Source organism: Oncorhynchus clarkii, chromosome 12, assembly GCF_045791955.1.
Source record: "Oncorhynchus clarkii lewisi isolate Uvic-CL-2024 chromosome 12, UVic_Ocla_1.0, whole genome shotgun sequence".
NCBI classification, from domain to species: Eukaryota; Metazoa; Chordata; class Actinopteri; order Salmoniformes; family Salmonidae; genus Oncorhynchus; species Oncorhynchus clarkii.
The window spans coordinates 19013134-19135029 of record NC_092158.1 but is presented as its reverse complement, the minus strand read 5'-3'; the positions used below and the strand labels follow the sequence as shown (position 1 = coordinate 19135029).

General features: G+C 42.5%; 4 protein-coding genes, 1 long non-coding RNA gene and 1 pseudogene across 11 annotated transcripts; 2 read left to right on the top strand and 4 right to left on the bottom strand.

The window, feature by feature from the left end:
- The first annotated feature begins 707 nt into the window (after positions 1 to 707).
- Positions 708 to 5226, top strand: LOC139422844 (pumilio homolog 3-like; annotated as a pseudogene).
- Positions 5227 to 6931: 1705 nt separating this feature from the next.
- LOC139422842 (potassium voltage-gated channel subfamily V member 2-like) lies at positions 6932 to 10230 on the bottom strand. Its single transcript, XM_071174256.1, has 2 exons — positions 8935 to 10230; positions 6932 to 7302 (listed from the first exon to the last, which is right to left on the bottom strand). The coding sequence occupies exons 1-2, from the start codon at positions 10228 to 10230 to the stop codon at positions 7057 to 7059; spliced, it is 1542 nt and encodes a 513-aa protein (XP_071030357.1). The 3' UTR covers positions 6932 to 7056.
- A 1731-nt stretch (positions 10231 to 11961) lies between these two features.
- LOC139422841 (very low-density lipoprotein receptor-like) lies at positions 11962 to 43421 on the bottom strand. Of its 3 annotated transcripts, XM_071174253.1 has the most exons (19): positions 43129 to 43421; positions 35708 to 35827; positions 29435 to 29557; positions 27656 to 27778; positions 27099 to 27470; positions 26626 to 26748; positions 24426 to 24548; positions 21820 to 21939; positions 20933 to 21058; positions 20368 to 20539; positions 19884 to 20105; positions 19658 to 19776; positions 19412 to 19551; positions 18839 to 18980; positions 18243 to 18392; positions 16414 to 16476; positions 15047 to 15127; positions 13560 to 13729; positions 11962 to 13328 (listed from the first exon to the last, which is right to left on the bottom strand). In XM_071174253.1, exons 1-19 carry the CDS (start codon positions 43193 to 43195, stop codon positions 13293 to 13295), a joined length of 2592 nt encoding a protein of 863 aa, XP_071030354.1. In that variant the 5' UTR covers positions 43196 to 43421; the 3' UTR covers positions 11962 to 13292. The 3 variants fall into 3 exon arrangements, with proteins under 3 accessions (XP_071030354.1, XP_071030355.1, XP_071030356.1); XM_071174254.1 differs by lacking the exon at positions 16414 to 16476; XM_071174255.1 differs by lacking the exons at positions 16414 to 16476; positions 18839 to 18980; positions 19412 to 19551 and having other exon boundaries at positions 13117 to 13328.
- A 1337-nt stretch (positions 43422 to 44758) lies between these two features.
- Positions 44759 to 63333, bottom strand: LOC139422840 (SH3 domain-binding protein 2-like). Of its 5 annotated transcripts, none has more exons than XM_071174252.1 (13): positions 63293 to 63333; positions 58372 to 58511; positions 57899 to 58001; positions 55106 to 55223; positions 51273 to 51340; positions 50910 to 50995; positions 50734 to 50805; positions 49790 to 50474; positions 49505 to 49625; positions 48308 to 48363; positions 48024 to 48099; positions 47629 to 47688; positions 44759 to 47496 (listed from the first exon to the last, which is right to left on the bottom strand). In XM_071174252.1, the coding sequence occupies exons 2-13, from the start codon at positions 58505 to 58507 to the stop codon at positions 47359 to 47361; spliced, it is 1719 nt and encodes a 572-aa protein (XP_071030353.1). In that variant the 5' UTR covers positions 58508 to 58511; positions 63293 to 63333; the 3' UTR covers positions 44759 to 47358. The 5 variants fall into 5 exon arrangements, with proteins under 5 accessions (XP_071030353.1, XP_071030349.1, XP_071030350.1 ...); XM_071174248.1 differs by lacking the exon at positions 63293 to 63333 and adding an exon at positions 62367 to 62675; XM_071174249.1 differs by lacking the exon at positions 63293 to 63333 and adding an exon at positions 62367 to 62615 and having other exon boundaries at positions 49505 to 49622.
- A 34312-nt stretch (positions 63334 to 97645) lies between these two features.
- On the bottom strand, positions 97646 to 98219 carry LOC139421897 (uncharacterized). Its single transcript, XR_011635684.1, has 3 exons — positions 98111 to 98219; positions 97965 to 98020; positions 97646 to 97869 (listed from the first exon to the last, which is right to left on the bottom strand). It is a non-coding gene; the product is annotated as an uncharacterized lncRNA (long non-coding RNA).
- Positions 98220 to 116155: 17936 nt separating this feature from the next.
- Positions 116156 to 121518, top strand: LOC139421896 (dentin sialophosphoprotein-like). The gene is made up of 7 exons (XM_071173029.1): positions 116156 to 116270; positions 119548 to 119661; positions 119769 to 119831; positions 119973 to 120026; positions 120163 to 120255; positions 120524 to 120835; positions 120959 to 121518. Exons 2-7 carry the CDS (start codon positions 119563 to 119565, stop codon positions 121388 to 121390), a joined length of 1053 nt encoding a protein of 350 aa, XP_071029130.1. The 5' UTR covers positions 116156 to 116270; positions 119548 to 119562; the 3' UTR covers positions 121391 to 121518.
- The last annotated feature ends 378 nt before the right edge of the window (positions 121519 to 121896 follow it).

Here is a 121896-nt window from a genome sequence, read left to right as displayed (position 1 = left end):
ATTGGATAATTTATTTCGGCATGTCCATGCAAAGTCGTGACAAAAAAAAGAAAGGAAGAAAGCCGTTCTATTGCTAATCAACAAGAGAGAAACGTGCTTATAGACAACTGCCATAACTACGCTTGGCCTATGGATAATATCATGCTTTCGAATGCTGTTGAAGATGACGAATTCCCCCTCTTTACCGGTTACTCCGTGCAAATCTCCACCCTCCAAAAAACCCAACATGAACTCTGACATCGTGGCTACCCTCTCCTTACTCATCAACTCCAGGTGTGACGCCATTGAGAAAATGGTAGGCGCGAACACCATGGTTATCGAAGGCTTGAAAAAGACTGGAGTTTGCATGTGGTGAAATCAAGGATGTGAAAACGAGTGGCAAAAGTTGAAGAAAAAAAAGGGTGGAAAAGAATAAATGTCTACCATAGACGTCTCACTGATCTGGAACAATACACAAGAAAATGGAACCTGAGGCTACGGCTTGCCAGAGGTGGAGAATGAAGTTTTGCCTGCAGAGAAGAACAAAGTTGGTGATACCATCGACGTTGTGCATCGCCTCGACAAGAAGCAACAGCAAATACAGGGATGCTGTCTGGAAAGCTGCTAGGAAGAACGCCTTCCTTCAGAGCCACGGTATGCGTTTCGCCGAGCTTCTCAGCCCAGAGGACATAGAAAGAAGGAACAAGTTGAGGACATAGAAAGAAGGAACAAGTTGTGGCCAACGATCAAGATAGCACGAAATGAGGGAAATGCTGCTTACTTCGTCGGAGGACGAGGCTTCATCAACGGTTCAGAAATCCATTCCTCCCTAAAATCTCACTAGAAGGAACAGGTTAATGATTTCAGCCATGGTATGTTGTTTACCTAACAAGCATCAGGTGACTATTTTTCAGGAATACTCAGGTATTTTAATTTATTAGTTTGTTCTTGTATGACCAGAAGACCTATTTTGTTTACAAACTTACGAAGAAGATTGAAAGCTGTATTTTTTTACCGTAACTAAGATACTGTTTTAAAGGGCATACAAGGTCTGCTCTGACGTTACATGGTTATTGCTCTATTTAGTTATTAATACTTAATTCCAAAAGGTCTTAAACGTTTATATGTAAAACATTTTTTATTCAATGATTTTATGATCAGTTTTCATATGCACTTAAAATAGTAGGTACCCTTTTATTTAAATTATTATTTCTTTTATTTCTCAGAATAGTTCCTGATTACACTAAAGAGGGTTTTTAGTCTCTTACTACAACCCTTGGTTTGGTCTTGAACATAATTTTCAGTTGAATTGAATTTCAAAGCTGGATAACGTCTAGCTCAAAGGTTATGGAATAAGCTATTTTCACTTTAAATTGACTTAAATGGTGCAGATCTCGGTTCCTTATCGTTTACGTTCACTGCTCCTACGTCTTTGACTCATCCTACTACAGTTTTATACTTTTATATAATCTTTGTTGTTTTGTCTATAGTTTCTCTTAATGCTAGGGGGTTACGAAACAATGTGAAGCGCAGGGCCTTATTTTTATTTGCTAAACATTTTCGAACTGATTTTTGCTTTTTCAATTTCAACTAACTCAATTTCGGCTGATGCCAACTTCTGGAGGTCACAGTGGGGCAACGATACTTGGCTTTCCCATGGATCTGAACGCTCCGCTGGTGTCACTACAATGAAAAATACCTTTGGTGGTAATATTCTACACTCGGAATGTGACCCCTTTGGTCACTTTATTTATCTTGTGATCAGTTACAATGACATTACACTCATTACTGTGAACTTCTACGGGTACAACACCAAACATGAGAATGATGAGTTGCTTGAATCTATAGAGAAATATACTTCATTGGTTATCTAAATTTCCCAATTTGTTATTATTGATAAGAGGGGACTTTGACATTACTATAGATAATTCAACTGATAGATGGCCCCCAGGTAGGCCAACCAATCAGAATTTGGGTTTAATACTTTTTTAAATTTTTTTTATTATTTTTAGCCCTTTTTCTCCCCAATTTCGTGGTATCCAATTGTTGTAGTAGCTACTATCTTGTCTCATCGCTACAACTCCCGTACGGGCTCGGGAGAGACGAAGGTTGAAAGTCATGCGTCCTCCGATACACAACCCAACCAGCCGCACTGCTTCTTAACACAGCGCACATCCAACCCGGAAGCCAGCCGCGGGAGGTTTAAAAAATACTTAAATTGCCAAAGTTCCAGAGCATGTCCTTAAAGTAGAATTAAGTATTCTCATAGGTGAGAATAGCAACGGTTTTGACGGCTCCATTTGGACTCCTGAGTGGCGTAGCAGTCTAAGGCACTGCATCTCAGTGCAAGAGGCATCACTACAGACCCTGGTTCAATTCCAGGCTGTATCACAACTGGCTGTAATTGGGAGTCCCATAGGGCAGCGCATTATTTGCCCAGCGTTGTCTGCTTTAGTGTTTGGCCGGGGTAGGCCGTCATTGTAAATAATAATTTATTCTTAACAGACTTGCCTAGTTAAATAAAATTGGGTTCGCTTGTTGTCTGTTTGGTCAACTGTGGGATGATTGTACTGGCTTGGTATCAGGACAAAGGGTCAAATCTGTGGTGTCTCTGTTCTCTAGCAAGTGCTTGGTATTGTGTAAACATTTCTTGTCTATGTCCTGTTCTATAGCTGCACATGGCTGATCGAATAAGACGAGATGGAGGCCGGGAGAGAAGGTATGACTGACCGCACATATCACCCAACATTTGTTTTATAAATAATATCACCTGTAGGCCTGACCGCACAAATATCACCTCACAGTTATGATCTTGACGTGGTACTCTCACAGACAACTGCAAAAATGGCTGTGGGTGTGTCCATATTGCCTCGTGATTTGATTCTGTATCTTCCTGACTATGTCTCCACAGAGCATTTCTTCAGGGTCCTGTTGGACATGGTGGGTATGGACAAGCTGAAGACGTGGGCTGCAGTGAACCATGGGGCCATCGTGCTCTGTTGGTGAGTACCTCTACACTGTTAGATCCAATTCCTCTACCCAGTCACATAGCAAAAACTCCAGCACAATGGACTAATCCTGCAAAGCAAGCAAACTGGTGCTTAACTAAAACAAGTGTTAATAGAAGAAATGATTCCAGCTCCTACCGATTGAAGTTCCCTAATCTTGTTGATTCATATGCTCTGAAATTAGACTAAGATTACTTTGGTTTTAGTTATTTAAACATTTAAATCTTCAATGTTCTGCTTGTTATATCAGCCTAGCTGTTTGTTAGTTGCCAGTGAAGTTGAGTGTAAAGGGAGAAAAGGGCGGGGCCAGCTGGGGGTTAAGCATGTCTTACAGGGAGACTTTGTATTCATTCTCCATATCACTGGGTGATGTGGGTAAGAAAAGGGCGGGCACAGCTGCCCATTGTGAAACAGCAACAAGCAGTGGATTACATTTCAATTCCTTTCGTTTAATTTTCTGGTTTCTCTGCCACTTACTTCCCTTGTTCCTTTTCACTCTAGCCCCCACCCCTTCCTCCATGTGCCCATTGTCCTTCTGTAATCACTAAGACGTTAAACACAGATTTCTGGTTCTCATTTATAAGCAGTATAGTCTAACATCAAATTATTTGATTTAATTCTAGACGTTCACTTTTTTCGCTATTGATATTCATTTAGAAATGTTACTACCCAGTATGAAATGTGGGGTAGGTGTAAAGGTTACCTTCAACAAGCTCTCTTGTTAGTGGAGGGATTGGCCAGGGTAGGCAGTCATTGGAAATACAAATTTGTTCTAAACTTTTAACCAGGCAAGTCAGTTAAATCATGTTTTGTTTGTTTCCTGAACAGTACCGATGGGAGTGTTGCCGGTGAGATCAGGGAGGTATTAAAGGCCTACTACGCTCCAGAACTACAGAAGATCTAGCACTGTAAAGGAGTGGAAGTTCTGCTGGAGAAACTGGCCTGATACAGATACCATCTCACCAACTATTGTGACCTCACCAACTGGAGTCACAGGTTCTCATAACTGTCCCCTTTGACCTGACCATCCTGGTGAAATCCCTACTATGACATGAAGATGGATGAAAAGAAACACTGATTTGTACTGCATTTTGTCAAATTCATTTAGGTGTGCTTGTTTGTAAAGCTGTGGAGCAAGTATTTAAACGTAAAAGGCACAAATACTGGCAGTGTTTTTCTATAATCTTGTAATTGATCGGTATGAGTTGTACTAGCTGACCCAGGAGCTGGAATTAACTAAAAGAAAACATTTTATTGCAACACAAACTATCCATTGGCAGAGAATGTCAGTAAGCAAATTTCAATGATTATTATTTTTTCATCTGTAGAATATTAACCCTGATGGTTTGTGTGTCGTCACCTTTATGCCACATTAAATCACCAAGCCGTGGCCCGGTCTGGTAGTCTGCTCATCTATGACGGAAGGAAGCCTGCATTCTCACTAGCAAATTCATTTAGTGGGCCCTGCTCAGGTTCCATCTGTCCTGGTGTCTGATCCGGACAGACCCAGTCAGACGAAACGGCTTATTTCTTCCAGAGACCTCACATTCTTCTAATCAGTAGAGGATTATCAATGGCTGCCTGTGTGGCTACTATTTGGGAGGTTTAGGCTCATGGCAGTAGTCGGACTTGCACTACTTTTGAGAATTTTGTTGACCAGTGAAGACAATTTGGGAATCAAATCAACATTGAGAGCTGTGCTGTTATTTTGATGATGCTCTTTTTAGCAAAAGGTCTGAAGTTGAAATACAGTATCAATGTCCAGGTGGCTGGTGAAACTGACAGAGTTGATCAACAAATATTTTCCGGGAGGAAATGTTTGCTTATCTGAGAGTACTTGAGGTTTTCCAAACACACATGATCAGTGACCTACTCTTTTTAATCTTCTGGTGTGGAAACATTGCAAGCTGCTTCCATATTCATAAATCCGCTTTGGGAAGATTCAATCTTCCAGATACCCAGATTATTTAACCTGTCTGCAGATTCGTCCAGATGTTGCATTTTGAACTTATTATTTCAGACCCGACCGGGTGCCGTTCTGCAGTGGATTATGTCTTCTTGTTGGGATAACATGGCCATAAGGACTGCAGGGGAATAGTGTGGTATACAAATATAGTTGAAGTCAGAAGTTTACATACACTTAGGTTAGAGTCATTACAACTTCTCCACAAATTTCTTGTTAACAAACTAACGTTTTGGCAAGTCGATTAGGACAACTACTTTGTGCATGACAAGTAATTTTTCCAACAATTCCAGGGGGTCAGAAGATTATACACTAAGTTGACTGTGCCTTTAAAACAGCTTGGAAAATTCCAGAAAATGGATGTCAATTAGCCTAGAAGAAGCTTCTAAAGCCATGACATCATTTGAGTCAATTGGAGTTGTACCTGTGGATGTATTTCAAGGCCTACCTTCAAACTCAGTGCCTATTTGCTTGACATCATGGCTGATTTTTGATTTTCCCAAGACCTCGGAAAAATAAATTGTAGACCTCCACAAGTCTGGTTCATCCTTGGGAGCAATTTCCAAACGCCTGAAGGTACCACAGTCATCTGTACAAACAATAGTACAAAAGTATAAACACCATGGGACCACGCATCCATCATACCACTCAGGAAGGAGATGCGTTCTGTCTCCTAGAGATGAACGTACTTTGGTGCGAAAAGTGCAAATCAATCCCAGAACAGCAGCAAAGAACCTTGTGAAGATGCTGGAGGAAACGGGTACAAAAGTATCTATATCCACAGTAAAATGAGTCCTATATCGACATAACCTGAAAGGCCGCTCAGCAAGGAAGAAGCCACTGCTCCAAAACCGCTATAAAAAAGCCAGACTACGGTTGGCAACTGCACATGGGGACAAAGATCGTACTTTTTGGAGAAATGTCTTCTGGTCTGATGAAACAAAAATAGAACTGTTTGGCCATAATGACCATCATTATGTTTGGAGGAAAAAAGGGGGATGCTTGTAAGCCAAAGAACACCATCCCAACTATGAAGCACGGGGGTGGCAGCATGTTGTGGGGGTACTTTGCTGCAGGAGGGACTGGTGCACTTCACAAAATAGATGGCATCACGAGGATGGAAATTTACATGGATATATTGAAGCAACATCTCAAGACATCAGTCAGGAAGTTAAAGCTTGGTCGCAAATGGGTCTTCCAAATGGACAATGACCCCAAGCATACTTCCAAAGTTGTGGCAAAATGGCCTAAGGACAACAATGTCAAGGTATTGGAGTGGCTATCACAAAGCCCTGACAATTCTATAGAACATTTGTGGGCAGAACTGAAAAAGTGTGTGCGAGCAAGGAGGCCTAAAAACCTGACTCAGTTACACCAGCTCTGTTAGGAGGAATGGGATAACATTCTTGAAGCTTGTGGAAGGTTACCTGAAACATTTGACCCAAGTTACACAATTTAAAGGCAATGCTACCAAATACTAATTAAGTGTATGTAAACTTCTGACCCACTGGGAATGTGATGAAAGAAATAAAAGCTCAAATATATCACTACTATTATGACATTTCACATTCTTAAAATAATGTGGTGATCCTAGCGGACCTAAGACAGGGAATTTTTACTAGGATTAAGTGTCAGGAATTGTTTAAAAAAAACTGAGTTCAAATGTATTTGGCTAAGGTGTATGTAAACTTCCCACTTCAACTGTATTTCTTTCAAAGGCCTCATTTCTTCTGTATGAAGTCGTTGATTCTAAATCTCACGTGTAGTTGAAGGATCACTTTAGATTAAAAAGAATAATGATATTACTTTGTCAGCAGTATTTTTGCTACAATGGAAGGTTGCACTCCCCTCCTTAGGAGCATTAATATCCAAGTACGTAATTGCATACACAAATCTCGTGTTTGGCAATGAAACTATGCAAGCAATAAAAATCATATTGATAGGAGAATCCATTTCTAAAACCTGAATTGAACCATTTATACAGTAAAACAGATGCATAGTAACTCCAGCTCCCTGGGAACCCCACTTGGTAGTGGCGTAAGTCACAAAATAACTTCATTGAATGGAAAGTCTCCCATAGTGATCTTAGAACATTCACCAGTGTGTCTATGGACAGCATTTGGTTAACTTCCTGGCCGCCCTCTTGGCGAACCTGACCTTGCCCCGAGCCTTCACTGTGGACGTGAACTCCTGAGACTTCAGCTTGGTGTAGTAGTCTGAGAACTTATTGTACAGGATGGAAATGGGCATGCCGTTCAAAATGACCCCAAAGGAGATGCAGGTGAAAGCAAACAGCCGGCCCAGGATGGTCTCTGGAAACATGTCTCCATAGCCCACAGTAGAGATGCTCACCTGAGGGAGAAGGCCAATGGTCATTCTATTTGTAAACACGAACGTAGTCTCTACTGAACTTGCTAACATTGCCAGGACCGGAGTTGACCCTTCATGATGTGTGTGTGTGAGTGCCACAGTGTTCATGACAGGCATGGGAGAAGGCCAAGGAGAGCCCATGTGAAAAGCTTTGTGTGGAGGATTAATCGAAGGGAGGGCAAGTGAAGTGGTTTCTGAGTTTCTGGGGCTATATTCACTGTCCTCCTGAAGGCTGTTGAAGCATTGTTAAATGGAATTACAGAACTAAGGGACTAGGTTAGTCAACAGTCAATGGACGTAGGACAGATCAATTTACATGTCCTCATCTAACGCCTTCAATTAATTAAGGTGGAAGTGCCTCAAGGGGAATCCTTAAATACCTTTCCCCTGGCAGAGTTCAGCCGTTCTTAATACCATTTTGCACGTATGTACACTAGGTGTACATAAACATTAAGAATGCCTTCCTAATACTGAGTTGAGCAGCAGCATTGCAGTTCTTGAAAAACGGGTGCACCTGGCACCTACTACCGGATAGGAATTTTATGAATAATGACTAAACAATATCTACATTTTAAATAGAACTATAACTAATTCAACTCTACTATGTTTTATTATATCTGATTAACAATATTAATTCATAAGGGATGGATTGTGGAGCATGAAACAGGGGGTAATTAAATAAAATAAATACCATTCAGCCAGGTTAGAGGGGACTGGAATTGTGGGTTTTTAAGTAAGCAGAAAGGGTCGTTAACCTATGGTTGAACCGACTCAACTTAGCTCTGGGATGTTTAGATAAGGCAGTGTGTGTTTTCTTAGGTTTTCCATTAGCTGGAACTGTCTGCTGGATGGTGATGGATGAAAACTTCTGAAGTTTTATCTTGATTTAACTGTGTGTCTGGAGTAAGAGAGCAAAGGGGTGGTAATAAACTATTGAACTGTTGGGAGAAAGAACATTTTATAACCTACGATGTCATATTTTGTATATAAACTGTTTGTGGTTACATGGCAGCGCGCTCTGAGAATAAATACTATTATCTAATTTTGATAAGACTGGTCTCTGTCTATTTTATGCAAATAGGAATCAGTCAGTCTGATGGAAAGAGCAAGTGTTCTTAATATTTAGTACACTCAGTGTATATTTTAGGCATGGGAAAATAGCTTCCACATCAGCTCTAATTAAACAAGGTGGGGATATAAGGGCAGCTACTTGCAATGTGAAAGTCTCTTAAAAGGCAACAGTGATAATAGGCTACTGTAGCTGACAGGGGTGTGATGAAGCAATTATTTCTGCCAGCATGTTGGTGACTAGGTGGAATTGAAATGTGAGTGAGCAGACATTATCATAATCCGCAGGTAACAATGAATCAATGTTGCTCAAAACTGTGTAAAACCCAATTGTGTGTGTTGTCAACAGTACCAAATAAACAGAGACAGCACAGAGCAGGGCCAGAATGACAGTCCAGGATATGCAGTGTTATTGTAATAATATACAAGTTACTTGCTGGGACATAACAGTGAATGTTTCAAATAAGGAAACTAATCAATTAAGTAATATAATAATCTTTAGCCAATTACTTATAATAACCAATGAAATAGAATGGGATTACTTACAGCTGCCCACCACCATGCCTGAGGGATGCTGGTGAAGTTGGTCTGATGGACATCATGCTCTACAGTGTACACCATGGCAGAGAAGGTGAGGATTCCCATGGCGATGAAGAGGAAGAGGCAGCCCACTTGCTGGTAGCACTGGCGCAGCGTGAAGCCAAATGCCCTCAGCCCCGTAGAGTGACGGGCCAGCTTCAAGACACGGAAGATCCTCATCAGACGCATGATTCTCAAAACCTGGCCCAATTTGCCCACCCGGCCCACCGTCTCGATGTCTTGGTGCTTCCCGTAGTTGTCGGTCTCGAAGCACTCCAGCACCAGCTGCAGGTAGAGGGGTAAGATAGCGATCAGGTCCACCCCGTTCAGGACGCTTTTCCCGAAGCGCGGCAGGTCCGGGGTGGACACCAGACGCATCAGGTATTCCATGGTGAAGAAAGCGATGCAGAAGGTTTCCACATACTCCCCATAGGTCTTCCCACTCAGCTGTCCCGTGGTGGTGGTATACTGCATCTCCTCCACCGTGTTCAGCGTCATGGCCACCAGGGACATCAGCACGAAGAAGCTGGAGGCTACAGCCATGAGCTTGGCGGTGACCGAAGAGAAGGGCTTCTCCATCAGGTTCCAGATGATGTGACGCATCTGGCCCAACGCCATCCCGTGGAACAACTCCTCATTCTCCTCCATCTCCACCTCTGCCTCCAGCTCCCTCTGGATCTTCAGCTGCTCACTGAGCTCGTCCTGGCGCTCCTCGAAGGAGATTCGGCAGCAGCGGTGTGTGTTCTTGATCCTCACACCCCAGTAGTTTATCTCCTCCAGGAAGTTCCTGGGACACAGCTCGTCCTTGATCCAGAGGACACCCGTCCGGTAGAAGTTGAAAATGTTGTGGAAGATGTCCGGGTCTCTGTCGAAAAAGAACTCGTTGTTCTGGACAATATAGTCGTCACACAGGTCCAGTTTCCTGTTGTGGTCTGTGTATGTCGCCAGGCGGCCGATCCTGGTCTTGGGATACTTGGCAGCCACCCTGTAGGAGATCTGATACACCGTCCCACCCACGTTGATGTTCAGCATGTAGTTCTTCGCAGGAAAGGAGAGGCCTCTTGTCAGGTATGTCATTACATCTTCCTCATCTTTGTACTCTGCGTAGATGTCACGGCTGAGTTCTTGCATGGAGTTCCATGGTTTCACCAAGTTGTTCTGGGTGAAGGGAATATTGTTGTCCTCCTCTGGGTCCTTGTATGTGGGGCCTGTCCCCCCGACTTTGTAGTTGGGGAAGAGGCTCTGTCTCCTTCTCTTGAGCATCCTGGAGGTCTGCACTAGGACCTGGTTAGACGCGGTAGCTCACGGAGTGGTGTGGAGGCATTAACACAGGTCTAATACGCTCTCCTGAGTCACTTACAGCAGTATACCAGCAGAGAGAGAAACACCCCTGACAGTCTAATGTTGCTGACTGAGAGGATCTGGGTGCTTTAAGTTTTAGATACTAATATCCTCTTCCAGTCCCTTTCCCCTATTCGCTCTCTCATTCGCCCTCCCCCTCCCACCACCACCCTGACATCTTTCATTTGCCTTACATTTCAAATTCCCTATCCAGAGCAGGAGACTCTGAGCTGTATTATGGACCATTATGGACTTCCTGGTTAGTAGTAAAGAGAGGTTAAGGATGCAGCATAAATCGAGCTTGAGTTAAAATCATTAACACTTTTCCATCCTGTTATTTCTGCTAATGTCCAGTGTTTCAGATTAAGAAATATGACCTATAATTATTTACAATTAGTGAAAGTTTCTCCAAATATTTTTTTATGTTAAAAAGCAGCTTTTCTGTGTTTTAACAGTGTGGGCATATACTGATCAGTAAAAATATGAATGCGAGACCACTGATTGCTATTTACTCATGGAGGATGAGATGGCCAATCATTTTTTTAACGGTCCATTTGTGGGTTTTAAAAAAATTATGTAGAGTATTATAATCAGAGAGGCACGATAACACACATCAGGCCTGATGTCTACTGGCATTAACATGCAGACTGGAGTACGGTGGAGGCAGGACAACTCCAGCTTAGATCCGGCCAACTGCACTATATGCTATTTCGTCGCTCGCCACCAAGTGGCTCTAACCACTCTCCCATGCAAATAACTGAATGGCAAATTCCTCCACGTCTCTGTTTATTACCTGCAATGGAACTTTGCTGTGACCCTTTAATCCAATCTGGTGCAAACAAACTAGTTTAAAAGTGCTCTTCAGGAACCTGCCCTCCTAGCTTTGTGTAAATTGCTTAATCCAGTTAGCCTTTTTGCTGTACACAAACAGGCAACTGAAATGCACATTTTTATTTTACCTTTAAACTAGGCAAGTCAGTTAAGAACAAATTCTTATTTTCAATGACAGCCTAGGAACAGTGGTACTAACTGCCTTGTTCGAGGGCAGAATGACAGATTTTTACCTTGTCAGCTCGGTTGCTGGTCCAACGCTCTAACCACTAGGCTACCTGCCACCCCAAATATTAGCTTGAAAGATTGATCATCAGCCTCCAATATATTTTTCATAAGGGAAGGTAAACACTGTCTTGGTTGCCTGGCAGTATTAGATGGGTTGTCTTTGGGATGATGATGCTGTGCATGATTTCCTGTACATCAAAGCTGACTCTATACTGCCACCTGCCTCTGCAATTGTTATAGTCAGGCACAGCTCAAAATGCATTTTAAATAGGCTGTCAATCATTAAAATGGAGTAGCAATGCACTCTTAAATAGCTACTAGAGCCACTACCTTAGACATTCAACAAACCCTCTACACAATAGGCTGTAGAGATTCTCTACCCTTTTCCGGAAGTGTGCGCACTCGTTCACCATCCCCACACCGCATTTAAAAGCATTGAATATGTGCATGCATGACATTCTCACACCCATCATTCCTTTTGAATCAATAAGAGGTGTGTAAAGTGCACAATTCAGGAAAATGGTAAGAGAATCAGAATGTATCCCTAAACACATGGTGGTATAGGACAAGATCTAAGTTCTCAAAGTCAAGCAATGAGTTTTGAATGACTTATGGGTCTTGTTTTATTTGATCACGATACAGTATTTAGTCCCCATACTCTACAAGGTTGGAAAAGATCACAGCAACAGAACACCAAGGGTGTACTCGTAAATTCACCCTGGAGTGCGCTCTGGCCGTTTGTAAATTCAGAGTTGATCCGAACGTTCTGATCTCACAACGGCAGTCAAGCACCCAAGCTAACTGGCTATAGTTAGCTAGCTACTTCCAGCCAAATGAGAGAACACCTCACTCTGACCAGTTTACTTGCCCTAGCAGAGCTGGTTAGGCTGTTCATGTTATCCAGAGCGTTGGTGACTAACTGTGGTGCTGGCAAGAATATAATGATTTTTTTTTGCCGATGTTTACTGACACCGGTCATATTCAACGGGTGTTGAGTGTTCGTAAATTCATCAGTTATGCTGCGCTCTGACAAGAGTGCTCTGAAATCAGAGTAGATAGCCAGAGTGAATTTACAAACCCACCCTAAAATACAAAAGTTAAATCTAGTTTTAAATACATCTTACTCTACCCTGGTACTACAAAAATGTATACAATCTTATTTACAACGGAACATTTTATCAAAGTGCTTCAGTCCTGATTCTGTTCTTGGGGGAAGAGGGTTTATGTACAATATTTTACAAATGATGATGTAGTACCATCACATTCCCAATAGAGCTCATCTTCCCAAGCACAGAGTCGCATAAAAATTATTTAGAAGAATGTGCTTCTGGAGGTAATGTTCATAAGAAAAAAAACATACCTATTTTATGACAGTACTGCCTAAAGTATGCTTTTAAATAAATATTCACAAAAATACATGTCCACCAGGGGACTGAAAGTCAGAACCAGGAACTCTGCATCACCACCCACACACGTGTTCTGAAGTAACACAAGGTTCTACTGTATGTAGTAGAATCTGAAATGTTTTGGGGCTGAGGGAGGAATGGGGAAATAGAGGCCAAGCTCCCAAAATCCCTTGACACACTAAGGCTGCGTTTAAACAGGAATGACAATTCTGATCTATTTTTCCCCACCAATTGGTATTTTCATCAATCACATATATTTTTCAGAGGTGATCTGATTGGTCAAAATACCAATGTGTGAAAAAATGTTTTAAAAAATGTTAAAAAATTCAATGGTGCTGCCTGTCTAAACGCAGCCGGAGTAGGACACAATTCATATTCACACAAATGACAAACATCCCCAGAACTGATAACGTAATGCTTTTCAGAAGGCATCTGGATGCAACTCTGCTAAAGAAACGGAGGTCGTTGGCAAGGAGACCAAAGCGTCAGTAAACCGATGGGGATCATTTGGAAGGTTGGTTATGACAAGTCATCTTCTGTATTCACCACTGATATCTGGAAGGAAGACAAAAGCACAATGGAAAGTGGTCATTCACAGAGAATCTAACCAATTAATAAGGGCTAAAGTGGTCTAGCTGCCAGTAACAATCCTTGCTTAAGATAAGCAGTTTAGTGGGTGGTAAATGTAAGGTCATCAGTCACAATGCAAAATGGTTTGGAAGTTCACACAGGCAAGTAGTTATTTATGGAAGTGATGACTCCCAATCAATCAAGTAGGCTTCTTACTGCTGGGTATGTGTGGCCTATATTGGAGGTGTGCCTGCTGATATCAATGTTGAGGTCCTCTTCTGTGGTTTTCAGGTACACTGGATTGTCGAAGTTCATGCTCTTCTTATTCTTCAGCTGCCAGTTACGCCACATCAAGTAGCCTCCTGCTGCAGCCATGGCCAACAACACTGGGAAGAGGCCAAAACATAAGTAACACTATTAGTTTTAAAATGGTTCAAATCCAGCTATCGAGAGCTACGGTTACCAAAGCACCTGTGCTACTCAAGGGTTACTTTAATAAATCATGACATTCAATCAATAACTACTTGATAGATGAAAATTGTCTGTTAATTGAATGATTAGAATATTCTGCCCTGAAACATATGATTGTATGGAATTGATTAGAATGTATGAAATCATAATCAATAAATGTGTAGTCCTAGTCAGAATTAGGGTAAAACAATATGTCTTTATGGTATTATAAACAGACTGTCTGAGCTCGGTGCCGACCTGACTAGAGATTTGGGAGAGAACGGGGAGTACGTATCAAGGACAAAGTCACTATCTCTGTCGGCTGGGAAGTGAGACAGACAGTGTGTGTAGCAGGACAGGGTCACTATCTCTGTCGGCTGGGAAGTGAGACAGACAGTGTGTGTAGCAGGACAGGGTCACTATCTCTGTCGGCTGGGTAGTGAGACAGACAGTGTGTGTAGCAGGACAGGGTCACTATCTCTGTCGGCTGGGTAGTGAGACAGACAGTGTGTGTAGCAGGACAGGGTCACTATCTCTGTCGGCTGGGTAGTGAGACAGACAGTGTGTGTAGCAGGACAGGGTCACTATCTCTGTCGGCTGGGTAGTGAGACAGACAGTGTGTGTAGCAGGACAGGGTCACCATCTCTGTCGGCTGGGTAGTGAGACAGACAGTGTGTGTAGCAGGACAGGGTCACTATCTCTGTCGGCTGGGTAGTGAGACAGACAGTGTGTGTAGCAGGACAGGGTCACTATCTCTGTCGGCTGGGTAGTGAGACAGACAGTGTGTGCGTAGCAGGACATGTGTGTGCATATGTTTGTTTGTATGTGTGTGCGTATGTTTGTGTGTGCGTATGTTTGTGTGTATATGTGGGTGTGAGAAGTCATTATAAAATGAATTGATTTGTATTCTTGACTTCAGAACGTTCCCATGAATAAACATTTAACTTTGGTAGACTGGGCCTCTGTCTGTTTCCTTTTCTATCAGTATCTTACAAATCCTGATATAACAGACTGAGAGTAACTTAATTGAATTGGTAAATGAACAGGAGTGTAGAATTATCCTGACACTACTATAGCAAGGAAAACCATTGAAGTATTGTCCATCCACCCATTTATCATAAAGTTGAGTGGCAGGCCTTTAGTGCATGATTCATAGACAACTGCAGGGGTCAAAGAGAGGCAGAGCGAGAGCGAGAGGGAAAGAGGCAGAGCGAGAGGGAAAGAGGCAGAGCGGGCTAGGCAGTATCACTTACACACAGGGAGGATAGCCCAAGCAGCTGTAGATCCTCTAGCTGTGAAGTTCACCTCATGGATGGATGTACTGCTGTTGGCTTCTACAATAGAACATGTTAGTCTAAGAGTGTGAATCCTTTGATGGACCATTTTATTTAAAAATAAATCTACCAAAATGTCATACTGGTTCATGTCTGTTTTTCTCTATTAGTCTCTTATTGGGGTAAGATCAGTTGTAACCAGCATGGACACATTGTATACCAAGCACAACCTTGAGAGCTTAAAGTACAATACACTTGACTAGTCATGAGTAATGATCGGTGATATGAGTCAGGGTAGTGACCGGACTTGCAAACAAGTGGGTGAATGGAAGGGGGAACAAAGATGAGGACATGAGCTTTGTTTAAGGATATTTCCAGGTAGTCTGCTAACTGGGGTGGTTCTGTGGTCTGGCAACCCCTTGGGGGTCAGCTGGGCTCTGGAACATTATATGGCCATCAGGACCTGGCCGGTCCAGGCTGACAGACCAGTGTTTTGGCACAATCATAGTCTAAGGAAATCTACCACTTTTTTCAAAGGGCTCAATGTACTGGCTCAATCAGGCAAGAAGAACTGGGTCTTACCAGCAGGGACAGGTTTGGGGACAACATTTGGCACTGTGGTCGCTTTGAACGAAACAAAACACTGGGATCAGTGCAACAAAAGGAATCTTACAAATTAAAAACACCCTAAAAAAAAATCTGCCTAAAGAAATGACTTAAAAAGCAGGCTTATCCAATTAAATGCAATATTTGTTACTGCGATTATGGTATAGTAAGTACTAGATCTTGGTTAATGTCTGTGGGTGAGAGCTTTACTCCACTAGTACCCTCTAACCAAATTGGACCACTATCGCAATCAAAATGAAAAGCATCAAGCACACGGCCAGATAGCCTTCCATCAATAACCAGGCAAGACATTCAATTCATTCTGTTAGCTTCTGTGTGGGTTTAAAACATGTCACTTTCTGGATCAAAATGATGCATGCTAATTGTAGAAGTCACTTAAAGGTCTGCCTTTTAAAAATGTTGGGTGGATTCCTGGGTGGATGGCATTAAAAGCTACTAAATCCACGTAAACATTCCTGTGCTGTCAACCACTCCAGATATCTTTACATGCCTGACCAACTTCCCATCTTCACACCACCCCTAGTTGCAGGCTGCATGCTAGCAGGCTAATCACCATGACGATAGGAGGCACAGAGGAGGCAGACCAGACAGTCATTCTAGTATGAAATTAACTCATTGACATCTAGAAACTCAGAACCCAAAGGCCATGAAACTAGACTACTGGGTCCTGATGCATGGCTATCCAGGCAGGCAGACAGTCAGGCGGTTGACAGCTTTACCTTGGGGGTGAGTGGGATGTATTAGAGCTTTCCCATCATCCTTTGAGGGAGCTGAAGGGGTCGCTGTCATAATAAGGGAGCAGAGTAATGCTTTGGCAAAACGTCAAAATCGAACATTTACATTCTGACTTCAGAAATGCTTGTTACCAAACAATATATAGTACTTCATCATGTTACATTATGTCACAAAGGAATTCCTAGTGGAAAAACATGGAAATGGAGCAAAGCACAAATGCAAAGTATCATACGAGGACGTGCAGAAGTGATCCAAAATAACACCTATCCTATTTCCTATCCTACTGTCCAACTAACCATAGAACCTGAAAACAGTAAGTACTCCATAGGAGTGAAAACTGAAGGCGGCTCGGCTAGGATTATGAATGGCATGAATGAAATGAAGCAGGAATCACGTGAAGCAGGAGAGAATGATTGGTTGAGATCAGACGAATCAGCAAAATATAAAATCACCATACTAGACTCATTACTGGGCCTAAATCACCTTTATTCATTTGATAATTTAATGAATATTAAACGGAGTAATAAATGTATAGGCTACCCTCTTCATGACACGTATAATGGTATAGTAGGTGCTAGATCTTGGCTAATGTCTGTGGGTGAGAGCTTTACTCCACTAGTACCCTCTAACCAAATTGGACCACTATCGCAATCAAAATGAAAAGCATCAAGCACACGGCCAGATAGCCTTCCATCAATAACCAGGCAAGACATTCAATTCATTCTGTTAGCTTCTATGTGGGTTTAAAACATGTCACTTTCTGGATCAAAATGAAAAGCATCAAGCACACGGCCAGATAGCCTTCCATCAATAACCAGGCAAGACATTAAATTCATTCTGTTAGCTTCTATGTGGGTTTAAAACATGTCACTTTCTGGATCAAATCTAAAAAGCTGTATATAAACCATTCATCAAGTGACAGGTGTCCCTCTTATTGGGCCCTATGTCACCCCCATTCCCTCCCCCAGTCCCCTCTGCGTCCTGGGTGGTTTATTCACTCAGAGGGAGTTTAAAAGCCTGGTGCCATCTCTACTATATACACAAACATCAGTGATCTGGAAGAGGAAGAAAAGAGCATGGAGACCAACGCAGCACACAGACTTCAGCAGAGCAGGGTGAGCCAGGAGCAGAGGAGAGCAGTGGGGTGGAGCAGAGGAGAGCAGGGTGAGCCAGGAGCAGAGGAGAGCAGGGGGGTGGAGCAGGGTGAGCCAGGAGCAGAGGAGAGCAGGGGGGTGGAGCAGAGGAGAGCAGGGTGAGCAAGGAGCAGAGGAGAGCAGGGGGTGGAGCAGGGTGAGCCAGGAGCAGAGGAGAGCAGGGGGGTGGAGCAGAGGAGAGCAAGGTGGGGCAGAGGAGAGCAGGGTGAGCCAGGAGCAGAGGAGATCAGGTGGGTGGAGCAGGGTGAGCCAGGAGCAGAGGAGAGCAGGGTGGGGCAGAGGAGCGCAGGGTGAGCCAGGAGCAGAGGAGAGCAGGGTGGGGCAGAGGAGCGCAGGCTGAGCCAGGAGCAGAGGAGAGCAAGGGGGTGGAGCAGGGTGGGGCAGAGGAGAGCAGGGTGAGCCAGGAGCAGAATGTAGGCAAACAGACAGACTCAGTCCGGATACAGCGGTCAGTCTTCACAAGCAACACATTTCAACTGCCACCCAAAAAACACCCTCTTACTTAGATCTGCCACACGCAGAAAGGGAGGGGAGAGAAATGCTTGGGTGACGCAGAAGGCCTCTAAAGAGACAGAGGGCTTCTGAAAACTCACTCAGCATCACAGCACAGTTTAACCCCTTACTGCCCCACCTGATGGGGCTAATGTTACAGTACTTGCCTGGTCTGCAGTGAAGGGCGTCTGAGGCTAGCGTCTGGTCTTGAGGACACGCACATGTGTACTTTGGGGAGTATTTGTTGATCTGTGGCGCTGGCAGGCACATGTAGGCACAGCCTCCGTTCAGACCCTTCTCATTGCACCAGTTTGTTCCTGTATGGGATCAAACGTGAGGAAGCCAGTTAGCCATTGCTCCATATTTCTAGGCTTCATTATGTAAAGTACCATTGCTACTTTGCCTGTAAAAAGTCAGATGAACTTCAGCACTCCTACATGACTGCATGTTTATAGCCAGTTATAGGTAAAGGTCAAAAACAAGGATCCTGCCATGTAACGTTACTGTAAAGGAACAGCATACCACAGAGGGTTATAGGGGTCAGGGGAGTTGACTTAATAAGGTTACTTAGGAGTGTGGCGGGGAACTGTGAATGTCCGAGTGGAAGCCAACAAAGCCCTCCCAAGCCATTGTGTTCTAGACTAACCAACACAGCAGCTCAAATCCCTGTGTTCTAGACTACCATAGCCCTCCCAAACCTCTGGTCATGCCAACTCCTCTCCAAGCCCGTGGTCAGGCCAATGCCCTCATCTGGCAGCCTTACCGGACAGCTGGATTAGCTCATGGTAAACAATGATGTCCTGTGGCTCGTTCAGATTGCTTGCCAGGGTAATCACATCAGAGCCTGTGAACTTGTTTGCTCCGTAGATCGCCTCGTTCTCCCCATCTGTCCAGAATACTCTATCCTGAAACAGTCACAGTCACACTCTAAACCCCAGAGCAAATGCCAGAAGAGATGGCGTGGGACACACGCTTCAGAGAAGGAAAGACCATTGAAGACTGAAAGGCAATTTATTCTAATACTCTGCCAGTAATTCTGTCAAATGCCACAGGAGGTCAATGTTATTGACCCCACACATAGAGCAAATCATAGACTTTACAGTTGACAGAAAACCAGTTACAGTATGATGAAATCAACTAACTGCTTTAAACAGGGTTTCAGCAAATGACCAAGTATGAATGTCAATAGAAGCATGAGTTTGCTTGGTAAAGTGTTTGCTCTGCTCTGTAACATCAACACATAAGAAAACCAATCTCAAACATCAACTGCCCTGCCAATATACTACATGTAAACCATCCCAACATCAGGGCGCCTCCTTGCATCCCATAGTCGCACCTCGAACACAGTGAGCGCAAAGGGGTGAGCCAGGTAGTCTGGGGACTGCAGCACTTTCCTACGGTTGTCGCCGTTCAGGTCCACGCTACAGAGCATGTGCAGCTTGGAGTCCACCCAGTACAGTCTGCTCTTGATCAGGTCTGAGAAGGGAAGGAAATTCATAGGTTTATCAAACCCTGTAGCCGTGAAAGCAGTTGAACCTCTTCAAAATGTTAAATGTAAATTAGGTTTAACAGTCTGACCCACCTAGAGTGATTCCATTGGGCCACTGAATATCAGTCTGGACCAGGACCTGCCTGTCAACCCCGTTCATACCAGACTTCTCAATCTTCGCTGGTTCACCCCAGTCTGACCAATAGAGGAATCTAGAACACCAGGCGAGAGAAGATCAGTAGCTCAAATTATGAGGGTACAAAAAAAAAAAAAAAGAGGAAACAGAAATTTGGACCCCAATACAATATAGTAACTTTACCCAGAGAGTGGATCCACAGCGATGGACGCAGGCTCTTTCAAACCACTGCTGAAGAGAACCTTCCGCTTGGTGCCGTTGAAGTTGGCCACTTCAATGGTCTTGGTGCCGAGGTCTGACCAGTAGATGTTGTTATAGATCCAGTCCACAGCGATCCCCACAGGTGTCACATTATCAATCACCTTCACATGGCTTCCTACATCTCCTCTCTTATCCAACACCGTGCTAAATGGGGGGTGAGAAACATGTCAGTATTTGGTATGAGTTTCCCCATAATGACCCCAAACCCTTGTTCATAGTGTTGGAGGTTGAATAGCTGGTCAGTGGACATATGCTCAGTGAACTTTACCCTTCTTGGTGCTTACTATGTAAAATGCTTTCAAAAACAAATAGCAACAAGATGTCAGGGTAAGGTGAAGAAAGTCTTATCATGGGGGCAATCTCTGGGGTTTCAACCTCATCTTATGGGGTTGGGACTTGTCTCTACCTAAAGATGGCCCTCTGGCTCAGGTCTGCCCAGAAGATCCTCTGCTGGGTGAAGTCTGCATCCAGTGCCACTGTGTTCCGCAGCTGCTCCACAATCTGGGTGTACTCCCTCCGCTCCAGACCCAGCTTCCGGATGTCCCGGCGGTTAGTGAAGATAAGACAGGGTTCCTTGCCTTGTGGGGAGGAGAGGGAGTCAGACACTCTAATAATGACAATGCAATGGAGCCCTTTAGGTCTGTTCTGTCCTCATGTTAGAACAACTGATCACAAGTCAGTCAGATGGCACCAAAACATCCCAGCTGCACTTCTCAGATCAAGGTTGTTGTAGTAAATGACATCACTGCTATTCTGTTTGAACTTGGATTCCAGTATAGTGGTGTATTAGAATATTAAAAGCTGCTTGAGAACTAAAAATGCATTTATCAGGAAAAAATATGAAGCGCATGTTGGATCTGATTAGCTCTGACAAATGAGTGATGCTACTTCCCTCTAGCTCTGACATCTGCTTCTACATGTGCTCCTGGGGCTACATTATGGTATACACAGGACAGGGTGAGCCAACTTACCCACAGCCTTGCATACTCCTGTGGTGGGGTCCATCTGGTAGCTGTTGTGGCACTCGCACTTATAACCTCCCTTCAGGTTGATACAAATCTGACTACAGATCCCAGGGTTCATACATTCATTGATGTCTGCAAGGAGGGTGGGAAAAACAGGAAGTCACCCAAACAGTAGGAAGTCAAAATGAAGACACTTGGTGAATACTAAGTCAAATGTAAACACAGTGGTTGAAAAAGTACCCAATAGTGATACTTAAGTGAAAGTATAGATACCTTAATTGAAAGTTACTCAAGTAAAAAGTTAGTCACCCATTAAAATAGTTGGTTCTAAAACATACATAAGTAGCTATAGTAAAATAATTAATCATTTAATATTCCTTATATTAAGCAAAGCAGACAGCACCATTTTATTGTTTTTAAAAAGTACAGATAGCCAGAGGCACACTCCAACACAGACATTATTTACAATTAAGCATGTGTTTTTTGAGTCCGTCAGATCAGAGGCAGTAGGGATCTTGATAAGTGTGTTAATTGGACCGTTTTCCTGTCCTGCTAAGCATTCAACATGTAACAAGTACTTTTGGGTGTCAGGGGAAGTGTATGGAGTAAAAAGTACATAATTTATTTAGGAATGTAGTGAACTAAAAGTACAGATACCCCAAAAAAACTACTTAATTAGTACTTTACACCCCTCTGTAAGAGAGACAACAAACTGGGTGGATAATCTTCAAATGTATCAAGTCTCAATACCCCAATGCAAAATACTTTCTTTTGTATGAGAGTTCATATTGATTAGTGTTAATCATTGTGTGTATGTAATATATATATATATATATATATATATATATATATATATATATATATATATATATATATATATATATATATCCTACCGCCACAGGTCTTGCGGTCTATGAGCTGCAGTCCAGGGGTGCAGTCACACTCGAAGCCAATCACCATGTCCCTGCAGATGTGGGAGCAGCCTCCATTGTTCAGCAGACACTCATTCAGGTCTAAAACAGCATACGACAGAAAAAAAAATCTCATCTTATTTGTCACATGCGCCGAATACAACAGGTGTAGGTAGACCTTACAGTGAAATGCTTACTTTACAAGCCTTTAAAACCAACAATGCAGTTAAGGAAAAAAATACAAGTAACAAATAATTAAAGAGCAGCAGTAAAACAGGGGGTACTGGTACAGAGTCAATGTGCGGGGGTACCGGTTAGTCAAGGTAACATGTACATGTAAGCAGAGTTAAAGTGACTATGCATAAACAGAGTAGCAGCAGTGTAAAATATAAGGGGGGCAATGCAAATAGTCTGGGTAGCCATTTAATTAGTTGACGAGTCTTATGGCTTGGTGGTAGAAGCTGTTAAGTCTTTTGGACCTAGACTAGGTGTTCTGGTACCGGAGAACAGTCTATGACTAGGGTGGCTGGAGTCATTGACAATGTTCAGGGCCTACCTCTGACACCGCCTGGTTTAGAGGTCCTGGATGGCAGGAAGCGGTGGTTACTAAAGCACTTCATTCACAAACAAAGGCCTGACTAAAATCAAATCACATCAGATCAGTGGACTGGCTCTGTCTGGCTGGATGACAGTGGACTAATGTGATTTCTGTAGTGTAGGATGAGTTGGATAAGAAGAATACGAGGTAGCCTCCATGGGACAGGTGAAAAAGGTAAAGCTACAGTTGAAGTCGGAAGTTTACATACACTTTGGTTGGAGTCAATAAAACTCGTTTTTCAACCACACCACAAATTTCTTGTTAACAAACTATAGTTTGGGCAAGTCGGTTAAAACACCTACATTGTGCATGACACAAGGAATTTTTCCAACATTTGAGTCAATTGGAGGTGTACCTGGGGATGCATTTCAAGACCTACCTTCAAACTAAGTGCCTCTTTGGTTGACATCATTGGAAAATCAAAAGAAATCATCCAAGACCTCAGAAAAGAAAGTCTGGTTCACCCTTGGGAGTAATTTCCAAACGCCTGAAGGTACCACGTTCATATGTACAAACAATAGTACGCAAGTATAAACAGCCATCATACTGCTCAGGAAGGAGACGCGTTCTGTCTCCTAGAATGAACGTACTTTGGTGCGAAAAGTGCGACTCAATCCCAGAACAGCAGCAAAGGACCTTGTGAAGATGCTGGAGGAAACAGGTACAAAAGTATCTATATCCACAGTAAAACGAGTCCTATATCGACATAACCTGAAAGGCCACTCAGCAAGGAAGAAGCCACTGCTCCACAACCACCATAAAAAAGCCAGATTACGGTTTGCAACTGCACATGGGGACAAAGATCGTACATTTTGGAGAAATGTCGTCTGGTCTGATGAAACAAAAATAGAACTGTTTGGCCATAATGACCATCGTTATGTTTGGAGGAAAAAGGGACTCTTGCAAGCCGAAGAACACCATCCCAACAGGCAGCATCATGTTGTGGGGGTGCTTTGCTGCAGGAGGGACTGGTGCACTTCACAAAATAGATGGCATCATGAGGGAGGAAAATGATGTGGATATATTGAAGCAACATCAAGACATCAGTCAGGAAGTTAAAGCTTGGTCACAAATGGACAATGACCCCAAGCATACTTCCAAAGTTGTGGCAAAATGGCTTAAGGACAACAAAGTCAAGGTATTGGAGTGGCCATCCCAAAGCCCTGACCTCAAGCCTATAGACAATTTGTGGGAAGAACTGAAAAAGTGTGTGCGAGCAAGGAGGCCTACAAACCTGACTCAGTTACACCAGCTCTGTCAGGAGGATGGGCCAAAATTCACCCAACTTATTGTGGGAAGCTTGTAGAAGGCTACTCAAAACGTTTGACCCAAATTAAACCATTTAAAGGCAATGTTACCAAATAGAAATTTAGAGTATGTAAACTTCTGACCCACTGGGACAATGATGAAAGCAATAAAAGCTCAAATAAATCATTCTCTACTATTATTCTGACATTTCACATTCTTAAAATAAAGTGGTGAACCTAACAGACCTAAGACAGGGAATTTTTACTGAGATTAAACATCAGGAATTGTGAAAAACTGAGCAAAAATGTATTTGGCTAAGGTGCATGTAAACTTCCAACTTCAACTGTATATAGTAGTGTACAAACACACCCATAGCCAAAATAGTGTATCAATCCCATTGTACTGCAGTCTAAAACCAGCGCATTATTACTTCAACTTGTGAATCAACAGTAGACAAGCTAAGCCACTTGAGTAAATGCACACAAAAATGCCATTTAGCAGACACTTTTATCCAAAACGACTTAGTGTGGAAAACGACCATGTGTGCATACATTTTCCCAATGGGTGGTCCCAGGAACCGAACCAACTACCCTGGCGTTACAAGCATCATGCTCTACCAACTGAGCTATAGAGGACCACTCATCGTTCTTCATAGTGAATAAACAATCACAAGACGGCTCCATAAAGGAACTTATCCTCTCTGCTGCTTAATAAAACACAGGTTTGGCTCTCATCCACTTACTGCACTCATTGATGGGCTCGTCGCTCCAGTCTGGACAGTCCCGGGCCTTGTTGCACACTTTACTCATCTCTATACACTCTCCACTCCGACACTTGAATTTGTCAGGGCCATTGCACTGTGTCACTGGGTTGTGAAAGAAAGTGGCATTACAAAGTGGTGATAATGGAATGTTACAAAGAGGAACAGTGGAATAACAGAAGTTGGTGTAGGAGGTTGAGAGTCAGCCATCTGCATGGCCCCCATAGGAACAGAGGTGTGCTAAATGGTAGGTGCAGCCAAAGCAATTCATTTACGTGTTTCAAATCAAAATTGTATTAGTCACATGCGTTGAATACAACAGGGGAAATGCTTACTTAGAAGCCCCTAACCAACAATGCAGTAAAAATACACACACACACACACACACACACACACACACACACACATATATATGAATAAGAAATAAAAGTACCTAAAGAACAGCAGTAAAATAACAGCGAGACTATATACAGGGGGGTACCGGTACAGAGTCAATGTGCGAGGGCACCGGTTAACAGGGGGGTACCGGTACAGAGTCAATGTGCGAGGGCACCGGTTAACGGATGTACATGTAGAGTTAAAGTGACTATGCATAGATGATAACAGAGTAGCAGTGGTGTAAAAGAGGGGGGGCAATGCAAATAGTCTGGGTGGCCATTTGATTAGATGTTCAGGAGTCTTATTGCTTGGGGGTAGAAGCTGTTTAGAAGCCTCTTGACCTAGACTTGGCACTCCGGTACCGCTTGCCGTGCAGTAGCAGAGAACAGTCTATGACTAGGGTGGCTGGGGTTGTTTACATTTTTTAGGTCCTTCCTCTGACACTGCCTGGTATGGAGAGATCCTGGATGGCAGGGAGCTTGGCCCCAGTGATGTACTGGGTTGTTCGCACTACCCTCTGTAGTGACTTACGGTCGGAGGCCGAGCAGTTGCCATACCAGGCAGTGATGCAACCAGTCAGGATGCGCTCGATGGTGCAGCTGTAGAACCTTTTGAGGTTGAGGACCCATGCCAAATCTTTTCAATCTCCTGAGGGGGAATAGGTTTTGTCGTGCCCTCTTCAAGACTGTCTTGGTCCAAGCACACCATCGTTAGTTTGTTGGTGATGTGGATACCAAGGAACTTGAAGCTCTCAACCTGCTACACTACAGCCCCGTCGATGAGAATGTGTGCGGTCCTCTTTTTCCTGTAGTCCAAAATCATCTCTTTTGTCTTGATTACATTGAGGGAGAGGTTGTTGTCCTGTTACCACACAGCTAGATCTCTGACCTCCTCCCTATAGGCTGTCTCCTCGTTGTCAGTGATCAGGCCTACCAGTGTTGTGTCATCAGCAAACTTAATGGTGGTGGAGTCATGCCTGGCCATGCAGTCATGAGTGAACAGGGAGTACAGGAGGGGACTGAGCACGCACCCCTGAGGGGCCCCCGTGTTGAGGATCAGCGTGGCAGATGTGTTGTTAACTACCCTTCCCACCTGGGTGCGGCCCGTAAGGATGTCCAGGATCCAGTTGCAGAGGGAGGTGTTTAGTCCCAGGGTCCTTAGCTTATTGATGAGCTTTGAGGGCACTATGGTGTTGAACACTGAGCTGTAGTCAATGAATAGCATACTCACATAAGTGTTCCTTTTGTCCAGGTAGGATAGGGCAGTGTGGAGCGCAATAGAGAATGCATCATCTGTGAATTTGTTGGGGCGGTATGCAAATTGGAGTGGGTTGAGGGTTTCTGGGATAATGGTGCTGATGTGAGCCATGACCAGCCTTTCACAAAACTTAATGGCTACAGATGTGAGTGCTACGGGTCAGTAGTCATTTAGGCAGGTTACCTTAGTGTTCTTGGGCACAGGCACTATGGTGGTCTGCTTAAAACATGTTGGTATTACAGACTCGGACAGGGAGAGTTTGAAAATGTCAATGAAGACACTTGCCAGTTGGTCAGCGTATGCTCGCAGTACAAGTTTGAAGTCAATACTTCAATAACCTAATTACTGTAGTCCTGAAAGATCTAAATATAGTATTTATTGAGCATCTTTTGACCCAACTCATACAGGAATAACAGTATTTTTGAGATGAGGAACACTGAAGCAAACATAACCTTGTTCAGGAAATGTTCTGTAGTAACGGAAACAGTTTTAGTTTTTCAAGTAGATTAATTTTGGAATGACATTACTTCTGGTTGAACGCACTCACAGTTTTTGCAGTTGACTTCATCGGTGCCATCTGCACAATCACGCAAACCGTTGCATTGTCTGCTGCCGTGGATACAGTTGCCGTCCTCACACTTGAACTGGTCCGGTCTGCAGGTACGAACAGCTGAAGAGGACACAGAGTTGTTAAACCATTAACCCTTACAGAATACACAACCATGACCTTATTTACACCATCATAATGGAACCTACACCAATGGTTCACAACCTTTTTTGGGTCCTGTACCACCAACAGAATTTTGACCTACTCTGAATACCCCTGAAGTACCCACACTCATGTGGAGTTTTACCAGTAAGCCTATGGTCTCGACATATACCCCTGGTTGGGAATAACTGACCTGCACCATCAACAGATACACTCATGATAGCTGCTATGAACACTGAATATAGAGACAAAGATGCGAAAAAACTGAGCTGGCCTGCTGGAACGTGGTCTGATTAAGCCTCAACACTTACAACAGTTGGCTTCGTCGCTGCCATCCTTGCAGTCTGGGTCCCCGTCACATCGCCACTTGCGGTGGATGCACTCCCCAGACCCACACTGTGTCTCGCTGGATGAACATTTGGCCGGCGGCGTGGGTTGGCGACCACATCGCTGAGGGGACTCATCCGATTGGTCCTGGCAGTCCACGTCATCGTCACAGACCCAGTTGCCAGGGATACAGGTGGCATTGCCACACTGAAACTCACTGGGACCACAGGAGGACGGAGCACATTCCTGCTCATCACTCCCGTCACCACAGTCATCCTCCCCGTTACAGACGAAGTTAAGGGAGATGCAGCGGCCGCTTGCACAGGTGAACTCCAGCGAGGCGCACGTGATGTTACCTGTGGGAGGGAACAGAGTACCCAGTACTGTGATGCTGATGTTGAAATCAACATCAAATGTGTACTCCTAAATTATCTGTTTCTGCTTAGATTCATTCCAAAGCAGTAAATAAGTAAGTTCTGTCACACCTAGTAGTTTGTGAGGGACACCTCCCATCATACTGCTATCAGTAAAATCAACTCACCACAGCTCATTTCATCCTCTCCGTGATCGCAGTCCTTCTCTCCATCACACTTCCAGAAGACGGGGATGCATTGGGTGGACCCGGCCCCACAGCTAAACTCATTCACACGGCAGGTCCTGGTGTCTGCAAAGCACATGGATGGAGGGATTTAATTTATAGGCCTTTAATGCTTTGATTGAGATGGGAAATGCTTAACACAGGACTGCAGGGTGGTGGTGGGCTAGGCCGGCTAATGGAGCACTGAGCGATTTATTGAGCAGGGCACCCAGTCCAACTTATGCTGTGAAACTAATTTGATACATTTAAAAATCAATGCAGTGGGTACCCAAGTCAATTGAGCCATGTGTTCAACGTGTGTGTACACACTGTACGGTTTTACACTCCCTCAGTCGTTACTGGGTCTGTATCGTATAGATGAGATTATAGCCTCCACAACAACTAGGTTATTTTCATTCAGAGCATGTCTTGGAGCCCATTCAGAACATTTACAAGTGTCTATCAATAGTGGCTATTGATCCACCATACAATGCCTGTTGTTTAGAGATCAAACCTAGAGGAATTTCAGAGATATCCATCCCTCATTCCCTTCTACAAGAATATCTATCAGGAACTGATCTGTTACTCATGCGATTGAAACAGTGGGTTCATGTGTAGCAGGGAGGTCTGTCTTGAGTGATCTGGTCAGAACGCTAGATACCAGATCAATGCAGTTCAATTTCTCAGTACTGCACATGAAAAAATGCTGGGCTTTATCAGTCAGAGAAAGGTCAGTTTGTGAAGCATGAGCCATAATCGAAGAAGCTAACTCCGACAGAGAGAGCCTAATGTAACATCACCAGTGGTGGAAAAAGTACCCAACTGTCATACTTGAGTAAAAGTAAATATACCTTAATGGAAAATTACTCAAGTAAAAGTTTGACCCAGTAAAATGTTACTTCAGTAAAAGTATTTGGTTTAAAATATACCTAAGTATAAATCATTTCAAATTCCTTATATTAAGCAAATCAGATGGCACCATGTTCTTTTATTTACAGGAAGCCTGGGGCACACTCCAACATCATTTACAAAAGCAGCATGTGTGTTTAGTGAGTCCACCAGATCAGAAGCAGTAGGGATGACCAGGAATATTTGGATGATAAGTGCGTGAATTTGACTATTCTCCTGTCCTGCTAAGCATTGAAAATGTAACAAGTATTTTTGGGTGTCAAGAAAACGTATGGAGTAAAAAGCATAATATTTTCTTAAGGAGTGTAGTGATGTAAAAGTAGTCGAAAATATTAATAGTAAAGTACAGATACCCATAAAAACTACTTAAGTAGGACTTTAAAGTATTTTTACACCATTGAACATCAGACAGGGCTCAGACAGTCTAATGTATGATGGCAGATGAACCAACATGCTGCTTTGGAAAATGTTCTCATCTAACCTAATGCACTTTCAGGAGGGGATTGCTCAAAGCCAACTGCTTTATGAAAACGAAAGAAAATCCTGAAGAATTAAGAGTTCCTCAATTCCACAATATTTAGGTCTGGTAAACGGTGATATATTCTCTCTCTCGCTCACCCCCCCCCCCCCCCCCCCCCCCCCCCCCATCCATCCATCCATCCATCCATCCATAGACAGAGGCTAAATAAAGTTGAAGAAATTTAACTTGACTCAGGAAAAGTGAGGGCAATGAGTTGAAAACTGTCTTATACTGTATACAATTCTTAATCTAACAAACTACTGAATATGAATGAACAACATATTCCTATCTGGGGCTGGATCCACATGACTTACGGCACACTTCCACACGCTCGTCAGACCCATCCTCACAGTCTGGCTCTCCGTCGCAGTGCCATCTCTTGGGGACGCATTGGCCATTACGACAGACAAAGTCCACCTCTGCACAGGTCTTCCGAACTGCAAAGGCATAGAGGAAGAGTGTGTTAGAATGATACAGTATGCTAGCTTAGGAATCAAAATGGGAAGCTGACAGTAAGTGAAACCACTGTGTTTCAGAGTGAGGCCAAAAATGTGCTCCCGTTGGCTGCCTGCCAACCAAAATACCACAAATAAGAGCCAAGTTATACAGATCCAGACTAATCCAATATAATGATTCACAATGTGCCCTTTAAATCCTAGTCTGTAACCACTTTTCCATCCACAGTTGTGTAAAGTCATACCGTATAAACATTTAATCACGACAGCTGTGATAGAAACAGGAAGTTTCGTTCCAATTTTATAAATGGCGACAGAATTAGTTTGTTCGACATGGTGGGATCTTTTTGGGTCTGTAAAATTAATTGTGAGAAATTGCAATGGAAACCTTTATGCACAGATATTAATATAATAACCCTCATATCGAAGTAAACTTGGCCCTATCACAGCCGGATGTGATGCAGCCTGGATTCGAACCAGGAACTGCAGTGCCATAGACCGCTGCGCCACTCGGAAGCCCTAAAACTAGCTTCATGTCCACTGTGTTCAAGTGCCTCCTCATAGGCTATTCCTCCCTATGGCTAGAATGGCAGAGTCCCATCAGCATTAATGTTACCAGGGAAGCGCTCTGTGTGGTTGTTGGGGCAATTTATACAGTAGGTCGAGGGAGCCATGGACGCGCAGAGAGAGCGAGAGCGAGAGAAAAAAAAAGGGCAAGTAAATCCATATAGAAATCCAAAAGGTAAGGCTGGACAATATAGCATAAAATATTTTTTATTCTAATTTATGAACAATTCAAGATACACACGTTTTACGTTATCTAATTAAGATTTTTTGCACAATTTTTAAAAAGTCAATACACTGCATTTCAAAACAGATAATCTAATGAATTCAGGGCTTGTACATTATTCCTAGACTTCCACAACCATAAAACCCACTAATAATGTAATTATTTTATAGAAATAGTTTAACCTGCTTTTTTTGCAATAATCCCTGATCTGGCTTTCAGGGTTGTCTACGCCATTCTTGTTTTTAACCAAAACCAATCACATCCACTTGTATTGGCCAACTTCTTGTAGCAGGAATGACAGAACATGGACACAGGTCTCAATCCCACGTGCTAGAGAGTAGCCAATTGTTATATTTCAAGACTCGACAACTTGTATCTATTTTCTTGCTAACAAGGTAGAACAGTTTAAAAGTTTTGGATGAACCCTCCTGTCCAACTGTTTAAACATAGTTTAGATATTGAAGTGGCCTACCGGGATAAAATGCTTATTTCTCAGAATGAAAATGAGTTGGCAATTCCTCATATAAATAAGTATTTTTATGGTCATTGCACATTTATACGTGCAATGACAGACTAGATAGCTAGCACCGCTAGCACCGCAATGCTAATGGTGACAGAAACGGAGCATTCCTTTTCCACATGTTCGTGGATACTCTCATTTTAATAAGGTCTGCCTTGTTCTACATTGAGAGTTGGTACATAAAACTGGTATCGTTAGAAAGGTTAAATCCTCGCCTATTACAGTAAAATAATGTCTAAGGGTTTCCATTTGATCGATTCTGTTGGACCAAACCTCAAATAGCAAGTTTTAAACTGCTTCTTCTCAGAGGAAGACATTATCTTTCGTTGTTGTTGTGAGCGGCAGGGGCGTGGCGTCTGTGCGCGGCAGGGGCGTGGCGTCTGTGCGCGGCAGGGGCGTGGCGTCTGTGCGCGGCAGGGGCGTGGCGTCTGTGCGCGGCAGGGGCGTGGCGTCTGTGCGCGGCAGGGGCGTGGCGTCTGTGCGCGGCAGGGGCGTGGCGTCTGTGCGCGGCAGGGGCGTGGCGTCTGTGCGCGGCAGGGGGAGGGGCGTGGTGTCTGTGTGCGGCAGGGGGAGGGGCGTGGTGTCTGTGTGCGGCAGGGGGAGGGGCGTGGTGTCTGTGTGCGGCAGGGGGAGGGGCGTGGTGTCTGTGTGCGGCAGGGGGAGGGGCGTGGTGTCTGTGTGCGAGTGTGTAGGGGCTTGGTGTGTGTGCGAGTGGGTAGGGGCGTGCACATAGCAGATACGCGAAGGAGACAAGATTCAAAAGACAGAACGCACATGAAAACAAAAAAGAAAAACCTAGCTTCTTGTGATATATGCATTTGACACATTGCACTAAATCAAACAAATTCGATATAGCCCTACACAGACTTATGTAAGCACAGCTTTAATTGAGAGACCGCACCACACATCCCTTTCTATGCCAACCCCTCCTTTCCCTCCGTCTCATCCACCATGACCCAGATATCACAGAGATTCAAGGAGAAACACTGTTTGCCCAGATGGGGGCTCGTTTGCACGTCTCTGTCACTGCCATTTTCAGCTCTCCGTAAGCGCTGCCACTCGCACCAGGTCATGTTAGCCCTGCTGGATTCAGTCACAACACCAACGGGACCCAGTTAAGTAGGGATGTGCATCTTTCCCCTTCAATACGCATCTAGATACATGAGCTCCAATATGATACAGTAACAAACAATATGTTTGAGTTTGAAATGATTCGGTTTGATTAGAGAACGAATCGATATTATTTGTTGCATAAACGCATACATATTTAAAAATCTACTGCAGATAGAGCTCATGAGCTGGATCTGTCGGAGCTGACGTGTGTGTGTGTGTGTGTGTGTGTGTGAATGATGTATGGCTTTGGAGTATGTAGACACTTGAGCTGTACTATAAGGGAAACTAAGCATCTACCAACAAATTGTTCTGTGCTACCACTGTCAGATTAGGGAGGCAATGTAGCCCATATTTTTTAAGTCCACTCACTTTGGTTCTGAAATTACAAATCACACACTTTAAAAGGTTCACTATGAAGAAATCACGTCATTTCCTGGCTGCTAAAATTCAAATAGTTTGCCTAATTTCGGTTTGTGACAAAACAAGCAGTCATTATGAAACGAATCGTTGTACCAGCTAAGTCTGAAATATATTTTCCATAACCAAAATGATTGTATTTTCAGCTGGTGTACAAAACAGAAAGTAAAAGATGCAAAAATGAAATTTAGGAGAAGCGTAGAAATAGCGCACAAAGAACAGATCTACCATTTCTTAAACTTGCTTTAAATAAGAACATGATCTCACCCACTCCCAAAATCGAATGGTTGATGTTTGGCAGGTTTACCAAGAGCTTGTTTTCTGTCCTCATGAAAAGAGACTTTAACCTGCATATCAACAAATGACCATATATACACACACACACACACACAGAAAAACTTTTACAATTATTGCAGATGGTGAATCCATTGTTAGCCCCATTCAGCAGGTATAGCCAGATTAGTTTTTACTCCAGTAGTAAAAAATGTTAACGGTGCATAGATAACAATAACATAGGTTGTCACTCAACTAATAAAGCCTAATATCGTGCAAGCCATTTTAGCATTTGCGTGCTGAAGGTGCCGCAAAGATGTGAAAGATCTGGAACAGTGCAGTTTGACTAGGCTACTGACAATGCCTTGGGGTGTTCAGCATGCAAAATGACTTGTAGATCAGAGAGTGTAAAAAAGGCCATCCTGCTCCTCTCTACCCAACTTCCCCTCATAGTCCCTTCAGTTTTCCTTAAGTCCCTTTAGTTTGGCTGCTCAGCCTACCTATATTATCCCTCACCAATCATACCCCTGCCATTCCCAACCAGTCAGAGTGCTTGGAAATGCGCATCTGGGCACTGCACCCGCCCACTCAGGTTAGAGTTGTCATCATCCGAAGTGAGAGGACTTTCTATTGTCGACAGTAACATGAATGTCTGAATGTTGTGCGTGCGTCGAAATGACAACAACAATAAGAGTAAAAACAGCCAGCTCATCTACCTCCTTTCCCTAACTTTCTTTTGGTTTTCCTATTGGAATAAATTAACGGCAATCATCAATTTATTAGCCAATAAGCAGCCTTCTTACCCGGGATTTAGGGTAAAACCCGACCAGGCAAGACCTCAGGCAGTCTGTAGTTTCCATTCTTATGATCAATCTGTTTCTCTCCTGCTTATTTTACCTCCTTAAAATAAATTACTTTTCTTTCTGATATTATTGTGAGTACAGCTACATGCCACACAATTAGTATCAGAGAGTGGTGTATGTGTGTGGATCTTCATTAAATCTGTGAACTGGAACTACTGCTTCCTCGTGTTCTGAACGGCAGGACCCCCTGTGGCAGTTGCTGCGGCCTAAAATCCAGCACCTAAGTTATCCCTTTTTATTTTTATTAATAAACCCATATATTTTTCAATAAGATGAAGTCACTTGGATTACTAAAATCATAAACATCTTAAAAGGATACAGCTGTGTCTGTGTGGTGGTGACTATGAAGAGTAGTGATGTGCCTCAACATCATGTTCTAACTGGACAGCAGTATAAAAAAGGGCAGAACCAAACCAGAACCAAGCGGGTGAGGGCATTCACAGCCGACCGTTTTTACATGGTCCTTCTATAGTGACCAACATTTTACATTTTTTATTCTCCCCATAGTCCGTCAATTCTCTGGATTTAGCGACCAATAGTTTTTTTTTTTTTTTTTACATGGTCCTTCGTATCACCGGATTCTGATCTGCTATAGTTGAGATGTTGGAGTACCCAGAAAAGGAGTTGTTTAAACACCCCAGGATGCAGACCAGTTATGTATGAGACGCCTGTCACTACCCACCTCAGCCCACACGAAGCCGTCATGCCCCTGAGGAAGATGAGTTGCTCCAGGCCTCCTCAGTGGTCAGGGAGTGACCACACCCTCACCAGTTGGGAGCTGATGAGAGAATATGAGTACCTGCGTGACTACCAGCAAGAGATCAAGAGGGCGTACTCTAGGCCCTCCCGGCCTAAGTCAACCCCGCGCGAGCACTAGTGACGCCACTACTCTCCTGACCACCACCACTCTAGGCCTCCACGGCTAGAACCATCGTCACAGGAGCGCCATCACTGCCGGTCCTCCCCGAGTCGGCCCGGCTACTCTCCTGAGAGACTACTCCAGGCCTGAGTTTTCGCCACCTCCATGGGACGACCCACTATGTCCCGAGGTGGCCCATCTATTCAACAGATCTTCATTGCTCCAGGCCCGCCCAGCTGGAGCCTGTGTCATATCTGCCAGAGGGTCAGAGGTACCACCCAGAGGTGGCCCATCTATTCAACAGGTGTCATATCTGCCAGAGCGTCAGAGGTACCACCCCGAGGTGGTCCAGCCACTTTCCCGACCGACATCCCTCTAGGCCCACCTGTGCGCCCCAGAGCGGCCTAGCTCCCAAGCAGATGAAGACAATTCCAGAGTTGGTCTGCACCCTCCTTAGCCAGCTCCTCGATTAGCCACAGTTAAGGACACTCCCACTCCAGTCGTGGAGCCACAGGCAGCCGGTGCCATGAAGCCTGTTCTGGTTGCGGAGTCATCCTCTCCTCCCAGTTGGGATACTCTGCTAGTCAAGCCCTACTCTGCCCTCAGTCCCTAGCACTAGGTCATTGGTCTCCAGCTGCACTAGGTCTGTTGTCTCCAGCATTTGTCAGCCCTCAGTCCCTAGCCCAGGTGGGTCATCAGGTTCCTGCCCCGCTAGGCTCAATGGAACCAGTTTCTCCCTGTCAGTTCCAGAGTTATCAGCACTAGGCTCCGAGCCTTAAGACGTTCTAGTTTCGCTGTGTCCAGTTCTAGTCAGCCTGGCGGAGCAGTAGACTGAGGGCCAAAGGTTCTCTGCCCCATTAGGTCTGCAGCATCAGTCGTCAAGCAGTCAGCTCCCTGTTTGAAGATTATGTACAAAACCAAAAGTAAAAGACGCAAAAATGAAACTTAACTGGAAGCATAGAAATAGTGCACATAGAACAGATCTACCACTTCTTAGAGATATGCTTTCAATGAGAATGACAGATCTATAATTCACATTCCAAAAGTAGCAGCTTTAAACATCTGAATAGTGGCCCAAAACGTATCAGTGATTCATTATATCCCTTATAAACGGGTAGGCCATCAGTGTCATTAAGAATTTGTTCTTAACTGACTTGCCTAGTTAAATTAAAAAAATAGCAAGGTTTGTTTTCTAACGCAGTAGGCTATGTCACCGATTTGTCACCAATCTGACTTAATTTTGCAGAACCGAGAGAGAGAGCGTGTGTGTGTGTGTGTGTGTGTGTGTCACCCTCACCGCAGGTGTTCTCGTCACTCCCGTCCGAGCAGTCCTCATCCCCGTCACACTGCCAGACAGACGGGATGCAGCGACCGTTCCCACACTGGAACTGACTGGGCTCACATTCTGTCTTTGATCCTGGAAGAAAGGAAAAAGAAACTAAAGATTGGATAACTCAAAACCATCATCATGCATAACTAGTGTACATGTCTCCAGGCCTCAAGGAATGCAAATATGTTCCATCTGGTTTGTCACTGAATTGAAAGGCCTCGAACCTGGGTGGTGTTTGTAGGGCACAGAAAACAAAAAAAGCAATTAATATACAGACACGTTCAGCCAAGAAGAGTTCAACTCTAAATGACCGTCAATTGGTTAATTTGACAACACCAATGACACGCTGTGCTGAAGGTACACTTGCTTAGGGTTGTTACCAGCCCGCCACAGTGAAACTCGTCAGCAAGCCACTAGCCAGTGCAGAGAAGAGAAAGTACAGCCAGACCATGTCCAATAACCCCTGCTCCTCAGTGATCATCCCCTCAGCATTGGATCCGTCTGCAGCAGGGAACTAACAGACCTCGTGCTTGGAGGCCAACACCGCCAGCACAATCGTCTGCCTGGGACAGTGCTAATTGTCCTGGGCAATGGTCATATTATAAGTCCGAAATGCCATCCTATTCCCTAAATGGTGCATTACTTGTTTTGAACAGAGCCCCATAAGCTCTAGTCAAAAGTAGGGCACTACATAAGAAATAAGGTGCCATTTCTGATAGACATTGTTAAACAAGCCAACAGATCAGGCGCAAACAGATGAGGTAAAATGCCAAAGAACAATCAAGAGGATCATATAAAACAAAGTGTTTGCAGTGTGGACATTTGCATAAGTCTCAGCAGTACTACCAAACAAGACGCTGATATGGCTGCAGGCCTACACAGTCTACAGATTGCATTACTCAATGCCACTCATGCCAAAACCTTCCAGTAATAGTTCAAGGCTAAAGGTAAGGACCGGTGTGCAGCAGCAGTGATACTAGAGTGGATTACATTAGGTTAAGCTCTATGACCTCCAAACCATCTCCAGAATAATAAGGCTTGTACTGAGGGGGCGGGGGGACCATTTAACAAAATGAATGGAGACTAGTATAATCATATGTAAACAGCGTTGCTTCCATCTCTCTCCTTGCCCCAACCTGGGCTTGGCCAAGAGACCTGAATATTGACTACAGTCACCCCCGAAGCATCGTTACCCATCGATCCAATAAAGCCGCTGCCCTTGCAGAACATGGGAATCTACTAAGGGCTTAGAGCGAGTGAAGTCACCGATTGAAATGCTACTAGCATGCACCGCTAACTAGCTAGCCATTTCACACTGGTTACACATACACACAATGAGGCTGAATCATGTGAATACAACTGTATAGGTACTATTGCTCATCTGTCACCAGGAGTAAACTCATCAGATGTCTCTGCTACTGCACCACATTTTGTGCTGAGGTTGCTTCACTAAAAAGTGAACATGCTAGCGAGCCTGGGGCAGCGGGTTTGTGCTTACCCAGTGTTAATAAAATAGGCTATAACTGAACAAAAATAAGTGCAACAATTAATGATTTTACTGAGTTAGAGTTCATAAGTGAAATCAGTCAATTCAGTTCTAGTGGACGTTCCTGCAATCAGCATGCCAATTGCATGCTCCCTCAACTTGAGACATCTGTGGCATTGCGTTGTGACAAAACACATTTTAGAGTTGCCTTTTATTGTCCCAAGCACAAGGTGCACCTGTGTAATGTTCCTGCTGTTTAAATCAGCTTCTTGATTCCCACACCTGTCTGGTGGATGGATTATCTTGGCAAAGGAGAAATGCTCACTAACCGGGATGTAATCATATTTGTGCACAAAGTGAGAGAAAAGCATTTTGTGCATGTGAAAAATTATAGGATATTTTATTTCAGCTCACGAAACATGGGACCAACACTTTACATGCTGCGTTTATATTTCTGTTAAGTATACGTTAGGGAATTCACCTACCAACCAAACTTTGAAATAGGCCTATTGAATCCTATTGGCATTTTAAAGATCACCTGTCTCATACTTCACCAGTTTTACATGAATTGTAGGCTTCTCGTCAAGTGTTTGCAATTGTGTAAGCCTGAGAAACACTCCAAGAAAATATGTTGTGTCTCAGATGGATGTTATTGTGAAATCAGATGACTCAATTCATTGTTAAATACTGAACAAACCTGTTTCCATAATGAAAACTAGAGCAAATATTGAAATTAAAATATGCTTCAGGCATAGACTACTTTTTTTTTGTAAGAAAAAAACATTTAAAAAAATGTGTATCAATCCATTTTGCATATCTAATTGGTTGAAGCCTAGATTTGATTGGTCTGTCCATGACAATACTAATTTCCTGTCTGTAGCCCCACCCTCTGTGGCAGCCAGGTGACAACGTGCCGTTGAGCACTATTGGTCTCATTATCAAAATAAACAGGGAGAATATAGCCTATGATATATCTCCATTTTAATTAGGTCAACGAACCAATCTCTAATTTGCATACAGTCTCACTCAATACAAAGAAATTAAACAATCTGTGTGAGACTCAACAAAAGCCCCTCAGCTGACACTAACAAATGTCATTTTCACAGTGGTTCAAAATCAGCTCTCAAAAACCCTTATCCGTATGTAGGGTTTTCAGCAATTACATTCGCCCACATTCGTCTTCATGTGAACTACAAATCCGACAGTCTTAAAGTTTAGAAAAGTTCATCATCGCCCCCTCAAACCAGTTTTCAAAATACATGTGGATAGGCCCCTTCCCTTTCATCGGTGAGAAATAATCTTTCAAATAAATATACACTTACTGTAGCGGTTGTGCATAGATCCAGAAGCTGTGCGCCTCCAGTTGAAGAACTATCTTTCCTCCCCAGTTACGTTTACACACAAGTTGGGCGCACGCTGACCACACCATTCGCGTACGTTGCACCCACACTGCTCGCGCACACCAAAGAGCATCTGCATTGCCAAGCGCAGAAATAGAAGTCAGTTCTATTTGTGACGCTGTGAAAGTCCTGCCTCTCCCATCTCCTCATTGTTTATACCCACGTGGGTGATAGAAAGGAACTTCGGTCTGGTCTGTTGTAGTAATACACCAATGAAAGTGTTGTGTCTTTGGCTATGCCGGATTAAGTTATATGACATGCTATTCTATAAAATAATTTCTCCGTAATTAATATCACCTGATTGAGCTAATCATGTAAATGTAATTAACTAGAGAGTGGGGCACCACAAAATAATATTTATAGAGCTGTTATCTTCCAAATAAACTCTTAAAGACCTAGAAATATTTTACATCAATCGCAGTCAATATTAATCCTCATCTTAATTCAGTCTCATCTGAAAGTTGTAAATTCTTGGTTATCTGCACGAACGTTGGCTAACAATTGAAATCATCAATACAAAAATTGGGTTTAATCATTTATTTACTAAATACCTAACTAATCACACAGAATTATACATACACATAATTAAATCATAACTTGATTACGTCATACAGGAAAACGTCCCTAGCGGGCGGAACAGATATGACAGCTTGTTACGCAAAGGAAAAGGGCTGGGTTTGAGTGAAAGAGCAGGAAGACTGAGGGCCACAGGGAGAAGTTGTGCTATCGTAAATACAGTATCTGATGCATTCTAAATTACCGCCCATTTGGAAAAGGAAAATGCAATAAATATTTACTCTGAGCTGCGCTTCGCTAGGTTGGTGGTAGATGGAAGGCCGTGTTGCCAAACCGAGTCCTTTGAAGAATGTCTCTGGTTGTCAATTGGATACGTTGTAGTAACGTCATTGCGTGATAGACGGGATACTCTGTCTGCTCCATCCTAACCCTCGTTGCATCTGCTGTTGCTAACTCAACGGCTAGGAGGTATCACTTCTGTAGTAAATAACAGTTCAAAGTTCATACCATTCGCAACCAAAGCTCACGCTGATGTTGGCTTCGTTCTGTAGTTATTATCTGAACCATTCTGACATAGGACCGTCGTCCTACATCCTCGGAACAGATGGTTATATTGTCGTCAACGGCTTATATTGAACAACAATTCCATGTGAATCCAATAACTCTGATGTGTAGACTTTCCACTGTAGAGTTTATGTCATCTTATCATTGATGAGAATGTCTCAGATGACAACCGAACTGCCATCATATTCATTAAGTACCACCGCATATGTTCCATTGGTCGGATTACCAGAATATAGTTCATTTCCCCACACCTTCTGACGTTCCCATAATCTCTATGTTAACCAAGGGTTTTGCAAATGTAACCTCAGTAGGGTAGATAGAGGAAAAAAGGGAGGAAGAGGTATATATGACTGTCATAAACCTACCCCCCAGGCCAACGTCATGACAAAAGTTAGATGCCAATTGCCATATAAAGTCCAAAGAAAAAGCCTGGAAGGAGAATAGATGACAAAAAACAATTCGGTTGACCGTTTTGTGTGGATTAATTGTCAGAATAGAGGACCTTGTGCATTTCAGGTAAAATAACATTTACATCCCAGGAAAAATTAGCTAACAGCAAGCTAGCTAAATAGGACAAATTAGCTAGCAACTGAAAGCTAGCTAGCTAAATTGCCATAAATGTTTAATGCTTTTCGACCTGTCCCCAAATTAATATAATTGGTTCAGAGTTTGTTTTGATATTTCAACCTGCATATCAATTTGCGCACAATGGCGTGCGGACGGTTTGGGTACAGTGTAGCAGTTTGATAGCTAATTAGCACAGGTGGCAGCCTTTGTCTTCCGTAAACAAGCGATGTAACGTGGAGATATGGCCATGTGTGAAAACTAACCATATAATAGGTGTGTAGTAGAGGTCGACCGATTAATTAGGGACGATTTCAAGTTTTCATAACAATCGGAAATGTGTATTTTTGGGCGCCGATTTGACGATTTAAAAAAATATATATTTGTATACCTTTATTTAACTAGGTAAGTCAGTTAAGAACACATTCTTATTTTCAATGACGGCCTAGGAACAGTGGGTTAACTGCCTCGTTCAGGAGCAGAACGACAGATTTTCACCTTGTCAGCTCGCGGGATCCAATCTTGCAACCTTACAGTTAACTAGTCCAACGCAATAACGACCTGCGTCTCTCTCGTTGCACTCCACAAGGAGACTGCCTGTTACGCGAATGCAGTAAGCCAAGATAATGCTAGCTAGCAACTTAAACTTATCTTATTAAAAAAAACAATCAATCATAATCACTAGTTAACTACACATGGTTGATGATATTATTAGATATTATCTAGCGTGTCCTACTATATAATCTGACTGAGCATACAAGTATCTATAAGTATCTGACTGAGCGGTGGTAGGCAGAAGCGCTGTTTATGACTTCAAGCCTATCAACTCCAGAGATGAGGCTGGTGTAACCGAAGTGAAATGGCTAGCTAGTTAGCACGCGCTAATAGCGTTTCAAACGTCACTCGCTTTGCATTATTTAAACCAAATTGAACATGTTTCATTATTTACTTGAGGCTAAATTGATTTTATTGATGTATTATATTAAGTTAAAATAAGTGTTCATTCAGTATTGTTGTAATTAAATCGGCCGATTAATCGGGATCGGCTTTTTGGTCCTCCAATAATAGGTATCGGTGTTGAAAAATCATAAATCGGTCGACCTCTAGTGTGTAGTAATCTAAACACATAAATACAATTTCTGACTGATATTAAAAGACACGTTCTTTATGTTTCCAAAAACATACGCAAGCAATGCGTATTAATGATCAGTGTCGGGGCTCTTAACTCCCCCAGTCAGAAGATACTAGGGGCTAGGGCAAAAATCTATCCCCTTCATGTTCAATAACAAACCTCTGAAAACACTTCAAATGGGTTAAGTCCTGGATAGGGTAATATAGCAGAGCAGTTAACTGCCCTTCACCACAATCCAACAGGAATCCCCAAATAAATATTATGTGTGTGACTGCAGTAGACTAGAAGCTGTCAATAAGCAGGACCAAGGAACTTAATATAATTAATTAAAATGTCTTTATTTGTATGGCATGTTCAATGGAAATATTAAAAACGGACAACTCTGACGCATTTCGGTCTGCATGGCCTGCATGGCCTTCGTCTTTTGAACGCCGGCAGACTAGATTGTTTGCAGGACGGAGTGCGGATAGCACATTGCCACAAAAATAAAGGGTAATGGGAAAATCTTAAATTGCACCACCATCTAAACCTGCACCTATAGACTATCCCCCCCAAAACACCACCCCATCCCACTTTGGCCATAAACGACCGACCCTACACCAGGCCACCGGCCTGAGAGGACAGAACGAACCCCTTAAACTTCCTGTATATCTTCTGTACTAAAATCTTACATCCAAATATTTTTCTGCTGCTGCAACTACCACAACCTCTTCTGTGATTTCCGCTCCATCAGTGAAGTTGATCACCGTGGCCATAATTGCAAAAAATCCACCTTAATTCAACTCATCCACTCTGGATGCTCTCGTCAGGCCTATTCAATGGGGGGGGGGGGACTCACTCACCCTTGGGAGATCTGCTCTCTTCACTGCCTCAGCATAGGAAACTCAACCCGTCTCTCTCTCGCAGGGTACTTCGTATCCCCAGCTGCTTGTGCGCCCCCACAGTACTTTATATCCCAACTGCACAATCCCTCAGACTATGCCCTCATGCACATTTCTCACGTCGTGGGATCTCCCTTATACTGCAACATGTCCGAATCTTTGACCCCCCCCAAATAAATCACGGACGTAACCACCCCAGCAGAGAATGCAGTTTTGCTACGCCGCCCCAGCGTTGTAGACACCATATCAATCCACTGAAAGCTTGTCCCCCCCCCCATCTTCAGGTATAAATAAAATCACTGGGGGACAATCCTGTACTGAGAGCGAATGTCGGAGAGGAGAAGTTTACAAATAAACACTTGCCCTACACAGGCATATCAATTTCAGGTTCATTGTAACCAAACCAATGACCCAAACTGACCAGTTAAAAATAGTATGCAATCTTTTTCATATAAACGATGGCGTAGGCTACACAAAACACAGGCGAGGGCCTTTTGCCTGGCTGCATTTATGACCGACTCCTCTAAAGGCTAAAGGCAATTATTATAGCGTTTCTTTCACTCAGACGTAGGCGTTTATAGGCAACTGCTGAAATAATAAATACGGTGAGCGCACTATGCAAAACAGGCTGCCCGAGTGTCCGTCTTGGACCATTTTCATTGAACGAAAGCAAGGCATTACCGCGTTCATTCCTGTGTAAAGACAACATTGCAGGTGCAATGGTCATAACATTGCAGGTGCAATGGTCATAACATTGCAGGTGCAATGGTCATAACGCATTGTTGTACCGTCACGTTGAGATATGCCACGATAATAAACCTTTGCCCTCAAATTAGGCTACTTACCGTGTACAAAACCGCACTGTTGAAGACATATCCGTAGGATAAGAATCTCCAGAATAGACGTCAACATTTCGCGGTGTAGCTGAGCGTGAGAGTTGGCCTCGTCGTTCTGCGCCGATATTCACACTGCTGTCAGTGCCGATACGACGCCTTTTTGGAACAAACAGAAGCCACCCGCTTTTTTAATCTCATTTAGGCAACACAATTCACGCTCTCCCTCCTCTCAAACTGGCCATCGAGCTGCAAACCATGTCCTAATTTACTGTGAACGTGCACCAAATAACCGCGCCAGCAGAGTTGTGTGTGCGCTTCTCAGCTTTTCCGCTTTCAATATGTAATTTCATACAAACCCTTTCCTTGTCCACCAGTAACGTTAGGCTATGTATGTGTAATGCTATTCTGATGGGAAGTGTTTTGTTTCATATAACATTTCATAACTGTAACAAATATGAAAACGTATGTTCATGTGATTGTCAAGTGTCAAACTGGTGATGATTGGCTGAGTGATTGATTAGCATATATATTATACTACGTGTATTATACTATTTGGTTAATTGTTTGATTACTCTGTCAATATAATGTGAGTGGGACATTTCACCGGCCAGACTTCATGGGACTGTGGATATAAAATCTAACAAATTATAGAACGTAATTGCAGAAATTTCAGGTCACTAGTGTTTCCAATGACAATGTTGACGACATGTCAATATTTACATAATTAGTTAATTAACAGATCAATTGAACATACTGTAGGGAAAGGGTGCAAAGAAAGCCATTACAGGGGTCAATGTGGACCAACTTCTATTATACTGCTTGTGTTTAGGCTACAAGTTTAGGCTTCTTATCCATCTGCTTATTAACATGAGTAGTGGGCGGCAAGTAGCCTAGCAGTTAAGGGTCAGTAACTGAAAGGTTGCTGGTTTGGATCCCCAAGCCGTCTAGGTGAAAAATGTGCCCTTGAGCAAGGCACTTAACCTCAATTGTTACTGTAAGTCCCTCTGCATAAGATAGTCTGCTAAAATCTCAAATGTGTGCTACTGAGTAATCTTCCTTCACCTTGCCTGCTCTTTAGTGATGTACTGGTAAGACTGCTGGAGGCACTTTGGCTGCGTTTAGACAGGCAGCCCAATTCTGGTATTTTTTTCACACATTTTGTCTGTTGACCAATCAGGTCAGCTCTGAAAAATATCTGTTGTGAAAAGATCTCATGTGCTTTGGTCTAAAGACCAATTAGAGGGGATAAGATCAGAATTGGTTTGCCTGTGTAAATGCAGCCTTTCAGTCCTAGATTCTGCAGGCACCCCAAAACTTAACTGTACAACTGTGCATCGTCATGGGGTCTCTCTCTATAATGACGAATCCATAATTTAGAGCAGTTTGCAAACGTAAACCCAGGATTTAGTGTTGTTTGCAGACTTTGATGTTTACATGTCAACACATATATTTACAATGTAGCAAACAAGTAAACTCAGGTTTAGTACTATAATAGTATGGATTGGAAAAGGATGTACTAACTAAGATTGAATAAACTGAAATGGTTGTGTGCACAATTCTTAATCAAGTTAATGATCACCTAACCCTAACAGTGATATATTTTTTTTACCAGAGAATTATGAGACATAACCAAAAGATCTGTAGTTTCAACATCGAATATAATTTTATTGAGTAATTTACCACTGTCAAATAGCTTTAAAAATGTTAAATTTAATGGATTTTGACATATTAGATACTATAATTCTGGCAGTTTTGTCTCTAGACTGTGTTAATTAATTCACAATGATGGATCTTAGTAATCCTGCCTTCAGAAATTCTCATTTGCATTGGTTTTCGTCTTTGCTGTCTCCCATTTAATGAACTAGTTAAAGAACAGTGCACTAATATCCTGTGCTGCTAACGTGGTGATGCTGGTGGTGATATGGCTGTGGCAAAGTAGAGGAGGAGAGGGGAGGGAGAGAGAAGGAGAGACAGACATAAGAAGTGATTTAGAGCACTATTTGTTCTGGCTTCCTTGTCAAGGTCTGAAAGAGACGTCATATTATCTCAATTCTCCTCACTGAGTAAGATGTGAAAACATTGAATATTAATCACGATATCATTATGATTTATTTAGTATGCATGTTTAATGAACCAGCTCCTCTGATGCTTGTGTTGCTGCTGTAGCATTCCTTAAAGGGCAATTCAGCCACTTTTCAACCTCATATTCATTATCTCTGCACCAAACCAGTGTCTATATATATTAAAACAGTGTGTTTCTATGACCTGTGGTTAAAATGATAAGGTACTCAAATTTGAACTTATAAAATGGGCCTTAAAACACATCTTTCTTATAGTGCCTCTTTCTTCATCTTTTTAGGATTTATAATTGCCATTTCCTGCCTTGATTCTAAATGTATGATATTTATATTGTATTTATTTTATTATAATTATTTTCGCCTATGTAGAGCTTTGTGGTAACACTAATGAAAAGCGCTATACAAAATAAATGTATTATTGTTATATATTTTTTTAGACGGTTGTCTATGACATCACAGGGTAGGTTTAAAAGTTAGAAAAACAATGAGTCTCTAGCCAGAGTGAGAATTTTTTACTTTATATATTTTTTTCTACAAAACGTAGAAATGCACCGTTTTCACATGTGTAGACACTGGTATTGTGCTGGAGTTAATGAAAATGAGGGTGAAAAATGGTGGATTCGATTTTATCTGAGCTAATATCTGCCCATCACTATCAGTGAGTGTCCAGTGTGTGATTCTGTTGCACTTGTCCTCATGGCTGGAGAATAACACACAGATGAGGCAAGATTACAACATAGAAATATATAGTAGCCATGATTTCCCCTAAAATACTCTCTACTGAAAAAAGTCTGATTGTAATTATGTGGATGTCATTTCAGTTCATTATTTTTTGTGACTTAAAGCTACAATATGTAACTTTTTGGGTGACTGACCAAATTCACATAGACATGAGAGTCAGATCTTTCATTCTCATTGAAAGCAAGCCTAAGAAGCGGTAAAGCTGTTCTATGTGCACTATTTCTATGCTTCCCGTTCTTAAGTTCCGTTTTTGCATCTTGTACTTTAGGTTTTGTACACCAGCTTCAAATACAATATTTTTGTTTCTGGTAAAGATAAATAACATAGTGCATCTTCAACATAAATGCAGTCACACTCAAGACTATTGCATGGGCATGGTGAAATGGTGCGTCACCAAACAGCGCCACCCAATGGAATATGTATCTGCCTTCTGCTGTTATCCATTCTAAAATATTTTTCTTATAATCAGAAATAATATATTTACAACTTTACAAAATAATTTTTACAATACATACAATTCTATACAGTGCAATACTACACGTGTGGGCAGTTTCATTTAAAGTGTGATTACATGATCATAGATAGCACTGATTTTGTGCACCATATGTCACAGTTATCATTATGTAAGCATTGGAGGGAGGGAGGGAGGGAGGCAGGGAGGGAGGGAGGCAGGGAGGGAGGGAGGGAGGGAGGGAGAGGGAGAGAGAGATGGTGAAGTAAAGAGAGAAAGATTAAGGGACAGAGACAGGTAGAGAGAAAGAGACAGACAGAGGTAAAAGAGTAAATAGGGAGGTAGAGCGTTTGTGTTGTGGTCTGAATAATACATTTTTTCTGAAGATAATATGATACGTTTCATCAACTTGATTTGTAGAATAAGTTGGTCCTCAATGCATGATACATAAGCAGTGCTTAATATTCTGACATTCATGTGCATTCAACCCACAAATCTTAACAATTGCTTGCTCCAACATGTATAATTCACACAACAGCAGTTCACCTGCCTGCTGCTATCAAGTGTAATGACAGACCTTTATAGCACTATTCCTGCAGTAGTCCTCACATAGTACAACTGTGTTCTGTAAACCTGTGGCACTCCAGTTGAGCATACAGGAAGACCTATACAGCTCATTGCCCTCATTGTCACAGATGCCATATTTTCTTCAACAACTGCAACCATCTGCACTCGTTGCGCCTCTGCCCATGCAAGGATATTCACCAGAACCGCTCCAACATTTACTCAGGCTCGGTTACAGAGATGCAACAATCTGCCTTGCTTTACAGTGGGCACTGTGGTTGCGTTTCAGCCGTAGTAAGTTTCTACTGTAGTTCATTACAGTGGCAGAACCATGGTAGACGCCAAAGAGGAGAGATTTCATATGAGCAGATGAGGCCGTGACCTCAGGACGGGGTCGTGGCAAGGTCACCTTGGCACGATGTAACCATATGGCTTCTGCAGACACAGAGAGCCGTGATTGGGTAGTGGGTGGCTATGGTAGTGCTCCACTAGGGCTGACAGGGAGGGAAATGTCATCTCTAACTCCAGGAACAGCCGGGAGTCCTAAACCATAAACAAACACAATGAAATGAACATCAAACAAGACAGAGATAGTACTGGAATCCTCCGTTGTAATATTGATTTTGTCAGACAATAGACCTGGTAGACAGAGAAGGTAAAGACAGTGGTTCTGACCTCCTCAAAGAGCCTGTAGTTTCTGGCCTTGCACACACTCACATCCCACACCACCAGCACCTGATTCAATGAGAACAAATGTACATTATTCACTAAACCAGTTTTCTTTCAATTATCACTGTGTGATGTGTGGTGAATGCATTGTTTATGCATCACAGCATGTGTTGGTGCGAAAAGCACCTGAAACCCTACCACTTCAAAGAGTATCTAAACAATCCCCTCCTCACCACAACACCCCGGACTTTCCTGATAGCTACATTATTGAGGAAAGTGTATTCACTATGCCTGTGATATGTAGCTGTCCCACCTAGCTACCTTAAGATGAATGCACTAACAGTAAGTCACTCGGGATAAGAGCTACTGCTAAATGACTAAAATGGAAATGCATGGTGTACCTTTGATGTTTTTGTTCCTGAGTTCCTGAAGCAGTAGAGACCGTCCTGCGGTGTTCTGGAGCTTTCCTTAAATAACCTGCAATTAAAGCACATTAATAATACATCAGTCTGACTGCAATCAGACATGTGTTCTGCTCTTCTCTCATGAGAAAACAGAGACCTGATTTTCAGGAAGTGGACGAGCACACTGTGATGAAACACTAGTGGGCGCTTAAGACCATTACACAAAAATGAACAGGGTGTTCAACAAAAATTCAGTACAGAAATAACTAAGTGTGTCTTACTTTTCAACACTGCTTGTTTCTGTTGTGTCCAGGAACACAGAATCTGGTAATTGCATCTGAGGTCAGGAACAATGTGTGAAAAGAAAACAACAACAGACACATTAGAAGGATACAATTGCGTCAGCAGGGCAAAACGATTCTATAGTACACTGATCAATGAGACTAATCTATTGTAAACTGATCAATGAGACTAATCTATAGTACACTGATCAATGAGACTAATCTGTAGTACACTGATCAATGAGCTAATCTATAGTAAACGGATCAATGAGACTAATCTATAGTACACTGATCAATGAGACTAATCTGTAGTACACTGATCAATGAGCTAATCTATAGTAAACGGATCAATGAGACTAATCTATAGTATTCTGATCAATGAGACTAATCTGTAGTACACTGATCAATGAGCTAATCTATAGTACACGGATCAATGAGACTAATCTATAGTATACTGATCAATGAGACTAATCTGTAGTACACTGATCAATGAGACTAATCTGTAGTACACTGATCAATGAGACTAATCTATAGTATTCTGATCAATGAGACTAATCTATAGTAAATTGAACATGATTGTTTAATGAGACTATGGAATTGAGTAAACTGAGTAAATTTGACAACAAAACAATAAACACATAACCACACCACATAACGCAGGTGTTTTTCTCATAGCCTGTGTAAACTAGAGTTGTAGTCGATGGAGAACCTGGTGGCAGGTAGTCTAGCGGTTAAATCAAATCAAATTTATTTGTCACATACACATGGTTAGCAGATGTTAATGCGAGTGTAGCGAAATGCTTGTGCTTCTAGTTCCGACAATGCAGTAATAACCAATGAGTAATCTAACCTAACAATTCCAAAACTACTACCTTATACACACAAGTGTAAAGGGATAAAGAATATGTACATAAAGATTTATGAATGAGTGATGGTACAGAACGGCATAGGCAAGATGCAGTAGATGGTATCGAGTACAGTATATACACATGAGATGAGTAATGTAGGGTATGTAAACAAAAGTGGCATAGTTAAGAGCGTTGGGCCAGTAATTGAAAGGTCGCTGGTTCGAATCGACTGGGTGAAAAATGTGTCTGTGCCCTTGAGCAATGTACTTAACCCTAGTCGTTCTGGTTAAAAGTGTCTACTAAATTACTTGTATGCAAAAATGTAAATGAGAATATAGAGGGTGCTTACATTCTCATAGTCTTCATCAGAGTCATAGTCAGTGTCCTTGGATGGATCCCTGCTCTTTCTTAAAGAGACAGGCACCTCGTCCACTGGGGTCCGGAAGCTTTGTCCATCTGGAGAAGATCTTCTGAGAAGAAAGAGGGGGTTTTAAACTGTGCTGCATTTGTGTGTTGTAAAATATAACAATCTTGAAATCAAATTATAGTTCAACAGAGCAAAAAGTAAAGTTTTCCTCTATGAAAGGAAACAGGGATTACCTGTATCTGTAGGAAACTGAAAGGAGACACTTACTGTGCTGACCCTCCAGGTGGTTTAGGCTTGGCCGCAGGACATGGAAGTTTGGGTACCAGGGGTGGTTTGTACAGTCCAGGCTTGGTGTGGTTCAGTGCTGGCAAGGCCTGTGGTGGGAGATCTGGAGCTGGTCTGGAGCTGAGGCAGTAGTTTGGCATGCCCGGAATGTGGCTGGGTTTGTTGCCACGAAAACCCGGTGGACTAGGGCTGGAGTGCAGCACCATTTTCCTTTCCAGGTCGCTGCTGATGATCAGGGTGGCGGGAGACTGCATGGTCACTGGAACAGGGGGCATCCTGTCTTTATGCTTCCCCCCAGCTATGGTGGAGATTGACATCTGCCCCATCATTGCCTGCTTCTTTAGGTTGGCCATGGGAGGGGGAGGGGGGATCGGGCTCTTAGGACTCCATGCACTCCTCTCTGGGCTAGGCTTGAGGTGGATGGGAGGAGGTTGAGGGGGACCCTTATTTGGGATGTTCTTGTGTCCATGGTGGTTGTGGCTGACCTCACCGAGCTTGGGTGGAGGTAAGGGCGCTGGCGGTTTCTTTGGAAGGGGGCTGGTGGGGCTCCTGATGGGGCCAAGCACAGGAGGGGGGAGACCTTTGCAGAATCCTGACATGGACTCATGTATGAACTGGCATGGGACTGGAGGAGGTGGGTAGGATGGTGGTGGAACGGTTGGCCTTCCTTCAATAGCAGCATAATACGATAGTCAGAGACGGAAAAAAACAGGAAAACGGGCATTTGTAATACAGTAAATCACTGACAAAAATATATGATTCTAAATTATTTCAGCATAGTTATCATTTAGCCATAAAAGATGGGGCCATTAGTTTGAATTGTGATGACATGCCAATCCCATCAAGGGCAGTTTATCACAGTTATAGCACCAGCCACATCAAAGACAGCATCAAACTCAAAGACATTTACTATTCTGTAGGCCTACCTGTAGGTGTTGGTGGGCTATCTGGTTTTTCATAGTCATCCTCATCGTCGTCTTCATCCTCTAACATGTAATCTAGACATGAAAATGACATAATTGTTAGTGCACAGAGTTAATTGTAAGAAACAAGTGTTGTGAAACTGAGCCATATTGCTTCAGAAGTGAGTAGTATGTCTTACTGCCTTCTGGGTCATCTATGGTATGGGTTATGTCCATGGGGCGCTCGATCGATCCATAGAAGCTGTCTGCATCAGATTCGGAGTCACTATGGCAACAGAGTATTGTTATTGTCTACTAAGGACAAAGAGAGGACTAAATTAATCACCTTGTATTTAATAAATTCACTAATCATGTATTCATTGACTCCCATGCATACTTGTTATAACACAGCAAGAGCTTACACTGTATATTAATCTAGAAGATAAAACCTACAGGCTCAGAAAGTCAATCAGAGCATGCAGCCAAACTGTCTACTATTTATCAGAAAAAGGAAGTAACCACAGATGATATGATTGTGTGAAGGAAGGGTTGTGTTGACTTACCTTGAAACATGTGAATCCCTTCTGTCATTGTAGTGATCAATTTCTTTCCGCAGATTTCGCATCCATTTCTTTCAGTAGACAAAAATAAATCAGTATTACATTGTGATTAATACATTTACATTTGACATTTTATTCATTTCACAGATGCGCTTATCCAGAGCAACTTACAGTAAGTAGTGAGTGCATACATTTCACTATGTGTGTATATACACTATATAATCAAAAGTATGTGGACACCCCTTCAAATTAGTGGATTCGGCTATTTCAGCCAGATCAGTTGCTGAAAGGTGTATAAAATCGAGCACACAGCCATGCAATCTCCATAGACAAACATTGGCATTAGAATAGCCTCGCTGAAGAGCTCAGTGACTTTCAATGTGGCACCATCATTAGATGCCACCTCAGTTCATCTAATTTCTGAACTGCTAGAGCTGCCCCCCGGACAACTGTAAGTGCTGTTATTGTGAAGTGGAAACATCTAGGAGCAACAACGGCTCAGCCGCAAAGTGGTAGGCCACAAGCTCACACAAGCTCAACCTGTCCTCGGTTGTAACACTCACTACTGGGTTCCAAACTGCCTCTGGAAGCAGCGTCAGCACAACTGTTCTTTGGGAGCTTCATGAAATGGGTTTCCATGGCCAAGCAGCCATGGAATATATATAGTGATGACTCACGCTTCACCATCTGGCAAGCCGACGGACAAATCTGTGTTTGGCGGATGCCAGGAGAACGCTACATACCCCAATGCATAGTGCCAACTATAAAGTTTGGTGGAGGAGGAATAATGGTCTGGGGCTGTTTATGGTTCAGGCTAGGCCCCTTAGTTCTAGTGAAGGGAAATCATTACGCTACAGGGTACAATGACATTCAAAACAATTCTGTGATTCCAACTTTGTGGCAACAGTTTGGGGAAGGCCCTTTCCTGTTTCAGCATGACAATGGCCACGTGCACAATTCGAGGTCCATACAGAAATGGTTTGTTGAGATCAGTGATGAATAACTTGACTTGCCTGATAAATAAATAACTTACCTCAACCACATTGAAGGGGGGACCAACTCCATATTAATGCCCATTATTTGGAATGAGATGTTCGACTAGCAGCTGTCCACATACTTTTGGTCATGTAGTGTGTATATACAGTGGGGAGAACAAGTATTTGATACACTGCCGATTTTGCAGGTTTTCCTACTTACAAAGCATGTAGAGGTCTGTCATTTTTATCATAGGTACACTTCAACTGTGAGAGACGGAATCTAAAAATCAAAAATCCAGAAAATCACATTCTATTTTTTAGTAATTAATTTTCATTTTATTGCATGACATAACTATTTGATACATCAGAAAAGCAGACCTTAATATTTGGTACAGAAACCTTTGTTTGCAATTACAGAGATCATACGTTTCCTGTAGTTCTTGACCAGGTTTGCACACACTGCAGCAGGGATTTTGGCCCACTCCTCCATACAGACCTTCTCCAGATCCTTCAGGTTTCGGGGCTGTCGCTGGGCAATACGGGCTTTCAGCTCCCTCCAAAGATGTTCTATTGGGTTCAGGTCTGGAGACTGGCTAGGCCACTCCAGGACCTTGAGATGCTTCTTACGGAGCCACTCCTTAGTTGCCCTGGCTGTGTGTTTCGGGTTGTTGTCATGCTGGAAGACCCAGCCACGACCCATCTTCAATGCTCTTACTGAGGGAAGGAGGTTGTTGGCCAAGATCTCGCGATACATGGCCCCATCCATCCTCCCCTCAATACGGTGCAGTCGTCCTGTCCCCTTTGCAGAAAAGCATCCCCAAAGAATGATGTTTCCACCTCCATGCTTCACGGTTGGGATGGTGTTCTTGGGGTTGTACTCATCCTTCTTCTTCCTCCAAACACGGCGAGTGGAATTTAGACCAAAAAGCTCTATTTTTGTCTCATCAGACCACATGACCTTCTCCCATTCCTCCTCTGGATCATGCAGATGGTCATTGGCAAACTTCAGACGGGCCTGGACATGCGCTGGCTTGAGCAGGGGGACCTTGCGTGCGCTGCAGGATTTTAATCCATGACGGCGTAGTGTGTTACTAATGGTTTTCTTTGAGACTGTGGTCCCAGCTCTCTTCAGGTCATTGACCAGGTCCTGCCGTGTAGTTCTGGGCTGATCCCTCACCTTCCTCATGATCATTGATGCCCCACGAGGTGAGATCTTGCATGGAGCCCCAGACCGAGGATGATTGACCGTCATCTTGAACTTCTTCCATTTTCTAATAATTGCGCCAACAATTGTTGAATTCTCACCAAGCTGCTTGCCTATTGTCCTGTAGCCCATCCCAGCCTTGTGCAGGTCTACAATTTTATCCCTGATGTCCTTACACAGCTCTCTGGTCTTGGCCATTGTGGAGAGGTTGGAGTCTGTTTGATTGAGTATGTGGACAGGTGTCTTTTATACAAGTAACGAGTTCAAACAGGTGCAGTTGATACAGGTAAGAACTGGAGGGCTTCTTAAAGAAAAACTAACAGGTCTGTGAGATTCTTGCTGGTTGATAGGTGATCAAATAGTTATGTCATGCAATAAAATGCAAATTAATTACTTAAAAATCATAAAATGTGATTTTCTGGATTTTTGTTTTAGATTCCGTCTCTCACAGTTGAAGTGTACCTATAATTAAAATTACAGACCTCTACATGCTTTGTAAGTAGGAAAACCTGCAAAATCAGCAGTGTATCAAATACTTGTTCTCCCCACTGTATATATATATATACATACACACACCACACACACACACACACACACACACACACAGTACCAGTCAAAAGTTTGAACACATCTACTTATTCAAGGCTTTTAAGTCTAATTTTTACTCTTCTCTAGATTGTAGAATAATAGTGAAGACCTCAAAACTATGAAATAACACATATGGAATCATGTAGAAAGCAAAAAAGCGTTAAACAAATCAAAATATATTTTAGATTCTTCAAAGTACATGGCAGTTGTAACCAAAATTTGCAGCAATTCCACCATGAAGGCCTGATTCTCACAGTCTCCTCTGAACATTTGATGTTGCGATGTGCCTGTTACTTGAACTCTGTGAAGTATTTATTTGGGCTGCAATCTGAGGTGCAGTTAACTCTAATGAACTTATTCTCTACAGCAGAGGTAACTCTGGGTCTTCCATTCCTGTGGCGGTCCTCGTGAGAGACGGTTTCATCATAGCGCTTGATGGTTTTCGCGACTGCACTTGAAGAAACTTTCAAAGTTCTTGACATTCTCCCGATTGACTGACCTTCATGTCTTAAAGTAATGATGTTGTTTCTCGTTGCTTATTTGAGCTGTTTTTGACATAATATGTACTTGGTCTTTTACCAAATGGGGCTGTCTTCTGTATACCACCCCTACCTTGTCACAACACAACTGATTGGCTCCAAAGCATTAAGAAGGAAAGAAATTCCACAAATGAACTTTTAATGAGGCACACCTATTAATTTAAATGCATTCCAGGTGACTACCTCGTGAAGCTGGTTGAGAGAATGCCAAGAATGTGAAAGCTGTCATCAAGGCAAAGGGTGTCTATTTTGAAGAATCTCAAATGTCAAATATATTTTGATTTGTTTAACACTTTTTTGGTTACTATATGATTCCATGTGTTATTTCATAGTTTTGATGTCTTCACTATTATTCTACAATGTAGAAAATAATACAAATAAAGAAAACCCTTGAATGAGTAGGTGTGTTCAAACTTTTGACTGGTACACACACACACATATATATATATATATATGTAAATCATTAATTATATATGTACTGTTACTAGGAATGTGAGAGGTTCTTAATCTGTATGTAGTGCCCCTCACCCTTCTCTCATCCTCACTGGCTGCTGAGAAGTACCAGGTACGGTGCTTCTTACTGAAGTGGACAATTTTGAAGGGAAACACGTTACTGGAGGTGGTCTCTTCTGCTGCCCTCATCACCCTGCCAACGAGAGGAATAGAAACTGAAACCACACATTAAAGAACACTACATAAGTAGGTTACATTTATGAAACAAATACAGTATACACTGAGTGCACAAAACATTAAGAACACCTGCTCTTTCCATGACAGACTGACCAGGTGAATCCAGGTGAAAGCTATGATCCCTTATTGATGTAATTTGTTAAATCCACTTCAATCAGTGTAGATGAAGGGGAAGAGACAGGTTTAAGATGGTTTCTTAAGCCGTGAGACAACTGAGACATGGATCGTGTAAGTGTGCCGTTCAGTGAGTGAATGGGCAAGACAAAATATTTAAGTGCCTTTGAATGAGGTATGGTGGTAGGTGCCAGCCTGTTTGTGCAAAGAACTGCAACGCTGCTCCATTTTTCATGTTAAATAGTTTCCCGTGTGTATAAATAATGGTTCACCACCCAAAGGGCATCCAGCAAACTTGACAACTGTGGGACGCATCGGAGTGGGGGGGCTGCAACTCAACATTAGAAAGGTGTTCTTAATGTTTTGTACACTCAGGGTATATACATAAAGTACAAGCCCCCTCACTCTGACCACCTCACTCTGACCTCACTTCTGGCAACTGTGTCATTGGTTTATTAATGTATTACCGTTTTCATCACATAATTGCTGTAATAACATATCATGCCTCCTATGTCACATACAGTATGCTGTGTGAGCTGAAAAGGCCTGGCCATGTTTCAGTGTGCTAGAGCTGCACAGCTGTATTAAAGCTCTATTTATACTCAGCCTCAGCAGGGAGAGGAGACTCCAGACATGTAATTACACAGTTACCACCATGGAATTGCAGCATACCTCTATAGGGAAGGACTCGTTAGAGGGAGGAACTCAATGAAAACACCACAGGGTATGATAGAGCCTACTTCAATAGCCACTTTAACTTTCCAAATGTTAAACAAATATGGAAAAGAGATGGTTGAACATTGCCGTCTCCATTATTGGCTTGTGACTTGATGTATGAATTGACATGACGAGTGTTTGGTAATCGTAAGCAAAACCTCTAAAACCTTTATAGAGATGATCTCATTCAGCAGGAAGTGGCACATCAAGAGTCCAGTGAGTGTGTGGGTAGAGTCCAGTGAGTGTGTGGGTAGAGTCCAGTGAGTGTGTGGGTAGAGTCCAGTGAGTGTGTGGGTAGAGTCCAGTGAGTGTGTGGGTAGAGTCCAGTGAGTGTGTGGGTAGAGTCCAGTGAGTGTGTGGGTAGAGTCCAGTGAGTGTGTGGGTAGAGTCCAGTGAGTGTGTGGGTAGAGTCCAGTGAGTGTGTGGGTAGAGTCCAGTGAGTGTGTGGGTAGAGTCCAGTGAGTATGTGGGTAGAGTCCAGTGAGTGTGTGGGTAGAGTCCAGTGAGTGTGTGGGTAGAGTCCAGTGAGTGTGTGGGTAGAGTCCAGTGAGTGTGTGTGTAGAGTCCAGTGAGTATGTGGGTAGAGTCCAGTAAGTGTGCATAGAGCTGGTGCAACAGAGTCAGTGCCAATAAAAAGGGGGTCAATGCAAATACTCAGGGTAACCATGTGATTAACTGTTCAGCAGTCTTATGGCTGCGGGGTAGAAGCTGTTCAGGAACCTTTTGGTCCCAGACGTGGTGCTCCAGTCTATGACCTGGGTGGCTGGAGTCTTTTAAAATTCTTAGGGCCTTCCTCTGACACCGCCTTGTATAGAGGTCCTGGATGGCAGGGAGCCCAGTGATGTAGCGCCTTGAGGTCTGATGCCAAGCAGTTGCCATACCAAGCAGTGATGCAGCCAGTCAAGATGCTCTCAATGGTGCAGCTGTAGAACTTTTGTAGGATCTGAGGACCCATTCCAAATCTTTTCAGCCTCTTGAGGGGGAAGAGATGTTGTCGTGCCCTCTTCACGACTGTGTTGGTGTGTTTGGACCATGACAGGACCTTAGTGATGTGGACACCGAAGAACTTGAAGCTCTCGGCCCGCTCCACTACAGCCCAATCGATGTGAATGGGGACATGCTCGGACCCTAGTTCACGATCAGCTCCTTTGTCTTGCTGACGTTGAGGGGGAGGTTGTTGTCCTGGCACCACTGCCAAGTCTCTGACCTCCTCCCTACTGGCTGTCTCATCGTCGTCGGTGATCATGGCTACCACCGTTGTGTCCTCTGCAAACTTAATGATGGTTTTGGAGTCGTGCGTAGCCACGCAGTCAAAGGGTAAACAGGGAGTACAGGAGAGGACTAAGCACGCACCCATGGGGGGCCCCCGTGTTGAGGGTCAGCGTTGCGGATGTGTTGTTGCTTACCCTCACCACCTGGGGTGTCGGCCTGTCATGAAGTCCAGGATCCAGTGGCAGAGGGAGGTGTTCAGTCCCAGGGTCCTTCGCTTAGTTATGAGCTTGGAGGGCACTATGATATTGAATGCTGAGCTATAGTCAATGAACAGCATTCTCACGTAGGTGTTCCTTTTGTCCAGGTGGGAAAGAACAGCACATTGAGAAATGCTTTCATTGTCAGCAGACTTTCTCATCTCATCAGGATTTCTCATCATAACAAACTAATTGCAACTGACAATACCAGCTGTATTTAAACATTAATAATCATATGTAGGCCGATGTGAAAATGCCAAGATGTTTTGCCGAGCCTATTCAAATTCATGTACTTCTGTGCATAAAGAAGGACACAATAGTGAACACTGACCTGTTGTAGCCATTGAGAGAGAAAGCTCCTTGCGGTGCAGGACTGGTGCTGCTCTTGAAGTAATACACACATCCCTTGTGGATGATTAAGTAGCGAAGAGGCCCTGTAAGATTGCAGAAGGAAAGAAAACACAAAGAAAGGTCTCACAAATAAGCCAGGCGTAAAAGCAAATATTTTCTTCCTAATTTGATGAATCTCCAACCCTGCTCCAGGACTGGTGAAATAAACGTTGTGCTGACATGAAAGTATGCAATGCAACTCATCTCAGACCTTTGTCAGAATCCCTTGGTACAGTAAACATTAATGAGCCATGTAATGTATGTATGTATGTATGTATGTATGTATGTATGTATGTATGTATGCATGTATGTATGCATGTATGTAATGTTTGTATGCATGTATGTAATGTTTGTATGCATGTATGTAATGTTTGTATGCATGTATGTAATGTTATGTACTGTAGGGCTACTCACACTTCATAAGGCTGAACTGGCTCCCTCCTTTCTTGTGCACATACCCAGAGTGGCACACACCCCCTGGCATGGTGAGCAGGTTCTGGGCCCCTATGGCCCTCATGGGGATGGGCCAGGAGATCTCTGCTGAAGTCATGTTTCTGAGGGTACAAAGAGGGAGAAATAACACATCATACACCACAGTACATATCACAGAGCTGGTAGTGGGCTGAACGTATGGGTTCGTATATGTTCATTTAAATTGACATTTCTGAGATGCAACGCTAAATTATTCTCTCAGCAGCTGCATTGTTCAATAAGACCACAGTGAACTCTGAATCTGATTGTACAAAAACAGCAACACATCATGAGCAAGAAGCACTTGAAGACTTGAGGATTCAGACCATATCAACATAATAAAATAAACATATCATAACGGCTCAGTCCTAGAAAACATCTTACATATCCTGACCCAGCAACTTTCTCTCCACTTCAAACTCACAAGACAGCAAACATTTCACTGCAATTTGTATTCATTAAGTTCCACCAACCATGACACCACATCAATCCTACATAGATATAGAAACAAAGAAACAAGCACCCCAGCCAATAGGTCTGCCACCCAATCTAAACCATAGTCATAATGCCTGGGAAACGTGCCCCATCAGCCACTTACCTCCTGCTCATTCGTCTCCTGAGGGTCTGAACTGCTGAGCTCTCCCTGAGGAGATCCATGAAAAACCCAATGAGAGAACCACACCACTCTGACTCTGTTAACTTCTAAATCAGACTGAGACACAGAGAAGGAGCGCTAAGGCAGACTCAGAGAGACACACACTACACTCTCCTCTAAATCTCTAAAACCCTAATACAGACGGAAAACCCTCAGTCTCAAATCTTAACCCTGAACCGGACAAGCGGACAGGAAACTAGACGTTTCCCCTGGAATTTGCCTCATGCCCTTTCAGAGCTGTTGATTGCACCCTGTGTTGTGTGCTTCCTGCCTTGCCGCCCACTGTGCCTGCCTTGCCTTTCCTTGCCCTGACGATGGCTGCCTGCCTTCTGGGAGGGAGTACAGGGAAACCAGCAGCCTCCAGACCCACAAGGACAAATATACTAGCAAGGGAGCACCAGAGGAGGGGAGAGGGGCTTCCGTTGACGGACGGGTGCAGGGGCGCAAGATCTGACTGTTAGATAAGGATGGAAATGAGGCATGGGGAATCTGCATCTCTCCCCAGAGTCAGTCAGGGGTAATCTGCATCTCTCCCCAGAGTCAGTCAGGGGTAATTTAACTCTCTACAGGAGGAAACAGCCAGGCAGGGAGATTCAATAAGGATGCAGGAATGTAGTTTAGTCTGATTCGTGGATTAGAGAAAAGTATGAACTATTTCTGCAACTGCTTTCATGTTTAAATGTGTTTATGCAACGTATCTTAAGCATCTACATTGAACTGTGACGAGGCAAGCAGATTGACGTTGGACTCAGTTGGGTGGACTCAGTTGGGTGGCTTGGTAATTTCTGACCTGTTTGTGGCCTCTGCTTCAAGGGAACTTGAAAGGACAACGGCAGCATTTATCTGTCCTGCAGCCACCTTTTGATGTTTGTGTTGTTTCCACTGGGAAGCGATAACCTCTGTTCAAAAGGCATGCATGGTGTGGGACCTACGGACAGATTCATTCCACCAACCTAACTGCATGTTCTGGCTATTTTTGGTGTTGGGATACTTGTGGTTGTAAAGGGGAAAGAGAGATTAAATTAGGAACTTTACTCTCTGATTAACAATGGAGGACTGCATGAACAGAATGGTCTCTGTGTGAATAATTTCCATTACAGCTAACTCATTGCAGTTAACCACATCTTATATATAATAAGTGAGAGAAATGCATTATCAGAGCCATGGCGTATTACAATATTCAGATGTATTTGTCGTCAGTAATAATCAACAAAGCAAACTTAATAAAAGGGATACTTTAGCATGCTAGCAGATACCCATAGACTTCCAGTCAATGCGCTAACGCTAGTAAGCATTAGCTCGCAAAACTACCTTTGACTTCCTTCATACTGGACACAGATACATAAAAATGGTATCCACAAGTTCATCTGACTCTGGGGAAAAATCTCAAAGTATAATTTTATAGGGTCCAAATCCACAGTCATCTTGAATGGGTTCTGAACTCTCTAACCTCACTGCTTAGTGAGACAGAGATGTTAATTAGGATTAGAGAACTCTTTTTTGCCAGGAACTCAGATGTAAACAGGAGTGGCAAGTATAAAATACCAGGTAATTATTCAAACCTACTTCCTACTGCTGCCTGGAACAATCTACCGGCAAACTACTCAACACAACCCATGTTTCTAGAGGAAAAACTAAATGAAACTGTTTTTCAAAAATACACGAAAGTGTTTGGTAGACTTTACACTACTCCTTCCTTCCTGATCTACACATTAAAATGGAAACAACCACAAAGGTGTTGGGAAAACACATTCTCTGAATGACTACTCAGCATAACAGGGACAGCGAGCGAAAGATCAGCATCATTATCTGTATCATAACCTTTGACATACATTTCCCATCACAATATTGCCAAGTTCAACCTCATGATTATATCTCTTGTTTTGCAGATGTCTGCTCAGTTGTTAGTGAAAAAACTAATAGCAGCTGGTTCCACCACAGTCGGAAGAACGTTGGACAGTCTAAAGGTGTAGGCCTTCTCCACAGAGGAAGTGGAGTAAGCAAGGCCATGTAGGGAACATGATGAGTTTCTGTTCTGAAGGATCCAATGAAGCTGTTTTTATCTCAATAGCAAATCATTTCTGGGTAATTATTAAGTACCTCACTGTGATTGTTTTCAAATAAATTGGTCAAAAATAAACTAAATATAAACAATTATATTCCTAGGACCGTCTGGGAATGTTCTGAGTGGGGAGGGGAAAACTGCTGTTATTGGCAGAGAGGTGTGTAACTCTTTCTTATTGGTGAGGACACCAGGCAGGCCTGAAATTCCATCCCACCAAAACAGGTTGAACTTTCAGGCGGTCTTTTCAAAACAGGTCTTACACTAAAAGGGCATTATCATCATTTTCACAGTATTATTCCAACCTCATAGTGTGGAAATATATATAAAACAAAGGACAATCACATTGACAACACTGGGCCTTTAAAAATAAAAATAAATCCCAGGTGAATGGGTTTCTGTTCCCCTGGTCAACAAAGTTTCCGACTAAACATAGTATGTGCATTTCTTTCAGCATTCACTCATGGTAGGCCATCCTGTAGCAGCAACAACCTCATTCTGCTTTTTGGGGGAGCTTGGCTTTCCCCCGCATCACTTCCTGTCACCTAATATGAGCATGGCCTCTCTACAGGAAGTAGACAGGACTTCACACAGTTGAATAATGAGGAAAGAAAGAGGGAGGCAGTGCGTGCCCAGAATAATAAATACTGTAGAAAAGCACCAACATGACAAAGCAAGCACCAGCTCCTCTCATTAGAAATTCAGGACTAAGAGCTTTAGTTTAGATTCAGGACTAAGAGCTTTAGTTTAGATTTAGGACTAAGAGCTTTAGTTTAGATTTAGGACTAAGAGCTTTAGTTTAGGGGATGCGTCCCTTTTAGTTTCCTGAATATGTTCATCACAATCAGAGAGTAACACAGTGATCAAGTAAAAGTGTGTGTTCACGAATGGGAGTGCCCTTGAGCGCAAATTAGTTTCCTGTAAACAGGATTTTCAATATGACTGTATTTAAACAGTTGCAAACACCTTTGCTTTATAACTCCCAATAAAATAAGCTGTCCATCAGTTCAATTGATGACATATCAGTGTTTGTTGACCATCATACAGTCATTGGTGAGAAAGATTGATAGTTGAAACCATGATAGCCATCCTCTTCCACACTGGTAGGGCTACTTGTCATGAATGATCTCACCGGCACCTGACTTCAAGTCTTTCTCTTTCACTGCATCACCAAATATACAAAAACTGAGTAAGTAGGAAAGTCTTATGCCTCACACTTACATGAAATCCCGTTCCCAACACATTCTCACGCTGGGCTTGCTCCCAATGGCAAACTTCTTTTTTCTCACTGACACAGCCATGGGTGGTGCAAGGCAGTCCTCGCTACCATGTTATTTCCGACAGGTTGAGCAGACAGACGGACGTACAGAAGACAGGGACAGACAGACAGAGTGTGCTACTATACTGATAAATAGAGATAGATACTCCTGGTAGAGCCTGGTGGGGCTGTCCGTCTGAGGTGCTGCCTGAATGCTGAGACCCAGCGGCACATTTCCGGAGGGCCTCGTCTCGCGGCCCACTATCCACATTGGCTGACGTGACTGAGAAGCTACTTCCTGCTCTCTGAGGCGGAGCGGCTGATTGGACGACGCCCTCATACATTCAGCCTCTCAGCCCACAGGGTCACAGACAGTGTGCTGACTGTTGGAGGGACTTTCCACCCCTCAGTACCATGGAACAATGAAAAGAATCACACCGTCACGGACAAATATCCCGAGAGTGCCACTATGACCTATAGGCAGAACACCATGTATTCTACATTCTACATGTATTCTGTATTCTACAATGTGCATCCAAATCACGTGCATCTGAGAGTAATACAGTATATCAACCATGTGTAATACATAAAAAATGGTTATTACACATTAATACCACAAACTACTTTCTTACTTTCTAGTGTCCTTTGATCAACATCCTATGTGTAGACCAAATATCAAAGCTTGCTAAAGGACATAGCTGGTAGCACAGGAGGTTAGCGTATGGTATTAGCATGGCCTCTCATAAGTGATCCATGAGTACTAAACAATAACAATTCACAGATTTGAAATATACAGCACAAGGAAAAACCCTGTTCATAGATCTATCCATTAAACAGACTATTAACACCATCAGCAGCTAAATGATGTTTATTTGGATATTGTGCTTACCCATTGAGTCCTGCAGAAGTAAACTGCTCTCTCTTCTTAACATCAATGATTTGCAGTGAACACAAGGCCACTTCCTGCACTTATTTAGAACCATCAAGTACACTGGTACCCTCCCATTTACAACTTGAAGGCTAAGCATATACACAAGCCAGAACACTTGAAACAACTTGTCACGCCCATGTCTTTAGATCATTTACTAAATATAATTTAGTCCAAGCTTCATGCGCCATTGAAGAGAAATACACACAGTATCAACTTCTCTTAAAATGTAGATAAGTGCTCCACATTTGGATACATTAGATAAAAAATCAAATGCTGTGATAGGCCTATACTCTAATTAAGCTATTAAAAAGAAAATGTGGGTGCCATGGTACTTGTTCTATTGTACTTGGCTTTTAGAAATGTCATGTTTAAGTTTGTTACTTTTTATTCTATGTCCTTTGGTATCTTGAAAGGCGTAAACAAAATGTATTATTATTTATTATACAATCAAGTTCATTTGGTGTGGTCGTTCTTTTGTCACCAAACTCCACAAACAACTATGACCTTTGAAGTCAACTATCTAATTTGATATATCGACTTTTTTCATATTAGATAAGATATTGTAACGGCATTCAGAGGTGGAAGAAGGATCGGACCAAGGCGCAGCGTGGTAAGTGTTCATGATGATTTATTCAAACCAACTGAAAACTGAAATACAAAACAATAAATGATGTGAACAAAACGAAAATCGAAACAGTACCGTGTGGCCCAAACACTCACACAGAAACAAACACCCACAAACCAAAAGTGAAACCCAGGCTACCTAAGTATGATTCTCAATCAGAGACAACTAACGACACCTGCCTCTGATTGAGAACCATACTAGGCCGAACACAAAAACCAACATAGAAAAACAAACATAGACTACCCACCCCAACTCATGCCCTGACCATACTAAAACAAAGAATAAAATAACAGAACTATGGTCAGAACGTGACAGATATAGTCTAGCTAAGTCAGGGATGGGAAACTTTGATGGGGCGGGGGCCACAAAATATGTGAACTCATCATGAGGGGCCGCAGTGGCTTGCGGGTCTGCATACCCACACATGCAATCAGAGCCGGACCTTTTAGAGAATTTCCTGAAATTCTACACATTTTGCAATGGGGCGTAGAGAAAATGTTGTACTTTTATAAAGCAAGATGGAAGCAATTCAACACATTTTACCATGGGGCGAAGAGAAGATATAGCAATTTTATGAATTATTTCATGCAGTTCTACTCGTTTGGACATGGGGCGTAGAGAAAAATGTTCAGTTTTAAAGCCTGCCATCCTACACATTTTGCCATAGGGTGGAGAGAAATGTTTGCAGTTTGTTTTATAACATATCTAAGTGAGAGTGACTAACAAAATCAATGGGGCCCCCGGGTCGGTAATTCCACCATGATTACTACAAGTTTAGATAGCTGGCTAGACTAATTTACCAATTAATTAAATAATTGCTGACATGGGCTGTCAGTGACTGACAAGATAAAAACTGCTGATGCACAATCAAATAAAAAAATTGTATCTTGTGAATTCTACTATTCCAACTCTCAACAGTAAGTTGAGACCTCGACTGAATTCCTAAAAAATGTCCTAGTCCAATCAAAACTGAAAGCAACCTGAACAACAGAATGAAGACCCCCAGTCAGCTGTCCCCATACAGTGGGTATCATAAGTATTTGTGCGACAAAGTGTGATTGAAATTGATTAAGTTGTGATTTTTTTGTTATTGAGCTACACAAAATACTTGAATGTCAAAGTAAAAAGAAAATTCTACAAAAGTTAACAAATTAATAAAAATGTAATAACTAAAATATAGTTGTTGCAAAAGTATTCAACCTTTCGTTTAGGCAAGCCTAATCTAGTTCAGGAGTAACATTTAGCTTAACAAATCACATAAGTGACATGGGCTGACTGTCCATTTTGAATGAGTACCCCTTGCTCTGTCCCCCATACATACAAAATCTGTTAAGGTACCTCAGTTTTGAATTTCAACAACAGATTCAACTACAAAGACCTGAGGGGTATCCTGCAAAGCAAGCTAGATCTACAAAAGCGTTTCTAAAGCTAACCAACTTCAGTTAACTTCACATTCCAGGTTAGGCTTCATCCGTACTATGACGGGGGATATTGCTAATCTGCCTGCTGCTAACTCTAGCAGCCGTGTAACTGTGCGTACATGGCTAGTCGAACGCTGACTCTTCATTGAGACAATGCTGAAACATCAATCCATGGGCGAGTCAGTGACACATTTTAATTTATGCCGATATCTAAATAAAATAAAAGTTATCTTGCAAATTCAGCAGAAGTGTTTACATTGTGTGAAGTTTGAAATGCATTCTGTCATTAATAAATGTGTGATATATTTTTACATGACTATTTTTTAACACAAAACATCATTTGATTAATAAAATATATTAAGATATATTAAAATAAGTCGTCTTCTTCAAATGAAGGGGATGATGACGCAATATTTGGAATCTGATTTAATTGGTCCTCAACTCACGGCCAAGTCATTTCATTCAGGGTATGTGGAGTTAGCTGTAAGTTTGCCTGTCCCGGAGCAGGTTAGTTCTGAAGGATTCGTTGCCATAGAAATGTATCTGTCTAAAAGGTCAGTCACTTTCTTATGACCGGTTATCCCGAGTTACTCAGAGTTGACCAAAGTTACCTCGCTAACTAAGGCAGCTTTTCGAAAGCCTCAAAGAAGGGCAGTATTGGTATATGGGTAACAATAACAAATCAGACAATGAATATCTCTTTAAGCATAGTCAAATGAATAATGATGCTGTGGATGACGTACTAAACCACCCAGACACCACAAAGGCAGTCATCCTTCTTAACTGAGTTGCAGAATAGGAAGGAAACTGCTCAGAAATGTCACCATGAGGTCATTGGTGATTTTAAAACAGCTACAGAGTTCAATGGCTGTGAAGGGAATTAACTGAGGATGGATCAACAACATTGTAGTTACTCCACAATAATGACCTAAATGACAGAGTGAAAAAATATATATAAAATATTCCAAAACATGCATTCTGTATGCAACAAGGCACTGAAGTAAACATTTTGGCCTAAATGCAAAGCCTTATATTTGGGGCAATCTAACACAACACTTCACTGAGTAACTGCCTCCATATTTTCAAGCAAGGTGGTGGCTGCATCATGGTATGAGTATGCTTGACATCGGCAAAGCCTGGGGAGTTTTTCAGAATAAAAAGATACACCAAGCACAGGCAAAATCCTAGAGGAAAACCTGATTCAGTCTGCTTTACACCAGACACTGGGAGAGGAATTAAAATAACCTACAACACAAGGCCAAATCTACACCGAAGTTGCTTACCAAGAAGACAGCTAATTTCCAGAGTGGCCAAGTCACAGTTTTGACTAAAATCTATGTCAAGACTTAAATTGCTGTCTAGCCATGATCCCCAACACCTTGACAGAGCTTAAAGAATTTTGAAAAGAATAATGGGCAAATCTTGCAGAATCCAGGTGTGCAATAATCACAGTTAAATTCATTTAAATCCCACTTTGGAGCAACAAAATGTGATCAAAATACTTATGACACCCACTGTATATGACAGTAGCTTTGCTGTTACTATCTCCCCCATTTGCTTTTAGTAGTCGTCTGAGACAACGCTGAGAGAAAGCAGCTTGTGAAAGTGAAAGAGGGTGAGACTCACCATGGTGACTCTAGAACAGAACAGGAGTACTAGCATGGAAAACAGATTAATGTGCATCACGTCACCAGACAGACCTGAGAGGAACTACATGGACTACCTTGTCAGTTGGGCAACTTCCAGGTTGTGTTGTCTCTAACAGCCGATGCGTCCTAGTGTAGTTTGTGTATCACTGACTGACTGACTTCTCCTGGTGGCTTTTTACACCCCCTGACAATCAAACCACACAAGCTAATCATCCACGCCCACCAAGACACATTGAAAGTCTCACTGGGGAGAGTTGGGAAACAGAAATGCCACTGAAATAAGGAAGAAAGAACATAATGGGAGACAGTCTACACACACAAAATACTTAACAAAATGTTTCTTCTTAACTGTCAGGCAGGAAGAGAAAGTGACTTGCATTGCTCTTTAGTTCATGTTCTAGATCCCAGGCCACCGCACAGACAAGGCTTAAAATGTTGGCGGTTTTTACTTCCAAAATCTCAGGTGTACACAATCACAAACCAAACTCAGTCCCAGCGATAATATCCATGCTACTGGAGGATTGTCCAAGATAGTCACTGCCACCACCCTTTGTCGGTTGCTCATCTGCCGTTGGTTCCTCCTTTTGTTGAGAATCATTTGGCAGTCGCTCCTCGTCGTCCGTTGTCATCAAGCGTGTGCTTGCCTAGTTAAATAAACGCTATATATATATATATATATATATATATATATATATATATATATATTACGTCTGTGGCACCCAGCCCGTGGTCCGGTCCAGTGCAGGCGACAGAGGGGGGAGAGGAAAACATGTATGAGCAAGGAGCCATTCTGAACAGACGTATTCAACCGCACATGTTTGGTTCCTCTCTGGCTGCAAGGTAATCGGCGGCTGGGTGTGACGTGATCCAGGTGACTGTTGAGGCTGTGGCGTCAGCAGTTCAGCGGTAGTCCTACTGTAGGAGAACGCAAATCTGCCCGGTTTCACATTGTACATAACTCTGACATTTAATTACATGCACCATTCATTCTGATCACCCATTCGTACGTAAAGCAGCACACTCTCCATAGCGTACAGTACGAAGTACAGCACATCCAGACATAGCATCCCCCCATCTCTCCCTTTCCAAAACCATGGACTGGTACCATACAGTGCATTTGGAAAGTATTCAGACCCCTTGACTTTTTCCACATTTTGTTATGTTACAGCCTTATTCTAAAAGTAATTAAATAGTTGTTTTCCCTCATCAATCTACACACAATACCACATCATTTTTAATGGGGTATTGTGTGTAGATTGATTATGATTTATTTTTTTAAATAAATCATTTAGAATAAGGCTGTAATGTATAAAAATGTGGTAAAAGGGAAGAGATGTGAGTTTTGGAAACCCTGGGCTAAAACACCTAACGGAGTCTAAGTACAAAAGGAGATTAGGTAGTCTTCCAGATGAGCAGGGCAAGTCTGTGCCCTCATATGCCGATCTTCTGCTGCCACCGCTTGTGGCTCTGGCCCTTTGGGAGCTCACAGAGGCTGGGACACAGGTGGTAGTGGTGGAGGAGGTCTACCATGTCTCTGGCCTGTATGTCTATGTTGTACTAGCACATGAGAACGGAGTGGGCATTTATATTCCATGAGGGGCAGTGACTTTCCTGATGCAGCTGGCGGGGGTCCAACCAGAATGAGGCCATTTTGTTGACCACTGTGGCCAACGGGCTCAGACCCAGTCTGACACTTGGACACTTGGATGATCTGCTTCTTCACTGTGTGTGCCTTGTCAAAGCGTTGTTTTATTGCTCTTTGGTGCCTGGTGACTGCCTGCTTTGCTTGGGTGTGCGCACATTGTACCATACATAACACTTAATCCTTCAGCAGCAGTCCAGAAGTTGTCTTCTTCGGTGGAATTTAACAGTGGTTGGCATCCATTATGTTGCAATACCGCCCCAAACTAAACTATAGTATAAATCCATTACACTTTGTGACACAAAACGGAAAAAGGGGAAATGGGAAAAATAACATTTTTAATTACCCTTCCGACTAACCCTATACTAATTAAAACCCAGCACCTTATTCCACTACTTTAACGCTATCCGGTCTTACCCCAGGCCAACGACCTGAGAGAACAGGACACTACCACTCAACACACCCTGTAACTCTTCTGAAGTCAAATGTCATACCCTGCTGCAGCTGCCACCACAACATCTATTTTCCATCTCTGCAGTACAGTTCATAACCATTGCTATGAACACTACGAAGCAAACCTTACTGAAACATACAGTATACTCATTAGCCTATCCCTCTGTTCTGGGACAGATCTACTCACAGGGATCCTCTCAATCCCTCACCCTTGATCGACCCTCATACGACGTCTGCATTACTCCGACCACCTTAACCTGCCACTCAAATCGCACACTGCCAATTCCCAGTAACATGCATGGGCACCCCTACAGTTGACGCTATATTTTTTTCTTCCCCCAACGACACATTCCTTTGTCCCATGTCCTCCTTCACACCATCCACATCTTGGAACCTCCCTCCTACATGCCCATAAACATGACACCGGTGGTGGGAAAAGCACCCAACTGTCATAGTTGAGTAAAGAAAGATACTTTAATAGAAAATGACTCAAGTAAAAGTGAGTCACCCAGTAAAACATGATTAAAAGTCTTAAATATATTTAAAATGACAAAGTAACAATCACTTCAAATTCCATATATTAAGCAAACCAGACAGCACAATTAAAAAAAAATTGTATTCATGGGATAGCCAGCGACACTCCAACATGATTTACAACCGAAGAATTTGTGTTTAGTGAGTCCACCAGAGGAGGAGCAGTAGAGATGACCAGGGATGTTCTCTTGATAAGTGTGTGAATTGGACCATTTTCTTGTCCTGCTAAACATTCCAAATGTAACAAGGACTTAGGTGTCAGGGAAATATATGGAGTAAAGAGTAAATTGTTTTCTTTAGGAATGTAGTGAAGTAAAAGTTGTACAAAATATGTAAATGACAGATACCCCCAAAAACGACTTAAGTAAAAATACTTTAAAGTACTACACACACCACTGCACGAAACCTATAACACCAGTGTATCCTGCACAAACGCTCTAACAGCATAACTCATATCCTAACATTACTTTGTCAGATAACGTGCAAAGTCGCACCAAACGGCGAGCGTCACAAACACTAGGAATTGTCAACTTAAATTGCTCCACACTTAAACGCTAACCCAGAGATCACTCTTCAAAATGATGCCTAGTAACTAAGAAAGATACAGCTCTTTCCCCAAGTTGCATCACACAGAGCGTGTGTACCTTCTGATATGAAGAAACAAACATCACAAGTTCAATTCGGGTTACCTTCACCGCCTCAACAGCACCCACCATCTTTTCCACCCAACCTGAAACCACCCATGGATCAGCCAAAAGGCCAGGTTTACATCCCCTTCAAAATGTCACTCCCACTGGACCAAAAACGTTTCTTTATCATTACCATGTCCATCAATGCAAGGCTCGGGTTCCGAGCTCAACACCTTCTAACCCTTCCATTTCACCTCAAGAACTCGAACTTGCATCCAGCTCACTCTGTTTGAGCTTGACACCAATGTTCCTCAACATACTTTGTTCCTTGTTATTGCTAGCTTCAACAGATTAAAAACCTATCCTCTGCCTCCCTCAGTCTTTCCAACCCCCTCTCTCTTTCCCTCCAATTGTTCTCCCATATGCAATTACCCAACTTGCAAAAATATAAAACTTTTCCAAGCAAAAAGCTTCTTTCCACCTCCTCAACAGACATGCTAAGCCCTGTACTCCCAGCGGTCCAGAAGTGAACTGGGAGCTCCACTTTAACTAAGCAGGTAGCTCTTTAGGTCAATGAGGCCCAGGTGTTGCAGACCTGGGCCAATCGTAGTCTCCAAGGAGACCAGCCAAGGGAGAGAAACACAGCAAACCAAGGTAAACCATACAAAGTAAAAAAGCATGCAATTTCTGAAAGAAAAGTTACTGCAAGCTCTAAATAAAAATTAGATACACACAAAAAAGTTTGTCTCCAATTGGGGGAAAAACTAGGGAGGGCGACATGTGCCACACACACAATGGAGAAGTTGAATATGGTCTCAAATTAATGTCTTACTTGTTGTACTGTACATGTATCATGTCACACCATCTCCAAGTAAAAAATGTATTGCAATGTCTGCAACTCTGCATGTATTTACAGTCCTGAACACTGACCTCTGCTCTGGTGTAAATCAAATCAAATCACATTTTATTGGTCTCAGCAGATGTTAGTGCGAGTGTAGCGAAATGATTGTGCTTCTAATTCTGGCTGTGCAGTAATATCTAACAATTTCACAACAACAAATGGATGAGTGATGGCCGTGCGGCATAGGCAAGATGCAGTAGATGGTATAGAATACAGTATATACATATGAGATGAGTAGGGTATGTAAACATTATATAAAGTTGCATTGTTTAAAGTGACTAGAGATACATTTGTTACATCCAATTTTTAATTATTAAAGTGGCTTGAGATTTGAGTCGTTGGAGGCAGCCACTCAATGTTAACAGTCTGATGGCCTTGAGATAGAAGCTGCTTTTCAGTCTTTTGGTCCATGCTTTGATGCACCTGTACTGACCTCGCCTTCTGGATGATAGCGGGGTGAACAGGCAGTGGCTCGGGTGGTTGTTGTCCTTGATGATCTTTATGGCCTTCCTGTGACATTGGGTGGTGTAAGTGTCCTGGAAGGCAGGTAGTTTCCTGAAGTCCACGATCATCTCCTTTGTTTTGTTGACGTTGAGTGTGAGGTTATTTTCCTGACACCACACTCCAAGGGCCCTCACCTCCTCCCTGTAGGCTGTCTCGTCGTTGTTGGTTATCAAGCCTACCACTGTAGTGTTGTCTGCAAACTTGATGATTGAGTTGAAGGCGTCCATGGCCATGCAGTCAAGGGTGAACAGGGAGTACAGGAGAGGGCTGAGAACGCACCATTGTGGGGCCCCAGTGTTGAGGATCAGCATGGTGGAGATGTTGTTTCCTACCCTCACCACCTGGGGGCGGCCCGTCAGAAAGTCCAGGACCCAGTTGCACAGGGCGGGGTCGAGACCCAGGGTCTCGAGCTTAATGACGAGTTTGTAGGGTACTATGGTGTTAAATGCTGAGCTGTTGTCGATGAACAGTATTCGTACATAGGTATTCCTCTTGTCCAGATGGGTTAGGGTAGTGTGCAGTGTGCAGTGTGATTGCGATTGCATCGTCTGTGGACCTATTCGGGTGGTAAGAAAATTGGAGTGGGTCTAGGGTGTCGGGTAGGGTGGAGGTGATATGATCCTTGACTAGTCTCTCAAAGCACTTTAGTAGTCGTTTAGCTCAGTTATCTCAGCTTTCTTGGGAACAGGAACAATGGTGGCCCTCTTGAAGCATGTGGGGACAACATAGGTAGGGATTGATTGAATATATCCATAAACACACCAGCCAGCTGGTCTGCGCATGCTCTGAGGACGCGGCTAGGGATGCCGTCTGGGCCGGCAGCCTTGCGAGGGTTAACATGTTTAAATGTTTTTTGTTGGTTGCAGTGAAGGAGAGCCCACAGGTTTTGGTAGCGGGCCATGTCAGTGGCACTATATTGTCCTCAATGCGAGCAAAGAAGTTGTTTAGCTTGTCTGGGAGCAAGACATCGGGTCGGTGACGGGGCTGGTTTTCTTTTTGTAGTCCGTGATTGACTGTAGACCCTGCCACATACCTCTCGGGTCTGAGCCGTTGAATTGCAATGGGAGATTACTAGCTACTTTTATCAATGCTACTATTTATTTACTAGCATTGCTGGGAATTAGCTTTAAAAAAAACTGAATAGTCTGCTGAAAGCCAGAATTTTAATCAAATTATAGGATTGGTCATTATGCAGGGGGGGATTTGAGGACAAAAAAACATCTAATGGAAGATTGAATTAAAAAGGATTTCTAAATGGGTGTCTGTAGACTCATGTAGCTCCTCAACAAGTTTATTTCCTCTATGCTTACGTTATGTAAATATAAAAGTCCCCCACAAGTTAACTTTTATTCTGAGGTAAGCAGAGTGGAAGTTGGTCTACAACAGACTCACATTTGGAAAGTCTGTTTAATTTATGTTCTACAATTGACAGAGTAAGATCAAATGTATTATATTTCACTTCTGTCTTCCGTTGGACTATTCCTTTTTTTGCAATCCCTAGCAACGTGTGTAAATATTAGTGTTCCTAACATGATTTTGATGTTCTTTCGTTTTGTATCTGTGAAATGGGTTCAAATCAGACAGGCAATACTCGTCAAAAAATACATCAATCTATTCTTTACAGAGTGAAATATATTTGTCCGGGCCTCAATTGTTCTTTGACTAACACCATTCATTCTCGCTGTTGATAATTCTAATGCTATAACTTCTAACAGTAACAGTATCCACTAGCTATCCACTTGCGGGTTGGGAGAGAGTGGGACCAACATCTCTTTTGCGTCAGGGTTTGTTTTTCATGATTATTTTAGTTCCTGGTTTCAGTTAGTATATATAGTCCATCACATAGAAGCAGGAAAGTACCAGCAGCTCCTTAAATTATTTCAATAAATTGCTCCTGCATATCATTTTATTTATCGTTAGAGTATCCTATGATACAAATGAATGACAATCATTGCGAAGCATTGCCTGTCCCTTCACTGAAATGCCCACAATATGACATGCATGATGGAAACAATGTGGCTGTGTGGGCACTGTGGTTGGCATTTGAAGAGCATGTTTAAAATGGTAACGTATTAAGCTGGAACATCAGGGCCTAGTTTTTCAAAAGTCATGTATCTGGATTTCGGGCTATTGAATAGGCTTAAATGCATAGAAATAGAAGGAATAGAATGAAAGTCCCCATTCAAGTCAATGATTGTCTGTTCTATTAATTATATTTCTATGCATTTAATCATAATTGCTAGCCAAAATCCTGTTAGATACATTTAGAAAAACTGGGCCCAGAGGACTACAGAGAGGTGGTGGCCCAAAATGGGTCATACTTATGTCCACAAAGGCATACATGAGAAGGGCCTTGTAACATCCCACTGGGCACAGACGTCAGTTCAAGGTCTAGTTTGATTTACATTTAGTTGAGTTGTCAACTAACGTGAATTCAACGTGAAATCAACCACAAATGTCACCATGTCATTGGATTTAGATTAAAAATTGGGTGAAAAAAATATGAAATGCCCTTCTGTTGATGACTTTTTGCAAATCCAATCAGTTTTCCACATTGATTCAACGTCATCACATCGATTTTGGGGGTTGAAATGACGTGGAAACAATGTTGATTCAACCAGTTTTGCCCTGTGGGATGTAACCAGAGAAGGCCTTGTAACATGTAATCAGACATTACTCTTACATAGAGGCAGACAAAATAATAAGCTTCAACCTTTTTTCTAAGCAGCGCATTATAATAAATACTAATACATAATAAATAATGATAATATATGCCGTTCAGCAAATGCTTTTATCCAAAGCAACTTACAGTCATGTTTGCATACATTTTACGTGTGGTCCTGGGATATGAACCCACTATCCTGGTGTTGCAAGCGCCATGCTGAGCTAAATACTGTACATATCTCAACCTGGTCTTGAAATAATATCTGGGTTTCTCTCAAAGTTTAGAGTTTGAGAATAGGATTTCTCTATTTAAGTTGTTAAGTTATGTCAAAAATATGTTCTCTCTTCATCAAACAATCACAATCTCACTAATGTATTAAGTTATGTAATCTTTCCTCACCTCGTTTAACACTAAGGCTATTATTATAAGCACATTCTGTCCCAACTTCATGAGTTTCATTTCATTGTGAGGATCACAACAATACCTTCCTCCTGAACTGAGTATTGTTATTCCATGTTTTGTTTGCCTTTCCTGAAGATGACACAAGATGAGTGAAGAGTTTGCTTTTGTGGTCATCATCCCACTCAGCCATTTTACCAGCATAACTCTGAGTGACACACTGTCAGAGTTATGCTGGTAAATTATGACCTATTTTTAAACTGAACTAGACTGAATGAAGATCATTCTGGTGGGTGGGGGACGTCACACAGCCAGAAATGTTTCCACCAGGGCAGATGGGACACAGACACCCACCCTTTACACTTCCTATGTGACATACTGTGACTCTGAGCCCAAGCATGCTGCTGTCTTTAAGGTAAATTACCCTGTGGTTAGTTTATGCAAGCATGCAAACAAGCACTTGCACATTGTACATTCAAAGTTCAAGCTGTCAAGCTGTATAGTTTATATGGCTGGCTCAGGTCTCTCAGCTCAGATCTCTTAGGCATTGCTAATGTTTGTAACATAAACTAGTCCCAAAGTGTAAGGAAAATATTTGGCTGTCACAGGGCCATATCTCTGCTGTTAAATTGTTGTTACATTGTATATACTGTAAGTTATGCCAACTGCTTCGGTTGAGTGAGATCCAAGAAACTAAACAGAAAAGTCTAGCTACTGACAATCCTGAGATTACTACTTAGTGACCAGAGCATGCAAAATGGGCAAACTGCTGCATTTTCAAGATGCACCATACTACAATATTTTGTCTACTGTACTTCCAGTGCTCTTGAAATACATAGACAGTTACATTTGCCTAAAGCAGTAGTGTCTCTATGGTCTGTTTCCTTTCCCTAGATGCTTGAGTGTACAACAGCAGTAGCTGCACAGTTCCCTTTTTAGCTCTAGAATAAAAGACCACGTCAGCTATATGCAGTGGTCTGTCAATGTTTCTCTCAACACATTCAGACCAGATATCTCATGTATCAGTCTATTAATAGAACTGGCTGAACACTCTTTGTTTTTTCCCTTTGAGTTTTTTACAACTTTTTTTCTGCATTGCTAATTGAAAGTAATTAAGTTAAAGCAAACATGCCCAGTTTATCGAACTTACTACGTTTAGCAATACTTACACTCAGCTAAAGTGATATGTCGTTTTGTGATAGGGAGGGGGTGTGATGCTTCCCTAACAGTGAAACTCCCACATGTTGTGATGGCAACTCTGACTCTGCTTCAATCTTCCCCCGCATCTCAGAGAGCAGAGACTATATTTACACATAGAGACGGAAGCCACACTTCTACGGAGACTTATCTAACTTTCACCAAACAATGCCTGACACAGTACCGTCCTCAGCGAGCAATGAGTGTGAAAGTAACAGAGAGTGGGGAAAGTGCAACTATAGCTACAATGAAAAAGCCACACTGAAATTTCAGTGGAACAAGATTTGTATACCAGACAACAAAATAACCAAACGGTGAAAGTAAAAAAAAGAAAATGGAATCTCTTCTCTCCATCAGTAGTTTATAACCTGCTTTGCAATTTGTACCTATAAGGCTCTCTTTGCAAGTGCAACATCTAAGAAGAAGAGGAACAGGTGTTACAGTTTCTCTCAGTCACTTTGGTGCATTTCTTAGATCAAAAGTGCAATTCTTGATACTACTTGTACAAATTCCAAATAATCTAGTCACTTGTGCACATCATTAAAGCAATTTCTTATTCCTTTGAACAAATTGCAATTGATAATGTACAAGTGTCAGCTTTTTTCCACATTATCAATTGCTCATGTCATGTTGATCAACATATATAGATGGTTCTCTGTTGAAAAGTCTTTCCCCTCAAAACATCTAGGCAGGCATTAGTTCCTTGCATAAGCCATTACATGCAACATTGTTGAACTATTTGTCATAAACTGTCAAGCATAGTTTTACACATTTCTATTAGACCTTTTGTACAAAAACGTGAATTGATGAATCATGCAGGTGAAATTGACCCTCACTCATGAAGGAATGTAAAGTGTTAGTTCAACCAACAATCAACCAGTTGTCTGGTTGACAACATGTGCATCTCATGAAGAATCAATTGGCAAGCATACTCAACGTTTTAGGGCTCTCATCCCTGATGATGAGAGGGGTCTGTTTAGAGAGGATTTGCCAAAGTATGTGGTAATTTGTGATAATGTGAGTTTCCATCGATCAAACATCATAAGGCAATGGTTTGTGACCCACCCGAGGATGCTCATAGAATTCCTCCCACCTTAATCACCATTCCTTAACCCAATTGAGGAGTTATTTTCAGCATGGAGGTGGAAGGTGTACGATCGTCAGCCACACACACAGATGACCCTGCTGGCTGCAATGGATGCAGCATGTGAGGACATCACAGTAGACGCCTGCAGAGGATGGATACGGCATTCCAAAATATTCTTTCCACGTTGCATTGGAAGGGAAATATCTGGTGTGATGTGGATGAGAATATGTGGGCTGACAGACAGGAACGTCTGGATGTGTAGAGACAGCACAACAGTGCTGCGGGCAAAGTTGTGCCTTAGGGGTGGTTTCCTGTGTTTCTTTCTAATTTAGTTTTTTTCCCTTTGTGCCCCTTGGGTTGTCCAGTCTCTTTCAATCAATAACCCACATACAGTAATATGTAAATAGTACTGTTGAAATTGATATATGCCATAGAAGTGCAGCCTTGTGCATTTTCAATACAGTAACTGTCATCCAAACTGTAGCCTAAGTTTACATCAGGTAATACTGTCAAAGTACACAGCTACATTGACAACATGCCTAAACATTTTGACGACCTTGTTCGTGAACAATGACTCAATGACTTATCATTCTGATGACACTGACATGATCATTGGCATGAATATTTACTTTTGTGAGATGTACTAAGGATTTTTAGTGACTGACTAGCTTTAGAAACATATCTATTGTATATTGCAGTTTGTACAAATTGTTCTGAGAAATGCACTTATTATTTTGCACATGTTAGGGATGATGTGAAAAATGCACCAAAGCGACTGAGAAAAACTGTAATCAAACAACTGTTGTTTGTGTGTGTGTTCTTGTTTAACTATCCTTGTTGGTACCAGAAGTCCTCACAAGGATAGTAAAACAAGGAAAATTCAGACAAGTGGGGAAATTTTTCCGGTCCCCACAAGGAAAAATGCTATTTTAGGCTTAGGGGTTAGGGTTAGGGTTACAATTAGGGTTAGAATTAAGGTTAGGGTTAGGAGTTAGGGTTTAGTATGGCCCTGGGGTTAAGGTTAGGCTTAGGGCTAAGGTACAGTTTATGGTTAGGTTAAGGGTTAGATTTAGGTTTAGGAGTTAGGGAACATAGGATTTTGGATGGGAATCTATTATTTGGTCCCCACAAGGATAGCAATACAAATTGTGTGTGTGTGTGCATATGTGTGTGTGAAGAAGAGAAACAGGTGTTTATCAAAAAACCTTTCTGTTTGTTTTGCCATGTAGATCTGTGATGATTCATGTCATTCAGAAATGCCACCACAGGAGATGAAAGCTTAAGTATGGCTACAGAGGTCACCTTTGAGACATTGCGTTGGCCAAATGCCTTCATCACTACAAGATGTGTAACGTCAGTAATATTTATTTTCCAATTGATGCTCAGTCCTGTTGGTGTGGGGTGCGCTGGGCTGAACTGATACCAACGGATTTGATCATTTATCGAGAACTTATTACTGATATCAACAATAATGATAAATAGCTTTTACTATAGGAATTATTAGATATTAGAGTTAGATATTAAATAAGTCTGCTAATGGGACAATTGATAGCTACAACATTCAAAGTAATAGTAGTAGTTTTAAGGGTAATATAAAAAAGTCACTGGTGCACACTTATGTTATAAACTTATCGTTCAATTTATAATTATTGTGATAATTTTGTCAATTTATCGTGATATAGATGTTTGACCGTATCGCCCAGCTCTACCTCTAAGGTATTCATGCAGATAGGAGGGCTAGAAGGGCAGTGGCGAAGGTTAAAGGACACAGGCCCACAACATGAACACACACTGCTCTCTAGAGGGGCTAAACAATCCCAAGCCACACAACATGAACACACACTGCTCTCTAGAGGATCTAAACAATCCCAAGCCACACAACATGAACACACACTGCTCTCTAGAGGGGCTAAACAATCCCAAGCAACACAACATGAACACACACTGCTCTCTAGAGGATCTAAACAATCCCAAGCCACACAACATGAACACACACTGCTCTCTAGAGGGGCTAAATAATCCCAAGCCACACAACATGAACACACACTGCTCTCTAGAGGGGCTAAACAATCCCAAGCCACACAACATGGACAAACACTGCTCTCTAGGGGGGCTAAACAAGCCCAAGCCACACAACATGAACACACACTGCTCTCTAGAGGATCTAAACAATCCCAAGCCACACAACATGAACACACACTGCTCTCTAGAGGGGCTAAATAATCCCAAGCCACACAACATGGACAAACACTGCTCTCTAGAGGGGCTAAATAATAATGGCATCCAGCCTAATTTTCATACACTCTACTATGCACATTGCATGCAACAGGGAAGAACGTTGACATCTGATGGTACAGAACTAGTAATAGCTAAAATCCATGTCAGAGCTTGCAATCAGCATTGATGTATTGGTTATAAAGCTACTGTCACCACATAGATACAGACCATGTTCAATGTTCTATCGTCTTTTTGCTTGGTGGTACTGTATTGTCAAATATACATCATGTTTAGGGTCATTTCTATGGTTGTTTGTGTACAGTGCATGAAAAGTGTTTTTTCCTGGGGCAATCCTCAGTTGAAACTATAACAAAGCAGACTCCCAGCTATGTTTTGGTAAAAATCTGAGCGATGGGCCTGGAGAAATGTAACCACCCTCTCAAATTAATAGAAAGAGCTATGGATGCAATGACTAACCATTTGAGGTTATACAATGTTAGTTTACATTTACATTGTTTACGAACATCGGAGTAAAGCAAGCTTATATTTTGGATTCTGATGGGGTATGGCAGTTCATCTAAGCTCATGAGGCATTTATGAGCTATATTCTTCAAGAATCAATGGGTATAAATCATTAATTTATAAATCCAAAAATGGATGTAGCAAATGCAGATTGCCCCTTTAAGGAGGGGGTGAAATTCTATTTCATTGAATTTTTGGGCTGCAATAAATAATCACCAGGACCCTCATTCCACAGTATATAAAGAGTTAAGATGGAGTGTATAGAATAGGGAATGAATCTATATTGTACAGCTGTTTTTTTGTAGTTTTTGAAAACCCCATCTCTTTCCTCCCACTCTCAAGTCTAATAAACACTCTGAAACAGACATTTTATGAGATCCGCAAACTTGTCAGGAAATGGAATAAAATGCTGTTCAAAACCAGTGCCATTGAAAATAGTGAGTTTGTGAAACCAGTATAGCATCAAATAAAAGACAACATAAACTATAAAATCCAAAGAAAGGACAGAAGTTCCAATACTTGAACTTTAACATTCTAAGTTTAGTTTTTATGACTAACAGCGTACCAAAAAACGGTGAATTGCATATTGTATTTATTAGGACCTTCTACAAAGTCTTGCAATGCTTTGGGTCATCACTTTAGGATGACAAGACATTAGTAGAATTAAAGAATATACTTATAAAACAGAAATGTACATGTCACAATATGGAATTTAATGAGGAATGTATTAACAAGATTAATAAATAGATGCACAGAGATATATCAATGAATATATTACAGCTGAAACACACTGGTACGGTTTCTTCTCAATCATATCAGTTATAATGGTCAAATGTAGTATTCCCTATTGTATAAAATGTTGATATATTCACGTATCAAATATTATTTCCAGTGACTCTGTATGGAGTTCTATATGACTACACAGTCAGGAAGCTGACATCATGTCCAATCAAATCACTTGTTTACATAAAAATATGATTTATCTGCAATCTAAACCATTCTAGCATGTATGTTATCAAAATATTATTGTTGGCAGTTGGACTAAGTTATGTGGGTTTGGCAGTTTCTATAACTGAAACACTTGAGAGGACCTTTCTAGGTGTCATTTGGAACAAGTTTGGTGGAGGAAAAAACAGTGAGGTGAGACACTCACATACTCTGGCACAGTAAGGTACAGACAGACAGACAGACAGATATAGCTGGGCACTCAAATAAAGAATGAAGCACTCAAATAGCATCTGTAATGCACAGTACCCTACTATCAACACCCATTAGAAGACTAAGGTGACAGAGTACGAATAAGCATATGCTTATGGAAAGGATCATAGGCTACACATGAATGTGCACTACAAAGTTTGAGGTAAAGGGCAAAACATGGAGGATGTCCTGAAAAATATAGAATTACTGTCCAGGACAAGACTCTAAACAACATGTTTAGAAAGGAAAATCCACAACAGCATCAACATTTCCACACATATTTCTCTGTTATGCTAGGTCACTGTTCTGGGCTTTCTCCAGGGTTGCCCATGTAAGGGCATTTCCCTGTTTCCTTGTTCCTCCTCCCCAGGGAGAAGGCCTCTGTGCTGGGTTAGGCTGCTGTGAGGCTCACCCTCCTCTGGGACTCACCCCTGTAATTGCTCCTGTGGGGGCAGAGACACAGAGCACCGGCGTGGACAGGGACAGACACACACACACACATACATACATACAAATGGAACTTCCTGCCCAGACCTCCTTTCTGCCTCTCAGACCTGGGCAAAATACTGTATTAAATGTGTGCTTGATTTAGCTTGGAGTTTGCTATTTTGAGACATGATGTATTTGACCCATAGACTTCCAGTCATTGCGCTAACGCCAGTTAGCAGCTTCCTTCAATACATAAAAATGGTATGTTCTTCTGACTCTGGGGAGGTAGATAAAGGGCCTCATTAATGAAATCCTGACGTACAAAGCATTAACAAGCAATACAAGGCATTAATCTAAGCATGATCAGAGAGGTTGAGAGAGACAAAAAAACATTACTCACCAGCTCAGTTTATAAACAAAAAAGAGAAAGAGACAATAAATGTAAGACCCTTTATAACATCTGAGTGGTTTTATTCAAAATCTGAGTTGTTGACCAATAGCATCACTGTAAAGTTAACCTCCAATCAGATATCATACCTAGAGATCTGTAAAGACAACATAACCTCTGCCTCTCAGAGGTTTGACACTGGTGGTTGGTAAGAGTAACACAGTGAATGCTGAATTCCTCAGAAGACAATAAAACCTTTTGCATAGCGTGTTGATAAGAGTCACTTCGGGGGCTGGGTCGCCCTACAGTTCAAATCATAGAGATAGATAGAGGACTCTGGTGTCCAAAATCCCATTTTAGCATGGTGAGCGCCATGAAGGGCTTTCACCATTTTTAAGCAGTCAACTAGGTTGGACTTCCTATGGGTTAAGGAAGGATCACAAAATTCTATTCAGGTTATCAGGAGGGATCAGACAATTAATTTTACTCGTGAGCCAACGTTACATAACTGCAGGTGGCAGTAAATTGCCAACCTTGACTTTTTACCTGTTCAACCAACACACTCCAGGTGGCAGTACGCACCCATTCAGTTTGTTTACAAACTCACAGAAGTAGTAGAGGAATAAAATGGACTACTTCAAAATGGAGATGGCCTCAATGGCGCTGCCCATCAAAATGTGACAGATGAAATGTTGCATCCTCTAACTATGTCTATGTTTCAAATGCAGTTTCATCTGCAGTCTCATCGGGGTCTGTGGTGAAGTAGCTGAGACCATGCATCTCACCATTACCACATTGGTCAATCCCTCTCCAGTGACTATGACAGAATGAGGGAGGGGACGATGCAACAAAGAAAAGAGGAGCCTGAGCTAAATGGCCACACCCTGTAGATAGGTTACTGACTTTCTTGCTTACATTTCAGCAGACTTGTTTGTTCCTGTCTTCTCATTTGTGTTTGAGATGCTGAAGACCAACTCACTTCATCAATGTCAACCTAGTGATAGAAACCTTTTGGTTTTATTTCAAGTAACTATATACATACTCTGGTTCTCAGTTTTGTTTCTGTTTTGGGCACAATACTGGATCTCATGGGCTTTCCGTTTCAGTACAATAGCTCTCACCCAAGCCTTTAAAGCTAGTTGTTAAAAGGAATGATGGAAATATGACTGTTTTGAGATATGCATTGGGACATGCATGCCTGCACCACACTAATTTATTTTGAATTACACGGTTCTTTATCTTCCAGTCTAAATACATAACAGTATATAGTGAGTGTAGAAAACATTAAGAACACCTGCTTTTTCCATGACATAGACTGACCAATAGACTGAATCAAGGAGGAGCTAAGATCCCTTATTGATGTCACTTGTTAAATCCACTTAAATCAGTGTAGATGAAGGGGAGTAGACGGGATAAAGAGGGATTTTTAAGCCTTGAGACAATTGACACATGGATTGTATATGTGTGCCATTCAGAGGGTGAATAGGCTCAAACGGGGTATGGTGGTAGGTGCCGGGCGCACCGGTTTGTGTCAAGAACTGCAAGGTGGCTGGGTTTTTCACGCTCAACAGTTTTCTGTGTGTCACGCTCAACAGTTTCCCGTGTGTATCAAGGATTCCTGAGTGTCGCAGCAGTCTAAGGCACTGCATCGCAGTGCTAGAGGCGTCGCTACAGACCCTGGTTTGATTCCAGGATGTATCAAAACCGGCCGTAATTGGGAGAATGTCTGTGGGGGATAGCTTATTGTGGACATACAAAATGGTAAAGGACAGTAGCTGTGTTTGATTTTTTTTATTGCAGCAGTCACTTATTTTTCTTAGAAAAAAACCCCACTTCAGCCTCCAGCGATGTTGAGATTTTATAATATACACATTTATGTGCACGTATGCACACATACACATACACATGCATGCACACAAACACATAAACAAACTAATGTATGCACTACTTTCACATAAACCTTAAATACTATTTTGAGGCGGCTATAATGTTTTATAACTCATCTTCTTAGACCCCAGGCCTTGAACACATTAGAGTTTCTTCCCCTTTTCCCACAGTCTCAGTAAACATTTCCAGAGCCAGCAGCAGAGTGGAGCACGTGGCGGAGTGAGCTAGGTCTCTATGGAGCTAGCTACTAGTAGATGTGGTTTTACTGTGTACGGTTGCTGCAGACTTTCCCTAATGAACAACCCTGTGAAGACCCCCATTGACTATGTGTACAAAACATTACAACACCTGCTCTTTCCATGACGTAGACTGACCAGGTGAATCAAGGTGAAAGCTATGATCAATTATTGATGTCACTTGTTAAATTTGCTTCAATGTGTGTAGATGAAGGGGAGAAGACAGGTTAAAGAAGGATTTTTAAGCCTTGAGACAATTGAAACAAGGATTGTGTGTGTGTGACATTCAGCGATTGAATGGGCAAGACAAAATATTTAAGTGCCTTTGAACAAGGTATGGTAGTCGGTGCCAGGTGCACCGGTTTGAGTGTGTCAAGAACTGCAGCTGGGTTTTTCATGCTCAACAGTTTCCCGTGTGTACCAAGAATGGTCCACCACCCAAAGGACATCCAGCCAACTTGACACAACTGTGGAAAGCATTGGAATCAACATGGGCCAGCATGCCTGTGGAACGCTTCGACACCTTGTAGAGTTCATGCCCCGACTAATTGAGGCTGTTTTGAGTGGAAAAGGGGGAGGTGCAACTAAATATTAGCAATGTATTCCTAATGTTTTGTACAAATCAAATCAAATCTAAATGTATTGGTCACATTCACATGGTTAGCAGATGTTCATGTGAGTGTAGCGAAATGCTTGTGCTTCTAGTTCCGGCAGTGCAGTAATATCTAACAAGTAATCTAACAAATTCACAATGACTATACACACAAATGTAAAGGGATGTAAAGGGAATTAGAATATGTACATATGAATATATATGGACGTAAGATGCAGTAGATGGTATAGAATACAGTACAGACATATGAGATGAGTAATGTGGGATATGTATACATTATTAAAGTGGCATTATTTAAAGTGAGTAGTGCTGTTGCGCCTTCTTCACCACGCTGTCTGTGTGGGTGGACCATTTCAGTTTGTCCGTGATGTGTACGCCGAGGAACTTAAAACTTTCCACCTTCTCCACTACTGTCCTGTCGATGTGGATGGGGGGGGTGCTCCATCTGCTGTTTCCTGAAGTCCACGATCATCTCCTTTGTTTTGTTGACGTTGAGTGAGAGGTTATTTTCCTGACACCACTCTCCGAGGGTGCTCACATCCTCCCTGTAGGCCATCTCGTCGTTGTTGGTAATCAAGCCTACCACTGTAGTGTCGTCTGCAAACTTGATGATTGAGTTGGAGGCGTGCATGGCCACGCAGTCATGGGTGAACAGGGAGCACAAGAGACAGAACGCAACCTTGTGGGCTGAGAACACACCCTTGTGGGGGCCCAGTGTTGAGGATCAGAGGGGTGGAGATGTTGTTTCCTACCCTCACCACCTGGGGGCGGCCCGTCAGAAAGTCCAGGACCCAGTTGCACAGGGCGGGGTCGAGACCCAGGGTCTCGAGCTTAATGACGAGTTTGGAGGGTACTATGGTTTTAAATGCAGAGCTGTAGTCAATGAACAGCATTCTTACATAGGTATTTCTCTTGTCCAGGCGGGATAGGGCAGTGTGCAGAGTGATGCGATTGCATCGTCTGTGGACCTATTTTGGGCGGTAAGCAAATTGGAGTGGGACTAGGGTATCAGGTAGGAATTTAGCTCAGTTACCTTAGCTTTCTTGGGAACAGGAACAATGGTAACCATCTTGAAGCATGTGGGCACAGCAGACTGGGATAGCGATTGATTGAATATGTTCGTAAACACACCAGCCAGCTGGTCTGTGCATGCTCTGAGGACACAGCGAGGGTTAACACGTTTAAATGTTTTACTCAAGTTGGCCACGTTGAAAGAGAACCCACAGACTTTGGTGGCGGGCCGCATCAGTGGCACTGTATTGTCCTCAAAGCGAGCAAGAAGATGTTTAATTTGTCTGGGAGCAAGACGTCGATATCTGTGACGGGGTTGGTTTTCTTTTAGTAATCCATGATTTACTGTAGACCCTGCCACATAAGTGTTAGTGTTTGAGTCATTGAATTGCGACTCTACTTCGTCTCTATACTGACGCTTTGCTTGTTTGATTGCCTTGCGTAGGGAAGACACAGTGTTAAAAAGAATGTACCGTGCATTCAGAAAATATTCAGACCCCTTAACGACCCCTGGATTTGGGGAGTTTCTACCATTCTTCTCTGCAGATCCTCTGAAACTCTGTCAGGTTGGATGGGGAGTATAGCTGCACAGATATTTTCAGGTCTCTCCAGAGATGTTTGATCGGGTTCAAGTCCGGGCTCTGGTTGGGCCACTCAGGGACATTCAGAAACTTGTCCCGAAGCCACTCCTGTGTTGTCATGGCTGTGTGCTTCGGGTCATAGTCTTGTTGGAAAGTGTACCTACTCCCCAGTTTGAGGTCCTGAGCGCTCTGAAGCATGTTTTCATCAATGATCTCTCTGTACGTTGCTCTGTTCATTTTTCCCTCGATCCTGACTAGTCTCCCAGTTGCTGCCGCTAAAAAACATCCCCACAGCATGATGCTGCCACCACCATGTATTTATTTGATTTGTATTGAACCTTTATTTAACTAGGCAAGTCAGTTAAGAACAAATTCTTATTCACAATGACAACCTACCCCGGACAACACTGGGCCAATTGTGCGCTGCCCTATGGGACTCCCAATCACGGCCGGATGTGATACAGCCACCATGCTTCACGGTAGGGATGGTGCCAGGTTTCCACCAGATGTGACGCCTGGCATTCAGGTCAAAGGTTTCAATCTTGGCTTCATCAGACAAGATAATCTTGTTTCTCATGGTCTGAGAGTCCTTTAAGTCCGTTTTGGCAAACTCCAAGTAGGCTGTCATGTGCATTTTACTGAGGAGTGGCTTCCATCTGACAACTCCACTATAAAGGCCTGATTGGTGGAGCGGTTCTCACATCTCCACAGAGGAACTCTGGAGTTCTGTCAGATTGACCATCGGGTTCTTGGTCTCCTCCCTGACCAAAGCCCTTCTCCCCCGATTGCTCAGTTTGGCCAGGCGGCCATTTCTTGGTGGTTCCAAACTTCTTCCATTTAAGAATGATGGAGGCCACTGTGTTCTTTTCTCCAGATCTGTGCCTCGACACAATCCTATCTCTGAGCTCTACGGACAATTCCTTCAACCTCATGGCTTGGTTTTTTTCTCTGACATGCACTGTCAACTGTGGGACCTTATATAGACAAGTGGGTGCCTTTCCAAATCATGTCCAATCAACTGAATTTACGACAGGTAGACTCCAATCAAGTTGTAGAAACATCTTAAAGATGATCAATGGAAACAGGATGCACCTGAGCTCAATTTTGAGTCTCATAGCAAATGGTCTGAGTCCTTATGTACAGTGCCTTGGGAAAGTATTCGGCCCCCTTGAACTTTGCGACCTTTTGCCACATTTCAGGCTTCAAACATAAAGATATAAAACTGTATTTTTTTGTGAAGAATCAACAACAAGTGGGACACAATCATGAAGTGGAACGACATTTATTGGATATTTCAAACTTTTTTAACAAATCAAAAACTGAAAAATTGGGCGTGCAAAATTATTCAGCCCCTTTACTTTCAGTGCAGCAAACTCTCTCCAGAAGTTCAGTGAGGATCTCTGAATGATCCAATGTTGACCTAAATGACTAATGATGATAAATACAATCCACCTGTGTGTAATCAAGTCTCCGTATAAATGCACCTGCACTGTGATAGTCTCAGAGGTCTGTTAAAAGCGCAGAGAGCATCATGAAGAACAAGGAACACACCAGGCAGGTCCGAGATACTGTTGTGAAGAAGTTTAAAGCCGGATTTGGATACAAAAAGATTTCCCAAGCTTTAAACATCCCAAGGAGCACTGTGCAAGCGATAATATTGAAATGGAAGGAGTATCAGACCACTGCAAATCTACCAAGACCTGGCCGTCCCTCTAAACTTTCAGAGATCTACAGCTGAGGTGGGAGACTCTGTCCATAGGACAACAATCAGTCGTATATTGCACAAATCTGGCCTTTATGGAAGAGTGGCAAGAAGAAAGCCATTTCTTAAAGATATCCATAAAAAGTGTTGTTTAAAGTTTGCCACAAGCCACCTGGGAGACACACCAAACATGTGGAAGAAGGTGCTCTGGTCAGATGAAACCAAAATGGAACTTTTTGGCAACAATGCAAAACGTTATGTTTGGCGTAAAAGCAACACAGCTCATCACCCTGAACACACCATCCCCACTGTCAAACATGGTGGTGGCAGCATCATGGTTTGGGCCTGCTTTTCTTCAGCAGGGACAGGGAAGATGGTTAAAATTGATGGGAAGATGGATGGAGCCAAATACAGGACCATTCTGGAAGAAAACCTGATGGAGTCTGCAAAAGACCTGAGACTGGGACGGAGATTTGTCTTCCAACAAGACAATGATCCAAAACATAAAGCAAAATCTACAATGGAATGGTTCAAAAATAAACATATCCAGGTGTTAGAATGGCCAAGTCAAAGTCCAGACCTGAATCCAATCGAGAATCTGTGGAAAGAACTGAAAACTGCTGTTCACAAATGCTCTCCATCCAACCTCACTGAGCTCGAGCTGTTTTGCAAGGAGGAATGGGAAAAAATGTCAGTCTCTCGATGTGCAAAACTGATAGAGATATACCCCAAGCGACTTACAGCTGTAATCGCAGCAAAAGGTGACTCTACAAAGTATTAACTTAAGGGGGCTGAATCATTTTGCACGCCCAATTTTTCAGTTTTTGATTTGTTAAAAAAGTTTGAAATATCCAATAAATGTTGTTCCACTTCATGATTATGTCCCACTTGTTGTTGATTCTTCACAAAAAAATACAGTTTTATATCTTTATGTTTGAAGCCTGAAATGTGGCAAAAGGTCGCAAAGTTCAAGAGGGCCGAATACTTTCGCAAGGCACTGTAAATAAGGTATTTCAGTTTTTTTATTCATATAAATTAGCAACAATTTCCCCCCCAAAATGTTTTGCTTTATCATTTCGGATATTATGTGTAGATTGACGAGCAAAAAAGTTAATTTAATCAAATTTAGAGTAAGGCTGTAACGTAACAAAATGTGTAAAAAGGGAAGGGGTCTGAATACTTTCTGAATGCACTGTCATCATCATGAATCAAGTCAACAATCTACTGGCAAATCTTTTCTAATCCTTGTCATATGAAGAGAAATCATGAAGAGCAATTATAGATATAATGTATCGGTGCTCATCGGCCATTGGATATTGCATTACACAACAAGTTGGAAATCGCAAATTCAACAATGAGTGGTTTGGAAGGAATCAGTGACTAACTGCAAGCATTGTAAAGCAATCACAAGCCTGCTATTCAGTGGAGTGGCTGTGTGGTCCCACGTCTGGATTTAAGGGTCTCTTTTCCAAGCTTAAAATGACAAACATTCAACATTTGCCATTCTGTCAATCCAGCATGATTTCTGCTGTGCTCAAAACAACTGTTAACTCAGAAATGGGAAATCTGACTTCAGGGAGCTCAAGACAGCTGGGAACTCAGGGAAAAAACTAGCTCCGACTGGGAAAATACGTTTTGAACGGTCATCCAACTTGGAATTGTAAGTCGGGAACTCAGGCCTCTTTCTAGAGCTACGACCTGAAGATCACTGACGTCATCATGATTAGTTTTTTTCAGAGTTCCCAGTTGTCTTGAAAGAAACTGCTGAGCGTGAAAAACCCAGCAGGGTGACAGTTCTTGACACAAACCGGTGCGCCTCGCATCTACAACAATACCCCATTCAAAGACACTTAAATCTTTTGTCTTGCCCATTCACCCCAGCTGAATGGCACACATACACAGTCTCAATTGTCTCAAGGTTAAAAATACTTCTTTAACCTGTCTCTACGATTGTCCCCGATGCGGCAACTAAATGGAGCTGTATTCCATCTAGCCATAGAAGCTATCAGTAGAAGCCATCAGTTCTGAGAAACCATCAGTAACACAACACCTAGTTTGGGTTTTTCATCACAGATTATTTAGCATCTTTCGAATTTCAAAGGGGAGGGGACAACTTGCAAAGACAGAGGGTGATGCTCCTCTTTTGGTTCCGCTCCTCGTTCTAGCATCTCTTAATCTCTTCTCTTGACACGTCTGGACCCAGAACTTAATCGAGCTGCTGACCAGTTACGTGAGACTTTAGTTCTGGGTTAACCAAGATTAGAGCTTCCCAGACAACTGTGATTCCACCACTGCACAGTGTACACACACACACTGTTCCTAACCCTACAACCACCAGATACAATACATTCACTTTTTTTATTGGTGGTGCTACTGTACCAATTTGAAAAGGTTAGGAGCACCAAACAGTATTTAGCAGTAGAAAAATTTCCGCAAGACCCATTTCTTCCAGTCCCGTCAAGTTACCATGTTGTTACCAGCCTAATATGACTGGACAAGGTTGTTTGTTGCCAAACAACTAGTCGCCCGTGAGCATTTTTAAACGGCCTACGACATGGTCTATGAAAAAATAGAAAGTGGCCCGCGAATCCACAAATGAGGCGGCACACAACATGGGGCACCGACGAGAGGTTCCAGAAAGGGAATTATCAATGCAATCACCCATTGTGATAATAAACATTAGCTATAGCGATATTACTGTGGGACGTAGACTCTCTATTTCTGCCCGAGATTGCAAAACAATAAATACGTTGATGTAGTGCCCAATGGTTATGAATGTTTCAATCTGTATTGAGAAGTCGTGTATTCACAATTTGCTTTTGGCGCAAAGATCACAAAAAACTACACTAACCATGAAAACTGCAGTCCGTACCATCCAATCACAGAGTAGTTACAAGTCACATGATCCGCGAACGCATGTGTGTTTGTCAACGGATCATGTGACTTGTATCTGCTCTCTGACTGGATGGCACAGACCTCAATGCATGGAATGAGTAGTTTGTTTGCCTCCTATACTAACCAAATACGTGTAGCGAAACAGAATGTAAGCTTGCGACCCTTCAGGATGGTCGTAATAGACTAAGGGTACAGTCAAGTGCTAATGATTTTCACAGGTGAGGTGCAAAGGGAACTGAACACTGTCTGCCGCTACCTCGCTTTCCAGTGTAGAGGAAATTCAACAATTCTTGGAGGACAGTGGAAGTTGAAAGTTCTTTATTGTTAAAAGTAGGAAATGCGTTCAGCAGAGCAAAGTCGGTATGTTGTACCTTTCCACCTTACCTGTGAAAAGGAAGTGGACATTCTGCAACTCTGGCAGCATCAGCCTTCATCGGTGTTACAGATCGAAAAGTGAAGGATGCTTTTATACATTTCAAACTGGCCTCCTATTGGTCCGATTTTTGTAACTCAATTACCAAGGAGTGAGGTTTTATATTCCCATTGTGATTGGTGCCTGAAAAGTTTTGAACTAATAAAACCTCAAATTTATACAATGTAATGATTTTTAATCGGGATGTACTCTGCTCATATGATCAAACTGTAGCCTTATAACAGACGACACAAAATGACACAAATGTAACAACTTTGCTTGCGCCCAACGGCACAAATAAAATGTTACCATTTGTAACGATCCTCGCTATATGAGCCACATTACAATTACCACCAAGTGGGTTAAATGTTTCTGAATAAGGCCAAGGAGAAACTTCAGCATCCCTGGGACAGGTTAGTGACAGGTAATGGGACGGTGAGTTAAACTGCATTCACATTCTTTAGGCATTGGTGGTAAGGCAGATTACTGTAAATCAAACAGCCTACACTAAGGGATAGGTAAAGTATTTACATATGGAGGTCTGACAATTTAGAGAACTTTAGAATTTGAACTACTAGAAACAAATCTGTTTATACAAGTGTTGTGTATCACATTCCCTTTTACTCCAGGCCCACAGTCTGTTACCAAACAGCAAACACATGGTAGGCAGAAGAGAACATATTTTAAGGACAAGGTTTTGAAAGTCAAATGGTTTATTGAGTAAATCATGCAAGAGTAGCAGGAACACCAGGCTGTGTGTCAGCAATATCACTACATCAGAAGTCAATTTTAGTCGTATGGTTATAAAAACAATTCATAACATTGTATCGTCCACCCCTGTAAACAATTTGCATGATGATGTGAAGGAGATCCTCATTTCAAACAAGCACATTAGTTGGCACATTTCCCCACCTCAGTTACCTTTACCCTTTTCTTCAAGAGGCACAGTAACAGGGGTAAGACAAGGAGTTGGCCAAACCAAATTATGATCTCCCTAGTTGAGTGGTCGGGCCGTCTGTTCAAGGCTTGTCGCTTCTGCTGAGGCGCCGGGGCCGGACGCTTCTGCTGAGGCGCCGGACGCTTCTGCTGAGGCGCCGGACTTCACACTTGACGTGGCATTGTGGCCAGTAGCTTCTGCTGACGTGGCATTGTGGCCAGTAGCTTCTGCTGACGTGGCATTGTGGCCAGTAGCTTCTGCTGACGTGGCATTGTGGCCAGTAGCTTCTGCTGACGTGGCATTGTGGCCAGTAGCTTTAGCATTTGGAACAGACACCACACTTGCTTGGGCATAGGATCCAGTTGGTTCAGGTCCAGTGTAGGCAGGATGCCCATGAGCGTTACCTAGGAAACAAAGAAAACATTGTGGTAAAATGCCAGCCTTAATTTGGATCGGAACTAGACCTGTGATTTGACCTGAAGTAGTGTAAACCAAAACGCACCTTGAAGTGTAAAACAAGTTATCCCTCCAATTAGCAGGCAACAAATCCAAGAAACACTACAAAACATTCAGACAGGTAAACATCAATATCCAGTGAACACTTTAAGACAAGGTAAACCAACCAGATGAATACATTGAAAAACTAACCTCAAAGAGAATCCAAAAGTCACAGCCATATTAGTGATCAAAACCACAACAGTATTCAAGAACTAATTCTCGACAGCCTGCCAGAATATCCCTGTTGCTATTTCTAACAGCTGTTTTGGTTGCACCTCATAAAGGAATCCCAGACCCTTCTAACCTGGCTGGCTAATTATGTACAGCTGTCAGCCAATGAACTTCATTTCCATTGGTTCAATTTCCCAAATGCGATTAGGTGCAGTAAACCGTTTATGTATGGTGAACAACAGAGAGAGAATTGGACGACAAAAGAAAGAGACCAAATTCAGTTCAACAACTTACAAAAAAACAGACAATTGAACGCATATTCAATTTCATACATGTTCATTCATCTGTAGCTGCCAAATTCTGATATTTTCCCCACTAATTGGTCTTTTCACCAATCAGGTCAGCCGTTTTGCCAGCAACGCGGGGCAAAAGGTCAGAATTGGGCTGCCTGTGTAAACACAGCCTGTGTGGCTGGGACCAAACAGACTATGAGGTAGTTTGTGATTGCGTCCAAACAGACTTCAGCCCCTTTCCAAAGCTTAGACGTTGCTGAAGTCTGCCAGATCTTACATCGCCTTGATAGGTATTTTAAGTATCAACTAACCACATCATATGTCAGTGGATGACACAGTTGATGATGTGGCACGCAACCATTGGTTGTTGCGTTGCCTCACTTTAGCTGTAGAAACTGACCTATTGCTGTGTTACACAGGGAGCCCAATTCTAATCATTTTTCCAAGTATTCCAAGTATTTGAGCAATCACATCAGATCTTTTCACATCAGATCTTTTTCAGGGCTGATTGGTCAAAAGACTAATTAGTGAAAAAAATATCAGAATTGGGATGCCTTTGTAATGCAGCCTATGAGGGAGTTCTACTAGCCTGAACCGCAGTGCACCGGTCTACGGAAGGTGATGTGAAAAGGCAAAAGCAGTGAGGGAGGAGCGCCCTTCTCAAATCGTACAGTCAGTGGTGTAATGGAGGCTATACGCAGGTGTACCACTTTGTTTTCAATTGACATTTTGTGTACTCAATTCTTAATCCCCACTGATGTGTATCAAAGTAGTATAGTGGAGGTATATGCTGTATCAATTCATAAGGCTGATGGAACAGATCAGAAAACTATTATTTCTTCGCATTTTAAGTGCATGAATGTGCACACGTGGTAGGCCTATTCAGAATGTTCCAAAATACCACACCAGAGGAGGCTGGTGGGAGGAGCTAGAGGAGGACAGGCTGATTGTAATGGCTGGAATGGAATCCATGGAACGGAGTCAAACATATCAAACATATTGGAAACTCTGTTCCATCAATTCCATTCAAGGCCATGAAAATAAGCCCATCCTCTTATAGCTCCTCTGCTGCACCTCACATTTGAGCAGTTTTATGTACAGATATTTGGACAGAGATGGTAATATCCATTATAGATCAGACACACCGGTAGGATTATCTAATGTTTGCCTGCCGATTAGTATTTAGCACCTCCGAACAGTGTCTGCAGTCAATCTCTGAGGGTCGGCAGTCAATCTCTGAGAGTCGGCAGTCAATCTCTTGCCTGCCAACCCTCAGAAAACAGATCTTCTAAAGGTGGGGGAGTGGTCATCTTTTCCAAGGATCATCTTCAGTGCTCAGTTATCTCCACCAAATCTGTCCCCAAACAATTTGATTTGCTTGTTTTAAGCATTAAACTTTCAAATATCTCTTTGGTTGACTGTTGCTTGGTGCTATCGTCCTCCATCAGCACCGGCCTGTACCCTACCTGCCCTAAGCTCTCTCCTGGCCCCTTACACTAAGTCTGAATTTGTCCTGCTAGGTGACCTAAACTGGGACGTGCTTAAACCACCTGACCAAGTCCTAAAGCAATGGGACTCCCTAAATCTTTCTCAGATTATCACCAATCCCACAAGGTATGACTCCAAACACCCATAAAGGCTACTCTCCTCGATCTTATCCTCACTAATAATCCTGATAGGTATCAGTCTGGTGTTTCCTGTAATGACCTTAGTGATCACTGTTTTACAGTCTGTGTTCATAATGGCTGCTCTGTGAAACGACCTGTTCTGATTTGTCATAGACGCTTGCTAAAAAACTTTAATGAGCAAGCCTTCCTTCATGAACTGGCCTCTGTAAAATGGTATAGAATCAGCTTGATCCCCTCTGTTGAAGACGCTTGGTCCTTCTTTTTTGATATTTTCAGTGTTATTGTTAACATAACAAGTGCCGTCAGATCAGTAGGCTAGTTTTTGTTTTTTGTTTTTAATTAAACCTTTATTTAACCAGGTAGGCTAATTGAGAACAAGATCTAATTTAAAACTGCAAAGCAGTTCGACACATACAACAACACAGAGTTACACATGGAATAAACAAACATACAGAATAATACAGTAGAAAAAAATAAATATATATATACAGTGTGTGCAAATGAGGTAAGATAAAGGAGGTAAGGCAATCAAATAGGCCATAGTGGCGAGGTAATTACGATATAGCAATTAAACACTGGAGTGATAGATGTGCAGAAGATGAATGTGCAAGTAGAGATGCTGGGGTGCAAAGGAGCAAAATAAATAAATAAATACCAGTATGGGGATGGGTTATTTACAGATGGGCTATGTACAGGTGCAATGATCTGTGAGCTGCTCTGACAGCTGGTGCTTGAAGTTAGTGAGGGAGATAAGTGTCCAGCGATTTTTGCAGTTCGTTCCAGTCATTGGCAGCAGAGAACTGGAATGAAACTTGGCCAAAGGAGGAATTGGCTTTGGGGGTTACCAGTGAAATATACCTGCTGGAGCGCTTGCTGCGGTTGGGTGCTGCTATAGTGACCAGTGAACTGAGATAAGGCGGGGCTTTACCTAGCAAAGACTTGAAGATGACCTGGAGCCAGTGGGTTTGGCGATGAGTATGAAGCGAGGGCCAGCCAACAAGAAAGTACAGTTCGCAGTGGTGGGAAGTATATGGGGCTTTGGTGACAAAACAGATGGCACTGTGATAGACTGCATCCAAATTGTTGAGAGTTTGAGGCTATTTTGTAAATGATATCGCCAAAGTCAATGATTGGTGGATAGTCAGTTTTACAAGGGTATGTTTGGCAGCATGAGTGAGGGATGCTTTGTTGCAAAATAGGAAGCCCATTCTAGATTGGAGATGCTTCCTACCATGGGAACATACAAATGGACTGTGCTATGATTTGCAGTCACTCCCCTCTATGTCCTTGTCCTCCACTCTGCTTCTTTTATATTGATTCTGTACTGTTGAGGAAAGAGTTTGCAAGGAAGCATTTCACACCCAGTGTCCTGTGGAGGTCAGACCTGGGTAGAAAAGGGTTTTGTAGTTTCAGCTTTTCAAATGCTAAAGGTAGTTGAATATATATATATATATATTTTAGGCTCCCCATTAGCCGATGTCAATGGCAACAGCTAGTCTTACGGGGGTCTGACACGAAAAGAAAAAAAAACACTTGGCAATTTACATATGTTAATGCTTTGTGTGTTTGTGCATCCGTTACACATACACACAACCAGTAGGTCACATGGGGGAGAGGCGTTGTGCCACGATGCCTTGTTTTTTTTAAACCCGGTTTGCTGTCCTTTTGCGCTATATGGAAGGGAGTTCCAGCCAATCATGGCTCTAACACTGTGCGTTTAATTTGTTCTTGATTTGGAGACTGAAAAGACACCTGGTGGCATGTCTGGTGGGGCAAGTGTGTATGTTGACTATGCAAACAATGAGGAATTAAAACAAGAAATGCAGTCAACCTTTCCTCAACTACCAGAAACAAAGGTAAACAAATGTTTACACAAGTGGTGTGAGCCACAATCCCTTTTTCTCCAGACCTAGTCTGTCCCTAATCAGCAAACATATGGTAGGCAGAAGAGAAACGCACATTTAAAAGACAAGGCATTCTGGAAGTCAAATTGTTTATTGAACAAATCATGCAAGAGTAGCAGGAACCCCAGGACAAATCAAAATCATAACCGTACAACATAAGTGTCAGCAAGTGGCCAAATCAGATGTCAATTTTAGTCGTATGGTTTTGAAAAAAAAATCATACCATTGTAGTGTTCACCCATGTAAACAATTTGCATAACGATGAGCAAGTGAAGGAGATCCTCATTTCAAACAAGCGCATTAGTTTGCGCAATTCCTCACCTCAGTTACCTTTGCCCTTTTCTTCAAATGGAGGCACAGTAACAGGGGAAAGACGATTAAGGAGTTGGGCAAACCAAATTATGATCTCCCTATCTAGCTTGTTGAGGGGTCGGGCCGTCTGTTCAAGGCCGGCCGCTTCAGCTGAGGCGCGGGGGCCAGCCGCTTCTGCAGAGGTATGTTTGGCAGTTGCTTCAGCTGAGGCGCGGGGGCCGGCGGCCGCTTCTGCAGAGGTATGTTTGGCAGTTGCTTCAGCTGAGGCGCGGGGGCCGGCGGCCGCTTCTGCAGAGGTATGTTTGGCAGTTGCTTCAGCTGAGGCGCGGGGGCCGCCTGCCGCAGAGGTATGTTTGGCAGTTGCTTCAGCTGAGGCGCGGGGGCCGCCTGCCGCAGAGGTATGTTTGGCAGTTGCTTCAGCTGAGGCGCGGGGGCCGGCGGCCGCTTCTGCAGAGGTATGTTTGGCAGTTCCTTCCGCAGAGGCGCGGGGGCCGGTGGCCGCTTCCGCAGAGGTATGTTTGTCAGTTGCTTCAGCTGAGGCGCGGGGGCCGGCGGCCGCTTCCGCAGAGGTATGGTTGGCAGTTGCTTCAGCTGAGGCACGGGGGCCGGCCGCTTCTGCAGAGGCATGGTTGGCAGTTGCTTCAGCTGAGGCGCGGGGGCCGGCGGCCGCTTCTGCAGAAGTATGTTTGGCAGTTGCTTCTGCTGAGGCGCGGGGGCCAGCCGCTTCTGCAGAGGCATGGTTGGCAGTTGCTTCAGCTGAGGCGCGGGACGCTTCTGCAGAGGCATGGTTGGCAGTTGCTTCAGCTGAGGCGCGGGGGCCGGCGGACACGTCTACAGAGGCATGGTTGGCAGTTGCTTCAGCTGTGGCATTTGGACCCTGCGTCACACTTGCCAGGGTATTGTAGCCAGTAGCTTTAGCATTTGGACCAGACACCACACTTGCTTGGGATCCAGTTGGTTCAGGTCCAGTGTAGGCAGGATGCCCATAAGCATCACCTAGGAAACAAAGAAAACATTGTGGTAAAATGCCAGCCTTAAGCCATTGGAACTAGACTGTGATTTGACCTGAAGTAGTGTAAACCAAAACGCACCTTGAAGTGGAAAACACTTTATCCCTCCAATTAGCAGGCAACAAATCCAAGAAACACTACAAAACATTCAGACAGGTAAACATCAATATCCAGTGAACACTTTAAGACAAGGTAAACCAATCAGATGAATACATTGAAAAACTAACCTCAAAGAGAGTCCAAAAGTCACAGCCATTTTAGTGATCAAAACCACAACTGTATTCAGAACTAATACTAGACAGACACCCTGCCAGAATATCCCTGTTGCAATGTCTAACAGCTGTTTTGGTTGCACCTCATAAAGGAATCCCAGACCCTTCTTACCTGAATGGCTAATTATGTACAGGTGTCAACCAATGAACTTAATTTCAATTGGTTCAATTTCCCAATTGCAATTAGGTGCTCTTGATTTCATTCAGCTGGTGTGCACGCACTGGTGTGCTGGAGGGTGGAGTTTACATATCATGGACCAATCGACAGTTTTAACCATATTGGTGCGATGCATAGGGTGTTTGCCTTCCACACCATCAACCCGGGTTCGCTTACCTGCCCCACTGTTTGCTACACTGGTGTCAGAAGTGGGATGGTGGCCATAAGGCTGTCAGGGGTTAATAGGGTTAATCTTATTGGCGCGATGAATAGTGTGTTTGCCTTTCACCCTGGTTCGCTTCCCTACCCTGCCGTTGAGTGAATATTTTTCTAGTCTCACTGGTGCTACCAAATCAAATGTACAGATTACAGCAAAAATATTTAAGAGTGTGTGTGACCAAAATGGTTGAAAATTAGGTTGCAAATCATGTTTCAGTCTTACCTACCATCTAGTATATCTTTGTTCTACTAATGTACAACTAATGCAACCTCATACAAGCACTTGGGAGTATGGCTAGACGGTGCACTTTCCTTCTCTCAGCACATATCAAAACTGCAGGCTAAAGTTACATCTAGACTTGGTTTCCTCTGTCGTAATCACTCCTCTTTCACCCCAGCTGCCAAACTAACCTTGATTCAGATGACCATCCTACCCATGCTAGATTACGGAGACATAATTTATAGATTGGCAGGTAAGGGTGCTCTCGAGCGGCTAGATGTTCTTTACCATTTAGCCATCAGATTTGCCACCAATGCTCCTTATAGGACACATCACTGCACTCTATACTCCTCTGTAAACTGGTCATCTCTGTATATCCATCACAAGACCCACTGGTTGATGCTTATTTATAAAACCCTCTTAGGCCTCACTCACCCCGTATCTGATATATATATCTACTGCAGCCCTCATCCTCCACATAGAACACCCGTTCTGCCAGTCTGTTAAATGTCCCCAAAGCACACACATCCCTGGGTCGCTCATCTTTTCAGTTCGCTGCAGCTAGCGACTGGAATAGGCTGCAACAAACACTCAAACTGGACAGTTTTATCTCAATCTCTTCATTCAAAGACTATATCATGGACAATCTTACTGACAGTTGTGGCTGCTTTGTGTGATGTATTGTTGTCTCTACCTTCTTGCCCTTTGTGCTGTTGTCTGTGCCCAATAATGTTTGTACCATGTTTTGTGCTGCTACCTTGTTGTGTAGCTACCATGCCGTGTTGTCATATGTTGCTGTCTTGCTATGTTGTTGTTTTAGGTCTCTCTTTATGTAGTGATGTGTTGTCTCTCTTGTTGTGATGTGTGTTTTGTCCTATATTTATATTATATACATTTTTTATTTTTAATCTCAGGCCCCCATCCCCTCAGGAGGCCTTTTGCCTTTCGGTAGGCCGTCATTGTAAATAAGAATGTGTTCTTAACTGACTTGCCTAGTTAAATATAGGTTAAATAAAATAAAAAACATAGCATAGGGTCAGTGAGTGCTTCACTATTGGATACAACAACAGAACACCTCAGGGTTTGACTGGTTCCCAGTCCATTGCTCTATAACCACTAGGTAGTAATGCGGCCGATGTAGGTATAGTCCTAGGCCCTGTTGCAGCCCACGGCCCAGACCGCCAGGCTATTCCTGACTGCAGACGGACTAATGATGCCCAGAGCAGGCCAGGGGAGCCAGAGGAGCCAGGAGAGCCAGGGGAGCCAGAGGAGCCAGGAGAGCCAGAGGAGCCAGGGGGGCCAGAGGAGCCAGGGGAACCAGGGGAGCCAGGGGAGCCAGAGGAGCCAGGGGGGCCAGAGGAGCCAGCAGGAGAGCCAGGGGAGCCAGGAAAGCCAGGAGAGCCAGGGGGACCAGAGGAGCCAGAGGAGCCAGGAGAGCCAAGGGGACCAGGGGAGCCAGAGGAGCCAGGGGATCCAGAGGAGCCAGGAGAGCCAGAGGAGCCAGGGGGGCCAGAGGAGCCAGCAGGAGAGCCAGGGGAGCCAGGGGGACCAGGGGAGCCAGGAAAGCCAGGGGGACCAGGGAAGCCAGAGGAGCCAGGGGGACCAGGGGAGCCAGAGGAGCCAGGAGAGCCAGGAGAGCCAGGGGGACCAGAAAAGCCAGAGGAGCCAGAGGAGCCAGGAGAGCCAGGGGGAGCCAGGGGGACCAGGGGAGCCAGGGGAACCAGAGGAGCCAGGGCAGCCAGAGGTGCCAGGGGAACCAGGGGATCCATCCTGCTCTGGTGACACAATATAACTTGTGCAGCCGTCGTCTCAAGGAAAGACTGAGTTGTGTTGAGTTGTTGGGGTCTATGCATAAACATAACCTTTCTTGACGTAAGCATTTAGAAATATTTGCACTCTTCAGGGAGTGTATTGATTGAATTTATTCACATAGCTCATTATTATACGGAAGACAACCACCCATCAAGGACACTACATCAATGTTCAGAGATGGCATTTGATGCATCTGCTCCAATACAATTTTTTCACCTTAAGATTGCCATTTCTCCATCCTGTTTTGAGCACTCTGTTTTCCTTGTGTGTAGGCCTAGGTCTGTGTTGGTCAGTGGAAGTGGCCTCCGAGTGCCTCCTTATGGTCTGTTTGGGCTAAAGGTCATGCATGGATACACTATAACTAAATGCCCTGCACGGGACCCAGACCTGTCCCTGTCCCTGTTGACACCCATAAAACACTATACTGCCTGTGTGGGTGTCACTTCAAGCCTGTTTACATCTCCTTGCACAATTCCTTGAAAAAATACAAGATTTCCAACTAAACTGTCGCAAGCCTACTTTATATATTGGGTAATTTGTTTTGAGACAGACTAAGCGACTGAGAGGCCCTTTGACAGACAGAAACACACATCGTTTGAAAAAATAATGTTTTATAAGGGAGGATTTTTCCATACAGACAGACACATACCGTGTAGCCACTGCAGCGATGTGTTAAGAACACACTTGAATTAAGCCACGTTATGCCACAGGAGTCTAGAGTCATCCTGCTATGAAACATTGATGCTATTTTCCACTGTCATTAACAAGATGCTCCGGAGTCAGAGTCATGGCCTGTCATCGTATACAGCAGCTCCATACAGAGCAGCAGGGAGTCAGTTGTGTCTGTTTTCCCTATTTAAGATTATGTTAACTAGTGACATGAAAAGAGTCATCTGACTAATGACCATGTGAGACCGCATTGTGACATTTCAAAGTGACTCACTGAAGCAAGCGGCCCAGTCAGTCAGTCAGTCAGTCAGTCAGTCAGTCAACGTCTTAACCTGCTGACTCTGCAGTGCTCCTGACTGCAAACCCCTGCAGATAGATAAGCCAGTGTTAATGCTGCATCTTTACACTTATTTACAGTAAAACGGCTCAGGTTTACAATAAAACAGCTCAGGTTTACAGTAAAACAGCTCAGGTTCCAGCATGTAAACTAAAACCCCAGTCTACAGTACAAAAGACATACTGTGAAAGTTATCACTTTTCACTGCTGAGTTGGGATCTCACCATTTCCACACATTAATTTTCACAAATCCCCCCCCCCCCCATAAGAAAAGAAGATTACATTCAAACTCAATGTCAATTTTCAGCCATAAACTCAGGGTCGGCCCAGCCAATAAGCAATATAAGCGTCCACCTGTGGATGCTAGGGGGCCCCACAGCTGTTAGTTCGTTAGGAACTCAGTCGGGTCTCAACGTACTGCTGAGATTTAGAATAGTAGAATACACAAATTGCAATTTAAAAATTTGGTAGTGCATCAGCAGTTTTCCTCAATCACTGGCAGTTATGTCAGTCGCTGGCAGTCACTCAATCAGCCCATGTCAGCAAACATTTCTTTACATTGCTAGGTAAGTTAGTCTAGTCAGCTATCTAAACCTTGTAGTAATCATGGCCGAATTACCAACTGGGCGTTGTGGAGGGTCCCCAACCAAATCTCTCTTAGGGCCGCCAAAATGCTAGAACAGACCCTGCATATACTGAAGACTTCCTGTTATGGTGCATCAGTTGTTCCACTGGTGGAGAGTGATACAGTCCAGACTAGCTAGTAATGTCTATTACTGTCCAGTGTTTCTCAGGATGCAGGCTTATCTGGTGGTCACAGGGCTAGCCAGGATCTCCTATTCTGATCAGTTTTCCCCTAATGAAAATCCACATTTACTGCTTTTTATTGCATGGTCAAATATAAACTGTGTTCATAAAAAATGTATGATTGAGTTGGAGTAAAACAGTAGAAAATGTTGTATGGATTAATATAAATGACGCTGCCACGAGCACCAGAGATGTTGAGATGAGTGAGATGCAAGGCTTTCTCTCTCAAACAGCCACACACAGTATCTGCACATGTGCAAGGGTTGGCTTCACACTGTTACAGCGTGGTAGCCAGGGCACCAAAACAGCAGACAGGTTGAGCCTTGAGCTTCAATGCTCTTAGTTGTTGTGGAAATTGACCCACTATGCAGTTTACTTTCTGCATGTACGTGATATGAGTCTACCTTTAACTACTGTTTATAAATGTGTGTCTTTTCATTTCACAGCAGTGAACGTATTGTATTGTTAAAACAATAGTATTGTTATTCTTAAAGTATTGACCAGTAATGACTTTGAATGAACTTTTCCTGCTAAGGCCTCCTTGCTGCAACCCAAAATAAGGGAGGGTTTGACCGGTAGGGATATCCTTGTCTCATCGCGCACCAGCGACTTCAGTGGCGGGCCGGGTGCAGTGCACGCTAACCAAGGGTGCCAGGTGCACAGTGTTTCCTCCGACACATTGGTGCGGATGGCTTCCGGGTTGGATGCATGCTGTGTTAAGAAGCAGTGCGGTTGTGTATCGGAGGACGCATGACTTTCAACCTTCGTCTCTCCCGAGCCTGTACGGGAGTTGTACAATGAGACAAGATAGTAGCTACTAACAATTGGATACCACGAAATTGGGGAGAAAAAGGGGTAAAAATGTATTTTTATTTTTTTTAAACTAGCTCCAACTGGGAAAATCGTTCAAAATTATTTTATGGGTCATCCAACTCTGAATTCCAAGTTGGTATTTCGGGCTTCTTTCTAGAGCCCACAGGAAGGACCGCCGCGCCACCTTCCTGTTCAAGTGAGAACAGCACAATAAGGTGTCCAAAAATGTATTGTATGCTGCTCCATAAATTATGTAATATGCCAGGGAGATATGTATACGGTAGCTAAGAAAGTAGTACGAAGTAGTATTAAGCCCATGTGCCTCACCCTAATAGTTAACTCCCTTTTCACCTCAGAACTTTACCTACTGTTCTGACTTGGTGTGCACATTTAGCCTAGAGCCTGTTTTAGAGAAATGCAATCATCGATAATCGTAAGAGCTTTCCTTGTCTGCTTGTATGCCCCCCTTTATTTATCCTATGGTTCTGGCTTGGTGTACAGGGAGAACACTGTAAGAATGGCCCATGTTCTGAATTCTGTTACCGTACATTTCAAAGTGCTGAACAAATAGTTATATTGACTACGTCCTTCCTAGCTCGCTCATTAATGTCTTAATCGAAATTACAGATTGCCTCTAATCTGCTCGTCATCCATTTATGCCATAGTTTGTACATCTCAATTGTCAGTAGAAACCACATTTGTTTAAGCAAGTCAGCTATGTTTTTTTTAAAGGCAGTAAATGAGGCTGAATGAACTGTTTTTCTGCCAGACAGGGCTCCGCTGATAGCCGGGTGTAGCAGTGGTAAGGTGTTGGCTATCAGGCTGTTGGGGCCTTAACAGTTTGTAGGCACCGTTTGTCACCGTTATAGTGTATTGTTTAGTGTTGTGTAGTGGCTTTGCTGGCATGCATCTGAAACTTTTTTTTTTAGTTTGCCCCACCACTGATCACACTCATTAACCCAATCACATGTATTGATATAACATGAACCTAGTATTTTTATTTCAGACGAGTCAAGATATCTAACCTCAGGTAGGAACTGTTATGTCAGTGAGGCATGACTAGCAAACCGGCTTGTTTTTCCTGCACCCACACAATGCCTGATTATGTGGTGGTGAAATAAAGAAGTTTGTTTTAATGTTTGAGCCCTTCAGGTCCACATGAGCTGGATTAACACTTAGACTTTAGCCTGGATTGATCTAATCCCTCAGTCTTCCCAAATCATACTCCACTCAAACTGTCATAGTGTACTTTAAGACCATGCAATTGTCTCTAAACGAAATGAGAAAATAAATGGTAGTGGTATAATGTGTGTATGTGATATTAAGACATTTTTCATCTGGTCAAATAATTGCTGCATTCAGCAAGATGACACAATTCTGATTTGGTCATGTTCTTTTCACCCATCAACTTGTTTTGAATGAGTTGTGACAACTTCTCTTTCCAGTAGCATCTTATACTATATATAGTAGAGAATCTTAGCATTACATGTATGTTACTACTTCCGCATGACCATATGCATGTCATCCTACAGTGGCCATGTGGTTTGGGAGAAGAGTAGAGTTACCATGCTAGTGCATCGCTTGCTGTAGTAGAACTGAGTCCAAATGAATGGCTCTGCAACTGGGCCTCACCCTGAATGAGCTAGAATAACATATATTATAGACATATACTAACGTAAACAATAAACCGAACCTGAAAGACACGCCAAACTAAACATATTACAAGTGTTTTTCTCTCTTGAGTATAACCATTGTGTACTGTGCACATGAGAACATATTTATTCATCAACTGTCAGGAGAATTCTATACTCCTATTCATTTACCAATTCAATTATGTTACCCTCAGTCTGTTATATAAGGATTTGTAAGATACTGATAGAAACGAAAACAGACAGAGGCCCAGTCTACCAAAGTTAAATGTTTATTCATGGGAACGTTCTGAAGTCAAGAGTACAAATCAATTCATTTTATACTGACTTCTCACACCCACACATACACACAAACATACGCACACACATACACACAAACATACGCACACACATACACACAAACATACGAACACACATACACACAAACACACGCACACACATACACACAAACATACGTACACACATACACACAAACACACGCACACACATACACACAAACATACGCACACACATACACACAAACATACGCACACACATACACACAAACACACGCACACACGTACACACAAACACACGCACACACGTACACACAAACATACGCACACACGTACACACAAACATACGCACACACATGTCCTGCTACGCACACACGTGCACACAAACATACGCACACATGTACACACAAACATACACACACACATGTCCTGCTACGCACACACTGTCTGTCTCACTTCCCAGCCGACAGAGATAGCGACCCTGTCCTGCTACACACACTGTCTGTCTCACTTCCCAGCCGACAGAGATAGTGACCCTGTCCTGCTACACACACTGTCTGTCTCACTACCCAGCCGACAGAGATAGTGACCCTGTCCTGCTACACACACTGTCTGTCTCACTACCCAGCCGACAGAGATAGTGACCCTGTCCTGCTACACACACTGTCTGTCTCACTTCCCAGCCGACAGAGATAGTGACCCTGTCCTGCTACACACACTGTCTGTCTCACTTCCCAGCCGACAGAGATAGTGACTTTGTCCTTGATACGTACTCCCCGTTCTCTCCCAAATCTCTAGTCAGGTCGGCACCGAGCTCAGACAATCTGTTTATAATACCATAAAGACATATTGTTTTACCCTAATTCTGACTAGGACTACACATTTATTGATTATGATTTCATACATTCTAATCAATTCCATACAATCATATGTTTCAGGGCAGAATATTCTAATCATTCAATTAACAGACAATTTTCACCTATCAAATCCAACCTTAATGACTAAATAATACACACTGATACATCAATTGTATACAAGAATAATCCAGACCAATACTTTGCTTATCATATCCTGCCATATGTTACACCATCTATTGCAATTCCAACTATTGCCGAAACATTAACTACAAAAAACGACATGTCTATTTTTATTAATATCGTCAGTCAATCAAAATCAATCTCACAAAATCAATATGTGTATTTTCATTCCTTATCCATCAATGACAGTTATAGGCCTACATTAGGTATCCTAACACTTCCGGTTTAGGTTTTTATTACAATCTTCATAAAGAACAGTCTTATAAAGAATGTCCCAACAATCCTGAACCCAATCCAAGACAGTGAACGTTTGTCCTATTGCACTCTATTTTCCTACTGCATGGTGGTTAGTACTGTTAAGGAGGGGGTGAGTTCTCTCTCTCTGCCGGTAAGGAGGAAACAATATTATTTGAAGAGTTGATGCAGACCCTAAATTCTGTTTAAAAGTTATGCTGAATCTGCATTACAGATGTAGGATCTTCATTTGATAACCCTGTTGCAGGAGAACTTTGTAAAACGTGTAGTGTGTTTGAGGTTTAAAAAGCCTTCTGAAGTTTGTAATTTACACCTAGAAATATCAGACTTGATTTTCCCCTTACGAAACATTTTATCAACCCCAAAAATGTCCATTAATTATAATCTACATAATAATTCTCATTTCCTGTTGCTGCACAATTCTTTTCCTGCTGTAGCAAACTGTCTCAAATCAAGATCCTACATCTGTAGGTATAAGACAGAGAAAAAGATTGGGTGTACGGTTAACCAGTGTTTCACTCAATACCACACATGTTTGTTGTAGCCCCAGACAAACTCACCTGATTCAACTCATTGAGGGCTTGATCATTAGTTGATAAGTTGAATCAGGTGTGCTTGTCTGGGACTACAATAAAAATGTGTACTGTTGTGGGTGCTGGAGGACTGGAGTTGGGAAACACTGTGGTAGACCATCAATAGACTACAAGAAGACAGTACAGCCAACAATGACATTGACAGTTAAAGGTCAAATTAGTATTTTTCAGGATGTTACTCATTCTCCAATAAAAATTAAAAGTCCACAAATACATATAGTCAGCTGAAGAGGTGGGCTGATGGTGACTGGTCTGACTCCAGATTAGTGACACCATGGAACCACATCCTGGGTTCCAGGAAGTGAAGCACACTGTAGGGCAAAACCAGAGACAGGAAGAATGGCAGTCCAGTCACTGTGGAAACTGTGGGTGGAAACCAAGAATATTGCAGACATGAAGACACAATCTGAGCTGTGTGTGAGGCCTGTCTCAACCAGAAACTGTATGTGGGATCATAGAAAACAATGACCTAAGATGTTCGGCTACCTCAGACTAGTACAGTACATTCATGACGTTCACAATAACAGACCTGTTGTTTTTGCATTACAATATCGCACTTTTTCTGTCAAGATTTCCAGATTTCCTTGCGGAGGCTGAAGAACAACAAGATTCTAGACACTTTCCGTGTGGGCTAACTGAAAAATGGTGCCACCATTTTTATAGTTTTTCTCCAATCCAAAATCATAAATTAAACCGTTTTTCAAAGTAATACGTGACTAAACTTGAAGAACTTTTCAATCGTTTTACGTCTTGTTCCGAGTATAAACATTTATAAAAACGAATGTCTCAAATGATTTGTTTTTGGGTGCTGGTTCTGTCCCATACAAAGTCAAATTGAGCGCAGATAGTCATCTAAAGGCAAGAACTATGGCTCCTCTGTTTTACAGGTTTTCCACATGATTCATTGTATTATTCTTCTTGTGCTTTCTGTTTGTATTGCAACAGTAAAACCTTTGAGTGTTTTACATTGTGACATCTTCGGAGAGGGAACACCAAACATATAAAGTTGAAGTCTCATATACTGCACAATATATTTCTCTAGTTATTTACCCAAATAACTGTACGCCGACTTCGCACAAATAATCAGAACAGTGCAACTGTTATTCTACAGTCGACAACCAATGTTGTTCAACAGGCCATAGAATCCGATGTGTGCGACAGGGCTTGACCTTGAGTAAGAGCAGAGCTGGTATGCTGCTCACACTTGTCCTTAATCTCATTTCTCTCCAAACATAAATTGACAAGAAATTGCCTGTTGTTTGGAATATACTTAGTCTAGGTTAGGGCAAAGACCTCTATCTCAGACACATTGCCATTGACTTCATTCACTCTCTCCCACTTGCATAAAGAACTGAGTACAGACTCAAGGGCACGAGGCGATGTTCCCAGTAGGTCTCTTTAAGAGTTTCGGCAAGACGTTATCCCACTGATGTTCTAAGAACGTTCTAGGAACATTAAAACCTGACGTTAACTTCAGGACCTTAAAAGGACGTTCAGTACAGGTCCAGGTTTGGTCGCAGCATAACGTTATAATAAGATATTTTGATGTCCATTACAAAAGTTTATGAAAAGTTCTTATTTGGTTCTGATAGAACATTATCCGTAGATCATTTAATGACCACAAGGAGACGTTTCATGATGGCCAATGGGGCGTCGCATGATGGCCCCAAGAGAACATTCTTTGGAGGACCTTTGTCTAGTTCCCTGTAAGTTACCCGGTCGCCTAAAGTGGTCAGGACATTGTGTCATGGTCCCCTGAAGGTTTTTTCCAGTTCCTAGTTTGTCACCAAAAAAATAAAATTCCACTGGACCTTGACACAAAGTCCTAAGAACATCCAAAAAAACTCCTTAGGATGTCCCGGGACAAACCGGGAACTAGACAAAATCTCCAAGAGACCATGCCACAACGTCCTGACCACTTTAGGCGACCATTTCGTGACCTTTTGGGGACGTCCTAACTACCCATTTTTTTGTTGGAGGGTAAAGATGATAATAGCCTTTCCCTTGGTACAGTCCCACTGACCAGTTTGACACAATTAGTAACATAAATGTTATGTAAAGTAATATGATCTCCTGTCTTTCAGTATGTTACACTGTAGATACATGAATGTGTAAAAACTCTAACCACTACCCAAACACTTCTATAAACCTATGGGGGCTTATGGAGACATTATGAAGACATTATGTGGTTAATATGTCTCACCTGCGGTATGACACAGACTAACATATAGTATTCACTCACTCACACACACACACACACACACACACACACACACACACACACACACACACACACACACACACACACACACACACACACACACACACACACACACACACACACACACACAAACCGTTAATGACTACTTGGCCTGTACTGGGTTCTTCCACTGTATAACAGTTAGTGCAATACCACATTTACAGGCTTTAGGTCTACAGCGGGATCATCCCTCACTGTGAATCAGCCCGAACGAGACCACATCTGATCTTTGCCACCAACTATAAACACTCTTGTGCAGTTTTTTACGATAACGAAAGTTGATGGCTTAATTCAATATTCCATTAAAACACTACACAATCTGCATAATGCATGTATGATACAATGAGTTTAAATAATATTTCCAAACTAAATGACCACCGGGCCTAAGGTGCATTTTGTTGTACATGGGTTCCACTTCAATGAATTACATCAGCTTCATAAACTAATGCTGTGGATCATGGCTCAATTGGAGCCATGTGTTTTCCCTGATTTCAGCTTTGCTTTAAGGCAGCCAAACCGCCAGCGCTGCATTGACCAGACTAGGATTACAGAAAGGTCCTTAATTAACATGCTCTGAGGAGACTGTAAAAGTGGATCTCCTAGTTCTACTGCAGACTTTCCACAAAGGATATAAAGAATGAGGGCTGGGTGGTCCAGTGATGTGATATCCTCTCTCTCTCTCTCTCTCTCTCTCTCTCTCTCTCTGTCTCTCTCACACACACTATCTCTCTCTCTCTCACACACACACTATCTCACTCTCTATCTCTCAATTCAATTCAATTCAATTCAAGGGCTTTATTGGCATGGGAAACATGTGTTAACATTGCCAAAGCAAGTGAGGTAGATAATATATAAAGTGAATATATAAAGTGAAATAAACAATAAAAATTAACAGTAAACATTACACATACAGAAGTTTCAAAACAATAAAGACATTACAAATGTCATATTATATATATACAGTGTTTTAACAATGTACAAATGGTAAAGGACACAAGATCAAATAAATAAGCATAAATATGGGTTGTATTTACAATGGTGCGTGTTCTTCACTGGTTGCCCTTTTCTCGTGGCAACAGGTCACAAATCTTGCTGCTGTGGTGGCACACTGTGGAATTTCACCCAGTAGATATGGGAGTTTTTCAAAATTGGATTTGTTTTCGAATTCTTTGTGGATCTGTGAAATCTGAGGGAAATATGTCTCTCTAATATGGTCATACATTGGGCAGGAGTTTATGAAGTGTAGCTCAGTTTCCACATAATTTTGAGAGCCATGTCTGCCTACGGCGGCCTTTCTCAATAGCAAGGCTATGCTTACTGAGTCTGTACATAGTCAAAGCTTTCCTTAATTTTGGGTCAGTCACAGTGGTCAGGTATTCTGCCGCTGTGTACTCTCTGTGTAGGGCCAAATAGCATTCTAGTTTGCTCTGTTTTTTTGTTAATTCTTTCCAATATGTCAAGTAATTATCTTTTTGTTTTCTCATGATTTGGTTGGGTCTAATTGTGCTGCTGTCCTGGGGCTCAGTAGGGTGTGTTTGTGTTTGTGAACAGAGCCCCAGGACCAGCTTGCTTAGGGGACTCTTCTCCAGGTTCATCTCTCTGTAGGTGATGGCTTTGTTGTGGAAGGTTTGGGAATTGCTTCCTTTTAGGTGGTTATAGAATTTAACGGCTCTTTTCTGGATTTTGATAATTAGTGGGTATCGGCCTAATTCTGCTCTGCATGCATTATTTGGTGTTCTACGTTGTACAAGGAGGATATTTTTGCAGAATTCTGCGTGCAGAGTCTCAATTTGGTGTTTGTCCCATTTTGTGAAGTCTTGGTTGGTGAGCGGACCCCAGACTTCACAACCATAAAGGGCAATGGGCTCTATCTCTCTCTCTCTCTCCCCCCCCCTCTCTCTCTCTCTCTCTCTCTCTCTCTCTCTCTCTCTCTCTCTCTCTCTCTCTCTGTCTCTCTCACACACACTATCTCTCTCATTCTCTCTCTCTCTCTCTCTCATTCTCGCTCTCTCTCTCTCTCTCTCTCTCTCTCTCTCACACACACACTATCTCTCTCTCTCTCATTCTCTCTCTCTCTCTCTCTCTCACACACACTATCTCTCTCTCTCTCTCTCTCTCTCTCTCTCTCATTCTCTCTCTCTCCCATTCTCTCTCTCATTCTCTCTCATTCTCTCTCTCTCTCTCTCTCATTCTCTCTCTCTCTCTCTCTCGCTCTCTCTCTCTCTCATTCTCTCTCTCTCTCTCTCTCATTCTCTCTCTCTCTCTCTCTCGCTCTCTCTCTCTCTCTCTCTCTCTCTCTCTCTTGCTCTCTCTCTCTCACACACACACTATCTCTCTCTCTCTCAGCACCTTATACCACCCACCACTGCGACCTGTATGCTCTAGTTGGCTGGCCCTCGCTACATATTCGTCGCCAGACCCACTGGCTCCAGGTCATCTACAAGTCCATGCTAGGTAAAGCTCTGCCTTATCTCAGTTCAGCCTTATCTCAGTTCACTGGTCACGATGGCAACACCCACCCGTAGCACACATCCCTAAAGCCAACACCTCATTTGGCCGCCTTTCCTTCCAGTTCTCTGCTGCCTGTGACTGGAACGAATTGCAAAAATCGCTCAAGTTGGAGACTTTTATCTCCCTCACCAACTTCAAACATCTGCTATCTGAGCAGCTAACCGATCGCTGCAGCTGTACATAGTCTATCGGTAAATAGCCCACCCAATTTACCTACCTCATCCCCATACTGTTTATATTTATTTACTTTTCTTCTCTTTTGCACACCAGTATCTCTACCTGTACATGACCATCTGATCATTTATCACTACAGTGTTAATCTGCTAAATTGTAATTATCCGCCTACCTCCTCATGCCTTTTGCACACAATGTATATAGACTCTCTTTTTTTTTCTTTTTTTCTACTGTGTTATTGACTTGTTAATTGTTTATTCCATGTGTAACTCTGTCTTGTCTGTTCACACTGCTATACTTTATCTTGGCCAGGTCGCAGTTGTAAATGAGAACTTGTTCTCAACTAGCCTACCTGGTTAAATAAAGGTGAAATAATAATAAATAAAAAAATAATATCTCTCTCACACTATCTCTCTCTCCCTGTCTCTCTCTCTCTCTCTCTCTCTCTCTCTCTCTCTCTCTCTCTCCCTCTCTCTCACACACACACACGCAGCATTGTCTATACTGTGTAGTTAATCAGATAATAATTTGCTTTGTGTGTCATATTATGTTGCAGTTTTAAAATGTTCATGTCATTTTTTGTGGTTGCGGTTGGAATCACTTCATTTGAATATCATTATTTGTTGATACAAATGTTAAAGTACGCACTAGAGCAGGGATGGGCAACTGGTGGTCCGCCCCCATTTTGTAGGCCCGCGGACCAATTTACACACGGAATGTGTAGAATTGCAGCAAACTTACTTTATAATGGCAATATTTTCTCTACACCTCATGAAAACATTTGGAGAATTGCAGGAAATTAACTTTAAAACTGAAATGTTTTCTCTTCGCTGTCATGAGGGGGGTCGCTAAAATGTTTTGCTCGCAAAACATGAGCCACTGCGGCCCCTTATGATGAGTTCCGTTTTTGTTTTGGCTCTCACCCCATCAAAGTTGCCCATCCCTGCATTAGAGCCTCAAGGTACTGTAGGTGTTGAGGTAATGATTGGTTCAGACAGAAAGGGAAGAAAGTCTGTAATCTTATGGTGCTATAAGGGTGTTAGAGGTGTCTTGATGTTCAGTTTCTGTTGAACCACTGGTTGATTTGATATCAGACACGTAAAAACATCTCAATGAGAATTCCAGACACAACCTGAAGAAGATTGAACTTCTGTGACATGAACACAAACAAGGTGAAAAATGTAACAAATGCAGCATGTCTCGACTTGATGCATTCACTCTCAAGAATTCCAGGCGTCTGTCTGGGAGTTTCACTGTACATGTCTGGTGTTGTGCCTTGTCTTCCTGTTTAAAACATTTTTCCTCCACTTAGTCAGAGATGAATACACCCTGAACCATTCCACTGAACATGCGAAGCCACTGGAGGCTATTTTATTATTACAGTTTTTCTCAATTGCTAAAACACAATTTCTGAAACCTTGTTCCATTTCCTGAAAACATTAAACACAAAACCTCATCTTCAAGCACTATTTACATAACCTCTGACTCCTCTTGCAAAAGGAAACATTCGCCTCAAAACAGTTTTACCTGTGTTCAAAATCAAACACTGCTCTCAAATCATAAATAAAGTGATCAAAATGATATACACTCTCAAGCAGTCAGTAAACAATACACCGAAAAATATAAAACACATTGTTCAAAACATACAATTCTCAGGGAGAAGTACATTTTTAATCTAAAAAAAAATCAAATGTTTCCGTCATTGTCTTTTGATGAACGAAAACATGTTCTATCATAGTAGCTCAAAATTGATCAGAAATTACTACTCTGCTTTAGGTTCTTCCTCCTCCTTGTACCCCTATTTTTACAGTACTGTACCCTGCATCTCACAAACTTGTCCTTTGTCTCTGTGATACTGTCATTCTTGTTCTTTGTTGATATGAACCTGCAACCAGTCAATCTATTGAGCAGTCAGTACTGTTAATAAATGGAAAGCACAATGTTCAGGGCTATACAATTTGTCCATTGTACAGTATACAGCCTACAATGCACTGTACTACAGTATCCATTCTCAGACTTTCTCCTTCCCACCTTCAACAACCTGTTTGCTCTCTGAACTGGCTTATATTGGTTGTGTCGCATCATTTGAAACAGGATCTATAAATCTATTTTGAGTGGTGGTGTTCAATCAATAACATATGTTCTCTATTTGTATATGATTGTTGCCAATTGTGTTTACCAGTATGGATGACATGTGCATTAGAGTGCAGAATCTGTTTTGAGAATGAGAATGTGTTTAGAGTTTTGCTGAAAAGTCTAAGTGAGATCTGCAAATTGTGTTTTACTATGTGAAATGGTTTAAGGTATTGACAACAGACTGCATAATTAGCTAAATGAGTCCAGGCAACTGAGAACTTTGTTCAGCCAATGGGTTTTTAGTGTTTTAGCAATTGAGAAAAACTGTATATACAGTAAGAAATCAAGCTATAGTGGATTACATGTAAAGTACTATAGCAGACTCAACATGTAGTAATGCATACTCCAGTGACTATGTCAGACACCTGTCAAACATTAATATAGAAATCCAGACAAGTTAAATGCAGGGTTAGGATAGATAGTTTGACAAAGAAACCAATCAGGGACGCTACCTTAATTTCATACCTACTACTTTAATGGGTTGTTTATTTCAATCCTCTCCAACTTTTAGGAAAAGTATGTTCTAGAATTCAAAGAATACATTGGTGTCTGGAAGTTCTCCTCCGCAGAAGGATTACTCCATCTCCTTGTACTCTCCATACAATATACAGAGCCTTCAGAAAGTATTCACACCCCTTGACTTATTACATTTTTTTGTGCTGCAGCCTGAATTCAAAATGGATTAAATCTCATTTTGTTCTCTCGCCAATCTACACACAATACCCAAATAATGACAAAGTGAAAACATGTTTTTCTAAATTTTAGCAAATTTATTGAAAATTAAATACAGAAATATCTAATTTACATAAGTTTTCACACCCCTGGGTCAATACTTTGTAGCAGCACCTTAAGCGATTACAGCTTGGGTATGTCTGTATCAGCTTTGAGTTGTCTTGGGTATGTCTGTATCAGCTTTGAGTTGTCTTGGGTATGTCTGTATCAGCTTTGCACATCTGGATTTGGGGATATTCTTACATACTCTGTGCAGATTTTCTTAAACTCTGTTAAGTTAGATGGTGAGTGGCGGTGAACCGAAATCTTCCACAGATTTTCAATGGGATTCAAGTCTGGGCTTTGGCTGGGCCACTCAAGGCTGGCCTACTCACATTCTTGTTCTGAAGACATTCCAACATTGCTTTAGCTGTATGCTTGGGGTCAATGTCCTGTTATAACGTAAATCTTCACCCCAAGTCCAAGGTTGTTTGCATTCTGAAGCAGGTTCTCATCAAGGACTTGTCTGTATTTAGCTCAATTCATTGTTCCCTCTTTTCTTACTAGTCAATCAAGTAGTAAAATCTCTAACTGATGACTATTGAAAAGCCTGTGTAGTAAAGCTGTAGTGTTTTGACTATTTACTTGCTACCAACATCAAGTACTGTAGTAAAAATCTCTACCTGATTATTACTGGAAACACTACTGTTTTCTTACCGAACACTACAAAACCCTACTTGTGTATCTTGAGTAGTGCATAAACTACACATTCACTGCACAATTCCTACGTGCCTCTAGATAGTCACTACTGCACAAACGGGTTTTGTGTAGTAATTCAGTAGTACTTTTCACGAGGGCACTGCAATAACAACAGCTAATGGGGATCCTAATAAAATAACAAATAAACACATTCATCTCCTCCTTAACCTTGGCTCTTCTTTAACTTTGGCTTAGTGATTATGTAAGAAGGATAACCTTACAAACCAACAGTAATGTTTTGGTACTTCAATCATGGTTCATCTGCTACACAATTCTTCATCAGTAATAAAGCCAAAATGTCTTCATTTTGTGTTTTCTATCAACTGACTGTAAGTACTGTCATGTATCTCAATTTCACAGGGCTTGTGTCCACAGTTTATTTCTAACAATACAGGATATGAGGGATTTTTTTCTTCCTGTCTTGTCGATTGGTGAATGTTTGCATTGAGTGGCCACACCAACCACAGGAAGAGTGGGAGAGGAGAGGTGGGCCAGAAGTGGTAAACATCACAAGACACATCTAGCCCTGCTGCTATTGGCTGGAGCTGGAGGCAGCCGGGTTTATAAGCCAACCAGCAGCCTCCCTTCAGCAGCATCCATTCACATCCAAACTGAACTGTGCTGTTCCTCCTTTGGCATCCAAGAGAATAGTGAGCAGCTCTCATCCTCCTGACTAACTACTCTAGAGTTATCCTGTGGATTCTCTGAAGAACAAGTCAAGGTAAAAAATGGCTTTTACTTGTATAGATATTGGTGCTTACTTTCTATAATCCTCTCCTATATTGTGTGTAACTCAAATATCAATTATTTTCACAATTTGAAGAAATCTGGGAGACACTCTTCAGCACTTATAATCTATCACCCTACACAGTCAATGCTTCAATGTGTTGCACTTTTTTTTATGTACAACAGAATACACGCAATATTCTGGTTAGTAATAATAATGAAAAATAAATAGAGCTCACTAGTCTGGTGTAACAATTAGTTTGTGTTATTACACATTCTCTCTATACACCAGATATGTATGTGCCTTTGCTTGAACCTGATAGAGTGAAATAAATCATAAACTAGGTTTTATAGTGTTGGAGTGATGAATGTGAGCATGACAGCTGGAAGAGGAAGCTGTGGCCTCAGCTCACAAATCCACAGCTAATTTGTTCTCAGCTAACTGACTCGTACAGTCTGTTCCAAGACAAATCCACAGCTAATTTGTTCTCAGCTAACTGACTCGTACAGTCTGTTCCAAGACAAATCCACAGCTAATTTGTTCTCAGCTAACTGACTCGTACAGTCTGTTCCAAGACAAATCCACAGCTAATTTGTTCTCAGCTAACTGACTCGTACAGTCTGTTCCAAGACAAAGCCACAGCTAATTTGTTCTCAGCTAACTGACTCGTACAGTCTGTTCCAAGACAAAGCCACAGCTAATTTGTGCTCAGCTAACTGACTCGTACAGTCTGTTCCAAGACAAATCCACAGCTAATTTGTTCTCAGCTAACTGACTCGTACAGTCTGTTCCAAGACAAATCCACAGCTAATTTGTTCTCAGCTAACTGACTCGTACAGTCTGTTCCAAGACAAATCCACAGCTAATTTGTTCTCAGCTAACTGACTCGTACAGTCTGTTCCAAGACAAATCCACAGCTAATTTGTTCTCAGCTAACTGACTCGTACAGTCTGTTCCAAGACAAATCCACAGCTAATTTGTTCTCAGCTAACTGACTCGTACAGTCTGTTCCAAGACAAATCCACAGCTAATTTGTTCTCAGCTAACTGACTCGTACAGTCTGTTCCAAGACAAATCCACAGCTAATTTGTTCTCAGCTAACTGACTCGTATAGTCTGTTCCAAGACAAATCCACAGCTAATTTGTTCTCAGCTAACTGACTCGTACAGTCTGTTCCAAGACAAATCCACAGCTAATTTGTTCTCAGCTAACTGACTCGTACAGTCTGTTCCAAGACAAATCCACAGCTAATTTGTTCTCAGCTAACTGACTCGTACAGTCTGTTCCAAGACAAAGCCACAGCCTTTAAAGGGCTGCTGTGAGGAGAAATAATAATAACAGCAAAACTGGCAGGCTGGATTATTTACTTCTGAAGTCAGATCTCATCTACACTCAAAATCCTCTCAACATCCCACGTTGTTTCTCTCGCCTCCGTCACACTTCAGATTTCTATTCTAGAACACATTTATTCTAGAACACATTTATTCTGGAACAGATTTATTCTAGAACAGATTTCTATTCTAGAACCCAAGGATCTAATGAAAAAAGTAGAGTTAGCTTTCAAAATAAAGCTGATGGATGTTCATCATGTTCCCTGCCTCCCTGGACCAACTGTGGTCTTCCAAACTTCCACTTTTAACTTGGGGAATTATACACTATGCAGAGATCATTATAGGTATAGCTAAAAGACTGCCTGCTCAGAGTTATACTTGATGTAATGTTGTTCTAGCTGAGAGTAGTTGATCTGGAAAACAAGGGAGACGATCATGCGTGGGGTTAGGCATTAAAAAAAAAAGAATCAAGTCAAATGTTATTTGTTCCTTGTGGCGAATAAAACAGGTGTAGACCTTACAGTGAAATGCTTACTTACAAGCCCTTAACCAACAATGCTTTATGAAGTTAAGAATGTAAAAAAAAAAAGTGTTAAGTAAAAAATAGAACATAAAAGTAACAAATAATTAAACAGCTGCAGTAAAATAACAAGCAAGGCTATATACAGGGGGTACCGGTACAGAGTCAGTGTGCGGGGGCACCGGTTAGTCTAAGTAATTTAGGTAATATGTACATGTAGGTAGAGTTAAAGTAACTATGCATAGATTATAAACAGAGTGTAGCAACAGCGTTAAAGAGGGGTCTGGGTAGCCCTTTGATTACCTGTTCAGGAGTCTTATGTTTTGGGGGTAGAAGCAGTTAAGAAGCCTTTTAGACCTCGACTTGGCGCTCCGTTACCGCTTGCCGTGCGGTAGCAGAGAGAACAGTCTATGACTAGGGTGGCTGGAATATTTGATCCTTTTTAGGGCCTTCCTCTGACACCACCTGGTATAGAGGTCCTGGATGGCAGGAAGCTTGGTCCCAGCGATGTACTGGCCATATGCACTACCCTCTGTTGTGCCTTGCGGTAGGAGGCCGAGCAGTTGCCATACCAGGCAGTGATGCAACCAGTCAGGATGCTCTCGATGGTACAGCTGTAGAACCTTTTGAACCGTAGAACCTATTCTCCTGAGGGGGAATAGGTTTTGTCGTGCCCTCTTCACAACTGTCTTAGTGTGTTTGAACCATCATAGTTTGTTGGTGATGTGGACACCAAGGAACTTGAAGCTCTCAACCTGTTCCACTTCAGCCCCGTCGATGAGAATGGGGGTGTGCTCAGTCCTCCTTTTCCTGTAGTCCACAATAATCTCCTTTCTCTTGATCACGATGATGGAGAGGTTGTTGTCCTGGCACCACACTGCCAGGTCTTTGACCTCCTCCCTATAGGCTGTCTCATTGTCGGCTAGGCTGGATGTCATTAGTTGGGAGGGAAGCCCATTTTGTCTGCCAACGGTTAGGGACTTTAAAAGGAGTGCACTTCCAACAGAGTCCTTCCTATGGCAGAGACTCATAAGGGCCCATGGTTGGTGTTCTCCCTGTATAGTATCCAGGCTTTAAGGGTTTAAACATTACAAGGCAGGACTTCACAGGCACTTTTCATGTAAAATCAGTCTAATTGCCTCCCATCCGGGCATTTCTGCTGTAATTGATGCTAGGATACCCATTACCCGACGCCAATGGCGACAGCTAGTCTTCCTGGGGTCAGACACATAACAAAAAAGACATTACAGACAAAAATACTTTACAAATTGAAAAAAGAATGTATCACATTTTCACATTTAAAAAGGTGTTAAATGTAGCCTACACAGTGTACAGCTTTCAACAGAGTTTGTATTTTCAGTTCTCGTCATTTTGGTGGCTTTCATGGTTCTTTCTTTTTTCATGATTATATTTTTTTTAGATACACCTTGTGACAATGAAGGCTGCAATTGTTTTCGTCCTGCTCTTTGCAACGGTCCTTGGTCGCCCAGCGATACGCTCGCCCGGCAACAGTCCAGAGAGCTTAGAAGAACTGGTGAGTGTTCCTTTTATATGAGAACATACAGTATATATTGAAAAGAGTCAGACAGAGAGGCAGATGTGTACATTGGTATCAACTTAAATTCCTGTTCATGTTGTCAGGTGAAACCAGCTCCAGTGCTTGGGATAGCCCCAGCAGAACTTACTGAGGTGACCCCTGTACAGGTAAGAGCCTCTTTCAGCAAACATTCCTTTATCATCTGTAGTTGTGTTGGCATTGAAATGTATACATTTGCCCTGTAGGGAAAACTACATTAATATGTCCATTTTTATTGGACTCTTTTTAATGCTGAGGTTTTCTTTAAGAATGTAGATACTGCTACAACATCAGACGAGAGCTCCGACAAAGATGAAACAGAGGTAAAACATAATTATGTTGTAGCATAATGAAGCAGAAGATGCTAAATAAATCTTACCCCTGATAGAGACAACCATATCTGTGCTTTTGATGGATGTTAATTGATACATTGATTGATCCTGTTTTTCTATTCTCCAGGGAGCTGATCCAACTTCAGACCCAACATCAGACAGCGCAGACCGCGCAGACAGCGCAGACAGCGCAGACAGCGCAGACAGTGCAGACAGCGATGTGAGTAGTGCACTATGTATAAAACTACTGACATCTTATATGTAGGATATATTGAGTCACTTTTTATTTATATATGCATATGTAGTTATGGCTCCAATAAGTCTACAGGGCCACACTGAGACTATAGCCACACTGAGACTATAGCTTGTAGTTCAATGAAGACATCTAGCTAATGTTGACAGACAGGAGCGTTTCACCAAGCTCTTATTTGAACTTTATATCTTATAAGAGGTTATGTAAAACTAAAGGTGTTGTGGTGTGTTTTCAGGACACAGACGAGTCCAGTGAGTCAGAGGAGGCAGACACCACCGCTGCCCCTGCAACAGCTGAGCCCACCGTAGAGCCCACAATGGCTACCACTGAGGCCCCCATTTACGATGACGGACGTGGAGACAGCATGGGTTACCCCAGCGACTACAAGAAGTCTATCATCTATGTAGATACTAACAACATCGAGAAGGGACCCTCTCCTTACAAATCCTATGGAAAGATAGATGAGGGCATGTATGCTGGCAAAAAGGTGTCCGTCTACGACACCGGGCTCGGAAACGAGATTGAGAAGACGATGACAGTGTTCAAGGTAAATTTGTTTCTCCTCTGTGTTAGAATTCTCCATTTCAAACTCATAGGCATTATTTCCTTCCATTTTGTTTTGGAAGTTGGTATAAACATCCTTCCACCGCCTCTCTCTCTCCCCCTCGAGGCCCTGCAGGTGCATGATTTGATGGAGGAGGACACCAGCACCCCTGACGTGGAGAGCCAGGTTCTGGACGCCTCCAGCGGGAAAGCCGAGGAGTCCAGCATGCGCAAGGCGCATGTCGATGTAGCCAGCCAGGACAGGACCCCCTCTGAGAGCCCAGAGAGCCAGAAGGCCAAGAGCCTGGAGAGTGATGCCACCAGTGAGCTCACCAGTAGCGCTAGCAGCGATGGTACTAGCGAGAGCACCAGCACCAGCGCCAGTAATGAGACTGACAGCAGCAACAGTAGTGAGGAAGCTACAGCCAGGCCTGGGGCAGCAGACAGCGACTCAGCAGAGAGCAACGAGAGCCATGACAGTGACAGCGACTCGGCTGAGGAGGCAGCCACAGTGGCTACCATTACTACCGATGCTCCCATCGTCATCACTGCCAAGTAAAGGCCTGTCTCTCTCATTCTGCTGCTGTCGACAGTGAAGAATGCTACCAGGACCTGGAAGGTGCTCTATGACCCTGCCTTAGGAGGAGAGGTCAAAACGGAGAGAATAACAGAAAACATATAAGCACAACTCAGAGCCCTTAGGGTCTGATACAGTACAACAATAATACATGATAAGATTCATACTAGCTATCTCATCATGACATATAGAACAGTAAATTTTGTTCAATTGCACAATTATTTACACTACATGTTGTTTGTCCCATTTTTACTGTAATAATGTATAACGTTGTATCAGTCCTAAATACATGCATTCTTTTTTTCCATAAAACTCATAGTGGGTCTGTTATTTCACGTGTATACGTTGTTGTGTCTGCTGAGCCATTGAGCTCTGTGCGTAGCATGTAGAGACTCCAGGGGGATTCACAGTGGTGTTCACCAGAGAAACCACAATCCATCACAAACCATCGTTCAGCGTCGTTATGAGCTAAAATATGAACAAAGGTC

Excerpts from the sequence above, each read along its gene's own strand:
- LOC139422842 (XM_071174256.1), bottom strand. The coding sequence starts at position 10,230 with ATGCTCAAGAGAAGGAGACAGAGCCTCTTCCCCAACTACAAAGTCGGG. Across the intron at positions 7,303-8,934 it reads AGGCATGGTGGTGGGCAGCT|GTGAGCATCTCTACTGTGGG; the intron begins GTAAGTAATCCC and ends CTTCTCCCTCAG.
- LOC139422841 (XM_071174253.1), bottom strand. The coding sequence starts at position 43,195 with ATGTTGACGTCTATTCTGGAGATTCTTATCCTACGGATATGTCTTCAA. Across the intron at positions 19,552-19,657 it reads GCCCAATGGAATCACTCTAG|ACCTGATCAAGAGCAGACTG; the intron begins GTGGGTCAGACT and ends TTCCCTTCTCAG. Across the intron at positions 18,981-19,411 it reads TTGCGCTCACTGTGTTCGAG|GATAGAGTATTCTGGACAGA; the intron begins GTGCGACTATGG and ends TGACTGTTTCAG.
- LOC139422840 (XM_071174248.1), bottom strand. The coding sequence starts at position 62,446 with ATGGCTGTGTCAGTGAGAAAAAAGAAGTTTGCCATTGGGAGCAAGCCC. Across the intron at positions 51,341-55,105 it reads CCAGTGAGGATGAGAGAAGG|AAATGGATGCGAAATCTGCG; the intron begins GTGAGGGGCACT and ends GTCTACTGAAAG. Across the intron at positions 48,100-48,307 it reads GAAACAAGCAGTGTTGAAAA|GTTATTTAAGGAAAGCTCCA; the intron begins GTAAGACACACT and ends CTTTAATTGCAG.
- LOC139421896 (XM_071173029.1), top strand. The coding sequence starts at position 119,563 with ATGAAGGCTGCAATTGTTTTCGTCCTGCTCTTTGCAACGGTCCTTGGT. Across the intron at positions 119,832-119,972 it reads CTGAGGTGACCCCTGTACAG|AATGTAGATACTGCTACAAC; the intron begins GTAAGAGCCTCT and ends GTTTTCTTTAAG. Across the intron at positions 120,836-120,958 it reads AGACGATGACAGTGTTCAAG|GCCCTGCAGGTGCATGATTT; the intron begins GTAAATTTGTTT and ends CTCCCCCTCGAG.